General features: G+C 36.8%; 1 protein-coding gene and 1 non-coding gene across 2 annotated transcripts; one reads left to right on the forward strand and one right to left on the reverse strand.

Annotated features, from left to right (window-relative positions):
• Positions 1–16,261: 16,261 nt before the first annotated feature.
• ADGRL4 (adhesion G protein-coupled receptor L4) lies at positions 16,262–115,074 on the reverse strand. The gene is made up of 16 exons (XM_053592258.1): positions 114,964–115,074; positions 113,398–113,547; positions 64,143–64,295; positions 57,941–58,090; positions 57,491–57,561; positions 56,416–56,595; positions 56,125–56,308; positions 54,639–54,755; positions 50,677–50,882; positions 48,384–48,557; positions 46,879–47,082; positions 44,746–44,966; positions 44,550–44,616; positions 19,499–19,590; positions 17,782–17,950; positions 16,262–17,426 (listed from the first exon to the last, which is right to left on the reverse strand). The coding sequence occupies exons 1-16, from the start codon at positions 114,983–114,985 to the stop codon at positions 17,364–17,366; spliced, it is 2,223 nt and encodes a 740-aa protein (XP_053448233.1). The 5' UTR covers positions 114,986–115,074; the 3' UTR covers positions 16,262–17,363.
• LOC128587062 (small nucleolar RNA SNORA11) lies at positions 98,580–98,712 on the forward strand. The gene has a single exon (XR_008380488.1). It is a non-coding gene; the product is annotated as a small nucleolar RNA SNORA11 (small nucleolar RNA).
• Positions 115,075–144,179: the final 29,105 nt, after the last annotated feature.

The following is a 144,179-nucleotide window of genomic DNA, read 5'->3' on the forward strand; positions in this document are numbered from 1 at the left end:
ATTTAATTGTCTGGATGTACCACAGTTAATTTATACATTCACTGCTGAAGTCCATCTTGGTTGCTTCCAAATTTCAACATTATGAATAAAGCTTCTGTGAACATTCACATCCAGGTTTTTGTGTGGACATAAGTTTTCAACTCTTTCAGGGTTGAGCTAATTGCTGGATTGCATGGGAAGAGTATGTTTGGTTTTATAAGAAACCGCCAAACTGTTTCACAGTGGAGGTACCATTTTGTGTTCCACTAGTCATGAACAAGAGTATCTGTTTTCCCACATCTGTTATCTGCACTTGGTGTTGTCAGTGTTTTGTATTTGGCCCATTCTTCTGGGGGAACAGTAGTACCCTGTTTTAACTGGAGATCCCTTAATGACACACGATGTTGAACATCTTTTCATGTGTTTATTTCTCATATGTATGTCTTCTTTGATGTGGTGTCTGTTTAGGTCTTTTGCCTGCTTTTTCACCAGGTTCATTTATTTATTTTTTGAGACAGGATCTCACTATGTCGCCCTTAGTAGAGTGCTGTGGCATCACAGCTCACAGCAACCTCAAACTCTTGGGCTTAACCAATTCTCTTGCCTCAGCCTCCTAAGTAGCTGGAACTACAGGCGCCCCCCACAACACCCAGCTATTTTGTTGTTGTTGTTGTTGTAGTTGTCATTGTTGTTCTGCAGGCCCAGGCTGGTTCGAACCTGCCAGCCCCGGTATATGTGGCCAGCACCCTAACCACTGAGCTATGGGCACTGAGCCAGGTTTATGGGTTTTTTTGTAGTTGAGTTTTAAGCGTGCTTTCGTATACTGTCCTTTGACTAACAGTCCCTTTAACATATGTTTCTTTTACAAATATTTTGTCCCAGTCTCCTGGGATAATTGAGAAGACTCCCAATTTGTCTTCTCATCCTCTTAACAGTATCTTTCAGAGAGCTGAAGTTTTTAGTTTTCAAGAAGCCTGGCTTATTAAATTTTCTGATGGGTACACTGCCCTAGACAAGATTATTGAGATTTTTCTACTGTGTTACCTTCCAGGAGTGTTGTGGTTTAGCATTTTACATTTAGTTATGTGATCCATTTGGGGCTAGTTTTTGTGAAGGGTGTAAGGGCTGTGGGTAGGTTCCTTTTTATCATTTATTTGTTTATTTTAACCTGTGGTGTTTAGTTGTTGAAAGAAACTATCTACATTGCATTTCCTTTCCTTCCTTTGTCAAGGACCAGCTGACCGTATTTGTATCTGTCTATTTTGCTGCTCAAATTATTCCAGCTTTGGCTGATGAGAGCACTTTTGGTTGACTTCTGTGTTCCCTTTGAAATATTCTCATCCTTTCTTTTCTTTTCTGAGCATTCTTTACTTTCTGGCACTACAATATACTATAAGCTCATTTTTTGTATTTCCTGCTCCATTCTCAGAATCAGCTATTTCTCGTAGAAGATGGTAAATAGATCAGTGATTTCCAGAGGGCAGTGGGGGAGATGGGTCTACGGATAGGTGAAACTATTTTCTGTATGATACTATCATGATGGATATATGACACCATTTATTTGTCAAAACCAATAAAAATGTACAGCACAGTGAACCTTACTGTATGCAAAATTTTAAAATCTATTTAGGAAGTAGAAGGATCCCAGGATACAGGGCAGAAGGGACAAGAGATTACAACTCGATTACAAATATACGAAACAACCTCATGGAAAAGGGATGGAAAGAAAAGGTGCTGAGCTAAGTAATTTTGCAAATAAATAGAGAATGGAGAATGGTATTAGAAGCTAAGAGCTGAGGGTAAGGTCTACTCTGTCACTGGGATGTCATTGTTTTTGGTCCTCTCAGATAACAGAATAAGGAAATAGATGTGTTTCTACTAATGCATAGACACACTATCAACTCCCCTCTCCCCTGCCACATGTTTATATAAGTAATCATCTGTATCTTCATTGAACTAATTTGTTCATAATAATGCCCCCAACTCTAACGCATTACTATACTGTATTTTTCCTAATTTGATCGTGATTTCTCTTTAGAGAGTAGCTCATGGCTATAAACTCTACCCCTGCTTGAAGAGGCCCTGTGGATAGTCCCAATGTGTGTTTCACAGGATCATTCTTTACTCTGTTGGACAGTATAATTTCTACAAGTCTGACATGTGACCAACTGTCCCTTTTGCAGGAAACTGGTTTATATTGGCAGCTGCCTTTACAGATCTTGCCTGGCCTGTGCTCAGTTTATTTCTATCATAGAGACGCTATCTGTGAGAGCACCAACCACAAGACAAGTTCAGTTTGGGTGTGTTGGAAAAGGCGAGAGACAGAGAAGAGACCCCAGGGAGAAGAGGGCAGTGGCAGCCTGCCTTTCATGGACAACTATAAGAGGGTACCTGTCTCAACCAGTAGGTGGGGAGTGATAGAGGCCACAGCCAAGGGACAGGGCATTATGCAATCAGATTTCCTGCATCTGATTGGTTTAGAGCTCAAAGGTACACATTTCAGGAAGTGACCCTGTGATTGGGAGGTGGTAACTGTGGCTATCTGTGCAGTCTGTGCACAAGGTGGGGGTCAGTGGGTTGAGTAAAGAAGGCTGTATCTGCCAGTCTCATGGCAAGGTGGTACCTTGAAGTAGTTGTGTAAGGCAGGTGTCTGGATCTATCACATTGAGAAAATGGGGGAGGTGGAGAACTGGAAAGTATGTCAAAGTGACTTCTGGTATGAGAAAGTCCAACGTATGTTCCAAATGGATGCTGAGGCAATACAAAGTTACATAATAATTCACTACACACATTTATCATTTTTGCCTTCTCTCTTTCCTAATTGTAACCTGTCACTCCAGTGAGCAATCGTGCTCCCACCACCTACCATTCTTCTACTTAACGCTCAGTGTTGGGATACATGTGTACTGGTTTCAATTGTTGACCCATAACCTATAGGAAGTAATTTTACCAAACAGAATACAGTGGTTATATGCCTGTTTTTTCCCTTTAGTCTTTTAGACTGTACTTATTTTCAAAGTGATTTAGCCCAGCACCTTTGTCCCCCAACCCATCACTCTTCCATACGGATGTGTCATACATTTGTAATAGAGTTATAGTCTCTAGTCACACCCTGCACTATATCTTGGGATCCCTCTACTTCCTAAATAGATTTTAAAATTTGCATACAGTAAGGTTCACTGTGCTGTATATTTTTATTGGTTTTGATAAATAAATGGTGTCATATGTCCATCACGATAGTACCATACAGAATTGTTTCACCTATCCATTGGGTCCAACTCGCCACTGCCCTATGGCAATCACTGATCTGTTTATTATTGTCTTCAAAGTTTTTCCTTTTCCAAAATGTCCTATACATGGAATTATACAGTATGTAGTTTTATTAGACTATCTTCTTTCACAGTGCATTACCTTTAATAGCTGAATAGAATTCCCTTGCTTGGATGTCTGACAGTTCGTTTATCCACTCACCTACTGAAGGGCATCTTAGTTATTTATGTTTTTTGGTGATTATGAATAAAGCTTCTATAAACAGTCATGTGCAGGTTCATGTAGACAATATTTAGATTAGTTGGGCAAATATCAAGGAGCACAATTGCTGGATCATGTGGTAAAACTGTTTATCTTTGTAAGAAACTGCCAAACCACTTTCCAGAGTGGTGGCCTTGCATTCTGCCAGCAGTGAATGGGAGTCCTTTTGCTCTGCATTCCTGCCAGCAAATGGTATTGTCAGTTTTTTGGATTTTAGCCATTATAATCAGCGTGTAGTGCTATCTCGTTGCTGTTTTAATTTGCATTTCCCTAATGACAAATGATGTTGAGCATCTTTTCATATGCTTATTGGCCGTGTCTTCTTTGGTGAGGTATCTAATTCTTTTGCCCATTTTTAAATTGGGTCATTTGGTTTTTATTGTTGAGTTTTAGAGTGCTTTGTGTATTTGATGCAAACCCATCATCAGATATGTGATTTGCAAAGATTTTTCTCCCACTCTGTGGCTTGCTTTTTATTCTCTTGACAGATACTTCAGAGAACAGGAGTTTCCAGTTTTCATCAGGTCTGATTAGTCAATTTTTTCTTTCATGGATTGCGTGTTTCTTTTTACATTTAAAAACTGATCATCAGGCTGGGTGCCTGTTGCTCAGTGGTTAGGGCTCTGGCCACATGTTCCAGAGCTGGTGGGTTTGAACCCAGCCTGGGCCTGCTAAACAAAAACAAATAGCCAGGTGTTGTGGCAGGTGCTTGTAGTCCCAGCTACTAGGGAGGCTGAAGCAAGATAATCACTTGGGCCCAAGAGTTTGAGGTTGCTGTGAGCTATGAAGCCACAGCACGCTACTGAGGGTGACAAAGTGAGATTCTATCTCAATCAAAAAAAAAAAAGAACTCACCATCAATTCATGGTTATAATGTTTTTTCTATTTCTCTTAGAAGTATTATAGTTTAACATCTTCAGTTTAGGTCTAGGATTCATTTTGATTTTACTTTTGTGTAAGATACAAGATCTTCTTTTTATTTATTTATTTTTGTTTTTGTTTTTTGTGTATGAACATCCAATTGCTCCCATTCCATTTATTGAAAACCCTGTTCTTTCTCCATTGAATTGCCTTTATCAAAATTCAGTTGAATATATTTATTTGTGTCTACTTCTGGTTTTTTTTTATATTTATAAAACTTGGATTTACAAGTATAAACTTAAACTAATTTTAAAATTATCAATAGAGTAAATGACTTTCATAGGTTTTTCCAATGACTTTAGATATTGTACATATGCCCTTAAGATGCATTTATTGGAAAAGTGGAGCAGAGGCAGATTTTAGCTAAATTATTCTTACCATGCTGAATGTATGAAATGAAACTGGGCCCTTCATCACACAACCATTTATTATGTTCTGCAGTTTAGGGAATCCATTGGTCTATACCTTTACTGAAGCTACCTAATTCTCCTTTGTTGTTGCAGAAGAATATCAACTACATTCCTGGATTAATTGAAAACAAAGATAACTGATTTTACATCCATCAGTTACTTGGCATATAGTTTATTCTCAAACCAGGTACTAAATATTTCTGCACAACCTGTTAGCTTAAATAATAATGAATGAATGAGGATGGAAGGAGGTGAAAATTCTGTATTGTATCATATCAGTAATTCCTGATCTACCTTCTGTGAGGTCTCTCCTATCTTCATTGGTACACTCAAGGGAAAAAAAAAAATCTGAGTTTTAAAAGGTATAGCAAAACTAGATTAAACTATCTTCAACATTTTTGTTTTGTTTTAAAACCAACAATAATTCCAAAACATTTTATATATTAAAAGAGTTGCCAAGCTAATTCAAGCTATTGGTAGAGGCCTACAATGATATTGGGTAAAATATTAAGGATTTCTCAATTTTTTTTAACTTAATATAATGCCTTTATTATTTTCAAATATGGCCCTATTACCATTAACTAGAATAACCATGTTCAGAGTACTAGTATATAAATATGGAATATACTGATACAGGTTTTTTGAAGTTTAGCCGTGGATAAATCTATAATAGCATTGAATAGTAATGTAGGCTATATAATTTAGGCCTTTGGTGACTTTTATTGCTTTGACTGAATTGTTCTTTGGGGAAATCTCATTAGCACACACTCAAGGACACTACAGGCAGCAATCCTGTGAAGTCCAGTGCTTTGTCTAATGTAAGGTGATATGTGGATATAGCAAGAGCATAAAACTTTCATCAGGTTGTATTTTCCAAAAAGTACCTCAATAATATTTCCCATTCCCACATGCTGTTGTGTAATGTGTGACCTGATACTCCTTCAATAAAAGATGGATCTACTTTCCTAGCCCCTAACACTGGATGGGCTTTGTGACTGACTGTTTTGGCAGAAGTGAACTATTAGATTTCAGAGGCAAGAAGGTAAGAAAGACCTCAGCCTCTACCAGAGCCTCATGGAATGCCTGCTTTTGGGTTTGGGATGTTCCCCCATGGATATCAGAATCTTTTAAAAAATGTCAATAGATGTATGGGGTACAAGTGCATTTTTTTGTTTTTTCTTTTTGTTACATAGATGGATTATATAGTGGTAAAGTCAGGGCTTTTAGAATCTCTTGTCACCTGAACAGTATGTGTTGTACCCAGTCCATCTCCCGCTTTCCCTTGGCCAAGTCTCCAAAGTTCCTTATAATTGTCATCCCCAATCCCTGGCTGTGGAACAGGTCTGTTAGTAACTGGGCTCTGCAGCCTGGGTGAGTGGCCGCTCCCCATCACTTGCCTCATTGTCTGAGTCAGATAAGGAGTGGCACGAGGTTCTGACAGGAGAGCAAACCGTGAACTGTGAATGGCACACATGAGGGGTGTAGGTTGTTTGCTCCTTATGAGAATCTAATGCCTGATGGCCTGAGCTTGAGGTGTAATGCCCTTGAATTGTTGAAAACTGTGCCCACCCATGAAATTGTCTTTTATGAAACCTGTCACTGGTGCCAAAAACGTTGAGAACTGCTGGCTGTACCACTCTGTGTGACCATACATACCCATCCTTCAGGTCCTGCTTATAAGTGAGTAAATGTGGTATTGTTGTTCCATCCCTGAGATACTTCACTTAGGATTATGGTTTCAAGTTCCATCCACATTGCAGCAAAACACATTATTTCATTGTTTGCTATGGTTGAGTACTATTTTATGATCTCTGTCAGCGGTTTGCAACCTGTGGGTTGTGACCCCCGGGAACTGTATTAAAGGTTTGCAGCATTAGGAAGGTTGAGAATCACTGATCTCTTTCTCCACTCATCAGTTGACAGGCACTTAGTTTGATTCCATATCTTTGTAATTGTCCTATGATAAACATATAAGTGTAGATGTCTTTTTGATGTAATACCTTCTTTTCTTTTGGGTAGCTACCCACTAGTGAGAGGAACAATCCTCATATTGTTTTCCATAAGGGTTGTACTAAATTACATTCTCACAACAGTGTATAGGCATTACCTTTTCACCACATGCGTGTGTGTGTGTGTATATATATATGTATATAATGCTTGTTGACTTGTCAATAATGGCCACTCTGATATAGGTAAGGTGGGATCTCATCATGGTTTTAATTTGCATTTCCCTGATGATTAGTGATGTTAAGCATTTTTTCATATGCTTGTCGGCCATTTGTATATTTTCATTTGTTCATGTCTTTTGTCCAGTATTTTAATGGAGTTATTTTTTTTCTTGCTGATTTGTTTGAGTTCCTTATAGATTCTGAATGTTAGTCCTTTGTCACATGTATAGTTTGTAAATACTTTCTTTCATTCTGTAAGTTGTCTATTTAAACTATTTATTTATTTATTTATTTGCTATGTAGAAACTTTTTAGTTTAAGTCCACTTACTTATGTTTGTTTTTCTTGCATTTTCTTTGGGGGGTCTTAGTTATAAATTCTTTACCCAGGCCAATGTCCAGAAGAGTTTTCCCTAAGTTTTCTTCCAGAATTTTTATGGCATCAGGTCATACATTTAAGTCTTTAATCCATCTTGAGTTAATTTTTGTGTACGTGAACAATAAGAATTCAGTTTCATTGTTTTGCATGTGGCCATCCAATTTTCCCAACTCCATTGGTTAGATAGAGCATCCTTTCCTCAAGGTATGCTTTAATCTGCTTTGACAAAGATCTATTGGCTATAGGTGTATGGTTTTATTTATGAGTTCTCTATTCTGTTCCATTGATCTACATGTTTACTCTTCTACCAGTACCATGCTGTTTTGGTTACTATAGCTTTGAAATATTATTTGAAGTTGAGTAATATGACACCTCCATATTTACTCTTTTTGCTTAGGATTGCTTTGGCTGTTCAGTTTCTTTTTTAGTCCATATGACATCTGGGATTTCTTTTTTATTCTATTAAAAAATGAGATTGGTATTTTGATGGGATTTGTGTTGAATCTGTAAGTAATTTTGGGCAGTATGGACATTTAACAATATTGATTATTCTAATCCATGTGCATGTGATTTTTTTTTTGTTTGTGTCATCAATAATTTCTTTCATTAGTGTTTTATAGTTTTATTTGTAGAGACCTTTAACCTCCTTGGTTAAATATACTTAAGTACTTTATATTTTCTGCAGCTCTTATAAATGATATTGACTTCTTGATTTGGTTATTAATTTGGCTAATATTAGTGGATAGAAATGCTACTGATTTGTGTACATTAATTTTGTAACCTGAGACTTTATTGAATTTATTTATCAGTTCTAGGAGTCTTTTGGAGAAGTATTTAGAGTTTTCTAGATATTAAATCATGTCTTCAAGCAAACAGGGTAGGTTCAATCTCCTCTTTCCCAATTTTGATATCCTTTATTTCTTTCTCTTACCTAATTGCTCTGGCTAGGATCTCCAATACTATGCTGAATAGAATTGGTGATAATGGGCATTCTTGTCCAGTTTTCAGGGGAAATAATTTCTACCTTTCTCCATTCAGTATAATTTTGCCTGTGGATTTATGATATATGGCTTTTATTATTTTGAGTTATTTTCCTTTTATACCTTGTTTGTTAAGAGTTTTTATAATGAAGCTGTGCTGGATTTTATCAAATGCTTTCTTTCTGCGTCTATTCAGATGGCCACATGGGTTTTTATAAAATTCCGTTCATATGGTGGATCACATTTATGGATTTGTTTATGTTGAATTGTCCTTGCATTCCTGGGATGAAACCCACTTGATCACAGTGAATTATTATCTTTTGAAGGATTCCACAGTCTATGCTGTGTGAAACCCGCATGTCATGGAACGACCCAGAATGAGTGCTTTGTGGGCAGCCCCTCTTGGGATTATAGGGAGAGCCATGTTCAACCTCTATAGCCCCAGTTGACATCTGCCCACAACTTCTTGGGAAACCCCAGGTGATAACTACCCGATTGAGGTCAATCAAACAATAGTAATGCTAGAAACAACAGCAAGACTTTTTTTTTCAAACACTATGTTTTGGAGTGGTTTTGTTGCCCAGTAACAGATACCAGGAAAAAACAAATACAGCACTCATTGTGTAGGACTTTTTATGTCTGTTTTATGATTATACCCTTCTTTTCCTTTGACTCAGCTCTCTTATTTACTTTCTATTCAAACTGTCCATTTTATACTTTATATATTGTTGTAAAATGTCTTGTATTCATTTCAGAAGAAGGTGGTATGTATATAATTCTTTCTGTATTCATATCATATTTAAGTCAAAAACATATATTAATCCATTTAACTTTTCTGAGTATAAAGGAAGTGGAAGGAGAGATATCAAGAAGTAGCATTATACTACTGCTTTCAAAGAGATAGAGATTTGATGAGTAAGAAAAACCTTTCTATTTGCTGGGTATTATTGGGCCAATTAGAAAAACTGTTTGGCTATGTAGAGTTATTCAGTGTATTCAATCTACACCTGTGAATCTGCTTGGAAATAAATGACACAACGGTAAATATGTCTTACCTTTTGGCACACAGAAGAATAAAGGATTATTTCTCATATCTGAGGTATTCTTTATCAGAATGATGAGGTTTGCAGAAGAAGATGGCAGGAATGACAAAATATCTGAATTCTCAAATTAGTAACTAATAAAATTCCTACTTCATTTATCTTAGAAACCTGTAAATCTCTAGTTTTTCTAGAAACTTTGAAAATCTCTAGTTTTTCTAGAAAGTTAGAAAATCTCTAGTTTACTAAATATGGAAACTAGAAATTACCTTTACAGTATAAAAAGAAATTCAGGAAACAATGCTGAACATTTAAATAGCATAAATAATAGGTAAAACCAAATGCATTTTGCATACAAGGAACAGGCATTTATTAAAGAATAGTTCTTTTCTATTGAAGATTCCTTTATTAGTTTTCCTCAAGTATTAGAATATAAAATAGTTCACCTGCTTATGCCCTTAGAGATATCAGGATTGTGTTTTAAAGGAGCATGTTTTCTATTGGTTTACATTCAGCAAGAGCAAACGAAATGCTCTAAACTGCTCTAAACAAAGAATATGAAGTTCCCAATAATGTTAGTGTAAATCTCTCACTCATTTATGGGGATACATGGAAAGTTGAGTTGTTCCTTCCATGCCTAGTTTGTTAAGAGTCTAAACAAATTTAGGCAAACTAAAATGTCTTGGCTTTAGATGCATTGTGTTTAAAGAAGAAATCATGTTTTTCAAGGTCATGTAAATGCTAATAGTACTTATATTTAAGTAAAATGTATTGATGTAACCATCATACAGGAAAGTCACTTTAAATTTAACAAAATTGAAGGGTATTAGTCCCTGCGGAGGCAATTTCTGTGGGTACAGACCACTGTGGGGCCAGGGATGCAATCCCACTCCAAAGAATGTGTCCAAAATGTTGGGCATACTACCAGCTCCACAATGGGTGGCAACGACATTTGAAGTTAGGGATTGTGGGTGGAGTGGAATGGAAGTTGGGGAAAGTAGATTGGGACATGGTAGAAAAAAGAGACAGTAAAACTGCAATTTGATTTTCTCATTTCTCTTTTTTGTTTTTATTGCTTCCTTGCTTGCTTCAGAAGTAACTTGCTGATAAATCAATAATGTGGAAAGCTTCACTCTGAACAAAAAATTTATGTCTTTTTTTTGTTTGTTTTATTTTTATTTGTGAATCATACTATATACTTAGAACAGTCACTGGGACCTCATAGGCACACAATCAACAGTGGTTTGTCTGGGTTACGACAATACTCTCTACATGTACATGGCACGCCCTGCATGCTTAGCACTGCATTAATTATCTTCCACATATTAAGAGATTACAACAACATCAGGAGGTTGGTTCTCTTGTTATCTCTATTTCAGTTATCCTAGAAATGACACTGAGGTAGGGTCTGTAACTTGCCCAAGATTCCAAAACTACAGATGAAATGAAGTCCCAGCCGAGGCAGCCTGACTGCAGAGTGTGAGCTTGTGTTCATAGCCCTCTCTGAAAGTAAAGTTCTAACATATGAGAGGTGGTTGTTTATTTGCACACTCCTTTAAGAGAATCTGAGAAATTGATCTGAGTGGGAAGATCAAATTGGGGAGCTTTTAGGTGGTTCTCCAGAGGAGTTGGAGGCTTTTGAAGAACAAGAAGCAATGTTGTTTTGAATAATTACTTTCCTTCCTCAGGTCACCTAAGATCTTTCAGAAAAGCCTCCTGCGTTAGATTGAGTGAAAAATGTAGTTGTCATGATTGCCGAGTGGACCGAAGTGACAGAGTAAATGACCTCACGGGTCTCCGGGAGCCAGGATGCACAGATAAAACAGGAGATTTTTAGGGTAATTTGGACACTATTTGCAGTGGTGGTAAGACATGGCTGTCTCCGCACAGCAGGCAGCAGCAGGAAGGCTTTTTGAGGGCTCTGTTCTTACCACCTAAAACTTCCAAAGCTTAACTGACTGCCAGGATAATTGACCCCCCTGCATACTGGAGGTTCTTTTAGATCTACTTCCTATACATTAAGGAAAAGAAAGAAAATAATCATTTTCAGGTTGAGCAGTCTGGCCTTTAGATGCTGATATACGGCAAATTGCAGCCCAGTAGGAAATGAAACCACATTTCTTAAGAACAATTTTGAAAGAAACCTATTATTTTTCTCCTCCTTTTTTTTGCGGGGGTGGGGGGGCACATAAAATACTTTATAGATTTTATTATTTACAATGCCTCAAAGTGTGAGGTTGGAATTAGAGACAGAAAACATTGACACCAGAAGAGATGTGTTACTGCTAAGTAAACCGTCTCGTTTTTTATTAACCACAACTATCACGCAAACCCCCCGATGGCTAACGTCTCAAAGGCCATGTAGAATGCGCTGTAGTCTCAGATGGCCTACTGATTCATTTTCTTCTTTTTTTATTAACCACTATATTAATCTAGGTATATAAATGCTTGCTTAAGGCATCACCGTCTGGTAAATAATTCAAATCCTTTTCACTTAAATGAATAGAATAAATACTCAAGAGCTTTGTGGCTCTCAGTTCCTTGCTATGGTTTTCACTGAATTCTTATCAGAAATAACAAGCAAACTTTACATCATTGAAAGAGTTATGGTGTTTTGGCTTATCAACATGTGTTCAAGTTTATCTTAGGAAAATAATAACGTTGGCATTTGGTATTTTCAACAGCAAAACTGAGCTGTGGGACATAGCAAACATTATTTCTGAAAGGCGTTGAGGTCTTCTCATAAATTATTGCCATTAACCCAGATTGTAGACCAGCTGTGCAATTTATGATCCATTCTCAATGTGGAATATTATTCAGCCACTAAAAGAAAAATTAATGGGCTATGATGTTAATTTACCTAGTGAGAAAAGCAGATCACAGAGACCTTTTTTCTGATGTAATCTCCTATTAAGGACTTTTATATGATGGTGAGAATAGGAAGAAGAATACAGAAGAATATATACCAGTTTATTAAGGTGAATTGCCATTTTATTAAGGTGATCTTGTTAGGCTAAAAGAAAGGCATCAGCAGGGCTGACTTCTTTCTAGAGGGTCTAGGGTCCACTTCTTTTTTTCACCTTCTAGAGGGTGTCCTCATTCTTTGGCTTATAAGTGGGAATGGGGATATGGAAACAAATGTATGAGAAGAAACAGACAAGTAAAAAGAAAAAGGAGAAAAACACTTCACCTGCAAACATGGTATGTCCTGATTTCAAATTGCAGATGTGTGTGGAAAGGACATTAAAATCCCAGGTTAAAAAAGAATGTCATGTCATGCTTCCTGACCTACAGAGGACATAATTGTAAACAGTGACAGTGTCCTTATCCTACACAGATTTACAGCTGTAGAACATGCCCCAGAGAAGCAGAAAGCTTGGGTTTTCACTTTCTGCCTGAGTGAGCCTGAGCAAGGTTCTGAGAGTTGGCATGGGGAAGCAGGAGTGGCTGGGGCCTTGACTGTGCAATTTGCTGCCTGTGCAAGAATAGGTATTTTTCATGTGAAAAATAAGGATAGAATTACATATGTTACTATAAAAATTAAAAGAGACAGCAAAATTTAACAACTGAAATCTATATTAACTTTTAAGAAAGAATTTTTTTCCTTTAAGTGCCATTACTCAGTTATTTCTCTCTATGATAACCTATGTTTTGTTTGAGACAGAATTTTAATTTGTTGCCCTTGGAGAATGCTGTGGCATCATAGCTCACAGCAACCTCAAACTCATGCGCTCAAGTGACCCTCTTGCCTCAGCCTCCCAAGTAGCTGGGACTGCAGGTGCCTGCCACAATGCCTGACTATTTTTTAGAGATCTCGCTCTTGCTCAGGGTGGTCTTGGACTCCTGAGCTCAGGCAATCCACCTACCTTGACCTTCCAGAGTGCTGGGATTACCAGCATGAGCCACTGCACTCAGCCCTCTATGATAATCTAAAACCTAGGAGTTTCAAGCTTGAACATGAAATGATGACCTCATAATGATGCCTATTAAGTGCTATGTTATCTTGTGTGTGCCATATTGTAGGAATCAGGGAAATTAATAGGAATCAAATCGATTAGATACCTTCAGAGAAGACAGTTTTGAATAATGGGAGGAATTTGCATGGGAAAAATCGTTTCAGGTAGAGGAAAAATCTTGAACAATGGGGTATTCTTTCTGCATGCATATTGAATTCATAATTCACGCTTTTGTCAAAAATTTCATGTGGGGGAGTTTAGCCAATACTGTTGAAGCATTAAAAAGGGTCTTGTTATGTAGGGCATTGAAGATAGGTATAGTAGCTTAGATAGGGTATATAAAACATTAAGAAATACAGAGTTAGTATTTAATTTTAAGGATCTGGCATTGAACTGAAACAGACTAAAGAAATGATGTTCTCATCAAATTAGTATGCAAGGTGTGTTATGCCTAGTATGCAGATTGTGGAGTACTTGCTTATGCATTTTCTTATAACATTTTGTACTTGTTATACTGCGTGTAAATAAGTTTTTCCTGATCACAACAGATATTTATTAGGGTATTACTACATCTCTAGTTTATAGTAAGTTTTCACACAGAGAATTTATCTTATACTTATTTGACTCCATCCATCTCATTGTTGAGGCTAAACTTAAAATATTTCATTCTTTGAATCCATGAGATCTTATAACTCACCCACTTTTGTTTACGAGGAAAAGAGGTGTTTGTAAATTAGTATGTGTCCATGAACTTGTGATATATTTTATGGGTTGGGGAGGTTGACTCTCATAGTCTAATATTTGCCCCACTCATTATCAAATGAGGATTAACAGCCAAATCGAACAAATATTAGTTTGGCAAGCTCCCTGCCAAAGATCTTTCCTAGAAAATAACTGAGGTTAAGCATAGTATAATTTCCAAGCTTTGTTGGCAGCCAATTCCTTGGCTTCACTGATTTGAGATTGTTGGCGACCCCTTCCCACCTAACTCTATGACTTGGGTGACACAAGCATGAAAGGACTTGTCTACATGAGCTTGGACACCTAAAGCAAAAAAAGCAAAAGGTAGATTGTTCAGAGCATCCAGACTCATTATTACATCAATCATATGATCAGAAGGCAGCAGAAGCTAAGTGACACTGATTCAGGAGGCCACAAAGAGAAAAGGTTCTAGCCTTCAAGGGAGAAAAAAACTTCATACAGTGAATGTCAAGAATGTTCTGAGCCTGGGCTAAATATTTGCAACATGATGCAATGTTAGATAGACAAAAGGTGGGACTCATGAATTACTTGTGTGAGCCAGAGAAGCCTTCATAGAGAAAGATTTATGAGGGCAAGTAAATGCTCGCCACAAGAAGGACATTCCACAAATAGGAAATCCGATAAACGACAGTAAGTTTGGGGAGAGGTGAAGAGTTTGGTATAATTGAAGAAACGTTCATAAGACAGAGGTAAAACCTGAAGAGGTAAGCAGACATGAGACACTCTGACGTGTCACACTGAAGAATCTAAGATTGTTCCAGGATATCTGTGGGAGGATGTGTGAAAACAAGATGGCCAAGTTAGGGTTTGCCTGAATGACAGGAATCGTACCTTGTCTCTAAAGATGTTACTACATCGATATTTCCACAGTATCAGTCTCCTATGGCTCCTGTAACAAATTATTCCAAACTTGGTGGCTTATAACAGTATAAATCTATCTCAGAGTTCTGGAATGGGTCTGGGCTAACATAAAGGTTACTTTCTTATAGAGACGTTAGGGAGGAATCCATTTCCTTGACCTTTTCACCTTTGGGGGGATGCCCTCATCCCTTGGTTTGTGAACTTGTTCCATTTCAAAGCCACCAAGGGCGGGTAGCGTCCGTGTCATGCTGTATTACAGTGGCACTCTCTCTTCCGCCTGCCTTCACCTGTAAGGACCTTCTTGATTCCATTGCGCGTAGCTGGAGAATCCAGATCCTCTCCCCATATCAAGATTAGCTGATTGGCAACTTTAATTTCATCTGTGACCTTGATTTTCTTCCCTGTGTGATCTAATATATTCATAGGTTTTGAAGATAAGAGCATGAATGTTTCTGTGCGGCTATTAGTCTGCCTATGGCAATAGTTTTGTATACAAAAGAAAGATATCTTATTGAACAGATTAATTTTTCAATATCTCATTGCTAAAATTATCCTGTAATCACGATGATAATAATAGATCACAGGTTTACCATGTAAAAATTAGAAATATAGTGAAAAGTTATAACAGATCTCCTAAAAATATTAAAGACCTACTAGAAGCTAGGAAAGCCACTCAGCAAAGCAGGTAGTGGAATTGCTTCATTTAGATAACATTTTATTTGTGAGAACAAGATTGGATGGTCCTCATTTCAGCTGGAGAAATTAATTTAAAACCACAACATTTAGTATGTTGGCACATTTCTACAGGTGGGTGAAGAACAATGACATATTTTTGAAATAAAGCCACTGCTTCTACATTTTAATGAGAAGACTTGAAGATAGATGGAAGCTATACACTTAACCAGATAAGCTTTAACAGATAGTAGAAAACTGTCAGAAAATAGATCCACTGTGAAAACTTCTACAGTTCTCAGTGATTTCTTTGTTATAAATAACATTTTTAAATGTATACTTTCTGAAAAGAAAAATAGCAATTCATTTTCATAAATACTTACATATTTACAATGCCCTTTTAAAAAGAGAAGATTAAAGGGAATATTGCAACGTGGACTATATTATTTCTAAAATTAAAAATAATAGAGGACTCAAAGAGATAGTGTAATGAGAAAAGATAATTTTCACTACACTTAAGGTAATAGAATAGAATACTGCAGCTTTCTATACACTATGGTGACATTTACAGACATGAAAATATATATATTTATTTCAGATAGGTAGTGGGTACAAATGTTTGGGTCCCACTGTTTTTGTTTCCAAGGTAAAGTTCAAGCTGTAGTGGAGCGCTTCACCCAGGGGGTGTGCTATATACCCTTATATTGCGCACATTCGGTGAGAACTCGACACACAATATTTTACTGATTAAATATCTGAAACCAAAATCTGCGACGTATGTATAGAAACAGGATAAGCTTAGCTCTAACATTCACTTAAAAACAGATAGTATTTTTTAATTGGTGGAGTTTTGTTCTAGAATATTGAAAAAGGAAATGGATATAGCAAACGAAGGTCTAAGTAGTACAAATTTAAGTTTAGAACAATTCACAAAATGCTAAAATGTTTTTTCAATTCTTTATTCCAGTCTCAACAGTTTCTCATCTAGTTGACAGAAAAGCAAGTTCATTGAAAATACATCTCCTTGTTCCCACAGCCTCTCCCTTTCCGCTGTTTCATATTCAGCCCCTTTGCTCTCTCCTGTTCCACTTTCTATAACAGAGCTCATTACCAAGGTGGTAGGGGACTAGTTTCAGAGGCAACATGAGTCACAGAAATATCAAGCCAGTGGTTTCCTTCAGGACGTTCACATATTTCTTTTTATTTTATTTTATTTTTTTTTTATTAAGTCTTAGCTGTGTACATTGATATGATCATGGGGCATCATTCACTAGTTTTACAGACCATTTACCAAGTTTCACATATACCCTTGTAAGATGCACCCCTGGTGTAATCCCACCAGCCCTACTATGAAACTAATTTAGGGTTTTCACATGAAAGCTATAACACATATTTCTTGTGTTAGAAAGAAAATCTTTCCTTGGGTGCAGTGATATCACTCCTGAGAAACCAATTACTTTCCAAATATCTGCAATACTATTTTTGACATAGCCATGTAGGAAAGTGTACTACTGGTAGACGGGGCACAATCTCACCTCTTATTATCTACAGTTCCCATGCTGTAAACAGAAAAACTGATTTCTAGTATTTGATTATCGGGTAATTGAGAGCTGAATGATTAGATTGAGTCAGTTTTGTACATTGATCATCCACGGCTTGAGTCTTTTGGCTTTTGTGCACCCATGATTATCCGTTGAGCTCCGTGTTTACCTCAAGCATCCAAAGCAACAAGGGACATTTTTGAACAGTCTATAATACTCTTCCTGAATCTAAGAAATGAAGGAGAAGGGGAGAAATGTTAACCATAACTGTGATATTCACATCAATGTTTTTAAATCACAATAAGTTATGATATTTGGTTTTCTAAGGTATCATTGCTTTCTGATTATCCTCCAAAATATGCTTGAGTGAATATAAGCTTAACTTACATACCTAACAGCAGGGATTTTGAAAGCATGTTTTCCTACAAACAGCTTGGTATTCTGCTTGTTTTGATACTAAAAGGACACTAAAGGCAATGAAGGCGGAAGTCATAAATCTACAGGAATGAGAATTTTCTCTTAATTTGGTAACTGAGGCTACGTGAATATACTATAGGGAAGCCCAACATACAAAACTGCTTACCTTTCTAGATAGAACACACAGGAATAAGAAAATGAACATCCCTTGGAAGGCATTGCTGACTGTGAAGAGGTAAGCTGTCACCACGGAGGGGTGCACCACGTGGAGGACCCCAAAGATCCAGGTGGTGCCCAGAAGGAACAGGAGAGCGAGGGCTCCTCTTGCACAAGACCTGCCACATATTTGGAATGTTTCAGCTAAGAAAGCCACGTAGGTTCAACCCAGTCCCCCAGTTACTCAAATTATGGTGACAAGGAGGTTTTGGTATAGCCAAGATATCTTTTTACAAAGACCAAAAGTATTTTTAAACTGGTAAGCCGTGCTGTGGTTATGTGGCACAGCCTTTAGGGTTTGCTCTTGCACTGTGGTGGGCTGTGCTTCCAATATCAAGGTACAATTATTGAAGTAAAATATTTTTACCTACCATTCTGGGAGGCCAAGGCGGGTGGGTTGTCTGAGCTCTGGAGTTCAGCCTGAGCAAGAGCGAGACCCCATCTCTACTAAAAATAGCCGGGCACTGTGGTGGGTGCCTGCAGTCCCAGATACTCAGGAGGCTGAGCTAAAAGGATCACTTGAGCCCAAGAGTTTGAGGTTGCCGTGAGCTATGACCCATGGCACTCAACTCAGGGTGACAGAGTGAGACTCTGTCTCAAAAATAAATAAATAAATAAAGAAAAATAAAATAAAGAAAAGAAAAAAAGAAATGTGCTTAATCTTGAAAAATTTTCTCTGGCATACGGAAGTGTGCACGCTGTGCTTATCTCTGCAAGGCAGTGTTTTCCCTAAGAAACCTTAGTATACCACTTGCACTTGGATAAGCACACGGGCAGGGCATCAAAAGAGGCTCTGTTTTCCCGTCAGGTTTAATAGAGAAGAGAAGTGGAGGATACAGAACCAGACGATGGTTATTATTACTTGCTTTGGCAATACAGCTACTTGAAAATAAATTCGGGCCAGAATACTTATTTCTTAAACAATAAAATTATTAACCATTTAATTTAATTCAACAATTTATTGAATTATTACTGAATTAATATCTTATTATCAAAACCACAATTTATTCTCTCTTGGTTTCCAGGCCGCCCATTCTCTACTGCAGAAGGCGTTTTACTAGTATTCCTCAGAAAATGAGTCATTTTCAGCTTTATGAAAGCCAGCACGCTACATGCAACTATGAATGGTGAGGATGAAAAGAAAGTTATCGATCAAACATTTGCTAAATCCCAGCTATAAATTTTGTGCAAGGCATTAAAACTCCAGGAGTGTTCCCAGGCAACACAAGCGGTCAGTTGTTTCCAATGCTCCCTGTAGTACAGTTTGCTTTTCCTGAACAAATCATTCTTAAGATCTCAATAAATCAGTTTTTAGGACAGAGAGTTGAAGAAACATCATGGCAATATGCTAACTAGAAATCACAAAAAAGAAACAATTGCCAAGCTCCAAGAAACGCCTTACCCCAGACAAAAAAAAAAATCCCAAACTTTTGCCTTAAAACATGGTCACCATCTTTTTCCTTGAAAAGGGGTGTATATTTGAAAAGGTTGCTGCAGTGCCTGTAGTCCTATTAAACATATCGAATTCTATTTTCCAATAAAAACTTCAAATATGGTGAAAGATGGTGTGAAACAATTATTTAAGAAAGAATTCCAAAAAATTATTTGTACTTTAAGTTACGAAAGCTTTTAATTACTAGCGAAAATGGACTTAAAGAAACATTTACCTTATGTTCTCATAGCAACTAACTCCTGGTTTCGATCCTGCAGTGTGACGGAAAACTTTATATATGATAACTCCAAAAGCCAAGAGATTAACCTGGGGAAAATAAATTTTATTGGTAATTAGATACATAAAAAGGAAATAAATAGTGACGATTTCAAGAAGATAGAAAACAAAATATAATGTGTAACCATGTAGATTTTTATTTTATTTTTTTTGTAGAGACAGAGTTTCACTTTATTGCCCTCTGTAGAGTGCTGTGACATCACACAGCTCACAGCAACCTCCAACTCCTGGGCTTAGGCGATTCTCCTGCCTCAGCCTCCTGAGCAGCTGGGACTACAGGCGCCTGCCACAATGCCCGGCTATTTTTTTGTTGCAGTTTGGCCGGGGCTGGGTTTGAACCCGCCACCCTCGGTATATGGGGCTGGTGCCCTGCTCACTGAGCCACAGGCGCCACAATGTATTTATATTGAGATTTCCTTTCCTTAGATTTAACCTTAGAAGTTTTCAAAATATTAATCAGTAATAAATGTTTGTTGGAAGGCAAATAAATTTTATTAATAAACCTGTTCTGTTATTTGTGTCATGGATGAAACAGAATGCACAGAGGTTTTAATAGGACTGCATTTTGAAGTTTCCTCTTTGTTCTCCTCCCTTTTCCTGTGTTTTTTGGAAACCTTCAAGTCATCTTTGCAGTGTTGTAAGATTAAATAAAGGGTATATTTTAAGTTTATATCTATTCTGAGCACACTAATAATTTAAAATATGAAATATCAGAGAAATAATTGCAAGTTAATCCTTTATCGAATACACTTTATTAATCCAAACCGATTTTTCAAAAGCCATTTTGAAATGACAATAGGGCAGTGCAATATTATAATTTTCTGCTAATTCGTCTCCTAGTTATTCAGAGGCTTATAGTACCCGTTTTTTTCTTTCCTCCATATTCTAAGGAGTTTTATAAAGCTTTCCAAATGAAATTTAGCAATTTACTTATACAAACTGTATGAAATTATCAGTCAGAAAAAATTTTGTGTGATCATTTCACCATAAGAGTTCCTTGAAAGGAAATCTTATAGGACAAAGGGGTCGAGTCCTTCCCTCTTGTGTCCAAATGTCCATTACTTCTGATTATATGATTAATTCTAATTACAGTAATGCTTCCGTATAAGAACTTCAGCAATTGAAGAATAGAGATAAAGTATATTTAAATTGTCCTACTTGACAGTTCCATACTATTTGCATGTTCAAATAATTAACCGATATGACAATTTAATAATATTTAATTTTTTCAACAGCTTTAAACACTTGTGACAGTGCAATACTTAGCATTTTCTAGGTTTCAATAACTAGAACTCTTTTGTATAAAGTTGGAGTCAACAATTATACTTAATTTTATAAATATATGCATCTGTATTTAAATAATAAAAGTATTAAAATTTGGTTAGTGTAAATAATATATGTCAAACCATTATTGGTTTGAAAAATCTTGAAATAATTTTTGTGAGGTACTTATATTAAACTTAACAAATGTAGTGTTACAGGAGAAAAGAAAGGATAAAAAAATCCCTCCGTTTTAGTGCCACAAGTTTTCCAGATAAATGAGTAATTTATAACATTTATTAAAATTTCTTAAACTTTTGTTTTTGATAAAATTGAGTTTGGAAAATTGTTGCTCACTCTGCGATGCCTTCCCATAATATATATACACATTCTGGATATGCTATTTTATATCGCAGGCTAAAATAGTGAAGGGATGAAACAGAACATCCCTTGGGTGACCCAGATCCTGGAAGCACCTTTTTTTCTGTTTACATACTTATAAAAACCAGGTGCTGCTGGCCAGGTGGGAGCCTAATTCTTATTCCATATGCCTGTATTTTCCCTAATGTATGAGGAAAACAGATTAAGGCACTTTTATCAAAAAGTTTCACAGTTTTATGTAATAAAAGTCATGAATACATTAATTATAGTATGCATATTTGCTGGTAACAATACAAATACATGGAGTTTTTTTTTTTTTATTGGGGATTCATTGCAGGTACGAGAAACCAGGTTACACTGATTGCATTTGTTAGGCAAAGTCCCTCTTGCAATCGTGTCTTGCCCCCCAAAGGTGTGTCACACACCAAGGCCACACCCCTCCTTCTCTCTCACTGCTCTTCCCTTCCCCCACCCCCACCGTGTCCTTGTCATTAATTGTCCTCATATCAAAATTGAGTGCATAGGATTCATGCTTCTCCATTCTTGTGACGCTTTACTAAGAATAATGTCTTCCACTTCCATCCAGGTTAATACGAAGGATGTAAAGTCTCCATATTTTTCAATGGCTGAATAGTATTCCATGGTATACATATACCACAGCTTGTTAATCCATTCCTGGGTTGGTGGGCATTTAGGCTGTTTCCACATTTTGGCGATTGTAAATTGAGCTACAGTAAACAGTCTAGTGCAAGTGTCCTTACGATAAAAGGATTTTTTTCTTTCTGGGTAGATGCCCAGTAATGGGATTGCAGGATCAAATGGGAGGTCTAGCTTGAGTGCTTTGAGGTTTCTCCATACTTCCTTCCAAATAGGTTGTACTAGTTTGCAGTCCCACCAGCGGTGTAAAAGTGTTCCCTTCTCTCCACATCCACGCCAGCATCTGCAGTTTTGAGATTTTGTGATGTGGGCCATTCTTGCTGGGGTTAGATGGTATCTCAGGGTGGTTTTGATTTGTATTTCTCTGATAGATAGGGATGATGAACATTTTTTTCATAGGTTTGTTAGCCATTCATCTGTCTTCGTTAGAGAAGGTTCTATTCATGTCTCTTGCCCATTGATATATGGGATTGTTGGCTTTTTTCATGTGGATTAATTTGAGTTCTCTATAAATCCTAGTTATCAAGCTTTTGTCTGATTGAAAATATGCAAATATCCTTTCCCATTCTGTAGGTTATTTTTTTTGGTTGTTGTCTCCTTAGCTGTACAGAAGCTTTTCAGTTTAATTAGGTCCCATTTGTTTATTTTTGTTGTTGTTGCAATTGCCATGGCAGTCTACTTCATGAAGTCTTTTCCCAGGCTAATATCTTCCAGTGTTTTTCCTATGCTTTCTTTGAGGATTTTTATTATTTCATGCCTTAAATTTAAGTCCTTTATCCATCTTGAGTCAATTTTTGTGAGTGGAAAAAGGTGTGGGTCCAGTTTCAGTCTTTTACATGTAGACATCCAGTTCTCCCAACACCATTTATTGAATTGGGAGTCTTTCCCCCAAGGTATATTCTTGTTTGGTTTATTGAAGGTTAGGCGGCTGTAAGATGTTAGTTTCATTTCTTGGTTTTCTATTTGATTCCAAGTGTCTATGTCTCTGTTTTTGTGCCAGTACCATGCTGTCTTGAGCACTATGGCTTTGTAGTACAGACTAAAATCTGGTATGCTGATGCCCCCAGCTTTATTTTTATTACTAAGCACTGCAGTAGCTATATGGGGTAATACACAGAGATTTTTTATTTTCATTCATTCTGATAATTTTATAGAGTGTCTATTAGGTGTCTGATAAAGAAGCAAGGGGTAAGGACCTATCAGTACATAAAGCAGACAGTCTTTTCCTGTCATAGATCCTGTTAAGACAATAGATAGCAAATAAATAATCATATAAATATTTATAAATCCATAAACCTTTATAAATGCTGTGATCAATTCACAAATGCTAGGAGAGACACCATGGGGATGGATTAGAATGAAGGTTTGGGAAGTACCTTTCTTAGGATTTACTATTTAAAGTTCTGATAAATTATAATTCATTAGCACATCAAAAAATGGTGTGATATTAGCACTCTATGAAAAAAAAAACAGCATAGAAAAGCCTGAAGCTTGAGGCTGAGGGGGTGATAATTCCTATAGACAGCAGATAAAGGTGTCTGGAGTGGTGAACGGAGGGTTGAGCAGCAGGAGATGAGGTGGATGAGAAAGACGGAGGCAAAACGCCACAGAGATTTCAACTTCAGCGTCTGCCTCTGGTCCTTCTTGCCTTTGCCAGCACTTGGACACCTATCACAATAGTCTTCAATAAAGTCTTCCTTACCATCTAACAAGCATCAGAATAATTTTTATTTAATTCTTTGTCAGAATAATAATCTTTCCGGATAATTTCTTTGATACATAATGAATCAATTCTACATTGTAGGTCTTTACCTCAAGGAACTTACAGTGTAATAGAGATGATGACCAGCCAACAGCAAGAACCACACAATTCGGAGGTACCCAGAAGTTGTTTGCACAGTGGCATGGGAGAGGCCAGGGGAGAACACCCTAAAAATGTGATTTCTAAGCCAATCTTGAGGGATGAGTTAGAGGCAAAGGGGGACAGTGCAGAGAAATGTATGAAATTCGTAAAACTGTTATTTCTAAGTCAGAGCTTATACTACTCCCTGTTTGCACTTGCTCTCATAAAAAAATGAGTAGTTTTTTAAATACTTATAATGACGGCCACATAATTTTAAGGCACCGTAATCGTTTGTGGTCTCTTCCGATCCTCCCGTCAATCTCAGCCATTGGGCCCATCCAGTACATTCACTTCCTAGGTGACGACGGCCGAGTCTTCCATTTGGAAGTCCAATAGGCATCGACAGTTAAAAAATGTCAAAACCAAATTGTTGTTCCTTCCCCAGCGATATTTCTTTTGTTATAATCTTCCCCAGCTCCGCCCTAAAAAGAGTTATCTCATTCATCTGGCTCATTAGTCTTAACCATCAGCAAAACCTTAACCCTGTACCATGAAAATATATTCAGAATGTGATCACTGCTACCTCCACAGCTCCCATCCCGAAACAGCCACCGTACGTCTCCCGGGGTGACTGCAGAGACGTCCTCACTCCTCTCCCTGCGCCGTCTGTGCCTTCCTACGGCCTACCTCCGCTCTCAGATGAGTCTCTTTAGAGTATAAGACAGATCTTTTCGCTATTCGGAATCCTCTGATGTCTTTCCTTCTTACTCAGAGTTGAAGCCAAAGGTCTCACAATGGCCTTGAAGTTCTGCCGCGATTTGGTCTCTGCTCTGTCTCTTCCTTCACAGGCTACTTCTCTGCACTGTGGCCACTTCACTCTCCTCCAGTGGATCCTCTATGGTTACTCCAGTACCCCAGGCCTGACCTTGGGCAGCTGTCCTCGCTGGGCTCTGAGACATCCCCGTGGCTCAGTTTCTTGTCACCGCCATTTAAAAACCACCTTCTCTGCCTACGGCCTCCCACTGCACATTTAAAATCAGAGCTGAGTTCAATTCTCTGGAAATATAGAGAATGATGCGTATTCTCGACTGTTTTGAACAATGCAAACTCTGTTTGCCAACGTGGTCTTCCTTTGCCTTGGTCACTAAAAAGCTGACAGACTTTAGTCAGGCTCCTCTGAGCCCTCCTCTCAACTAGACCTCCACCTTGGACTTCAGAATCTAACTTTGTGGTGTCTAGTTTTAGCAAAAATCCTGCTCAGTCAGTTTAGAGGGAACCTTCCCACTTCTGATACTTGGTCACCTTCAATGATCACACTTCAGTATCAAACGTGTCATTTCCTACCCTTGATATTTGATCATCCTGGTCAGCCTTTCTACAGGAATCCTGTTCAGTCAGTTGAGCAAGGATTCCCCTTACCCTGATGTCTTTGGTTTGTAATTATTCCATGATCTTCAAGTTCCCCTTTCTGGTTGTCTTTCCTGTTTTCAGAGCTGAGGCAATCTCTCTCTCCTTCTGCCATTGTTTTTTTTTTTCTTTTCTTTTTTTTATTATTAAATCATAGCTGTGTACATTAGTCCTGAGGAAAGTCTTTCTTGCCATCGAACAAGTACCAACTTAATTTTTTATCTTATGTTTTATCAGAATAACAAATTGTCCCGAAATAGTAATTTTCTAAAATTATTTAGAAGTTTTTTTTAATTCAGTTAGCCCAAATTTTCTGGATCATATGATGATCCAATGCCTTATTATTATATTCAGAAAATCTGGGGTAACTAGAAAAACCTACATTTACCCATTTTTCATCGCCTGCTTTCTCTCTTTAGTCATAAATGCATAAATCGCTTTAAATAATTTTTTCTAATAGACTCAAAAGCCATAAAGAAAGAATCAGTTCACCTAAAGGCATCTAAAGGCAGGTGGCTTTATGTACGTAGACATGGAAACTAAGTTAAACTTTCTGCAGTTTACATGATTTGGAAAAGTATCTTTGGGGAGTTTTGCGAAGTATGAGGTATCAGAGATGAGGAAAAAAAGAGTAGCTCAAAATAAGACGATATTGAATTAGCAAATATTTATGGTAACGAGGAACAGTTTGTAATTAATTCACAGCTTCATTCTCTATATTTCCATATTCTTGTCTCATTTTTTTAGTGGCAGGGAGGACAGATGAGAAATGTCCACTCTTTAGGATGAATGGTTCAAAAAGACACTACTGACATTATTCCTCCAGGCAGTGGCTATGTTATGATTACAGGCTTGAGGACTTGAGTAATTCTCTAAACTACACAATCATTGACATCAACCTTAATTAAGAAACTGGTGCATTGAAATGATGCACACTTTTACCTATTAGAGTTTGTCTGTGTGCTGTGTGTGTGTTCATTATTCACCATGGTTACCTGATTATTTATCTTTCCGTGTTAGTGTTTAAAAGCACAGGGGCTAGTTAATGACTTACAAATGGACATTCATTCATCATAATTCTTGTCTCATTTTTAAAACACTTAAGGTTGTCAACTTAGAGTCCAGGATACTTTTTGGAATAAATAAAACCAGGACCTTACAGGGAAAATCTAAGAGCTCTGAAATCCACTGCTCACAGTGGATGAAAATAGCTCACAGTGAAGGAAAAGTCATTCAAAGTCATGAACACGACCCTGAGAGAAAGCAGTGCTTTACATGTAAAATCGTCTTCCTCGTTTCTTCTTAAGTGATATTTATCCATACAGAGACCTATTTCTTAACTTCAGATATTTGCAATTCATGTATTTCAGAGTTAAAGAACATACATTTTGTTGTGTGTTACAATTTTTTAAGTCTCTTATTTTTTTTTAAACAACAAATTTAAATTGATGAGCTGCCCGGGGAGCAGGGGCTAATTTTGAAGAATTTAGACCTACAGGTATATTCAACCTAAGGGCTTCAAAATCAGAGTTCAAAATGAAGCATTCCAATGCGTCGTTTTTCTTTTCTTAGTCTTTTTCTCAATAATTGATGAAGCTATCTATATGCTGATGTTAGATCTCACCAGAAAGAATGAGAAAATTTCTTTTACAGCACTTTTAGACCCCTGCTTTAATTTTTCATATATATCAAACGGAATCTGGTTCATTTGAGAATGTGTCATGATCACAACTTCTATGTTCTTTCAAATAGTTTTATTACCTTTAAATTAGCTGGCCTAGGACAAATCTGCTTCTGCCATGAACAAAGGTGAGTTTCTACTGGTCTACTGAGTTGCCCTTTGAAACAGTTGTTCATTCTCAATCCTTAGACCACTGTAGAAATGGCTATGTAGTTAATGTTAACAAGTTTGTTGTTAAGTATTTCTAATTGTATATAAAACCAGCACATTGTACCCCACAAATGCATTAATATACACAGCTATGACATAAAGTATGTGCTATTGGCCAGGCACGGCGGCTCACACCTATAATCCTAGTGCTCTTGGGAGGCTGAAAAGGGAGGATTGCTTGAGTTTAGGAGATACAGATTAGCCTGAGCAAGAGCAAGGTCCCATCTCTACTAAAGATAGTAAAAATTAGCCAGGGTTGGGTGTGTGCCTGTAGTCCCAGCTGCTGGGAAGGCAGAAAAGCATGTAAATTTACATGCTATATATTAATATCCATTCATAATATATGTATACATGTATGATACATTATATAATATATAATGAAATAGCCTGTAATGACAGTGTTTATTGTTTTTAAATAAAAACTTGCCATTTAATAGAAATACCAGTTTATCACTAACTCAAGTTTATTATTGCCGTTCTAGATATTTGGTGAGTACATAATTATATAGCCTTCCTTATTTGTTATTCTTTGTGGATTCTAGTTCTGCTGCTTAACAATATTAAGACACATTTTAACTAGCAAATGGCTTCCTTTCATGGAGCTGACAAAGGCAGCTTGAACTTTCAAGGACCTGCCCCTTTTTCTTCTGTATAAAATTCACCTTTATAGGTTCTTCTCCCAGGGTTGCCAAATGTGGCAAATAAAAATACAGGAAATCATTATCCTGGTTCCAAATATTGGTTCCATAAAACATTTGGGGCATACTTATACCTAAAATGTTGCAGCTTTCAAATTATTATCAATATGATCTTTTCATACTCCGAGGACATTGGCGTCTTAGTGGAAAGCCCAAAGAAGTCACCCTTTACATAGGCTGATATATAATTATTTGAAAAGAGACCTTCAAGGGAAGGGAAAGGAAAAGGGAGTAAATTTTCAGGTGTTTCAACTAGTGTGGAGCCTGAACATATGTGTCTGTGCTAACTGATAAAATGTCCTAAGGGGACGTAATAGATGAAAGAGCATCTGAAACAATTGGGCCCAGAAAAGAACCCATCCGGGCTTGGCAGAGCTCTTGCCCTTTGGACAGCCCTGAGCGTTCATGGTGGGGCTGGTCAGGAGGCCGTGGATCTGGCTGGCCCCTGTTAAATGCTTTTTGTTAGTGACACATAATGGTTACAAATAAAATTTACAAGGCGTAGGTGCAAAATAGCTTCAGTATAAATTTGGTAAGAATTCACAGATACCATGGTGCCATAGAGTTTGTTGACCTATTGTCAGAATTGTGAAAAAGAATAATTTTTTCCTCTTCATATGTCTACCTGATACTCCTAGGAAGCATGTCTTTCCTAACACAGTGAACCTTATCTTGTGCAGTGCTCCCTAGGCTCAGGATTTAGCAGCCTTGGGAATATTGAAAAAAGCAAAAGGTATTTCTGTGCTGTGGTTACCAAAACACAGCTCAGAAGCGATTGGTTTCAGTAAAATGGGAACTCCATCCACAATTATATATATATATATATCTGGAGTAACTGGAAACATATTGAAACAGCTGAAACAATCTGAAAACATAATAAATCAATTAGGTTCTGATTATCACAGGAGGAGAGTATTCTTAATAGATCACTCTGGGATATTAACAGTTATTCATGAGACTATGCTAATCTCTTGAGATTTATACTTTAGAAGACAGCGATCTTCTCCCACCTGGGCTTTAACTGCTGAGGAATAAATTCGATGAACAATTGTTCTGAATAATGTGCCATTTTGCATGTGCTTATGAACCACTGTAACATTAGAACTGAAGTCAAGGAGAAAAAGTAATAAAGTAATATTTGTGAGTGCTAAATACATATTGAGCACTTTTCATGTGCCAGATATTGTTCCAAATATTATTTACTTATTAATTTATTTCACCCTTTCATCAAGTTTATGGGATTAAGTATTCTTTTCTTCCTAATGCTACCATTACTTATTATCATTGCTGTTATGACATTTGCTTCATATCTGTGGTAATCGAGGCAGAGAGAGGTTAAATAACTTCCCAAGAGGACACAGTTAAGAAGTAGCAGAGTCGAGGTTCATACCTAGTAGACAGGATGTAGAGTTTATGCTCATGAGAATTTGATACAACTACCAAATTACAGATGAAAGACCAATGAAGAGAATGAAACTGACAGCTACTATTTTAAGAGGATCTAATACATGCCCACCTAGGAGAAAAACTCAATTAAAGCTGGGGGGAGGGGAGAAAGAGGACTGGTGTGCTCCCACTTAACGGGCATGATGTAAGGCACACCTTTTGGTACTCTAAGAGAGACTCCGCTTAACAAATGCTAATATTGTAAACTAGTTGTTTGTACCCTCACATTAACCTGGAAAAAAAAAATTAAGGAAAAAAGAAGTGGGTTGCATAGGGATTTATTTATATGAATCGCTAATGGTTGCTTCTTTTTAGAAATGGTTAAAAGGAGAAGAGTAAAGTAGCAATATGAGTAGTGAAGTGCTTAGCGATTTGGCGTAAGTGTTAATGAACTTAGTCATGATGGCCGGGCTTGGTGGCTCCTGCCTGTAATCCTAGCCCTCCGGGAGGCCCAGATGTGTAAGGGGGGGGAGAGATTGCTTGAGCTCAGGAGTTCAAGATGAGCCTGAGCAAGAGTGAGGCTCTCATCTTTACTATGAAAAAAAAAATGTAGTGGGGCACTGTGGCTGGTGCCTGTAGTCCTAGCTACTGGAAATAGGATTTCTTGAGCCCAAGAGTTTGAGGTTGCTGTGATGCCACAGAGCTCTACCCAGGGAGAGTGAGATGTGAGACTCTATCTCAAAAAAAAAAAAAAAAAGAACTTTGTGAAGATGCCAGAATGAAGGCTTTGTGAAGAGTGAACAGAACTCAGTATATTGCGCCCAAACCCTTCCCAGGGCATTCTCAGCCTCCCTGCTCTGTCTGGCAAGGGGTCTAAGCACATGCCGCCTTCTCCTGTGCTGGTCAACAACAAAGCTTTCCCTCCTTTACAGCAGTGATTCTCAACTGCTGTGTGTCAGAGGATCTTAGGTGTACTGTAAAATTTTCAAAAATCATTAATTAAATTACTTTCAAGAAAATTCAAAGCACAGTAAATACAGGGTCAACATAAAGTTTGTGAGCAATTCGAGATGGTTTAACATAGTCAATGGCACACGGATCCTGTATATTCCAGGTGTTATGTCCACCCTGTATATTCTTTTTTTTTTTTTTACTTTTTTTCGATCAACATAATTTTAGTGTGCCACAGAAGTTTAACTATAGTTTGAAGTATACAGTGAGATAAAAAAGGTTGCAAAACACTGCTTTGGGGTCCAGAGGTTTGTGTTAGTGGTCTACAAAGCGGATTTCCAAAATTATCTGGGCAGATGAAGAGCACATTACAACTGCTACAAAAGACGAGGCAGCATCACTGAAGGCTTGAAGAAATAAGTATTAGAACAGAATTCTCGGGTGTGACACCTGCTATGCATAATGTGAAAATGCAGATTTAACTCACCTTTGAGGTTGCAGCTCTGATAGTCATTAAAACCAAGTATTAAAATAAATTGAAGTTAGATCTATACCTTTGGATTGCTGTATTTAAAGTATAATCAATATTTCATTTAAAAAATGAAATGCTAATATTTTAGTGAGGATCATATTGAACTACTTTAAATATTGTTATTTCATCTTTTATTCTTTAAACTTATATTTAAAGTATGTTTTATAATAGACATTGTGTATATATATTTAAAATAATGTAATAAAATAATAGTAAATTAGTAAATGTATACACATTTCAAAATGTAACTGCACATTTACAGAGGTTTATACTTTTTTTACTGATGTGGTTTCACTAAGAAAAGCTTGAAGACCATTTTCTTATATGGTATGCCAATTTAAAAAATATTGTTTCTTGGGGGGTTGGGTGGGCATTGTGGCAGGCACCTGTAGTCCCAGCTATGCAGGAGGCTGAGGCAGGAGGATGGCTTGAGCCCAGGAGTTAGAGGTTGCAGTAAGCTAGCCTGAGGCCATGGCACTCCAGCCCAGGTGACAGAATCAAATTCTGTCTCAGAAAAAATACATACATAAAATAAAAATTTTATAGGGGCTAAATTCATATTAGCAAAAATACTTGCTCTTTTTTATTCAATAGATTTAGGGGGTACAAATATTTTTTTTTTTTTTGGTCAAATGGATGAATTATATAATGCTGAAGCCAAAGCTTTCAGTGTAGTTTTAAGAAAGAAACAGGTGGTTCGGCACTTGTGGCTCAAGCAGGTAAGCCGCCAGCCACATACACCTGAGCTGGCTGGTTCGAATCCAGCCCCAACCAAACGATTGACGGCTGCAACCAAAAATTAGCCAGGCTTTGTGACGGGTGCCTGTAGTCCCAGTTACTTGGGAGGCAAAGGCAGGAGAATTTGCTTGAGCCCAGGAGTTGGAGGTTGCTGTGAGCTGTGATGCCATAGCACTCTACTCAGGGCGACAGATTGAGGCTCTGTCTCAAAAAAAAAAAAAAATAAAAAAATAAATAAAATAAAAAGGAATGGGGGCATCTTCGAAAAAAATAGAATAAGTGGACTTTATAGCTACATTCATAGATTCAAATTCCAGTTCTCAAACTTTCTAAATGAGCAATTTACGTAATTTTTTTTTTTTTTTTTTTGTAGAGACAGAGTCTCACTGTACTGCCCTTGGTAGAGTGCCGAGGTGTCACACGGCTCACAGCAACCTCTAACTCTTGGGCTTACGAGATTCTCTTGCCTCAGCCTCCCGAGCAGCTGGGACTACAGGCGCCCGCCACAACGCCCGGCTATTTTTTTGTTGCAGTTTGGCCGGGGCTGCGTTTGAACCCGCCACCCTCGGCATATGGGGCCGGCAACCTACTCACTGAACCACAGGCGCCGCCCAATTTACGTAATTCTTGTATCTTACATTCCTAGCATATAAAACATGGATATAATACTAGTACTTTTCTCATAGGGATGTTCTGTGTATTAAATTACATGATTAATGTGAAGTACTCAGAAGAGTGCCCCATATTTAAATTCTCAACAAACATCAATTTATTCACTAATGGTTATGGCATTCGTATAGAATTATATTCTTCCAAATTTTCTTTAAGACTTGAAGTGTCCAAAACTACATATGATGTATATATTCATCAGCTGGGTAAACATTATTTTGTCACATAGTTTCACAGGACCTGTAAATAGCACCTTAAAATATCAGAGCTTATATGTGTTATTTGTCAGGCTTTATGTTTGGGCAGTATCATCTTAATGTAAAACAGAGCATTAGTTTTCACTCTCAGGACTGTCCTCTGAAATAATATCAGCATAATAAACATTGAAAAGGATACAATTCAAGAGTAAGTCAAGCATTTATCATTCGTGTAAACAGTTCTTCATTTCTGTTGGAACTTCCTTCAGATAGAATTGTAATTTATAGGTCAAAAATTGGGCTATGTTTAAGAAGTTTATATAAAAGAAGGGAATTAATTTATTTCAAAGGGTGACCCATAGAGTAACTCATATATGAGACACATCCCTATTGAATCCAACATGATATTCCGGGATATTTTATGGAGTGGGGAGCTGCCTTTTCTTACATTACTCTAGTACAGATCAGGGGTCATATAATGTTTTCTGTAAAGGTCCAGATAGTCAATATTGGAGGTTTTAGAGGCATATGGTCTTCGTATCAACTACTCTACCCTGCTGTACTATTAAAGCAGCTTTAGACAATACATAAACAAATAATTATGCTGTATCCCAATAAACCATTATTTAGAAAGATAAGCCTTGGCCATTGCTGACTCCTGGTCTAGAATCCTAGGACCAACGGTGTGATCTTTTTTCTCTTTTATTCAGTTATATATTTTTAAGATCTAGAACAATGTCTGGCATATAAAAGATGCTCAGTAAACATTTGTTGAATGAATAAAAGGGTAAAGGATGGATTGTATATTCAAATCCCACACACCTTGAACAGTCTATCTAAAGGAGTATCCAACCATTAACATGATTAAATATTTTTAAAAATTACATTTTTGTTTTGTCTTATATCTTGATTTTTGACACAAAACTATATTATTAGAAATAGATAATTTGTACAATAAATAAACCAATAGAGATTGCGAGACATATCTTAAATTATCAAAATGTAATGGCCCTCAGGAATAATGTTGAGTAAAGGGAAAGGGTTAAGGTATCCTTTTTTATTTTGCTGATGGATGCCATGAGGAATCTTCAATATTTTGCATCCAATAGAAACTACAAATTTATGATTTTATGATGCACATTCATTAATCTAAATGTGGTGGACAAGTGGGCTGTAACAAAAGTCTTAATCACCAGCAAGTTGGCAGAAAACTTCCTCATTTCATGCTAATCATTGCTCTGTTTTATATGGCTAAAATCCCACTCTAACTGACAATCATTTTAGACATTAAAAGAGTATTCACACTTCATATTTTATGTTTCCCTTAGGAATATTTTAATGCCTGAATTCTTTCAGTGTTTGAAAGAAAAATTTACTAGTCTTGAAAACAGAATCAAAAGGAGAAGAAAATTGGAAATTTGTAAACATAAAGGATATAAAGTGATCCCCTTGGACGTAGGTCATAGGCTTATTTTTATAATTGGGTTTAACTGTAAGTTGTTGTAAACCATGGAAAGGTTATGGTAAAGGAACAAAAGTGACAAAACTATATGCAAAGAGCATTTACAACAATTGTTCCATTTAGTGTGACAACAAAAAGTGTGTGATGAAGTCCTTTTGTTAGGATATAAGCAAGGAAAAATATTTTTATATATACTTACAGCATAAAATGAGGGTAAAGGTAAGTAAGAATGAAAAACTTTAAGTTTATCAAATTATAAACTTTGTTTATAAAAATTATGTGAATTCATAAATTGTTTGCTTAGCATCTACAATTTAACTTGTAACCTAATCATATATATCCTTATATTAATCTGAAATTAAAAAGGAAGTTAATTTATCAGAAAGACACCTGCACTCTAATTTTTATTGCACAATTCATAATTGCAAAGCTGTCGAATCAACCCACGTGCCCCTCAATTTATAAGTGAATTTACAAAGTGCAGTAAAAACCTACCTAACAGGTGCAGTGAACACTGTTTGGGTGGTAGGCACACTGATAGTCCTGACTCAAGAATTACAAAAGCAATCCATGCATTCCAAAACATTAGTAACCCTGTAATATTGTGAAATTAAAGAAAAAAAGAATCTAACAGCACACATTTTCTTTTCTAAAGAAAATACATCTACAAATTATAAGTGTGAATGAAGGATAATTAAAAATAAACACTAATCTCACCTTTCAGCATTTTCTCTATGGGAAAAATGAAACAATGAATTTGATCAATGGTGATATAAAATATAGAGTATTGGGAGTTACTTACTGATGAATTTCAACTGAAAGAAGAGCAAATGTTCAGATTATCTGCATTCCATGTATCGATCAATATTCTGATACATTCAGGACTTTAAGTAGGATGTTTTGTTAGTTGTTAAAAATTCTTGGCAGGTATTTAAGGTAAAACAATACGAAATGAGAAGAGAGATATTTATAGTAGACACGACTTCGCCCATTTTCAACAGGATAAAGTAAGACATTTTTCACACCTCACTACGTACATTTTTGGGTTTTTTTGTGGCAGAGTCTCTCTCTTGCCCTGGGTAGAGTGACATGGAGACAGCTCACAGCAACCTCAAACTCCTCTTGCCTCAGCCTACCAAGTAGCTAGAACTACAGGTGCCCACCAAACACCCCACTAGTTTTTCTATTTTTGGTAGAAATGGGGTCTCATTCTTGCTGAACTCCTGAACTCAGGTGATCCACCCTCCTTGGCCTCCCAAAGTGCTAGGATCACAGGTGTGAGCCACTGCACCTTGCTTACTACTGCACCTGGCTTACTAAGTACATTTTTAAAAGTTGAAAGTTTATGTATCGTTTTTAGAAGGTCTGAAAGTGCTAAGTTTCTCAAAACTCATCCTGAAACCATTTCTGGAAATGAGGATGTAAGAGTAAGCTTTTCACAGACCTACCAAAGATCTACACCCTTCAACCTTTTAATGTGTGGTGGGGAAACAGCTGAGTGAGAACTCTGGAAGGCTGAGCTTGCCTGTGTTAGTCAAGTTCTCTAAGCCTTAGTTTTCACTCATTTACAATACAGATATTATGATAGCTCTTACCCCTCAAAATCATTAACTCTAATGATTAAAAGCTGTGCCCTGACACTGACCAACTGGACTCTCTTTTTTGATCAGATGCTTGCAGGGGGCATATTTTTTTTTTGTATCAGGAGGTATTTAACGTATTCCCTCCTAGGGAAACCCTGAGACTGGATGGGGTAATGTTCTCCTAGGAGAACAAGAAATCCAGACAACCACACAGACAGTCCGTTCTCTCAGAATGAGTAATTAATTCTATTTTGGCAGGGCATGTTAAAGGGAGCAGAGGGAGATGAGAAACAATCACAGGGAAGTTTATTTATTTTATTTTTAATTAATTATTAAATCATAAATGCATAGATCATGTATATATTAACGCATTTATGGGGTACAATGTGCTGATTTCATATAGAATTAGGAGTGCTTACATCACACTGGTTAATATATACCTCATCTTGTTTACTTAATGATTGTGTTAAGACATTTATACTCTGCACTTAATAGATCCGACATGTACCCTTGCATTATGCACCATAGGTGTGAAGTTTAAGTATCTTCAGATGTGTAGAACCAGGGCCCTGTGAATGGTGGTCAAAACTATTTCAAGGAAAGGCAGATCAGCTTGGGCAAAAATATCGTGTTACCCTCATAGGGTGATGAGAGTCCAGAGATGGTCCAAAAATGTACTTTGCTCTTACACAAGTTTTAGGACTTTTACAAATTCTTAGTCTATAGAAACTTGAAGGATTTATCTGTTAGCTAAAAAAGAATGCACATAATTGGCTTTAGTGTAATCAGTTATTTTCAAGGAATTGGTCCACGTTTTAAAAATGTTAAAAACAGCACAACCCCTCTACGCTTTCTGAAGTAGATGAGTCAAAATCACAGTATTAATGCTATAGCGTGAAAACCTAGTAAAACACCAACCTTTACCAAATGTCGCTACTATTTTTATTTTCACATATTAAAGATGCTTCTGTGGGGAGTAATGAGATACATTAAAAGTGTTTTGTAAAGATAAAATGACTATTCAAATGTAAAGTGAATAATAATTCTAATGACTTTCAATAATTCTAAAGACTATCAAAAACCAGCATCCATAGTTTTTCCCTTTCATCATATCATTATGTAACAGTCCTCACTGTAAGGCGATATTTACAAGGAAAGACTAGTGATGGACTTCATCTTAAACCAATTACTTCTAATTAGGCTTGAGAGATCTAAGGGATTTTTAAAAATATCTTTTAAACATCTAATTTCTATGAGATTATGCAATTTTTATAGAATTTTCTAATATGAATCCCAAGCATATGATGTTTGAATATATTCCCAGAAAGAATACAACTCCGGGCCCAGCACACCTGTAATTGTAGCACTCTGGGAGGCTCAGATGGGCAAATTCAGTGGTTCTCAACCTTCCTAATGCCGCAATGTATTTTCATTGTTACAAAGGAGTTGTGACCCACAGGTTGAGAACCGCTGGGCTAATTGCTTGAGCTCAGGAGTTGAGGAGTTGATGGATTGAGCACAAGAATTTGAGGTTCCTGTGAGCTATGATGATGCCACAGCACTCAACCCCCAGGGTGATAGAGTGAGACTCTGTCACAAAAAAAAAAAAATATATATATATATATATATACACACAACTTTCACATACAAGTAAAGAACATGTCGAGAACTACCAATGCATTATTTATATTGTTTTCTAAAAGAATTCTACTTTTTCTTATTTAAAATTCTATGTATCTATTGTTTTGAGGTCAGAATAATAAGACAAAAATGGCAAAATATTAGACATTTATTAATATATAGTAAGGATAAAGGTTATCAAGTGTCTTGAACCACAGACGTCACCAAAAGATGTCCCTAACAAATATGATGACATTAAATTAAAATATTGCTGCTGCCATTGATAACATTTAAAATTACAACAGGTTGTACTTCTAAAATAACTTTGACATAGTCATCAAAAGTGACAAAACTATGATTTAAATTATTTTTCATATATTTATGCTTTTTGTAAACAACCACATAACATATGCCTATTCAAGATATCTAACACCCAGGTCTAAATTAGTGGCTCCAATGAAGAGAAGTGGGGATATGACGCTTATAAATGTCTTACAATGCACAGAACAGCCTCCACAGCAAAGATTAGGGCCTAAGCGTCAACTGGGCCACGGTTGTAAATCCTAGTCTGTCCTAACTCTTCTTCTTGACTAATGTATTCTGATCCAGCCCCTTAAAACCTCAGAAGATAATGATATCTCATGTTGGAAAGAATGTCAGTAAAAGGACGTTCTCATGTATTGCTAGCAGAAATATAAATTGAATTAATTACTTTGAAGGATAATTTGTAAGTTTTAAAATCTTAAGTACTTCCTAATGAGTTTATAAAATAGATATATGCAGCTATATGGGAACACAGAATCTTTGTGCAGTATTATTTGTAATGGGTACAATTTGGAAACAAATATTCAATCATAATGAAGTAGTTTAATAAATCAGAGCATAGTCATAATATGCAATGACAAAAAAATGGTAGAACTGGATATTCTAACAAAGAAGGGTGGATATTACAAATTGCAAGTTACAATTTCGATTTCTAAAAACTGTAATCAAATACACACACAGGCATAGTTCTGGGAGGATACAGAGTTTGTATTAAGAAAAAGAGTCAGTGGAACCTGAGGCTCAAAAGAGTAGGGGGCTGGCCCCATTTGCCCATTTGCCGGAGGTGGCAGGTTCAAACCCAGCCCCGGCCAAAAACTGCAAAAAAAAAAAAAAAAAAAGAAAAAAAAGAAAAAGAAAAAGACTAGGCGTGGAGACTGTGTAGAATGGAATGTTCATTTTTATTTTATACAGTCTTGTAATATTTGTGTTTCTACTAATTTTCAGCAATTTGCATAATTAAAAATATAAGAATATATTATATAGTAAATATATAGAGACATGGTGCATCTTGTGAAGGTTTTGCAAAAAATTCATTTCAGCAGGGTATTTCCTGGCAGAAGGGAATGAAGAGATTGTAGGCATAGGACTATTAGATTTGCAGTATAGGTTACCACAAACAAATGAGTGGCGCTCTGGGCAGACCTCAGAAGAAGTTAACATTAGTGATCTAACAATACACAATTATAAGAGTTTTTATTTAAATTCAAATGGAAAAGAAAATGCCCTATTTGGACACAGCTTAATTAGCATTTGCCTAAATCAGGCAAATTCTATTCTTCAATACTGAACGTGTGCATGGGAGACTTCAATTTCTATTTAAAAGTTAAATTATTTTCGCAAACTCTTTATATTTGTGCACTTGAATCTAATCACTTGCATGGTATTAGTTGAAAGAATTCCACATGAAAGATTATAAATGTTGAAGAAGGAAATAAATTATGGAAATTATCTTCCGTTTGCAGCTTTCTTTACAAAGATTTAGAAGCCTCTTTCTTGGACGGCTCCATCTTTGAAAAGCGTGGCAACGCCTTTTCAAGTACAGTCAGACTTAACATTTTAAGTGCAGTGAATCGTAGATACAATCAGTGGGGTCACTGGTTCATATTTCAGAATTCTAAGAAATCCTTAATATTAACGAGCTAACACCTACAGGAATACTTTTATATATGATCAATGCAGAAAATGTTGCAGTTCAAATACCTAGTAGCTAACACTTACCAGAGTAGATTAAAAGCTTGAATGTTTGTTTGATACCACATACCTAGGGGTAGGAAAAGCGACTAGTGCTGAACTAATTCAGATCTTCTCATTTATATGCTGTCTCAGAGGCATTTTATATCGTAATCCTAAACCAGGCAGGCCCCAGGGCCCCATTCACAAAAACAAGCAAATAGCCTTGTTATAGTCCTCACTCTATAAGTTTCTACTTGGTAGATGAAATGTGGGATCCCATATAAGAGTGAAAGTGATTTCAAGTTGCTCCAGATTTCTTCTCTGGAGCAGAAGTATTCCTAGATTTGTTAAGAGAAGGCCACGAAAACAACCTTAGCCCTTAATTAAGCCTATAAAATATTGACCCTAATTATTTAAGTATGTTTTCTGGAAATAGCTACTATTTATTAAGTTTCTATTGCTTTTCTTTGCTTTAATATATTCTATTTCATATTTCTTTTGTTTTATTTTAGTTAAATGTTTTTTTCTGGCACAGTTCACTAGAGACGTTTAACCAATTTTATATATTAACAGGCATGCCTATTATTAATCATATCTTGCTATAAATAAATGCTGTCACATATTCACACTAATATATACTAAAAAATCAGGATCTGTACATACACACAACACACACACACAAACTGACCATGCACACTTTCCCTTGCATCTCATATAATCTCTTGCTGTGAAAATCAAGGTGTAAAAAATTGTTCTCTGAATTTTTAACATAAAAGGTACAGGAAAGCCATGATGGTCCTACAAATTACTGTGCATTTCCCTTTTTTAGGTGGTAGGAATAGACTTTTGGAAAATTTCTTGTTTTTATCAGAGTCTTGTCGTGTAAGGCTGGCGCTATTACCTTCATTTGTATATTAGGAATCCAGGGCACAGGACACTCAGAGGTTAAGAAAGTTTACATGGTCTTTCTTGTTGCCTCATTTAAATCAAGAAACGCAGAGCTCTGTGATTATTTGTATGGGAGAAGAATAGGGCAGTGCACACAGAAAATTACTGTGTACAACAAAAGAGAACATTGAAAGTATTGTATAGGGTTAGAATCAAAGTTATACAGTGGCACATTGGAGAAAGAGATTAGTTACAAACCTGGAAAGGTTTTCAGAACTCTATCTCTTAATTAATGATGAGATTTCAGGCAACAGAATTTCATATAAGTTGCCCCGGGTAGAATGTGTGGTGTTATAGCTCACAGCAACCTCTAACTCTTGGGCTCAAGTGATCCTCTTGCCTCAGCTAGTTTTGCTAGTTTTAGTAGAGACCGAGTCTCACTCCTGTTCAGGCTGATCTTGAACTTCTGAGCTCAGGCGATGCTCCTGGCTCAGCCTCCCAGAATGCTAGGATTATAGGTGTGAGCTACTGTGCTCCTGGCAGGCAATGGATTTTGATTCATGACGATGAGTTCCAGCTGGGGGACTTCCCAGCTCTTGAGCTAGCTGGGTCATTATTCTATGTCTCAATTTATCCTACTTCAAAATAAAATAAAACCCACACACGTACATAGACAGACAGACATTACTGACTTCTTTAAAGGATTAGATTAAATGTGCTTATACATGAAGAATTTTGAATTCCCACCAGAAATACCTTGGATTAGCATTAACATTCTTATTGTTATTATTAACAGTTCCTATTATCTGAACTGAGTCTGACTCTGAATTCATTTAATTCTCGATAGATTAAAATGAAATGGGAGAGAAGGGCAGCAGAAGATAGGTCAGAAGGCAATTGCAAAAAAGGCAACGTAACACGAAAAGTGGGTTTAGATTAACACAAGAAAAAGTTTCAAGTTCTTATCCAACGTTTACCTGCAGACTTAATAGGACTGGGCCAGTCACTTAACATTTTGAATCAGATTCTACATTTCTTTAACCATAAAATGAGATAATAAAAATGTGATAAATTTTTTGAGTATTCAGAATGAACTACGTGTTTCTTTTTTCTTCTCTTTCTTTCTTTCTTTTTTTTTTTTGAGACAGAGTCTCACTCTGTTGCTCTCAGTAAAGTGCCATGACTTCATCACGGCTCACAGCAACCCGAAACTCTTGGCCTCAAGTGATTCTCTTGCCTCAGTCTCCCATGTAGCTGGGACTACAGACATCTGCCACAATGCCCAGCAATTTTTTAGAGACAGGGTCTTGCTCTTGCTCAGGCTGGGCTCAAACTCCTGAGCTCAAGCGATCCTCTTGCCTCAGCTTCCTGAGTAGCTGGGACTACAGGCGTCTACCACAACGCCTGGCTATTTTATTGTTGCAGTTGTCATTGTTGTTTAGCTGGCCTGGGCCAGGGACAAACCACCACCCTCAGTGCATGTGGCCGGTGATGTAACTGCTGTGCTATGGGCACTGAGCCTGACTATACATTTTCTTTCTTTTTTTTTTTTTGTAGAGACAGAGTCTCACTGTACCACCCTCGGTAGAGTGCCGTGGCGTCACACGGCTCACAGCAACCTCTAACTCTTGGGCTTACCTGATTCTCTTGTCTCAGCCTCCCGAGTAGCTGGGACTACAGGCGCCCGCCACAACGCCCGGCTATATACATTTTGTCACCTGTTTTGTCTTGCTTTCTTCCCTTTGATACCATAGCAGGCAGAGAATGATTCTCATATTTTCTTTGTGTTCCCATCATGTCCAGAGCACCAAATTAACATACGGAATCTAACTGCATGACCAGGTATCCCCACCTACCAGAACATTTCCAAGCACAGTTGATGATTTTCCAATTGATGTGTCATTGCTATCCCCACAATGGCAAGTGGTGATTGATTTAGAGCATCTGAAGTCAGTTTAGAGAGGTATTTCTATTTGGTGAAGTGGAAGTTTTTGTATTATAAAAAGGAATTTTTTTTTTTCTGCAGACACTCCCATAGTTTTTAAGTAACTTGCAATTTTAGAAAAATTTGGTCTTTACTTGTTTTTCCATTCTATAAACTTGTAGTTACATATGTTTGTGTCTATAAGTCAGGGCCGAGTGCTGGTCCTGAGACACTGCATCAACATGACTAAGGCTCCAATTCTGCCCGTGGAGGCTGGGAGGGTCCCACCCCTGTTGATGAGGGGAGAGTGTCATGATATCACTTAGCTCTTATTCCTGGTAGCAGTTTGGTTTGAGAAGGTATCAGCTTAGATGGTAAATATTGTTCACTTGGTGTTCACTGAATTTCATTTTCATCTTGGTCCCTTTAATTCTTCAAAGAAGAATGGCCGTGTCTCCATGAAAACCATTCTCTTCCTGACCTGGGAAGTGTGACAGCTTCTTTCCCCTTCTCTGATGTTTCTGTGCTTGCAGTGCAGCTGAAGCCTTCCCGTGTGCCTCCAGCACTTTATTCTTAGGCACACGACAGGGGGATCTCTTCCTTCCCTGCTGTGCGGGAATATGGCAGTAAACACAGGTAGACTGCAGGGAATTCCAGAGAAAAGTAGGTGCTAGTCTCAAGGTTCACATTTGGCCCCAAATCAGGGGATAGATGTCAAACTCTCCTAAAAATGTTTCTCAGCACACTCTGCTTTCCTTATATATCTTATAGACATGAAAATTCTACCCTCACACTAGTGATCTGGGATCAGGATGGAATTATTTTTGGTTTCATATTCTGGATACTTTGGAGTACTCCAGATCTCGTCCTCAGGGGATAAGGTAGACCCACCTTCTACACTCATGGACAGGGACAAGAAAAGCTTCCCATAGGGGACATCGCACTCCCCAAAGGCCACGGACTCCTGGCTCGAGCTAGCGCCATGTGAGTTTCCTTCTGCTGTCCTCTTGCTGGGCTATGGCTGCCCCTTCTGTCCCTTTGTAAGACTCATGGGAGGAGTCAGGCCCAGACTGCTAGAGGCTCTTTTTTAAATGTTTGGTGCCTAATATCTCTGTCACTTATCTTTAAACTAGGTACTGTTCTGGGGTAACAGGAAAAGTGTCACTTAACATTTTATTATACAGAACAAAAGTAACTAGAGTAAATTAATTCACTTTGATTCATTAATTAAATTTTTTAGTATTTTAAAAGATACTATATAATAAACAGTATTTAATTTTAGAGTAAAGCTGAAATGCCTCACCCATTTTTTTTTTTTTTTTAAGTAGCCTAACACTCTGGTTAATCTGGGAATGTTTATCATACTGAAAACTACAGAAGATAAATTGGTTTACTAATTCCAGACTAAAACAGTGTGTTCATTTAGACTTCTAGGAAAGTTTGCAGGACTCATTTTTAGGTAAAGCCATGTAAAGTCTCTGTACCTTACTACAAGATAATTCAAATTAGCCTTACATAAGCAACTTTAAAAAAGGATTTCAGAGAATACTTTCCCTTTCATATTTTAGAGAAATATGCTGCTGTTTTTTTTCTGTCTCTGTATAATTGTGAGTCTGCTACTTTTCATTTAAACTTTGAGAATCTTCGCTCCACAGAACTCTCACGTGTATGGAACAGTATCAGAGAATGTTCACTCTGTACCGAGGACATCTGTAAAATTAGAATATGCAGACTGCATCTTTGCACAAAATCGTCACATCAGGGCAACCCAGGAGACTGTGAATGGGACAACATTCAGTTTGTGTTCTTATGTGGAGTGAAAATTTTATAGTTATAAGAAATTAATTCAAATTGTTTTAGCTGAGATGTAGCCAATGGCTTTTCCTTTTTGAAACACTGTGGGATTCACTGTGAGAATTAGAAACAGTTTTCTATAATGATTAGGAAATATAGTTTCTGAATGCACTTGATTTCACCCAGACCATTAAAAAATAAAGCTTGATGAAAATTCTCTGCTTTGCATTTCAAGTATTTCTCCCTTTAGCAGCTCTCTCGTAACCACAAAAATACTCAAGAGAAAAGAGTGCGAGAGAAAAAGAAATTCGAAGAAGATGGCTAGCTTATGGTCCAAACATATGGAACAAAGTTGCCCAGAATATTGTCACAACTCCTCTAGGGAACATTTGTTCCACACCAGAGTTTTGTCAGACCTCCCAGATTCATTGACAGACTATTATATTCAGAATGGCTGTTGAGAACTTTCAACACGTAGAAATGTTCTTGAGACATATAAAAATGTCTTTATTTAGAATGGAACCTGCAATATCTGCCAAATTTGTAGGTTTGAAATGACTTCCAATATGAATTAAAAGGCCTCTTCCTTGCTGAAATAGGACTATCAAGACCTGACTTGTCTGTACATGAGAAATAGTGGGTTCTTGTCTCTGACGTCGCAATTTAGTTTAAAATCACTGTATGATGACAGGGTACATAAAGACGACAAAACCATAAAGATGACAGTCTAATCTTCAAAGATGACTGATCATCGATAAAAGATTAAATAACGTAAACATCTGAACACCAGATTATCAGTTGGCTGGCACATTCTCAGTAGTGAAGTAGGTTGAGATATTCCTGATAAGTGAAAAATGCTTTTTCCTCTGTGCTATGCAGAAATCTATCCTCTTATGGAAGGGGTAAATGAGTTGTAATACCTTTGAATTTACAAGACACATATATCTTTTTCTCCATCACTATATATATATATGTATATATATAATGAGAATAAATGATATACTGTAAAGTTGTCAAAATTATTTGTTGTTTAGATTAACCCCTGGGAATTTTAAGCATCCTTTAGCCACCACCTTTTTAAATTCTAATAACAATTTCATACATACGTACAAGAATGATTAGACATGCTGGTCCAATAAAACTCCAAATAAAGTTGTTTTCGGTGCTAAGCCAACATCTGAAAAGTAAATAATAGATAAAATCAAAGAATATGTTCATAGGTACCTTTAACAAAGTAAAATCTCAAAGGCATGCAAACCATATTCAGAATTGCATTCCAAATGCTCATGAAATCGTCTTAACTTACACTTTGGTGGTGCCATAATATCTGTATCCTAATGCTGCTGAAAATCCAACCACCACAGCTGGGCTGAGATAGCCAAAGATATAAAAATTCTTATGCAAAAATCCCTTGTTGTAGATGACTCCCACCACGATGAGATAGAGGTGTATGCCTTCAATGCACATCCACGCAAAGGCAGCTAAAAAGAAGTAGTGTAGCAGCCCAGCAATGATTGAGCAGAAGAGCTAAAAAGCAAAGCAAAGAAACCACTGGCAATGTCCACTTTAAAATTATTGTAACATCAAATCTCAACTTTCTCCAAAAATTATCAAACTTTTTTTGTAATAGTTGGTCACACTGAAATATCTCTGGCATGTTAGTTTTTGAGGAGGTGCTAATTCTAGCTGAGTTAAATGAACTGTGTGCCATCAACGTGAAGCATTAACCAATCCTGCGATAGAATGAAGTTACTGTCCTTGTTCTGAGATTTATTCTTTTTACACACTTATGCCATGTGACAAATCATGGATTATTCACATGTAAACCCCGGTATATTGGTGAGAATGTTTTGAGTTGATTTCTGTTTTCGAGGTGCCTTCCTTTATTTAATTCATGCTCAATGAATGAAAATTACTGATTATAGTGTGCTCAACCAAACAAAAATAAATGTCTTGATTAGGTGACAATATAAAATTCACCAGACAAATGATATATTTTACTGAAATATCCATTATAGAATCACTTGTAATATTATCAAGGAAATATGAGATAGCTTTCAGTTAAACATTATTTATCAGTATTTACTTCACATCTAGAATTGAAGTTAAGATTGTAAGAAATAACAGAAAAAAGAGTAGTTACATGCCCCTGTAGGATAGAGCTAACAACCCGTGTCACCACTGGGATCACATAATACACACTTACATGCCTATCCCACTCATTAAAACAAATAATTCAAGGCTAATAAGATTAACTTCTGAAGTACGTTGGAGAGTTCTATATAAGGTTGGGAAAACAGTGTGATTACTGGCAATTAAAATCTGGGAAGTGAGATTTCAGATGAGTCTTGAAAATGGGAAGAATGGACTCGCTGAGCGAGAGAGTTGCAAATCAGCACAATGAAGAATCGTTTTGGAGGGAAGACGACGCTGGGCGGCCTGGGAAGGAGGAACTAGGCATCAGGGGACAGGGGAGGCAAGTGCGAAACACAGGAACAGAGGAGTCTGTATCCAAGTGCGTATTATTTAAAATAGATGCTTTGCAGCACCTGCTTCACCATAAAACCTTGATGACTGATTGTTAGTGTCAGTCTTTGAAAAATTCCTGAAGAATGGAAATATGGAGGCAGAGCCTTGTTCTGTGGTCCTGAGAATACCCTTCCTCAATCTCTGACTGCAAGGAGTGCAATTGCCGGGAAGCTCCAGCTGTAGGGCTGTGAAATCTCTTACTGGGTCCACACTGCCCCCAGCCTGTGACTGAGCACGTCAGGGTCACTAACACACCCTGGCTCCTAAGAGACAAAGGATTCCTCTGACAGGTGACTTTGGGCCTAAGACTGCCCCCCCAGGACTCCTTAATACCTTTGCTGAACTTTCCTTAGAGCCATAGTGCTGTGGAAAATGTTTCCATCTACCCTTCCTTTTTCCCCTCTATCCTTCACCTGGGGTCAGGCCTGCATCTTGGTCTGATGACTCTCCTGGGCTCTCTCCACTTCCTTTCACAGGCATTTCCTCTACAGAATATAGTGCATGTTTAATTCCATTTTAGTACCTGCTTCCAGGAGGGCTCAGAACAACCCAATACGCAACTATTTGGTGAGATTCAAGATAATGAACTTGGGCAATGGGTAGGTGGAAAAGTGCAGATACTAAGTAGAACCAAATTATCTTTCAATCTACAAACCCTGCTTTACACTTATGTTCAGTCGCTATCCTGAGATAGACTTTATTCCCAGCTCACTCTCTCTTCTCGGTCTTTGTTTAATAGACTCAATAAGTAGTTTGCTACCATTATGAAACTTAGGAAGGAAAGCTTTAGAACAATTATACAGTACATTTGCTCCATTAAACTCTTAATTATAATTCATGCCTCTATGACATATATATTTAGAAAAGTACAGATACATACAAAATAAAATAGAGATGAGAACCTACGTACCTTATTGGTATTTGTATTGATCCCAACAAGAAAAACAAGTTCAGCAAGAAAGAGGCTACAACAGAGATTTTTGTGAATTGTCGTCCTAGTGCTTTGAATTTCACTGAAGAACCAGAAGGTAAAAATGCAGATGGCAAGACAAATCAGTGAAATGATTATTCCGAGCTGAGTGATCCTTGTAAGAATATTATAATCTTTAATGCCCTTAGGGAAAATAATAATAAAGCTGTTAAGAGAATGACTCGGTAACTACAACATATAATGAACTTCCTTTTTCACTGAAACATTAATCAAAATGTTCATAAAATGTAAAACTATAACTGTGCATTTACATGAGAAACATTTTGTACTTTTGAAACTCCTCAATATTCAGGGAAATCTGATATAAATCATGTAGCACTTTTACAGCTCAGTAATTGGTGATTTTTTTTTCTAGGCATAGTATCTATTAGTATATGGTTTAACAATGTTATCAGCATTAATTTCATTTTATTAGAAAGGCAATTCATTATTGTAATGTGAAAATGGTTAATTAAAACAGATTTATCAGTGCTAAGACCAAGTCTTATTTCTATGCAGTGATTCATCTAGAACTCATTAGACAAAGGTGTCCGCAATTCTGAATATATGGACTATCAGAATGGTATAGTTCAGAGACTTTCACATGGGGAATGTTGGTTTTACTCTAACTACACGAATATTTATTTTTATATATAGATAAAAGCTTTTTGCTCAACACCTAGAAAAATAAATCACCTTTTTTATTGATAATATGTTTAGGCAGATTTATTTGACTACTTTATATACTTAATGGTGGATTCTAAATATATGGAAATAGAGCAATAATCTAATGAAGATTATGACACAGGGACAGAAAATAAGAAATGATTTAATAATGCAATAACGTTTAATAATAATGTAAGATATTACTACACTTGATCTTAGCAAAAAGGCCGAGAAGTGACAATGTCAGATATTACTGAAGTAAAATGCATTTTAGGAATCTATTTACCTTAAAGAGATTTATCATTTTCAAAATTTCTGTGGGATTCTATATTGCTAAAAACATAACATTAGTTATAAATGTGTTACTACTTGTTGACCAAATATCAAAGATTTTCAGGTACTTTGTCAATGGTAAAAATAAACTTTCAACACAAAGGCCTAAATTTAGAGGGCCTAAATGCCACGATACATTAAAATGGGTAAATAGTTTTTGAAAGCAGCATTAAAACTAATTTAATATGCAATCTATTAGGTATCACAGACCACATAAATCTTAGACTTGAAATAACCTCCAAGCCACACAGATTAGAAGTCTTAGATGGCAGGTAGGAAAATAAAGATTAAAAGTAAGATAAAATTGGGGTTTTATCAGTTATATTAAATGTGTATTTATATCAAAGCAAAACATATAAAATTATTTTATTGAATGATACTGAAAAAACAAGAAAATAGAACACAGACAGATAGATTGGTAAATACGATGTGGAAAGCTGCCTTACAATGGAATGACCAGACGACATCAAAATTGCAAAATGTGTCAGGTGATTACAACGGCAAGAGGTGTGGGTCTCATTGGAGTATGTCAGTTCACAGCCCTCTGAAGACCAGCTGCCATTCATGGTATCAGGCGAGTATTTCCAAAAGGCACATAGACTCCTGTACCTACCTGTGGTCTGCGAAAGAGAGATTTTACTGATGAATGAAAGACAAAGAGTTATGCATACAGGATTGCTTTTGTCATAGTTAAAGCACCTTTGAAAGAGTAAAATGATGCCTAAAAGTGAAACGTAAATTCTAATAAATCTAGGCTCCTCTTTTGTGAAGAAGGCAAATTTATATCGCAAAAATGCTGTATTTTATCAATCTTGTGTTACAAATTGTTGTGATAATATTTATTAAATGAGATCATGCATATGTCATTTAGAATACTTTCTGACACATGCTTCTCACGTTTATTTTTGTTCAATGAATGTTATTGAGCATTTACTAGATACGCAGTATTTGTCATCAATCCAGGTACTAAAAATGTAGCCCTTAAAAAAATAGAAAAAAATACTTGCATTGTTGATCGCATTTTCTTGTTGGAAATGAAACATTTCTAAATAAGTAAACCAGGAAAAGAAGAAAGAAGGTGGTATGGGGGGTGGTCCGAGGAGGTCTTTTGTTGCACCTTCAATATTGCATCATACAATCACTTAGCATTACCCTAAGCGAAGGATCTCAGGAATGGAAAAACACACACCACGTGTTTTCTCTAATAAGCTGTTAACCAACTGATGGGCACACTTGAACACAGGAAGAAGTAAAAGTCATTGGATCCAAGCAAGGGGGACGTGGGGGTGGGGTGGCATAAACCTACTTAACAGGTACAATGAACACTATTTGGGTGATGGGCACACTAATAGCCCTGACTCAAGCATTATGAAAGCTAGCCATATAACAAAAAACATTTGTACCTCATATATATATTATTATTATTTTTTTAAACAACACAGAAAAGCCACCAGATCGTGTAAAAGAACAACATTACATTTGAATTCTTAAAAAGATCTTTGGGATCTAGCTTCTGAAAAATAAATCCAAGCTTAGTTTCCACACTTAACACATTTCACATTTTCTTTTTCCCTTAATGTAATGCTTACCCTTGTTTGTTTGAGCTTTTTTACTTAATTTTCTCTGCATTTAGTTTCTCTCTTACATGTCTTTATTTAGCAGTGATACATTTGTACTGTGTGTAAGCATATAACATATATGTTCTTTTGGTTTAGAAAGCTGCTCCTCCCTTATAAATATGCAAATGCAATTGGTCAGATAGAAGACTTTCCAAATGGAGCTTCAGAGACACTTTAACCAAGTACTAGAACTTAAATAGGCTGAAAGTCCACGAAACCATCAACTGTAAAAGAAGACAGCCAACCATCAATGGTTCTGAATTTCCTCACTGAATTTTAATTAAAGTAACTATATAGTTCTAATCATGCTTTTCTATTTAGTAGTTTTAATTATATATGAGTTTGAAAAATGGTTTAGAATATTTAAATCATGATTTAGACTAAAAAGAGTAAAATGGTGTCCACTAATTTCTATATGAAATATTGTAAACTTCTCTATAATTTTTTTAATCAATACCCAAACCCCTTCAAGTATTGTTTTAAATGATGAATATTAACCAAACACCCTTCATATTACACAAATGAAATTTATTTATTTATTTTTTGAGACGGAGTTTCAAGTTGTCGCTCTCGGTAGAGTGCCTCGGCGGCACAACTCATAGCAACCTCCAACTCCTGGGCTTAAGTGATTCTCTTGCCTCAGCTTCCCAAGTAGCTGGGACTACAGGCATCCACCACAATGCCCAGTTATTTTTTGTTGTTGAAATTGTCATTGTTGCTTTAGCTGGCCCGGGCCAGGATGGAACCTGTGCCCTACCCACTGAGCCACGGGCGCTGCTGACATTTATTTTTTGATCATGATACTTGTTATAACTCATTCCTTGAAGATATGAAAACTTACAAATTGCACAATATGTTTAAAAATGAAACTAAAATATAGCCTAATTTCAGATAATCAAGTATGTAATTTCTTTGGTGTTGATTGGTAAGGTCAAAGAGCACTAAAAGTACAAAAATATTTTATAGAAAAATTAGTTAAAACTATTTTATTTTATATTTGGTTCTGTATTTTTAAACCTGAGAACTCACATATAATTTAAGCAACACAATTTAAAAAAGCTCATTTATTTAGATGAATATATTATGATCATAGCCAACAACTATCAGAAAAACAACTTACCTTAAGGTGACTTAATGTAAATGTTATTTTTTCAAGTTCATACAATGTGGATGGGTTTGAGCTGATGGAGACTGAAATTACTGAAGAGATGATTTTTTCTTCCTCTTCAGAATTATCATAATTTTTAGGTTCCAAAAAGAAGTTGTCAGATGATGAAAGCAAGGGACCAATGCTCTTATAATATAAAAATGCCACTGCAACATTGCCTATCAATCAAATAAGTATACTCAGTGAACTTCTTATAGAATAATTTATTTTAACTTTTAACATAAACATGAAAATAGACAAAAATTTTAAAGGAATTATACAGATACTAAAATGTGGGCCACAGTCAGCCCATAACTACACCATATTCAGATTTATATTCTCTGACCTAGGTGGATCCAAAAATAATCATGAACTGTAGTATCCCCTTAGCACACACTATATTTAGATGAAAAATAGTCCTTGATCAATTTAAATCCAAATCCCAAGAAGCAGGGCGTGAAGTATATCCACTTGAAAGATAAAATTTTAAGTTATTACTTCCTTGTGCAAATATATAAATTGAACTGATAGTGGGAGAAAATTATCACAGGCTGAGATTGAATGAGTTGTGACATGTCACTGAGTTCAAACTTATGCCCGCTGAATTGGCTCCAACTTAATATTGATAGCATATAGTTATGCAGTGTCGGGCTAGGAAATATATTCCCTTGAGAGCCAGCCATTTCTCTGTGCCCATGAAACTCCCAAATGCAGTACGTCAGCACATACATAACTCAACACTACAAAGTCATAAACACTACTGTTGGTAACATCATCAAAAACAAAGGACTGTAATAACCAAACTGGAAACCTAGTCACACTAATAAATAGGATTCTTTGGATATGATTATTTTCGCTATAAGATGCCAAAGTGTATCCCATTCATGTTCTCTGTCTTAATCTAAAAAAGTACCTCAAGATATTGCTAAGAGCCTTGCTAACCCCAGACACATTAGGTAGAGCATTTTTCTTAACTGTTAGCTTAGAAAACTTACATTAGAAAAAGAAATGGATGTTAGGACGACCTGGCTGGGATAGTGAAATTATGACTCCAAAAGTTAACAACAACCCCAGCCTTTGCTATAATCAGAGCAGGGCCTGAGGCAGGACTTGGTTGCCTTCCAGGGAGACAAGACCTGGTCCTGCTGATGAACCTGTTCATGAGACAGAGACATCTCAGGTGTTGGGGCAGCAGATGGTCCAAAACCAAATGAAAAATAAAAAGTGTAAGAGGGACTTAAAACAATCCATTACCTGCTGTTATGCTTTCTAAAGGAAAGTATTTAAGACCAAGGCTGACTTTGAGTAAGAGGTGCTGCCCAGGGTGCCTCTCCCTCCTTCATGAACACAGCCTCAGTGTTCTCCATTCTCATCATTTTAAACCTCTTCCAATTCCCATGATTTCTCTCTGATTCTAGGCCTGATCTAGGTTTGAATTCTCTTCCCTGATCTGTACATTCTGTAATGAAAGGTGCTAACAAATGAATTATTTGAAAAGAATAAGTCATTTTCCATTAAATTTTTGTCCACCCTTCCCTATTTTTCTTCTTTACAATGTTTATGCTAGTCTTTTTTCCCTAAAATCTTTCTAATATCTGTTACCTTTACCATATCTTTACTAAGAACAAGATATAGCCTTTGATTCAATGAGTAGAACACATATTTGAGCCATTACATAGTGCAAATAACTGTGAAAGTTCTGAAGACTTTACTTCAGAAATAATACGGATGTATATTTGTTAAAGGATTCCCATTCAATAGCTCTTTTTTCTTATTTCTATTATTTTGTTTTGTGCTTGGGTTACTTTTAAATAAAGTTAATAGAACTTTTTATTACTGTGATCCAATCACGACTTTCACTCCAAATTAATGGAAAACGACAGGACGGCAGGAGTTAAGATTTTTCCTTATGTTAAATCCCAAAATTAATTTTTCCCACATCAAGTCTGTAATGAATTCCTTAGAGAATCACAATGGACTCCGAGAAAATCATTGTCCTGTAACTGCCCTATTGCTACTTTCACTTGAACACAATTTAAAACACCGTCTCAATACGGCTTCCTACACTTTTTTTTTTTTTTGGTCATACAAATAATTACTCCAGTATCATAAGTTAAAAATAAATATGTGGAATCTCTCAACAAAAATCTATTATCTTTTTTATTATAAAACCCTACTTGAGAGCCTTGAATCTTATTCTGCTCATTCTCAACCCCTTCCTCTTAATTCTTCTAAAATTCAGTCTATTAAAAAAAAGATTAAAAATCCACCTGTACTCCATGGATTGCCTTTATTTCCGACTAATTGCATTGGGCATGTTTTAGATAATCCTCGTGTTTTGCTAATGAATTTTGCCAATAAATGGATAGCCACATGGGGATGTTATTGAGAAAGTTTGGTCAGTTTGTTAGATTTACCCTTATTTTTAGATCCAACCTTGAGGAAAACGTATTTTTTCACTCTGCTTTGTCGAGAGCTGATATTATTGTCCCTTTCAAATGTCAGCTTATATCCAGGAGCATTAAACACAGCAGAGCTACTGTACAATCAAATGAGATCTCTCTGAGATATTATAATTCCATGACAGTTTCATCACCTGTCACTATAATAAGTATTTTCAATGTCTGTTTCCTAACTTCCGAACACTACTCAAATTGTCTTTGAAATTTCAACTTTTAATACATTTGTTAGCTTTGCTCCTAAATCCTAAATGTATGCCTGGTTAATTAGAATATGGTGTGACAGGATAAGAGCCCAGGGTTTGATGCTAGTATGGCTTAGTTATTTTTGCTTTTTTTTTATGAACACCTATTTCTTACTTTTGTGTAGAAGACAAGAAAGAATGGAGAGGATAATACTGATGGATTAGAGAAAAAAATCCAACATTGGTGCAGAACAAATAATAGAAAAAGAAGATACTATTCTGAGAATAAGTGCAGTGTATTTTTTAACAAGGAAAAACACATCTTTCATGAAAGTGTCCACATGAAACTATATGTGTGTTGTTATATATTTTTCATTTGTTTTTATGGCCATGCACATATTCTTTGAGAAAATATTATAATTCACATTTTCTCTAGGTAATATATTTTACCTATATGAGGACAAAAATAACAAAATTTCTCTCAGCAGTGATTTTTCTATGTGCATCTCATAAGAGAGGAAATACATGGTTAAAATAATAGCTACTTGCTTGACTCTACTTAATTGATAAGGAAAAGGTTACTTATTTTTAGGAAGGACTGATTCCTTTGTTAGCTCCTTCCCTTCTAGAACTGGTTCTGTGCTGTCTGCAGATGACTATGGAGACAAATCTATTAACTTCATGCATTAGTTCCATCATCCACAGAAGGATATTCAGTTATAAAATCATTAAATTGCCTGCAAGTTCTAGCATTCTCTGATCCAATATATGTTTTTTTAAGGTTGCCTTTAGTTTAGTTGAAGAGTAACAAAGAAATGACAAATGGAAAGAGAGGTCTGAGCCTAAACAATAACTTAACTTAAAAAAAATTTCTATTTTACTTCCTCAAACAATCACAGATTTAACCTCAAGATAAAGAATATGATTTATTATTGAAGAAGATTAAAAAAATCTATGCAAATTATAGCACTTTGACTGCTTCATGAGGAGTAGTAAAATCAGAGTTCTTTTGTCTATTATCTTTGGAATGTCAAAAATACCAGGCAGTTACAGAGGCTGGCGGTAAGGCCAGGACTCAGATATTATCAGCTAAAATTCTCCCAAGTTAGTTGTATCAAGGTGAATATCTCAAGTACAAATATGTATGTGCTGAAAGCTGTAAAAATATCAAGTAATTTTCTACAGGAAACCACACATTATATACACATCTGATATAATCAAATACACGACAAGTATTTATCGCAAATTCAATAGAATATTGTACTCATATATAAGATTGTTGAAGTCCTACCATCTGAGTCATATGAAGCTCTTCTCTTTGGAAATATATTTATATAATCTCCATTGACTTTCATATGAGGATGGATATGTGTGATGTGGTTTGGGTCAAGGAAGAAAACTTTGAGAGCTGAAACAAAACCATGAAAATAAAAGAATTTGAAATTAGTTTAATAATTATACATATCAATATAATTACTTACTTGGAGATAATTTAATCCATCATTCTTATATTTCACATTCTTATTTATGGCAAGGAGAAGGAACATATTACAAACATGTTTGGACAGTATAATTTATATCTTAAAAATCGGACTCAAGTTTTTTTATTGCACTCTAGTGCTCATGGTTTAATTTAATCTTTATTGAATCAGTAAAAGATACCACATGTATGTATTGATAGTATAAATCATATTTTACCAAAGTCAAACAACTCTCATGTCTTAGAATACAATATCTATAACATAACTTTCTATGAAAAGAATGATTGAACTAAATTCTTGAGTGATAATTCCCTTACCTGAAATAATTTCAACTTTTTCATGGAAAAATATTATAAAAACATAGGCACCTATTTATTAATTGCAATGCTTGATTTCACGTAAATGGTGAATCCCGAGGAGACTTTTGTATATCTATCATTGCATAGCAGGACGTCACTCAGAAAATGTAATCAAGATGTATACAATAATTACATCAAGAGTGTCCTGTTTCCTCAGAATAACCTTACTGGGATTCATAGGTGGGTACAAAATCCTGCACATTTAAATATGAAACTGCATGGAATCAGGAAACACTGTAATTTACTGTGTCGACTGCTTCAAAAAATGCCTAAAGAAAAATTCAAATATGCTACATCCAAAAGATCCGATATAACTATCATTGGTTAGGCCCTACCAGGTCATGAGAATGCTAACTCAAATAACAAGGGACTAATGCATGCTAAGCATTTAAATGCAGAACAGTTCAGGAGTAGGAGAGGTCACACATACATGTTCATTCTTTATTTTCTTTTTGCTTTTCTTTTATTTATTTATTTATTTTTTATTAAATCATAGCTGTGTACATTAGTATGATCATGGGGCACCATACACTTGGTTCATAGACCGTTTGACACATTTTCATCACACTAGTTAACATAGCTTTCGTGGCATTTTCTTAGTTATTTTGCTAAGACCTTTACATTCCACATTTACTAGAATTCACATATACCCTTGTAAGATGCACCGCAGGTGTAATCCCATTAATCCCCCTCCCTCCACCTACCTCCCCCCTCCCTCCCCTCCCTTTCCCCCTTCTCCCTATTCTTAGGTTGTAACTGCATGTTCATTCTTTTTACTAGCACTCCGTTCATACTGCTCTTGTAATCTGTGCCACCATCATTTCTACGTTGATAAAGCTACTATCAATTTAGTCAACAGTATTATAAATACTCCACACCTTTGGAATGGCTTGTTTGAAAACACACTATGGCTTGGAAATTGATCTTCCCTTCTTACCTACATCACTTGAATTAGCATCAAACTGTGTGGTCTTTTGGAAGTTCTGAGTTATCCTCAAGATAGCCTGCTCAGCGGTGTGCATGAGTTTTGTAAGATGAGTTCGCCTGCGAGGTGTAGGTAACTTGTCCCAAATCATCAATGTATCCTTTTGAATGAAATTATTCATGGTTTTTACAAATTCCTATTGAAAATAAAAGTTATATTTTTAAAAATGTTAGAATTCTACACTTAACACAGATGAAAGAAAAATATTTCAAGCTCAAGTGAGTTAAAGCTCAACATACTTACGGTAAGAGTTGTATTAGAAGGGGTGTCTTTGGTTGAGACAGTGTTATTCATGTCACCTAGCAATGGGGACAATTCAGCTAATATTTCTATGTATGTAATGATATCCATCGGTGAAAGATCTGTCGCAGAATTTCTATAGACTTCTTGTAGCAAAGCCACAGGTTCTTTTATGGGCCTAATCTGAACAAAAATGAGTCCACAAAAAAAGGAAACTAATTTAGAATTCTACTGGAGCTTTTTAAGAATAAAACTTATATATTAAATTTATTCTGAGTTTTCCTTTCTTGTTCTATATATAAATAAAATCATATGGTACCGAAGCCTGAATTTATTTACAGGAGATAAGCAAACAAAAGCATACAAATTACTTCAGAAAGAAACCAAGCATATTTGAATTGATAATTTTTAAAAATAGCTTTTAAAAATAACTTCATATTCTTTGATATAAAATTATATTCTATCCGGTGAACTTACCTTTATATTTAAACTCCTTATCATTTATAAATATTGACATCCTAAGCTTATAATGTAATACTTTAAATTAGATTTTAATCAACCAAAGAACATTCCTTACAATGTGATTAAATGAAAATTTTCTTTAGCTGGTAGCCAATCGCTTATGATTGAGAGTCACAATTTCAAACATATGACAGTAATTTTGTGAACGTACTCCTTTGCTCTTTGAAATATTTGCTCTTTGAAATATTCACTTTGTACCAAATCTAGTTGCGTTCAGCTATGTCTCCTTGAAATGTGGGAATGGGTCTAGAGTCAAAGTAGATTTTTACTATTTTTATCATCAATTTTCTTACATATTAAGAAGAATTAACCAGTATTCCAAATAATGAAAAAGTAGCCAATTAATTATGCAAAAGACTTCTCAGATACTTTTGGGATTTTCAAATTACTTCTCCCTGTGACTCTAACATGATACCTAGACCTCTGTATGTGTAAGTAGCTTCAACTCTCCCCATAGTTCACCTCCTTGTTGCTCTTCTTAACATGGGATTTTGGAAGTATTTTAACTGAAACCAAAAATGTCAAAATAAAATAAATTGTCAACCAGTCTACTTACTTTTGATAAAGTTTTATTAATATTTGCAGCAATACAGGCATTATCTAAATGGCAGTTTGAATTCATATCTTCTGCAGAAAAGGGAAAAAGATTATACAGTGCATTTTTAAAAAATACTTTTTTTCTTAAAATGATATTATCTCCATTGATTTTGCACACTTAATATTTAAACTTTAAAAGGACATTCTGTAACACTTGAGTTTCAGCTTCAGTTTTAGAATACACATTATTTAATTTTAAGGACTAGGATATGTTGATGACATCAAATATATTATCTGTATCTTCCATGAAGTAAAACAATATTCTTTCTTCTGTTAATTTCATGGAAGAAAAGGAATGATGGTACATTTCTTGGAAGGAGTATCTCTGTGCTACTTCCCAACTGTGTAATTCATATTTACATAGTTTTGCTATCATACACCACAAATAAAATTTAATAATATAATTTACCTTGGCAATAAGTGCCATCCTTAGCTGTGAACTGGGGTCTTCCCGTGGATGTGTGATAACCTTCCTTGCAAGAACAGTTGTACCCACCGTTCACATTTTCACAAACCGCATGATCACCACAGACAGCAGATTCACTGCACTCGTCTATATCTGGAAATATTTGCAAATTAATTTTTTATTTAGTGCTCATATAGTTGCTGCCTTTTTGACAACAGTATTACATATGGCTGGTGCTTTTATTTTAAATGTCCCAAGAAAGCAAGACAAATCCTAACACTTAGGAAATGGCAGAGCAAACTTGGCTGCATATATTTTTTAACTCTAATTAGTTCAATCCATTTCATTCATTTCGAGAGAGCATTGAAAATGCTATTCATGGGCCAAAGTCCCAGATTGCTTTCTAAATAGCCTGATGAATCAATAAAGTCATCACAGTAATTTCCATCATTGACAATGTGACATTTAGTGTTAATTTAATAAAAACACAATTTCTAAAAGACATTCAAACATGCGTTGTTTAGTATTAAACTAAATTGATGTAACAACTCAAAGTTTATAGTAATCTGCAGCATAAAAGAGTAATCCATTTTCTTTCCAAAGCTTCACTTTTGCATTTAAGTTAACCTGAAAATCTAAGATGTAGAAGAATATGTTATTGAACTCCTTAAAATTTTACCACAGCTTATTACTTTTGTTTGGGTTTTATTTTACCATTTTAAAAATATACGATCATCATAGATAAAGTAATAAATTATACAGAATAAAGCCATAGATTCTTGGTAGTCACATATTGAAGCTAAAACAAAGGTGCTGAATTTTAAGCCCATATAATTTATACTTTTAATTAAAAATTTTACATCCTACAGTGAAATATGCTGTAAAATGATAAACATAGTACAAATTCTCTGCCAATATAGAGCAATATTCCAAGAAACTGAAAAACCCAGATTATTATCTCCAATTAGTGCAAAGATTTTGGTGTCCCTAGGTCTGCTCTGACAACTTGGAGGTATTTTCTGTTAAGCTAATGAATGAAGTTGTAATCTTAAATTTACAATTTAATTTTTTGAAAACTAATAGCGTAGCATAATAGTGTTTGCTATAATAAAAGGACAGGTAATCAAAGTCTAATTTAAGATGTCATCTAGCTAGTTATATTAAATGCAGCTGCTCCTGATTTCTCATTTAAAAATACAATAAAGACAAAAAAGAAAAACCAAATTCACACTGTTGAAAACTAAAATTGACAGTGAGTCTCTTGATAGATTGCTGAAGAAATTCCCATCAGCTGGAAAGGTGATAGCACTAGATTTAAGAAGTCAATGAACAGCTGAAGCCTGAAGGAAGCTCTTTGTTCTTCTGACAAGTCTGGTCAAGATGTTACCACCCAGGAATCTTCTAAAGAAGCAGGACTGCTCTTATTTCTATGTGTGTTCAGACACTGCCACTCCACAAAAACATATGGACAGAAGAGAGAGGACAAGTAGAAGCAGGTCGCATAACAGTGAAAAAGTTTTGACTTCCCTTGATTTCAGAACCATTTAAATATACAATATTCTTGGGAATTTCATCCCAAACCTGATCTCTGAGCGACATAAAAAATCCTGGCTCTGCAAACTCAACTTCGACTTTCCTTCTTGCACTTTAGTCCTCAGAGTACGCAGTCTTGGTGCTCATGACTGACTCTGTTTCAGCTCTTCCCGATGCCTCCTCCACACACTGTGGTGTTTCTGCTGGAGTCTCTGTTCTAGGTCAAGGGCTCCCCTCACCAGGTATTCAGACAGCTGAAGTTCTAGCATGTCAACATTGGACCAGGGAAGGTATGTTAGCTTCTGAATTCACCAAATGATAATGTAGTAATCTGTAAAAATTACAAGGAGGCAGTACCCTCACAAATAAAGTTATCAAGATTAAGTTTATGTGATTTTTTTTTTTTTTTGCAGTTTTTGGTTGGGGCTGGGTTTGAACCTGCCACCTCCGGCATATGGGGCCAGTGCCCTATCCCTTTGAGCCACAGGCACCGCCTATGTGATTTTTTTTAAATAAAAAATAAAAAGCCAAAAGAAAAAATGAATAGTCAGACTCCAAATATTATGAAAGAAGTGTAATCACCCATCAAAAGTCGGCCGGGCATGGTGGCTCATGCCTGTTAATCCTAGCATACTGGGAGGCCAAGGCAGGTGCATTGCCTACGTTCAGGAGTTTGAGACCAGCCTGAGCAAAAGTGAGACCCTGTCTCTACTAAAACTAGAAAAACTAGCTGGACATTGTGGCAGGTGCCTGTATTTTTAGGTACTTGGGAGGTTGAGACAAGAGGATTGCTTGAGCAAGAGTTTGAGGTGGCTGTGAGCTATGATGGTGCCAGGGCACTTTACCCAGGAGACAGTGAGATGCTATGTCAAAAAAAATAATAAGAATCATCCATCAAAGTAGTGTCTACTACTGTTTCGGTTTTTCAAACTGTTGTCTACTGTAAAATTTTGTTTTTCATTTCTTTTTACTAAAATATGGAAATGCGGTTTACTGAATTTGATGTCCTTTCTCTCTGCGCCCCAGTGATAGAGTTTGTAGCGTTTAACCCAGTAGTGGCATATGTGACCACTTCAATTGTTTTTGTGTCTATGTTGTCAAAAAGCTCCCACTATCCTCATCCCCCATCTCTCTAAGCCCCCTTTGTAACCAGGGATCCAGAGGAAAACCATGAAACATTGAAAAAGTATCTCATCTAGAATGAGATGAAACTGGTTTGGCCAAAAGGAATCTAACTGTCATTTTTCAGTGAGAGCCACACAAACTTCTCTCGCAATCTCTCGCGGGGCCCAAATGGTTTGAGTCTCAGAAATCTGCTGTGTTTCGTTCTTTCTGCAGGGAAGGACACTGGGCTTGCTATTCAGAAGACTCAGATCCTGACTCTCATATATTCATCAGCTCTGTGACCTTGAGTAGTGTCTAAAAAAAATACCTTCTCACTGAGAAGAGCTCTGTCTCCTAACAAATGTGGCTATGTATGTGCAGGTGTTTGGAATAGAGCTGAGGCTATAGGAGGTACCTGAATTGTAAGTGGAAAATCAGACCAGTGATTCTATTTGTATTGTGTATTTTCCCATTAGCAGGAGCCCTGTGAATAAGCAGTTTTGGAGATTCAGATCGATAAAGAGTATCTTTCTAAGTTGCCGGGTCTTGGTAATTCTCAAGGCTGTAAAAGAGAAAAGGAAGGCTTTCCCTCATCTTAATGAATGCTAAATTACTACCATGTAATTATTTATGTCAAGTTAGAATTGATGGATATAGTAATTGACCTACTTTCCCCAGTACCAACTCATGACTTTATACTAGTGATCTGATAACCCTAACTGGAAGCATATCATTAACTAACTTAATCATTTGCCACTTTTTCATTAATGAAGTTATGCTTGTTTTTCATGTCTACAATTAGCCAACTCGACAGTATTTTATAATCACCTACTTTCAAAACATGATATGATGGCAATGATTCCTATAATTATTATCAATAATGGAGTTTTCTGATGTTCAAGGCACAGACTGCAACGGAAAAGATGTCCAATTGTTGGAAATAATTTTCAAAGACAAAATTTAATTTTAATATTATTTAAAGCTAGACAAAATATTGGCAATTATTAGAGTACTGAAGGACATTGAACATGATAAGCAGTAATCACCGCTCTAAAGAACATAGTGGAAGGGAAGGAATTCTTGGCTTCTTCTACTAATTTGGCCCTAAGAGTTGTTTCGCTATTGGCTGCCTTGGTTTCCTCATTTGTGAAATGCTGGTCTGTAAGTAGGTCTTTTGGGACGTGGGCTTCTGATGTTCCATTTTACTGTGATTCCAAATGTAGAAAAAAATACATGGTGCTAAGTCTCACCCAAAGCCTTCTTCCACACAATTACCTTCTCTGTGAAGAATAGTATTTGAATACAGACTAGAGGTAAAGAACTTCGTTGGGGTCATTTCTTGCCCTATATTGGAGTCTTCTATTTTCTATTCATAGAGATTCTTAAGGATTATAATTACCAGACAGGCTAAATTTCAGGATCAGTTACAATTTCACATCAGAAGCAGTGCACTATAAGGTGATATACTTATATAAAAAGGGAAGAGATTTATGTTTCTTTGTTCAAATTCCCTGAGGATTATCATGGTGCACAATGAAATGGAACATATGGTGCACTACAGGGCTGCAGAAAAAGAAGTAGCCGTGCTAGTTTGTAAAAAAGCTTGATCCTTAAGGACAACAAAAATTGGTGAGAACTAACATTGAGGTTTTCACGGAATAATCCATCAAACGAAACAGGTAGAAACGGATGGACACAATACCAGGTTTGGGGTTTTAACAGAGTCAGTGCATTTACTGACCACTTAGGTACTAAGAAAGGAATTGGCAGAAACTTTTAGGGCCATTCCACAGGATTGCAACAGATACAAGTGTTGAGAAAAAGACTCTTAAATTACAAATATATACCCTCTTACAACTTTGAAATTTGATCGTCTTTGTGTGTGTGTTTTTTCTCTGTGTCTATGACTCAATGATTCCTAACATAATTCTCTGTTTGAAGGAACATGGGCAGAGAAATATAGTCCTTAAAAGACTTCTGGAGACAAGATACCTTAGGGAATGGAGAGTACAGTTAAAATTGTATTAAATTACAGTGATTACCATGTTGCAAGTTAGATCCCTTCACTAATAAGAACTTTTCTACTAAAGCTTACAGAGCTACACCATGAGAACTTCCCTATGAAAGGTAAAACACATTACATGACATTCTCAGAGCAGCGACCAGAATACAGTCCGGAGGAGAACCGATAGGAAGGTGCTGTAAGTTTTCTGAGCAGAATCTTATCTATTCCTATTTCCTGAATATACTGTCATGCTATATTCCAATACATATTTTTTTCAGCAAACATTAAAGATAATTATCATTCAACAGAATTAGCCTTATTTTCTCATATTTTAAGCATTTTATCCTAAATGCATGAGTCTAAAGTAGCCTTTCATGTCCCTTGGCAACCAAATGAGGAGAATAAAATCTTCCCTGTATACGCAGCAGAGCAAATGTTGTAAAACCTAAGGTACAGGAGACTGATGTATGATACAGACATTTCACAGGTAAATTTCCTTTGAACACTGTATCCTAACTTATTGTACATTGATCATGTCTCACTGGGAGACTAAGTAAAGGCGATGGTGTGATCTAGATTGGCTAGAATACCTCTCTTTTATTTAATATTTAACTATGTAAGGCAGAAGCAGCTCACTGTTCCTGTCTGTGTTGCAAATATGTTCCTGAATTCTACGCTCACATATACCCTGGGCTATAGGATTACATTTTCAGGGTCTAAATTCATCTATTAATGTCACCAATTAACCATCATAATTAATTATACTAGTTATTGGTAAATTAGATGTGTTGTTGGAAACCGTGATTAAGATAATTTAACATGTATTCTCAAAGTTAAAATCTTCAGCTGCAGAAAATTTGCTTCTGAAATTGCTCAGGGTGAAGTTTCTAAATAATCTTTTGTTCTCACACTATAATCCACATGCCACGGAATTTGATAAATCATCTATATGACCAAATTAGAAGAGTATTTTAAAAAATCTTCTAGATATTCTTTTCAAACTCAGAATACATGAAACATCACTTAAGGGCTGAATTGAAATTAGTATCCTTACAAAGGACATTGCAGTGAATCTGGGATGATTTTCTACATGGGACTCCAGCATTCAGGAAAATTTAATGCAGCTCTGAAGAGTGACTAAGTTTCATCAAGGCAGAAGCCAAACCAGTCGGACGAATCTTTAGTAACTAATGGCTGCTTGAAAAAGCGCAGAACCCATCACAGAGTACACACTTATAAAGCATCAATATCATGTGACATAAATGTCAATTTTCTTGAATTAATATATTTTTCTTAAGTATTAGTATTTATTCTGTTGTTTGCCACCATGCTAGACCTCATGGTTTCATGAAATGCTTTTTTTATTTTTATTTGTTCTGTAAGCTAGTTGATCTTTGCAAAAGGAATTTTTTTCTTCTTTCCTTGGGTAAATAGTCCATAGTAAGAGATCATACAACGTTAGGGAAATAAATTGAAAGTATGGCGTCTGGCAGAATTTGGTCCAAATATTATTTAGTCCCTGGAGGTAAGCAAAAACATTTCAACTTAGATAACTGAACTTACCTATGCAGATGGTTCCATCGTTCGTGATGAACCTGTGCTGGTTACTGCTGGATCTGAAACCAGGGGTACACATACAATAGTAACTTCCCTCTGTATTCGTGCAATTAGCATTTTCACCGCAGGACTGGGTTAAATTCCCACATTCATTATCATCTGTGGACAAATCGATTACAAATATTATTTTCATATAACTGACACACATTCTTATTATTTTGCATCAGTATTTAGGAATTTTGACTGTTAAATAGTTTCAGGTACCGTCTTGTCTATCTAAGAAAACTTAATACTAAAGAATATGCATTCCACACATTTTGTTTGTTTTTATAATGTGAAACATTTTTTGTAACTACAAAGCAAAATAGGATCTCTTACTTTTAAAGCCTACATAAAACCATTAAATCCACATTGTGACTTCAAAAACTACATGTAATTTAATTATAACAATGTCTATATATATATATAGGCTCACTTGCAAACTTATGAATGCTTTTCTTAAATAGTCAAAAGGATGTCATCAGTTAAAAGTGAAAAATCAGAGGTTACAAATTGACATGCTGTTATCATTTACTAGTTATTTTCATCCTTTGTTGGACAAATTTTGCAACATTAATTTTGTAATTTCTTCCTTTATCAATTAATGCATTTACTCATAACTATATCATTACTTTATTCTAGTCAAGATTACACAATATAAAACTATTAAAACAGAAATATAACATTGTCTTTTACCCTTGCATAATTTACCAGAGGAGATAATAGTTCATAAACCCCTTTTAAAAATCAGCAGGCAAATTTATAGTGTATGTTAAATAAATGGTTTAGAAAATATGTGCTTTTCAGACGTGATCATGATGGGCTGTAGAATATTTTCTAGTGACCTGAGACCCAGTTGTGGGTTGAATTGTGTCTCTCAAAAAGTTATCTTTAAGTCCTAGCCCTGCAATGTTTGTGAAGGTGACATTATTTGGAAATAGAACTTTTGCATATGTAATCAACTTAAATTTGAGCCATACTGGATTAGAGTGGGAAAGATGGTGAAAATGTGACATTATGTAAGATAAATCATGAATAGTCACATGCGAAATGCTGATGAGTTAAACCTGTATTAACATGTATATATTTAAGTAATTTATCTATACTATGTATTTTGTGACTCTTTAGGGACATATACACATATTCTCAGAAAGCAAACATTTACATCCCTGCATGCATAGAAAAGAAATTAAACTAACTTCTTAAAATTAACTGAGAGGGCTCACAAATTGAACACAAGCACCTAAATCAAGTTAAAGAAAAATATTTTACCCACTTTGGGTCTGATTCAATCATTCAGTTACTCAAATATTTATAGAGCTTCCTCATTCCCAAATGTAAGTATTTTTATATTGGGAAATAAGTAAAAATTAATCAAAAGTCAGGATCTGTGCCCCGCTGTCAGAGTTCATATTCTAGAGGCAAGTTAACACAGAAGCATATAATTGAGTTTTTATTAAAATAAAAGTTTTCATTTTTATCTCTATATTTGACTCCCTTCACAGCAAACTGGGAGAAGTTTATATTAAACTTTAAAAGAAATTGGGCTCACAGATCAGTTATTGGTAATATAGAGGACAATGAGGATCGTATCCCTTGTGGGCTATCGCTGCAAAAATGATATGCAAAAATACAGAGAAAAAGGACCCACTAGGTCTGAGGTATTGGTCAGAGTCCAAGAAAATGAAGTGCTTTATATCACCTACCTGACTGTGTTTCTAAAAATAAATTATCATACCAATATGTTATTTAACTCTAACGTATTCTCACTAAAATTGGGTAACATTAACAGGTAGAAAAAAATGAAAGATTGATATTTTTCTCTCTTTGTTGCAAAGTTTTGAGCACGTGACTTTTCAACTTATCAAGAATTTGGAAAGAAAATATTTCCTAATCTATCTCTCCATCTCTTGGACTGGTTATATAATAGGGACAAATTCCCTAAGGGTCCAACTTGAATCTTGTTCAGTCAAATACCACTTATCTGAAAGTAACCTCCTCTCCTCCCTCAAGATAGTGGAGATAGGCAATGAAATTATTTTTGTAAAGTAATACATAAACATGAATTATTTAAATAGTCTTAAAACTTTTCAGCGTCTAACTTCATAATAATTAATCTTCAAGGAGAAAGTTCCTTTGGATGGGTATAATAAGGAAAAATAAAAGCCTGCTTCTTTTGTGCTCCTATTTCTAACATTTCCATCCATTTGTGAGTTATGGTCTGTATACCCTGTAATTCTACATTTAATCCTTCTTGGTGCAATATGAAATGATTATTTAGATTGAGATATCTTTTGAAATATTTACCATAATACAGTGACATGGGAGATAAATATTTAAATGTTATCGAAAACTCAATAAAGAGAATTATTTAGCATTCTTTCACAAAAACATCTTCTTGGCTCATCTCTAACACAGAGGGGAGTGGCGAGAACAAAGGCACGCACACTTCAAAACTTAAAGGCATCCCTGGCCGCCGGCCGCAGGTGTACAGAGACCTAAATTATTAGGTTGTGTTGTGTGTAACTAATACAAGTGTTATTTCATAGTGGAGTGATAATTCAGAGAAGGGAATGGCTTCCTCCGGTTGTTTTCAGAATAAAAGAGCGAAGATCATTCCCAGGGAAGGGGTTAGAAGTGGAAATAATGCTTCAAACCCAGGGGTGGAAGGGTAAAGTGCAGACAATAATGGGAGAGGGGTGCCTCAAAATCCATCGGACAAAAGAAAAAGTTTACTCCAACACCTGAGGCCCAGCAGGAGCAGCATCAGTTAGAGGAGAATTATATTGTTGCACCCTGGATACGAAGTAGAGGCGGTAGTGGGGCAAGAACACACCCAGGGAAGACAGTTGACACCAACATAACACTTGTTATGAATTTGAAATTATACTCAGTAGGCAAAGATTAGCCGTCAACCATTTCACATAGTGGAGAATTCTGATTGGATTTAAGTTTTGAAATAGTTTTTGAAACATAAGGAAAACCAGCTAAAATCTAGATCTTACAGAATACTATAAGATTTGAACAACTAGCAAAGACAAAGTCAAGAAGAGGGAGGAAAGCAGTATTTTAGAATTATGGAGGTGTTAAAGATCCGTGTTTTGGGAAGAGAAAGGAAAGTGGGTGGGATGGCTTGAACTAGATCAGCTGTGAATGGAAAATTCTGGGATTTCTGAAAATAATTCTGAAAATTCACGGCTACATGAAGATTTGTATATTTTTATATTAATATTAAATTATATGTATTTTACTTTTGTGTACTTGAAATTTGTCTTAAAAATATTTAAAATAGAGATTGGAGAATAACTGGATATCTGATATGGCTCAGAAGGGAGAAGCAGCGAAGATGACTTGGAGAATTAGGTGAATAATTGATTCATTTACTAGGACAGGTTGAAGCAGAGAACAGGCTTTCTTCCAGGTTAAAGAGTGAGTTCTCTTTGGGGCATGAAAAGAGTAAGGTGCCTCAGTAAGCTTAGGGCATTTCAGATAGGAGTATAAACAATTAGCACAGCCAACCACATATCCTAAGGTGTCTGGTCATGATGGAGAGGTCAAGACCGCCTTTCCTTCCGGAGAATGAGTCAGATTCAAGAGCACGGCATCCACTGGGCTGCAGCGAAAGGGTCACACCTGCTGTTTTCCTCTTCACTTCTCTCTCAAAGGACCCTTTTCTCTTCTTTATCTTCCTGTTTTGATTTCAGTTTCAATGAGCTTGACTGTGGAAATCACTGCATTCACTCATGTTTTACCTGCCAACTCTCCTTTCCTTGCTTCTTTTTTTTTTTTCCTAAGTATGCTTTTCCTTGAGAGTTCCTTTTTTCACCAACCAAGTGATAAAGTCCAGAAGACTGAAGTTAGGATGTGAAGGTGGGGAAGGAGGAGAAAGGAAGCCCCTCCAACTATTACTGTCTCAGCACCAAGCAGATGGCTCAGTGTAGCTTTCCAGAAAGCCGCATGGAGGGTTAACATACTAAGCAGGTGCACGTGTCTGAAATATCCTCTCAGTATATTTTTTGGCAGCTTGTTTCTGTGGTTGGTGGTTAGTTGCTCATTCAGTTATTTCAGGTTTATATCAACAACCAGATCAACATGTTTTACATCCAATAGTCTGAAACATTTGAGAGAAAGCATGTTTTTCATAAATGGCATATTTTATTTAATTATTCAGTAAGACAGTGATTGATATTGTCTCCATTTTACTTAGGAAGAGACTAAAGCTTACATGGGTTAAATTAATGCTAGTGGAGAGAGGGGATCTGGCAGGCACAGTTTTTATACTAAGACTGTGTGACTCCAAAGAATGAGTTCTTTTTCTTCTTCTTTTTTTTTTGCATAGTAGAGTGAAGTGTACTTTATCATAAAGTGTGCTTTTAAATATGACATAAATAGCGAGCATCTAATTCTTCAAATTCAAGAGTGATATTGAGTGCCCTGCTAATGGCATATTTGTGGCAGTAAACCGCATGGTCACAGTACTTTCTATGTCTAATAAAACACAATTTCACTGGCTTCATAAGACACGGGTATTGCAGAACCTGAACTAGATTTTACTTTGTATTCCATTTTTCAATCTATTGACCAGAGACAGGGAAAAATAATTAAAAAAGAAAAAACAATAAGCCCCTTCTCCTTTCCTGGCACTTGAGGTATTATTTGCTGGGCTCAAATTGATTATAACAACTTGAAAGCCACGGCAGTCTAACGGCAGCATCACTCCTGTGCACTTTTCCCCTCTGGACATGATGGCCAGTATTGCTCCGTAAATCTGAACACTAAAATGACTATAGCCATTATGTGATTCCTTGTGAGACAGGCTTTTTATGTCAAAGGTGGAGCAACACAGAGGGTTTGTTTTTTGGTGTTCTTTTTTTTCTTTTCTTCTTTTTTTATTTCTCCTCGATGCGGCCTGGTGGGCTCATTTGTTTTCAATAGCACTGAAAATTCTCTTATATCCAGGACTCTAATGAGCTCAAAAATAATGACGATTAGCCTTCTCTGTTATGGTCTTTCTGTGGTTTGTATATTTCTTGGGAATACCAAGGGGTCCGTATGTGTGTACAGAAGTAATGGAGGGAGAAGGAAGGCCAGCAGAAGGGAAGAGAAAGGAAAACTTCAGCAAAACGAGAATGGGTTCAATCAACCAAGCAAAGTGATAGAGTTACTGTTTCCACATTGGAACAGATGCCATTCCCCTCCTCTGTATAAGACAAGTAAAAGTACCAAAGGGAAGGTATAGAATCTCTTTCTTCTCCTCTGTGAATTTCTTTTGCACTTGAATCTTTGCGTGCCAGCCAGAATAAGAGTATGATACACATTACCTCTCCGCCCCTGGACTCACATATGCAGAATCACTGATTAATAGACAGATGAAAACACGAATCTAATGCTGAGGATAAACTTCCCACTTTCCATTGTTGATTATAAACCATGCGTGATAAACTGGTGTCTCCTTGATCGTCAATTTACTAAGTCCAATTTATTAAAGGGAAAGTCAGGTGGATCAGATGAACAATGTTATCATCAAGGTGAACAAAGTAGAGTTACATTAGAATACAGCATTTATACTGGGTATTATTTTGGAATTTCCTAAGTAGAAACAAGTTTTCTAAACTGGTTGAAGATGAAATTATCATTTCAAGGTTTTCTGGAAGCAAAAAAATTGCCTTTATCTAAGAATTCGATTTTGAAAAGGATATATAAGCCAGGAAAGAAATACATGTATAGAATGGTCTTAGTGGCTGCCCAGGTGTACTGTTTTCTGAGGGAAATGTAGCGCTTAAAAAAAATGATCCCATTTGCTACTAAAATCAGTTTTTGGACCTCTTTTGCTCAGAACTAATAATACATGCTTATTAGTAAAAACAAGCAACGTGGAGTATGAGTAGAGGGAGAGAAGGAAAGAAAGAGAAAGAATCTTATTTTCCTCTACGTGGGAAACCACTGCTCTTGCCCATTGGATGAGAGCCTAGGACAAATTCACAACACATTTATTTCAAACTATCAATGATTCTATAATCTTTTCATTCCATTGTATCTATCAACTGTAATAGTAGAGATGAGTAATGCTCTTAGAGTCTCTTTGGGGCTTAAGTGATGGCTCTAAAGTTGCTTTTGAGAAGCTACTTTCATTGATTTTTGCTTCTAATCACTGAAGTAATACATATTCAATGGGGAAAATCAAATCATAGACAGAAAAATTTCATAAGCTCTTAGTTGCAAAAAGAGTTGCTAGTTCACAAAGGGAAAAAAGATTAAAATGGTACGAGACTCCCACTCAGATCACTGACAGACAGTGGCGTGGCATGTACAAATTGCTGGGATAAAATAAGTGTTTCTTTATAATTCTCTGACCGGCCAAAGAAACATTTCACTCACCAGGGTGAAATACCTTTGTAGAAATACCTGGATTCAGAGTGGCGATCACCATGTGCTGTGTGTGAAGGAAATATTTTACATAATGTTCTAACTAAATACTTTACGGGGGGGAAGGTGAGATGGAGAGGGGAGGGCGGAGGTTGGTAACTGCAGTACAGGGGCTGGAGTGGGTGATGACAGTGTGATTGTGAACACGTCACGTAAATACTAATTAAGATTCCTATAAAACACATACTGAAAGGAGAAATTTGTTTTATTTAAACTTGTTTTATTTTTGATATAGTTATTTTGCCTCTTTGTTTTCTAAGCCTCAGAGATCTTTTTGCAGCCAAATCTTGCATTCTTTCCTTTTTGGATCTTGTATTAATTCTATTAAATATCCCCATTTCTCAAGTCATGACAATGTTGACTAGGATTGCTAAATTACCTTTGTCTTGTACTCTGCAATAAATCCAAATCATAAGAATATTCCTTCCATTTAAAATACGAGGTAAACATCTATTTTTTCTAAAAGGAGCGATTATTTTGCTATTATTTATTACATTGTAGTTCTTTTTCTCCTTAATTTGAAATGCTACCTTTTTCATATTAAAATACACTCATTTACTCAACACATTTTATAAAGTCTGTCTTCTCTTGATGAATTTTTCCACACATACATGAGCTGGTTATTTTATTGCCCTCGGTAGAGTGCCGTGGCGTCACACAGCTCACAGCAACCTCTAACTCTTGGGCTTAGGTGATTCTCCTGCCTCAGCCTCTCGAGTAGCTGGGACTACAGGCGCCCACTACAATGCCCAGCTATTTTTTTTTTTGTTGTTGTTGCAGTTTGGCCGGGGCTGGGTTTGAACCCACCACCCTCGGTATATGGGGCCGACGCCCTGCTCACTGAGCTATAGGTGCCGCCCATATGAGCTGGTTTTAATTATTGACACTTCATTCCCTGGATTTTATGTGCCATAAATCTGAAGATGCATCATCACTGAAATAAAATAGTTGATGAAAAAACTATATCCAATTTATACTTAATAAAGGTTTATGCATTTATCCACACAGCTACTTTCTTCACTATCTCATAAACACTGACTCTAATCTTCTTTTACATTATACTCTGACATTACTTGGAATTACCTTTGGTACCCAACACAGCATGGTATCATCATGACATAGGGACTTCCACAATCGGTAATTATATTATTTTGTTTGTTTGTTTAGCGGGCCCAGGCCAGGTTCGAACCCACCAGCCCCGGTGCATGTGGCTGGCGCCTTACCCACTAAGCTACGGGCACCCAGCTGGTAATTATATTCTTAGTTATTGTATTTAGGTGTGACAAATATTGTTGAATGACAAAATTTATCAGTACTTGTCTTCATTTTCTTTTAATCTAAACTAGGATTTCCCTTCTTCCACCTTGCTGCATCATATGCCCCTGGAAAATTTACAGAAGATACTCAGCTCTCAGTTTAAGCTCTGAATAACAGATTTTCCATACCTGAGTGATAGCCCTCTCTGAAGCCTACCTTGGGTAGCCCAACTTCACCTAGCCTTGCCCAATGTATTATCCATTCATAGAGATTTGACCGTATTTATGTCTGAGTAAGAAATGGCCACAAACTCACAGCTTATTTCTCTGCCAGGCAATAAGTTCATGCTGCAGTCAAACTGATTATTATGTAGAAAAAAATGCCCTCATGTTCAAGTTTTGCTGGGTTTTTATTTGGGGTAAAGCAAGATTTTTTTTTAAATCTCTCTAACACAGTTTCCCCTTATTTTCCAAATCTTTTCTATGAAATTAGCTTCCCCAGTGTTGTTTTTCATAATTCATAGTATAAAATAATATTAATGACTACAGTTAATTAAATTAGGTATTACCAGTATTGAAAGTTAACAAATGTTTTAAATTAAAATTATCTAATATTTGAGAAAACAATTCAAAAACTCCTCTAAATAATACATAGAAAGAAAAATAAAAATGCTATATCCGTCAGAAAATAGAACTGACGACAGGCACACATTGTCTTATTGTGCTTTTGCTTTATTGCAGCTTACAAATATTATATATATATTTTTACAAATTGAAGGTCTGTGGCAAACTCGTAGCCAGAATGTTCATCTATGGGCACCATTTTTTTCCCAACAGCGTCTGCTTATATGGTGTCTTTGTGTCACATTTCAGTAATTCTTACAATATTTCAAACTTTTTAAACATTATTATATCTGTTATGATCTGTGACCAGTGATATTTGATATTACTATTATAATTGCTTCAGGGAGCCATGAACTCTCCCTATGTAAGATTTTGCAAATTTAATTGATTAAGATGTTTCTGAACACTCAATGTAGCGGGCATTTTCTTATCTTGCCCTCTCTCCCCATCCGCTTCCCTATCCTCTAAAACACAATATTGAAATGTGACCATTTAATAACCCTACAATGGCCTCTACATGTCAAATGGAGAAAGAGTCGCAAGACTCTCACTTTAAATAAAAAGGAAACTATTCCTAGGTGTAGTGAGGAAGGCAAAGCCGAGACATACCGAAAGCAAAGCTGCTTGTACCCAACAGGTCATCAAATTGTGAATGCAAAGAAAAAGATTCTTAAAGAAAATCCAAACTGCCACTCCAATGAATACACAAATGATAAGAAAGGGGAACAGTCTTGTTCCTGATATGGAGAAAGTTTTAGGGGTCTGGATAGAAGATCAATCCATCAACAATACTCCCGTAGGCAGAGGGAGAAGCCAGAGCAAGACCCTGCCTCTCTTCTTTCTGTGAAGTCTGAGAGGTGAGGAACTGCAGAAGCCAAGCCAGAAGCCAGAAGAGGCTAGCTCATGAGGTTTAAGGGAAGAAACCCTGTCCACTACATAAAAGTGCAAGGTGAAGTAGAAAGTGACCTAGAAACTTTGCTTCATCTTGATGAAGATGGCTACATTAAACAACAGATTTCAATGGACACAAAAGAGCCCGATGTGGGAAGAAGTTGCCACGAGGAATTCATAGCTTGAAGGGAAAGGTCTGTGCCTGGCTTCAAGCTTCAAAGGCGCCCTTGATTTCTCCCTGCATTTAAATTCTATAGCTAGGAAATATTTCCACTTAACCTTCACCCACAATCAACATGGACAATTCTAACTGACCGCCTTCCTATTCAAAGACAGCAGCCGTTTTGGCTCTCGTGTTTTTCTACCCACACCCATTCCCCAGTTCTCCTGCAGTCCCACATGAAAAACATCTTTCCGTCCCCTCTGTCCCCATCTACTCCATCCCAGCAGAAATGTCACGTTGACAGTGACAGGATTATATTTTTTCCTTTGATGTTACCCACAAATCCTTAAATATTTTTCAAAAATTATAGTGAAATGCCACTTATGTATTTTGTTTTCTAGTTATGAATATGTAGATATCACTATGTACAAAATAAAGTGTGATTATAGTAAGAATATAGGTAAACTCTATGGACACACAAGAACTAATCAATAACAAGCTTGGATTAGTATAAAATGTGGTGTCCATCCACTTGAGAAAAATGTCTGTGGACATTAACATTTTGTTCAGAAAACTCAATGTGCAAAACTCCAACGTGTATAAAATCTTTATGTATGTTATTATTCTAAGTTGATGAACTCTCTACAACTCTGACCTCTGTTTTAAACTGTGAGATTGTTAAAGTAAAAGGCTATGAGTTATTAATACTTGCGTTTTCAGAAATCGCCAGAAATTATCAGGAACATAGAAGATGCAAAATGTTTTTGTTCAATGACAAACCATGATATTAAGCATTTTGGTTGCACCGACACCCAACTATGTCAAACGTCTACTACTGACAAGCTGTTTAAAACCTTCAGGGTATCACAAAATCTCAAGACCAGAGATGTTGGCGTGGATGCGGAGAAAAGGGAACACTTCTGCACTGCTGGTGGGAATGCAAATTAATACATTCCTTTTGGAGGGATATATGGAGAACACTCAGAGATCTAAAAATAGATCTGCCATTCAATCCTGTAATTCCTCTGCTGGGCATATACCCAGAAGACCAAAAATCACAACATAACAAAGATATTTGTACCAGAATGTTTATTGCAGCCCAATTCATAATTGCTAAGTCATGGAAAAAGCCGAAGTGCCCATCGATCCACGAATGGATTAATAAATTGTGGTATATGTATACCATGGAATACTATGCAGCCTTAAAGAAAGATGGAGACTTTACCTCTTTCATGTTTACATGGATGGAGCTGGAACATATTCTTCTTAGTAAAGTATCCCAAGAATGGAAGAAAAAATATCCAATGTACACAGCCCTACTATGAAACTAATTTGGGACTCTCACATGAAAGCTATAACCCAACTACAACTTAACAATAGGGGGAAGTGGGAAAGGGGGGGGTGGGTAGAGGGAGGGGAATCTGTGGGATCACACCTGTGGTGCATATTACAGGGGTATTTGCGAAACTTGGTAAATGTAGAATATAAATGTTTTGGCACAGTAACTGAGATAACGCCGGAAAGGCTATGTTAACCACTGGGATAAAAATGTGTCAAATGGTTTATGAAGTGAGTGTATGATGCCCCATAATCATATCATTGTATACACTTATGATTTAATAAAAAAAAAAAAAAAAAAAAAAAAAAACCTTCAGGGTTTTGTTAGGTTATTTGAGTGTTCAAACTGCAACACAGAGGCTGTGCTTTTCAACAGGCCACTCAAATCTGCATTCCCTTTGTCCCAATCCCTTTGCTCCTTTGGGATCTGCTTTTTCTACCTGATACCAAACTCCTCTGAGTTCAGAAAAGAGCTAAAGAGACCCTATCCAGCTAGGAGCACTCTCATTCAGAGGCTGCTGTCAGGATTGTCTTTTTGCTGCCTTTTGAAGTCTTCCCAGTGAGATGGAAACATCTAACTGGATTTGTGTATTTGAGGTCTACCTTGGGACTGTGGAATATGAATCCCAAATTCCTAATTTTCATACTAGCCAGATGAAATATGACATGTTTATCTTTTAAAATAAATCTGCTTTTATTCTAAAAAAATGCTATAAAACTATCTCTTATCATTCATGTCTGCCTCGTCTCAAAGCATTAGTCATTTAACGATTTTACTTGATTTCTTCGTAAAATAAGATGGAAGTAAGTCTATCCATAATAAAATCAAGACCCCAAGAAATAATTAAAGCGTGTGAACAAACACTGTTCTATGGCTTATGTAATCAACATATGGGCATTTCTTCAATTCTTAGAAGAGTTCATTGATTTTAAAAAGGTTGCTATCCAAAAACAGTGAGTAATTGATAACTATTTAAATTGAAAATGGTACTGAGTGTAATCAAATATCAGGCTTCCAACCCTAAAAGAATCACCTAAAGGGTCAGCTAGAAATTGCTTTTCTCCATCCCATTGGCAGCTTTAATCCACAGTTTGGTACACTGAGTGTGTGAAGATGGTTTAACTAACAGCATAGATCTCGGGAAAAGACATGATGCCTTATTTTCTGGACCAGTGATCTGACCCAATATGGGATAGTAAAACTGATTATAGAACTTGCGATTTGAATAGTTAAGGGCCAAGAATACTGATTCAAAAACTTTGTCCAACTGGAGAATGAATGTTCAAGATCAGAATGATCCCGATATTACTGTTAATGTATGTCCGTTTACCACTCTAGCGCTTTTCTAGCTCTGAGTATGTGGTTACAACATTTTTTTATGTTTAATAACAGCCTTTTATGACAAGCCACTGAAGTCTTAGGGATATCTCATTTTTATTTCAGACACTATTTCTGATCAAAGTACAAAGCTGAAAAGGCTGCGCAATCACCTAAGAATTAAGTTATTTACATTCCATATATGATGCAAAAGTTAAGTGAAAACAGCAAGGACATTGTAGGCAGTTCAGATTAGGCTGCGTTCCTACTATCTACTTAAAATGTTTTTACGTTTATTTTTCCCCTAGCACTATGGTTAGCAATGTCATTTCAAAGCCTAATAAAATTCTTCCATTTAAGTCCTTTCTTTCTCAAATGTTTCATCAATCATAGAAAAACTGTGGTCTGTCTTGAAGTAATTGCAAATTGGCATGCCAAAAAGGGCACCTTCGTGTCCTCATGTGCGTTATCTTTACACTGGGCAAGGATGACAACCAATTTATTAGTTGAGATATTGTTAAACTCATCACATAAAATATTGTTTTCTGCTTCTGTAGTGTTTTCTGTTACGGTATCTAAGCTGTTTCCCCAAACACCCACTTAACGATGACTGTGATAGCTGTTAGTCATACCTAATAATTTTTCTGCGCAGACTTTCTGGTTTTGACTAAATGACTCATGCTAGATAATTTGGAAGAAGAAAGGCATGTATTCAGCATGCAACTCTGCTCACTGATGTGATACGAAATAAGAAGACTTTAAATTGGGAAGATAAATTCCAGTCCTGGATTTATTTACAATCAGTTGAGTTTTTCTTTGGAAGGAAAGAGCAGGTCACTGAGTTTTATTTTGCATCTCTCGTTTCTTACCTACAAAGTGATGATGTTAATACTATAGCTTTCTAAATTTCCACTGAATCATTGTAGCATTAAATGATCATGACTATAAATGGACATGAATAAATGAAACTCTGAAGCTTAAATAATTTTAGTATTTTAAATCTTTAAAAATAGGAATTTAACAAATTTGAAGTACAAAAATCAAATCTGCTTGATGTTCATAATTTTCTAGTCCAGGGTTCAAATAAAATGCAAATATACATATTTGGAAATTCTTTTTTTAATGTAAAAGCTAAAATTGCTTAAATTTTCAAAATTTGAAGAAAACCACACCAATGTAACTCAATCTGTATAACGCTTTTGTTAAATGAATAAAATTTAGGTGAAAATTAGCTGATCATTCAATTTTAGATATGCTAGGAAGAGAAATATTCAGAGCACTAACTCCTTGTGTTTGCTTATTACATGCGAATCTTGCACACTAACGAAAAGATTAATAACATAGAACAATATGCTAACATTTGAGTAGTTATAGTATTCCTGAGATTTACCCAAATAATCAAGTGGTGATTTAAAAAAGAGAGAGAGAGAAAATTTTCTTATGTCACAACCCACCAATTTTGTAGCAAGTACGAACTCATTTATCAAGAACAGGTATAAGTAGAATCTTCTTTTAAATAACTTACTCCAAAGAACAATAGCTAGAAAGATTAAGAGAGTCTAAGGGAACAACTCTGTAATCCCCATATCCACCCACCTTTTATAACAAGAGTGCAATTGCTAACTTTGAGAATTTATTATGTGCTATGCATTTAAATTAACTTTGTCATTTAAATGCTAAAATATTTAAGATGAATTTGTCCCCACTTAATAGCTGAAAATACTGAAACAACAGAGTTGTTAACTAACTCAGTGAAGGACATAGCATTATAGAGTGTCAGAGCTGGCTTTTAAATCTGACAGCTGAGCTGACCTTCTCAAATAGTAAGCAAGTTTTATCTTATCTCAAATGGACATGGTGCCAGAAAAAAACATCTTTAACAGAAAAGTAAGGTTTAATTCACTCGAACAGTGATGACAGCACAGAAAAAAAAAAAATCAAGACTGTTCAGGATTTTGGTTGAGAAAAATCACAATGGAATTGGGAAAAAATCACAAACTAAAACATCATACAGAACAAAGTTTGAATCATAGGTGACTTGTCTAAACTTAATTTCCTCATTTGAAAAATTGAATTTATGGGGTTAAAAACCATTCAATATTCTCAGTAGTGCTTGACACACTGTGGGTACTATTGAAATAGAATAGAGTGTAAAGCATGCTAACTTTTGGATAACTATGCAGGAAAGTTAATAATTATTATTAACTTATTGCTCATATTATGGACTCCTACCTCTGTTTAGGTAAAACGTGCATTTCTGCCCATGCCATACCATCATGATGAAAAAGTCTGGCTGGGTTTGGTATCAGTGGGAATGTTCTGATATTTATAGGGAATCTCCATGAAGGCAACAAATAGAAATTTAGAATCATGTAATTTTAAGACTACAATAAATATACATCATAAATCTTATTGATTCATGTTTTCTTATGTATGCATGTAGAGCAAATGAAAATTACAAATACAAAATCATGAGAACTTGCATTAAAAAAAAATCAGAGGAAATAGTTTTATTCCTGTCATAACCCTTTATAATTCAAGTACCATATACAGTCACCAGGAGAACACTGACGTGAGTTTGTTGAGTTAAAAAGGGGACATGTCGGGAAATAAAATTTATCGTTATTCTTAAGATGTGGAGGACAGCATTGGCTATTTGGTTTCATAAAAGGCATGTGTTTATTGCCAAAGCTTTCTCAAAGCCTGTGCAATTTTCTGTTTTCTAATTCTGCAATAGTTCTGTTTTACGATTCGTTTCTCAAATCGTAAGACCTTTCACATAATTTCATGGCCGACATACATCTGCATACGGTTCCCACCAAATGTTTCTTGTTCCGCAGCTTCACTCCATCTGTCGCTGCCGCCTCTCCCAGTCTGCACTTCTTCTGGGGAAGAAGATTGCCAGTGGACCTAGCTCTCACCAGGTGTGGGCCTTTCAGCTATGAACATTGGACTGAATTTAGTTGCAAAACACATTTTTCTGTAGTTTTAAAGGAAGCCAGACAGGTGGTAGCCTTAGGTTGTTAGCATTTGCATTTTCTCTCAAATATCATTTCCTCTGTTTTACTGCTTTGTTTTCCTTCCCGATTTAGTCTTTTTTCCCCCTTAGGATCTAGTTTCAAAGCATTTTTAAAAATAGGTTCTTAATTTTGGTTCATATTTTAGAGTTAAAGAACCACTTTACTGTGTCTTTTTAAAATGAGTCTATTTTTGCTCCTGCTCCATGTAACAGAGCAAGTATCTAGTAATCCCCATCATATATATGTATAAGGACTATGTATGTGTATGAGCTGTTCTGTATTTATAGAGATTGCCCTTAGTTCTAAGTGAATGATTCTTTTTTTTTTTTGAGACGGAGTCTCCCTTTGTCACCCACAATAGAGCCGTGGCCTCATAGCTCACAACATCCTCACACTCTTGGGCTCAAGTGATCCTCTTCCCTCAGCCTCCCTAGAAGCTGGGACTACAGGTGCTTGCCACAACCCCTGGCTATTTTTAGAGACAGGTCTTGCTCTGGCTCAGGCTGGACTCAAACTTGTTAACTCAGGCAATACACCCACCTCAGCCTGTAAGAGTGCTGCAATCACAGGCATGAGCCACCACCCAGGGCCCGAACTAAATGATTCTTAATGAATGTTCTGCTTATAAATTAAAGTAATATTTTTAAACTATTTACAAAAGCATATGTGGTTTTAAAAGATACTGTTATGACTATACTTGAAGTTTCAAATTAGGGCTACTTTGTGAGCAAGCATGATATGTTGAAAATGCAATTTGAATACAATGTAACACATACAAATCTCTCCTAAGTGATGGAAGATGTATCATATATGAAAATGGTTACATGTTAATAGATACAAGAAGTCTATAAGTGGTTTAACTATTAAGTTCAAGAACTCATCCTGGAAAAAAGTGCTACATACCTCATAGCTGACTGTCACTGTGGTCACCTTTGAAGTACTCCCTGCCTTGGGAAGCTATGCACTGGCCCCTAGCCCAGCTGCACAATAATTTTAGCACTCTTTTTCTGCAATGATCATTAGAGCTGTCATCATTCAGCATACAAAATACAATAATGATCACCACTCAGCAAGACACTGCCATGTATCAACACAAACACAACTGTGAGACCCTGATATAGCAAGGTTATGAAACCATACCGAGTTGTTCGTACAGTGCTGGTAAACGCATGGTGGCAAGGTCATGAACTTGATTGTCAGACCTCATTTGAGGTCTTGTGTATATACACGTATGTATGTCTGTGTGGGTGTATGTGTATATATACAGAGGAGGGCCAAAAAATGTATGCACATTTTAAGAAGAAAAAAATCCTGTTAAATTTGTAATACTAAAGTCATGTTCAACTTTTGCAATTACAAGAGGTACAAGATACAATGTACAAGATAACAAACATTATCAGTGTATACTGAGTATTTCAATTTTAATACAGATTTTCTTTCTTAACATGTGTATACATTTTCTGGCACCCTCTGTGTGTATGTGTGCATGTATCCACATATAGCTGAGTGCACAAAATATCTTTCTCAAAGAATTTTTCCATTTAAAATCTGTTGCTGTGGATGTGGAGAGAAGGAACTCTTCTACAGTGCTGGTGGGAATGCAAGCTAATACAGCCTTTTTGGAAAGAAGTTTGGAGAATACTTGAGCAACTAAAACTGGACTTACCATTTGATCCTGCAATCCTCCTACTAGGAAATCAATAATCAAAAATCATTTTACAACAAAGACATTTACACCAGAATGTTTATTTCTGCCCAATTCATAATTGCTGAGTCATGGAAGCAACCCTAGTGCCCATCAACCCATGAATGGATTAACAGATTGCGGTATATGTACACCATGGAATACTATGCAGCCATAAAAAATAGAGACTTCACATCTTTTATATTTATTTGGATGGAACTGTAACATGTTCTTCTTAGTATCTCAAGAATGGAAAAAAAAAAGTACCCAATGTATTCAATATTACTATGAAATCAGTATATAGTCACCTACACATTCATAGGAATGGGAAAACATAACTATAGTCCAGAAAGAAAGAGGAAAGAGGAAAGAGAGGGGAGGGGGGAGGCTAAGAAGAGGGAGAGGTTTTTTTTGGATCTAACCTAATGTGCATAATGCAATGATACATTTCTATACTATGAAGAATAGAGTAGGAATGCTTTTACCACAATAAATAAGTAAGCAAGGAGACAGTTATGTTAATCAGTTAGATGTAAGCATTCCCCATTGTATACCAAATCAGCACATTGTACCCCATAAATGCATTACTGTACACAGTTATGATTTAATAAATAAAAAGTAAAGTCTTTATGATAAATTGACTTATTTTTTATCCTTCTCTGCTTGTAAAAAGGGCTAAAATATCCACTGATGCTGAAGTGTTGTCACCCAATGTTTCTTTTCTCATCTACATTCGCTCATATTCTATAACCCCCCTTCTCTATAATTCCAGGGAGACTTCTCACAACTTTTATAAGTTAATTAAGTTTAGAACAACTGACACAATTAGGAGTTAATCCTGAGATTTTCTTGGATTTCATTTTAAAATTGCTGACAATATATTTATAGTAATGTTTAGAGGAAAATGTATTTTCTTTTCTGGATTCAGAATATGCCCCATGTGCACACACACACGGACCCCCTTCCTTCCAGCATCCCCTACAAGCCTGCACAGGCCCAGCTGTCCTCTGCCCATCTTTCTCTCTCTCTCTCTTACCTCAGACATACACAGAAATGTTTGTATTGTTTTTCAGTTTACCTTTACTGAAAAATCTTCAGCTTAGGATAACTACTCTGATTTTAAAATACCATTTATTAATTATCTACAAAAACAGGGTAAAATGTCACATGCATGGGGGGTAGAGTTACGTATGTCAGCCTGTGGATACAGGTAAACTTTGGACAACCGTGCTGTGATCTATTTTCCTCTGCTTTTCTGGATGGTTACTGGGAATCCAGTTGTGCCATTTGGCATTATGTAATTTTTTGAAAATGTCACTCTGAAATCCTATGAGGTTAAAAAAAAAAGAATGAAAATGTATTTAGTGACACTTTTTACTTTTACATGAAATTATACTCAAAGAAACATCTTTAGTTACTGTATTAATTCCCTATTGTTTCAATAATGAATTAAGACAAACTTGCTGCCTATAAATGGCACAATATGTTATCTTACAGATTTAAAGGCTGGAGACAGAAATGGGCTTCACATGGGTTAACATGTATCCACTGGGTGGAGTTCCCTTCTGAAAACTCTAGGGCATGATCTATTTTCCTGTCCTTTCTGGCTTCTACAGGTTGTCAGCTTTCCTTGGCTCCTTCCATCCTCAAAGCCACAAATGGCTGATTAAGGCTTTCTCATACGGTAGCAATCTGACACTGACCCTTTCGCCTCCTCCACATTTTAAAATAATTATGATTACAATGGACCCACTTAGATAATTCAGGGTAACTCCTCCATTTGGAGGTTTCATGACCAGCAGGCTTTATTCCATCTATCACACTGATTCCCTCTTCCCATGCAGTATAACATTCTTGTGAGAGATGCCTAGCTATTAAGATTTCTTTATCACTGTATAAGTTATAAATTATCTGCCCCTCCCAACTATCATTCTTATAAGGATCCTCTTAAATGGTCCTTTGTGAACTTTTCACTTGGCCCTTTACAATTAGGTAGACCCAGGTTGACCTCTGACTTTGCTACTGCTATAATTTCTTAGGCTCTAAACTGCAGATAAAAGCTAACTGAAGGATTATCTTGATATTTAAATAAATTGTTATGTATACATTTTTAACTTATGCCTCAATAGTATGCCTTGTTGAAACATTCTGTTAGCCAACCGCAATAGAGTCACTATTTTGTTCCAGGCAGTGTTAGATGTAATTATTATTATATACATTTAATGAATAATGAAAGTCAGAGGAACCCGAAGTTTGAGTATAAAAGGAATATGCTTATAGTAACAAGAAACACAAATTTCTGAAACTTTTTTTTTTTTGGTACAGGGATTATATTTACCCCCCCGCCCAAATCAACCACCAACAACAACCATCAGGAACAAAATATGGACTGTGGTTTTCATGACACATAACTACGGGTATCAAAGATAGTGATCCCTGAGAGTTGAGTTAACATGTTAAAAAAAAAAAATAAGGTCAGCCACGTTGATTTCCCGGGCTCACTAATTTAAGAGAGTTTCTTGACTGGGATTTACAGAAGTCTGACAGATTCCTCGGTTGAGCAAATCAAGCTAATTTATAGTCCCAGAAGCACAAGGTACTTAAGAGTTTATAGGACAGGAAAATATAAACAAAATAAAACAAAAACAAGCAAAACCTTCCCTGGTTCATGGGCATACAAGTAAAATTAAGCTCAACTAAATCTCTAAGTATTTTTCACTTCAGATGTTGAAATTTTATTTCCAGAATATTTATTTTATTTTGTTTTGTTAATATACCATGTTTTTATGTGATTTTTTTGACCACGGGAGAAACTATTGAAGCCCAATCCTATTAAACATTTCACCCAATGTCCTGTTTTCCTCTGGTTTGTGGAAACTGAAACCATTGCTGCATGAGCAGAAGTCCTCGCTTACGTTGCTCCCTCTTACCCTGACAGATGGTTTCCCCACATGAGCACTTGCTGAACCCTCAAGGTGACCTTCGCAGTTTCCGGGATTCTTTCTCTCTGAACTTCTTTGTTACCATTTTGTTTTGCCAGGTATCTAACCACCAGCATTCCATTTCTCTTCCAACTTAAAAGTTCCCCTTGGCAATCTATAGTCCTAATCGGGTAATAATGTGCCTGCTCTCTGGTCCCAGATTTCTGGAGTTTGGGGCTCTCTCAGAAGACTTTCTTGCTCTCTATGTAGAATCAACCTGTCTCACCATAATTCAACGCTTACCTACATATTATATTTTTTGTTTTAAAAATGTCTTACCTACCATATAGCTAGTGTTGTAAAAGAGAAAGGCACTATGTTTGCACATGAATGTGGAAGTCGAAAAGCTACAATTTCCAGGTAGAAATTTGCTTGCAATAATCAATGCTTCAATTTCTCTCCTGTGTAACTCCTGTGGCTATCGATGCCAGATTTTTGTGGCTTTATCATCATCTTTTTCTCATCACCATGCTCTTCAACATAGATCAGATATATATGTATATCTGTATGAACAGGCTTTCCCAAGTAACCTCACTGTACTGTGTAAATATTCACAAGAGCAGACAAACATTTACCGAGTCTTTTCCAGCTGTTGAAATCTGCTAAGTGCTTTACTGGTGCAGTTCCAACTGATCCTCACAAAAATTCCTGTGGGTTAGATTTTATTAGCTCTTGTTTAGCTAGTTTGAAAATTGGAGTCAAAGAGGTTAACTTTTCACAATTTACAAAGGTGGAAAGCTTGGAGTCAGGAGTAAAACTGAAGTTAATCTGACACCAAAGAATGTATTCTTTTTTTCTTCTTTATCCTAACAACTGCAAATGAATTGATAATCTAATGTTCCTGTTCCACATTTTAATATTTTTGGACTGTGAATATTTATTACCTAACACAAACAGCAGCAATTTTTGGAATCAGTTATTATTTAAACTTACTGAAAACACATCTCCAAATGTGTCTAAATTAAACTAAGAAGACACCACAGCCTTCTCTAGTTCCAACATAATTATTTCCCTAAAAGGGTCTCACCTTCCTAAGAAAGTAAAGCTAATAATTCGCAAACAGCGAACCTAACGTACCCCCACAGCAAGCTTGTTCAGACCTTCGCGAGTGCTCTATTCCTAAAAGACAAATGCCATTAGCCCTCTCCCTACTTCAAAGTCTTTGTTTTCAAAACTAACTTCGAAATCCACAGCCTGACATATAAATCCACTTTCTATGCTTGATACCCAAGTCCCCTCCTGATTTAGCCCTTGGATACAGCCCTCATCTCGAAACCCTTGCAGCCAATATTGCAGGTACTTGGAAAATTTTGAACATCTCACATCTTTCATTTTCAGAACCATTAAACATATTTCTTCTGATATTATTCTTAAAGTCATTTTAATGGAAAATACTAAGGTTTGTGTGCGTAGTTCATCCTCTTTCCCGCAGCATCCCTAACTCACTTGCAGGTGCACATGTACACACGCTCTCACAGGCACACCCCAGTTTGGGGACCCCTCCATTCTTCCCTCTTGTCAATGTCTTTACTCTTACTGAGTTCTAATTCTTTTTAATATACGGTTTGACATTTTCACTAGGCCTTTCTTCTGAAGAGAGACGACTTCTCGGCTTCTTTTTGGTGCCTCATATATTATCAGCGAGGGATAAACATGTAATAAATATATGGTAAAAACAAAACAAAATGCTGCTTCTTATGATATAATGTTGCCTTCAAAAGAGACCTATGAATGGAATCCACTTGAGAGCTTCATTGGAAAACAGTGCCGACCTCTACAATTAAAAGAGTTTTACTTAATATTCTTCAAACAAGGTTTTACAGCCACTCAGGAGCAAAAGCTTTATTTATACAGTAAAGTCAGAAATTTGAGAAGAAATCTTTAGCAACTGGTTTACCATTGAGAGTACTAACTGTGGCCTAATGGAATTTGTGAGCAGTTCTGAAGAAATATTTTATTTCTTCACAGAATCACAAGGCTGGAAATGAACCAAAAAAGGTCATCCCACAGAGATGAGAAACTACACTATTTGTAAAAACCTTTGGAAAGTAGATTTGACAACTTCCCTTTGTAACAAATTCCAGCACCTAACACCTTCCACCCTGATGTTTGTTCCTAAATATAACCTAAATTTCTAGTGCTAGAGTTTTTCCTTTTACACAACAGCTGTTGAAGCCTGAACGTAGCAGGTTAATATCCTCTTCGTGGCCCCTACCACTTGTACGCTACAGCTTACTACTGGATTCCTGAGTAATTCTTTTGTCTCAGTTTAAATAGCTATTTTTCAAAATTATATAGTCTCTGTGACTCCTCTAGAAATTCTTGCTGAAGACATCAGTATCTTCGTAGAATAACATTCTAGTGTCCACTCTCGTCCTCCACAAGACCTTCCTGGTAAAGCCATTTTTCAAAGGAGAGAGAAGAAAAAGATCAAGAGATCAATAAAATCAAATAAAGTCAATAGATCACAAAACAATCAAAGATTCCATATTCTCAAGAATGGAAGAAAAAGTACCCAATGTACTCAGCCCTACTATGAAACTAATTTAGGGTTTTCACATGAAAGCTGTAACCCAGTTACAACCTAAGAATAGGGGGAAGGGGGAGAGGGAGGGAAGGGAGGGGGGAGGTAGGTAGAGGGAGGGGGATTGGTGGGATTACACCAGCGGTGCATCTTACAAGGGTATATGTGAAACTTGGTAAATGGTCTGTGAAGCTAGTGAATGATGCCCCATGATCATATCAATGTACACAGCTATGATTTAATAAAAAAAATTAAATTAAATTAAAAAAATAAAGTAACAAGGATTAATTAATATGAAGTGTTTCATTCAGGCAAAGGAGAAGACAGTGCAGAGAAATACTGGTTGTTACGAAACCATGATCGTATTATGCCCATTCCCTTCATAACCCTTTGAAATTATTTTGTGTTAATTTATTCTACAACTGTCCGAGGTATAGAAGGTATATTGTAATTGTTTTTTCATTTGAGCATTTAAGCATCTACCTCACAGGGTTTATGTGGTTTACATGAGTGAATTCAAAAAGAAATTTCATAGAGTAGGCACTCAGTACATATCAGTTGGCATTATTGATTGTATTTGTAGTAATACTGATGATCTTTTTACGCTCTTTAAACATATGAACCATATTATATAATTTTAATTCTAAAAAAATTCCTGAAGTGACCAAAAGTACTGTTTTATAGAAACCAATAGAAACCTATCTGATACTTTGATTATGCTTAGTTTTATGAAAGTGGCCACTTATAATAACTAAAATAGCTTTACCTTGTGTTTTGAATTAAGCATAAATAACAATTAAGACAAAACAAAGATTAAAGACAAATTTAATTAAATAGGAATCATTTTGGGTTCTTTAATGTTTTTGGTACAATTACAGGACATCTGACCACTTCTACTTCATGTTCAGTATACATTTTAATTCATTTTCGACTTCATTTTTTACCTTTTTTTCCAGTCTTCGTAATCTGTCTCTTCTGTCTTTTTCGCTTTAAGTTATAGTTCAACCTTTAGGTTCTTCTAAGAAATATGATAATAACATTTGCTTCTTTGAGCCTTACATAATTTTTGCCATTCATATCCTCTCATTAAATATTATGCTTTTTGCTGATTTTATAGAATCCTGAACTTGTTTAATCTCACTTATGAGACAGCTTTCTAACATGAAAATTCACTTATATTTCCTGTATTTGCAAGAGCCCCGCTCCAACACGTGTGCCGTTTTTGTTAAGGCCTCCCTCACTGTCCCTCACTTTAATGTTCTCCTGTGAAAGGTAGTAAATACCTTACACTAATACGGGCTCACAGCTGAGGCACAGGTGGGGATAATTGGGAAACCAAAGTGAACAAGTTGACTACAGATGATGTGAGGTGCTTTGGATTGTGAGTAAAAGAAAACCTATTTGAAAGTGGCTTAAACCATGAGGCAATTAATTACCCCACAAAAAAGGAAGTGCAGGTAGAGAAGTTCAGGGTTGATTAATTTAATAGCACAACCATGCCATCCAGGTTAGTTCTTCTGCTCTGTCATCCACAGGATTGAAACTTTTCCCCTTGGGCTACCTTTTGTCATGACCATAAGATGACTGGTAATGCTACAGAAAATACGACAAGAAAAATCAATGTACTCTGAGACAGTAAAACTGAGCATGCTGGAAAGGAAGAGAAATTCCCAGGGATAAAATAAAGATAAGGTGGAAACTTAGGGTGTAAAGCCTAAAAAGACTTTTGGGGGAGACAGTTTCGAATGGCATCTCAAGCCAAGGATTGAGCCTTTCCACGGTGGAGCAAAAATGGAAACAATTACCTAAATCCAGGACTTCAAAGGGCCACATATTCAATAAAAGGATGGACTCTAAAAAGGGCCTCACCAAGAAGAAGTGGTAACATTATTTGTCCTGGCCCAGGCTGTATGACCGGGGAGGGACAGGCGTTCATTTAAGAATTCATAACTACGTGCCTGTGGCTTTAGAAACTCCAAGCTGACAAACAGCAGAAAGAGACCTTGAGGTGGTAATTAAGGGGATACAGTGGTTGAGAGAAGCAAATGAATATTCTTCCTGTACAGAAATACCCTCCACACAAACATCACAAGATTCCCACAAATGAAGACTTGCTAAAATAAATTCTATAATTAGAATTAAATGAACACACAAGCCAACAATCCCCTCATTGGTGAGGATCAGCAGAAACAAGAACGGCTTTAGGATTATTTACAAACAGACTTCTTGGATATAGAATATAAAATAACTATGTTTAAAAGATGAAAGAGAAAAGGGATGGAGGCCACAGTATGTGAAAGTAACAAGGTTCTGTTACGAAAGACTAAGGAGAGTTAAAGAATCAAGTAGAAGCTCTAGGATTGTAAAAAAAGACATAATAATTAATACAGCGAACTGATTACACAGCAGAGTAGACACCATTATAGAAAAAAATGTTGACGTGACAGCCGTGAAGCATGACATAGTACATAAGACATAGAAACGAAGTGACGGCAAGTGATAAAGTGTCTGAGACATGAAGGCTAAAAACAGCACGTCGCTGGAAGCCCAAGGAGAGTAAACGAGAGGCAATTATTTTGAAAGCTAATAGATACAAATTTTACAGGATTAAAGACAAGGATGCTTAAATTCAGGCAACACAACTCTAAGCAAGATAAACGAAAAGAAATATAAACATGGAAACACCACATAAAATTCCAGAGATGATCTCCTAAGTGGCTATGGAGCGAAGAGAGATGGGCCACAAAAGACAAAGATACACGAGGCCACGGATTTTAAACAGCTACAACTAGAAAATTAATGTGCCATATACTTTCTGAGTTCTCAGGAAAAAGATTCTATTAACTCAATGTTATATTAAAACATGAGAAAAAATATGACACCTTCAGATCAACAGGCACTAAAATTTATCACCGATGGTGAAACTCCGAACCAAGAAAATTGCACTCAGAAAGAAGGAATGGAAACGCAAAGGAATGACGGGAAGAAGTGGATAAATAACTCAGGGAAGTGTAACACAACATTACTACATAAACAATGTATCCAAAGAGACAGCAGAGGATAGAGACTGGGAACAGGCTTTCTGAAGTCAACCTGTGTTTGAAAACACCATGCAGCTAGCGATTAGCTAGCTATCTTTGGCAACGTATCAACTTCCAAATCTGCAAACAGGGATGATGAGGATTTTATGAGTAGCTAAGCAAGGACAGTAGGCTAGTTCCCGGCACAATGTAAGCCCTGTATGATAATTCTTATTGCTATTATCATTACTACTACTACTTAAAATATTGATGCATAATTTGAAGGACAAAAAATAGCAAACTAAAATAGCGAACTTGTAATAACATCAAGAGGTAGAGGATTGGTGCTAAATTATTGAAGGTCTTATTTTTTAGGTATGTAAAAATATTGATTATTTGGGATTTATTGAATTAATTATACAAGCTAAAATAAACATTAAGGCTATTACTAAAAGGAAAGAAGTGGAGAAAGTAAATGTCCACCAGGACACAGTCTGGACTAATTTTGAATGTATTGAGGCAGGAAAGGCATGAGGTCCGTGAGAGGTGAAACATGTTTCCTGACTTCTCAGGAACTGTTCAGCCCATTCTAGGTTGTATTCAGTCCCCCAAACTGCACCAGAACAGTTCTTGCTAATGTGTTACCATTGGTCTTATAGGTTGATGGCATCAATAACCACTTTGTTCATACCACAAATCTGAGAGATAGACCCCCTTCACCCCAGAATACTGAATTCATCAAGACTTACAGACCTCTACTTTTTACATCTCTCTCCTGTTTGCCTTCTATCTTTTTTTCAGCCATCTTGACCAATCTATTATCACCCCTTTCTGCCTAACGTAATAGCCTACTGCCTGATGACCAGCATCCAGATTTTTGCTGACTTTCAATTCATTTCCTTTGCATCAGCTAATGTGGTCTTTAAAAACTCAAGTATCTGGAAATGGGATTCAGTTTCCTACAGATAATATCAGGGCCCTACATAGTATGGCCACTGACAAATTGTTTAGATACATGGTTTAGGATTATCGTACTTTACCAGTGTCTTTTCACAACTTCTTTTTGCCCCAGTATTGGCATTCTTTTCTCGTTCGTTAGAGCCTTCCTAACTGCATGTAGTGATTATTCTTATTTTACCCATTCCTTTCCTCAAGCATGTGCTTCATGGAGCCAATTCCCAGCTCAACTCTCAGCTTACAGGTGGTCTCCTTATACAGTTGTCTTGACCACTTGGACCACTCAAATCTTTAAGTAATCTCTTGGGTGATTTTGTCCTTAATGTTTTTCTGTCCTTCTACAATCCATGAGGCCCACATATGCTTGTTCATTGTTTTATATTTATTGAATGCCTACTAGGTGTTCACGAAGAATTCCTTGCATGAGAGAAGGTGTGATTTTGTGAACAGCAAATTAGCCAAAGAGCTTCCAATCTGATTCAACATTACTGATGTTCTTTTTTAAAAAAGTAATGTTTTTTTTAAAAAACATTATGTTTTTAAAAAAGTAATGTTTTTTTTTTTAAATATTATGTTTTTAAAAAAGTAATGCATACTAACTACAGAACAGAGTTTTAGATTTACAGTAAGGCTTTTTTATTATATTACTTAAATTTTTTAAATGGCAATCTATGAAAAAAAATCCATTTTTGTCTGTAATCCCCCCAAAATCCATTTTTCTCTGTAATCGAAAAATATCCATTTTTTTCTGTAATCAAAAAAATCCAATAAGAATCCATTTTCTCTGTAATTAAGAAATATCAACAAACTAGCAGAAAAGTTGCAAAATGTATTAGAACCAAAAGTAACACATATCAAAGCAAAGCATTTTAAGTATAACCCAAATTACAAAATGAAAGTAATGGAAAACAATTGTTGTTATAACAAAAGTTTACAACTTTATTTCAGTATATTTCACAAAAGTTAAATTCATCATCAGTATCAGTTACTTAATAATTAGTATTTTCAAATGATAGGTTAAAAAATAGAGTAAATTTAAACTTATGAGAGCCTGATAGACAGGAGTCTGTATGGGGGCCAAATGCTGTTAACTCTGTTCTGTTCTGACTTTTTAAAAATAAAGTTGAAATTTAGTCTCAAAAGGATGTGTTTTTGTTCTTAGTTAATTGCATTCTATTTTTCTCTCTTTTTATTTAGTGTAAAGATTTCTAGGAAATTACAAAGGGTTCAAATGCAGTTAAGCAAATATTTGGTTGTCTTGAGTTAACATAAGTTAAACTGTAACTCAGAAATGTTGCTGACTGACTGAAGGTATCTTGACATATTTCCATTCAAATCTGTCTTTGTTCAAGATGAGAAAAATTACACCAGACATCTGCACAGCCATGGAAGAGCAGAATCATGACATAGTTATTCCAGTCATCCCTTTCAACCAGCCCCGTTAATGAACACACAACCTTTCTCTCAGCCACTGAAAACCCTACAAATAGTTGTCTCACAAGTGTTTTCTACAGACCCATAATTTTCCTGAGTTTAAGAATCAATTGGGAGATTATATAGATTCCTGGAGAGGCAAGCTACCAAATTCCAGTCTTCAAAATTGTGCCAATTTATTTAGTATTTCCACCTCCAAAATAATTTTTCCTTCCATTTCATCAGAAGTATCTTTGCTCAAAAAATGTGTATTTCTCTATTCCAATAAACTTCATGCTGCCAGAATATCCTGCAAGTCTTTTAAAAATTGCATAATAATAATCAAAAGACATTTCATATTCAGAAATAGTTCTCCCCTATCATTTTCTATCTTTATATACATATGTATGTTTAAGTAACTAAATTCAGTGAGAGATTTGTTAAGCCAAACAAAAATGTTTAGAATTTTATATATGAAGCTTGTTCAAGTTTTCATGCAAACGTCTTTGTTTGCAAGCAATAAAAGCTTGTGATAGATATTAATAGTTTTGTTTAAAAAAATTGGTAAGTATTCATAGTAAACTGTTTTTGAGAACTTATACTTTTTTTTTTTGAGACAGAGTCTCACTTTGTCACCCTCAGTAGGGTACCGGGGTGTCACAATTCACAAACCTCAAACTCTTGGGCTGAAGTGATTCTCTTGCATCATCCTCCCAAGTAGCTGGGACTACAGGCACTTGCCACCCTGCCTGGTGAGTTTTAGAGACGAGGTCTCGCTCTGGCTCAGACTGGTCTCCAATGTGTGAACTCAGGCAATCCACCGGCCTTGGCCTCCCAGAGTGCTAGGATTATACACATGAGTCACCATGCCCAGCCCAAATTTATACTTCTTAAATCTATCTCTCAATGGACTTTATATTCCCTTTTAGGCACCATGCATTCAATATTAAACGTCTGGTTTTGGATCATTTAATTTTTTCGCATATGTATGTATGTATGTATACATATATATATGTGATTTTAAGGCCAGGCATAGTTGCTCACAGCTATAATCAATCCTAGCACTCCGGGAGGCTGACACGGGAGGATCACTTAAGCTCTGCAGTTTAAGACTTGCCTGATTGAGATTGGGACTCCCTCTGTACTAAAAAAAGAAAAAATTAGATGGGCGTTGTTGTGGATGCTGGTAGTCCCAGCTTCTAGGGAGGTTGAGACAGGGGGATCCTTTGAGCCCAGGAGTTTGAGGTTGCTGTGAGGTAGGCCCTCCACGGCACTCAAGGCTAGGGCAACAGTGTGTCTATGTATGTATATATGTATATGTGTGTGTGTGTGTGTGTGTGGTTTGGGAGCACTTAGTTCCAGCATGCTCTTTCTTTCTTTTCTTTTTTTTTTTTTTTTGAGAGACAGAGTCTCACTTTATGGCCCTCAGTAGAGTGCCGTGGCATCACCCAGCTCACAGCAACCTCCAACTCCTGGGCCCAAGCGATTCTCTTGCCTCAGCCTCCCGAGTAGCTGGGACTACAGGCGCCCGCCACAACGCCCGGCTATTTTTTGGTTGCAGTTCAGCCGGGGCTGGGTTTGAACCGGCCACCCTCGGTATATGGGGCCGGCGCCTTACCGACTGAGCCACAGGCGCTGCCCCCCGCACGCTCTTTGTAAATATGCTTCCACTTTACATGCAGTCTTTCCCATGCTGACGAGGCATGATTGGTACAAAGGAAGTTAAAGAAACTCACTCTTTAAAGAAAGGTTATTGATAAGTAAATAATTTTTTTCTGATTTTTTTCTTTGAACACGGTGAGGTTAACATATGAGTTAAGAACTAGTAACTTAACTCTGGGAGGCATCTTGAAATGCCTGTTGTAGTTGGTAGAGTCTAGGGGACATGGAAGAGCATCTTGTTATTACACCTGCCACATTAGTCACGGCAGCTTAGATGATCTTCATCAGATTATCTGAATGGTTTGAAAAGTATAAAAGCATGAACCTATGGAAAACAATGTGGCAGAAAACGATCGACAGATTTACATTAGCAACGTCATCACTGATTGAGGCTCTTCTGTATGGCCAGGATTATTATTATTTTATTTGTATTTTCTCTTTATTCTTCAAAAATTAGTTTGAAATTGATGAAACTGTTTACCTTTTGTGGATATAGGAACTGATAAAGGCCATAAACAGGATTCAATCCTGGGGATGGTTTCCTCAGAGGATCTGCTCCTTCCACAGTATGTTGTAATTCCACTTGCTACTTACAGGGATACGTCATGAGGGTTTAGTCGATCTTCTTTAAAATCATAAATATTCTTTATCAAAAAAGCTGAGGCCCACCGTGGGTCTCTATCAGATTCATCATCATCTGAAACCTGCTTTAAAATGAACATCGCCATTTTTCTCTTCCATATTTACTATCTATACTTCCCACCTAGTTTTGAAGGTGTAGCATGCTTCAGAATTTTAATTTAGATTCTTTCTACATATGTCATATTTAATTTTATCATTTTTCATTTTTTTACTAAGATTAAATATTGAACAATCTATTTATTTTGAACTTTGCTAGAAGGACATGTTCTTTTCCATTCATAAAGACACTGATCTATAAATATTGAGGTATTACTAGCACTAAGGTCTTTGGTTCACATTTTAAGAATCACGAGACTCTTTTATTAAAACTGTATCACTGGTAATTGATAAGAGTTCGGTTTTATCTTCTTAATGTAATTATGCAATTTGTACTATAGACCACTATTGAAAATCTTGGTTAAATTCAGATTAACTCTATACTTATTTTTCTTTTTTTTTTTTTTTTTTTTTTTTTTTTGTAGAGACAGAGTCTCACTGTACCGCCCTCCGGTAGAGTGCCGTGGCGTCACACGGCTCACAGCAACCTCCAACTCTCGGGCTTACGCGATTCTCTTGCCTCAGCCTCCCGAGTAGCTGGGACCACAGGCGCCCGCCACAACGCCCGGCTATTTTTCCGTTGCAGTTTGGCCGGGGCCGGGTTTGAACCCGCCACCCTCGGCATATGGGGCCGGCGCCCTACTCACTGAGCCACAGGCGCCGCCCTATACTTATTTTTCTTAAAGCAACCGTCTGATTTTTTCAAAAGAGAAAAGGAAAAAAGACAAAGGTGGTTGACTATTAAACTACAATTGGTGCCTCTATTGAAAATTTTCTGACATATTTGTCTACTAATAAACTGAAATTCAAAGTCCAAAACACATTTAAAAGACGATTCTTCTCCACATGGTGTTCCATTATGAAACCACTGCAATGAACATAACATTAGTTGGAGAAACATAACATTGTAATCAAGCATCTGCTTGCCCCCTGCCTCGCATGTACAAGAGAGATCTGTTTGCTTTCGTTGGTATTCTCAATAGGTTTCTGTGTTTATAAAGGTCCAGAAATAATCTTCAGAACTTATGCTCCATATGGCACAAGAAATCTGGTAGAAGAACGTTTCTGACACAAAGGATATAAAACTCTTTCATTTCAAAATATCAAAAATTTGCCACAAAGGGAAAAACATCAGACAAGTGTTAGAACCACCTCAGCTTCTGCTCGGTATCATCAAAACTTAGTCGTCTGTACACGTCGACAGTCATTATCGGAAACGCACAGCAGACAGCACGTTCCTTCCTTGTTCTAGTTCCAAATGTTAAACACTATTTCAGTTATATTTTTAATATGGAGTTCTTTAAGACTTAGGGTGTATGACTGTCCAGCAGAGATCCAACAGCATGAAAATAGATAAATGTTATATATATATATATATCAAATAGAAAAGAAGTGGGCATGTACACTTGTCTGGAATAAGGACAACTAATCTGCTTAGCCAAGCCCAAAGAATCTCACGGGAAGTATATATTTTGGAGTTCCTTGGGAAGATTTCACAAGTTTCACAATTTGCTTTAATTCTCTCCTGAAATCTATTTGTCCTGTGTAAATACAACTACACAGGAGTCAATACCTATTTAAAAAGCCAACACTGACAACTTTATACATTCATTCTGTCTTCTTGAAAAACGTGGGTGGTGCCTGTGGCTCAAAGGACTAGGGTGCCGGCCCCTTGTACCGGAGGTGGTGGGTTCAAACCCGGCCCCAGCCAAAAACTGCAAAAAAAATAAATAAATAAAAAAATAAAATAAAATAAAACATTCTAAAATGTAGGGAATAATTCAAATAACACAGGATTTTTATTTATGATGGAATGTTTTCATTAGTATATATTTTCTTATTTATGATTTGATAACTACATCATTAAAATATTAGAAAATAATTTAATCTGTAAGTAATAAGTCTTAAATTAGAAGACTCCGCTTTTAATATGGCGAACCAACTAAATATAATGCTAGTTACACAACACCATGTGTTATACAATAGAAGGAGATTATTTAGTTCCTAGGTCAGCAAAAAATAGTTTCCTCCCTTCTAAGGGTAACAAAGTGATTAACCTGCTGGTTCCGTGTGAGGGGCTATGCGGTTCCAAGTATGGTGGCTCCTTTAACCTAGTCAACACACATTGCCAGATACTTCAATTAATGTGTACCAAGGTCACAAAATCAATTTCTTATCAGCCAAAAACACTCATACAGTAAATTTTATTTCCAAACTATAATCTCTAAATTAAATCTGTGTACCTAAAAAATACAGTGCAGAAACTCAGTCATTGGGTTTTCTCCCCGATAGCATTTTCACAAATGGCACAGGCTTTGTATGCTATATTTAGCCTAAAATGTTTGGTTAGATTCTAATCTTCCTTGAGAAAGTCATTATCTCTTTCCATGGCAAATAAAGAACCAAAGTGTTAATTTCATCTTTAAAATAAATGTATGGTTTAACAGTTCTGACATTCTTACAGCAATTTGTTTGGAAATTTTAAACAATTATAATCTATGAAACTGTATACTAGTCCGGATTTCTTAGTAATACAAATTATATATCTGAACATAAAATGGCAGAAAAAATCATGCTAATATGGAAAATAGCATTACCTTGCATTAATTCCCATGCAAAGGGACTCTGTAGGAATTGAACTCGTCTGACCAATGGCACTCAAGATAATCACAGTTGCAGTGACAATTTTTTGACTTGAATATAAAATACTATTGTCTAATACATTCAGGTGCTGGAGTTCTGTTTCTATATTCCAATTTCACGGAACAGTTTTTTTCCTCCTAATACCCTTATTTAGACCCTACTCAGAGTTACACACAAAAGTACAGCAACTTAAGGTTGGAACCTTCATCTGCGATCAACGACATGGACTCACCTAGATAAGGGAGCTGAAATATTTAGATAATCTCACTGCATGTTTTAAAAGTCATAACTCACAATTTTTGTGCCAAATATAATTGTTCTATTTATGTAACAATCAAATATTTGCTATATTAATACAAATTCTGTATAACATGCCCCACACAGTGGCATTGTCTCCTACAGCTCACTAACAAACTGTATAAATCTATTATAGCTCTAGATACTTGGTACCAACTTGATGTTAGATGGTTGATAAAACATGGGATAAAAAATTGTACCGCAGACAGGAAGTAGAAAACTATCTACATTTTTCAAATTATTTTCCCCACATTCTCCTAAACATGTAATCTTTTAGTTGATTTTAACACTGCTAAACAGAATGAAAGGATCATTCTTAGAATAAGAAATTAACACTTGCAAAAGATAAATTTATGTGTGTATACATATATATTCCCACACGTAAGACATTTTTGCAGACGGAAACATTTTCTTTGTTGTCTTTATTTTGGGAGTACCAAAATTTTCATAAAATGATTTAAAGTTTTAGAGAGAAAAAATATTTTATTTCTTTTCAGTTTTTTATGAGATCATGCCATTCATTTTAATAAAATTTAGAAATTAATATTAACACTATAAAATTTTTTTTACATAACACATTATAACAAAGTAAAGTCTTTTGCTTTGTACATATTAATGCAAAAAATGGTAAAATCCCATCTTAAATAGTTTACTGAAGATGAAGTTTGGGCTACTGGAAGGAGTGAGTGACAGATGTGAGGTAGGCATTATTAATAACACACAGACTAAAATTATTTTAATAATTAAACATGAACTGTCAAAGTCTTAATATGATTACACACAAAAAATTTCATTTTTTAAAGTGCCAGTGATTTCACACTTCCCAGGAATTTTGTGAAAATGGTACGCTTGATACATAAGACCCAGAACTAACAGTCACAGTGATTCCCGAGTCTCTCTGAACAGAAGGGCCAGGGTGTCTTAAAAATAGAAGACCATTACAAGACATTAGTGCCAATATTGCAAACAACTCTGGCTTATGACATATTGCATCTTAATTCATGAAAATGTACAAAAAAACAATAAATATTATAAGTTAGTGAAAATTCATTGTTGCAAAATTGATCACTCAAAATGAAATAGGAAAACAAAGATATTATGGATCAAAAAACATTAAGTTTTTTAAAAGAGCAAAGAGAAAACTTATTGTTCTTAATTCCCCCACTGTGAGCATTTCGTGTTTACTTCTAAACCTTTATGTTTTTAATCTTGCTTTGTAACTGAGTTTTTTACTTATCAACATTTCTCAAATGACTTTCCGTATCAATATAAAAAACTGTATCATTATTCTTAACGGTCCCCTCATATTCTGGGTAGACCATAAATTATTCAGTGGATCCTTGTATTTAGCTAGTCTAGTGTTTAGCTAGTCACTGGTTACCCTCAGCAAAGGAATAGACATCTTTGTGTGTGTATATACAATTGGTTCCCTTAGAATAAATTCTTGGAGAGGTGTGCTCAGAGCAGGGGGCCTGAAGAATGGCTGGCTCCTCTGTTTATAACACACCCAACCTGAATCTGGGGTCACTGTGATGAGAGGCACAAAATTTGTGGCCTCCCTACAAACAGATTTCCTACATGTGAAAAAGAAGAAGAAAATTATAAAATGTATGTGGTGGGTGTATGGGTGATCACTGTATAATTCTTTCAACTGTAATGTATGTTTGAAAAATTGCCTAATAAAATATTGGAAAATTAAAAAAAAAACATTAAGTTTATGATATGTACTTTGGTAATTTATGAAAAAAAATTTTTTTTTTTTGTAGAGACAGAGTCTCACTTTATGGCCCTCCGTAGAGTGCCGTGGCCTCACACAGCTCACAGCAACCTCCAACTCCTGGGCTTAAGCGATTCTCTTGCCTCAGCCTCCCGAGTAGCTGGGACTACAGGCGCCTGTCACAACGCCCGGCTATTTTTTGGTTGCAGTTTGGCCGGGGCTGGGCTTGAACCCGTCACCCTCGGTATATGGGGCCAGCACCCTACCGACAGAGCCACAAATTTTTTATATGGCTATAATAGATACTCTTTATTTACATCAAAATATTTGGAATGGAATTCTATCTAAGGTAATTCTTCCAAATCAGCCTTTTACAATGTGTAAAGTTCAACCAGATCCAAGTGCCTGATTCATGGTGACAGATATACCATTCACAATGTCTCAATAAATTCAGCACAGGTGAAGGTAAAGAACAATAAAAATGAGGCATTAAAGCATTTTGTACATCGGATCCAAGGCATTTTGGTAGTTTCTAAGGTTATAATCAAGAATAAGAAAAAGTTACACTGCTCAAAGAATAGTTACAGTTGGAATTCCCCAGTCACTATTCCCCAGTCAGACCCCATCAAAACTAACTCCAATATTATATATTAATACAAAAATAAAAAAAAATCCATTACTAGGATGAATCACTAGGAGAACATGAATAAACAATTAATTCATAACAGAAATAAAAGGTCTTGCAAAGAAAACGACATGTGAATTGAGTCTTACACAACAAGTCTCAGTTTATAATATTCCTTACAATGAAAGTGTCTAGCTTTTCCCCTGAACACACGCAATTGATCATCCTGTCTTATTTTGGGAGCCTAATGCAAAGGTATTTTGATCCCTGGCAATGAATATCATCCCCAGAATAGAGAAATTTTGCTTCTAGTCTCCTTCCCAGTTGAGAGGACTGTCCTTCTGATCAGTTCTGCTTTTTACCATTCTTGAATGTAACACTTACCAAAGTTCTTTTGGAATTGCAACACAAGGATAAATTCCATTATATAGCATTTTTGATTGTTAGTTACACCATAATTATAAAGTCATATGAATCACACCTCTCCCACCCTTAAATTGAATGTCCAATAGCATCTTATTCAAAGGGGAGATTCTCAATCCCATTGCATACGTGTGTAACAGTGACCGACTCTCACCAATAAGGGAGTAAGTATAAAAATCATGGTTCATTTTTAATGGTTCAAGTAACTTAAATATAGCACTTCTCTTGCTGATCATATTACATTTAATACTTACTTTTTAGCACTGTGATGCAGGAGGGCTTTCTGAAGATTGATCTAGAAATTCCTTCCAAGGGAGGAAGACACCAGAGAAAACAGGGAAAAATGGTTTCATTTATGTGTCAACCTGTATTGATTTACAGTACCTATCAGGTAATATTAGGAGATGAACTTTAAGGTCACATCCTGGATAAGCAAGAAAGAGCACCGTGATGTGTCAAGGTCACGAGTGGAGTACAAGGAGTAAATAAAAGCATCACCTGCATTGGTCATGCCGGCGCCAGAGGTCACGGTATGAAAAAACTGTGTCGTACAGTGGAAAGTACACAGAGCTTAGAAGCGAGAGACCCAAATTCATACCTGTTTCACTTTCATGTTTCCAAATGAGTCCGAAAATCAAGGAGATTGACTCATGGGGTAGTTGAACTGGAATTGACTACAGTTCAAATAAATGTGTTTCAATAACAGAATCCAAAAATAATTCAATCCGGGAGGGCCATTAATAAAAAGATACTAGTCCACTCTGCTCATTTGGGGGAAATCGAAGCTTGGTGACTCTTCAGGACACATCATTAGACTCTCAGCTAAACAGGGATAGAATAAACTTTACAAACCTGGAGACATTAGCACAAGAATATTAGAGTTTATTATCGGAGAATCTAGTTTCTGGGTCATGGGATAATAGAGGGTTTCAACGTTCAGGGCTGGGTCTCAGCTGTTGGGGTGTAAAGAAGTAAGAGAGGAATCCAGTAATGGGAACCTTGAGGATAAGACGTTGATCTATAAATTATTTTATTTTTAAGAGGACATAGCACAGGATTTAAGGTATATGTCCCTCTACTTTAGACTGGAAGTAGTCTCAGAAAAATGATAAAGTAAGTAGTGGTTAAATGAAGATAGGTGTAAAAAAGAGGAATAGAGGACAGGTAGAAACTTTTTCATAGTAGTTACCTGTAGTAGTCACCTGTGCAACTGGCTGCCTGGCAAGTGATCACCCCTCTCTGGTACAAATCACCCAAATGTCCTTTTGAAAACCATCTTCTCCCATTCTCTCTACAATGTGAGTAGGTTTTCATCCTAGGCTCAGCAAATGGAGTAGCATGATGTTACATCAGTCAATATAGTCCATTATGAACAAGATAATAATCAACTTGAGTGTATATATAAAAGTGACATATTGTGAAATACACTATACTCCTCTTTCACGGTAGGATATCAGTAGACATCCCTTACGTATAAACTGAGAAATGGAGGCACAGGCATATTTTGTAGAAGATAAAGGGTCATGACAGGTTTGTTTTAATTGAAGACTCAGGACTTCCTTAAGCTTTGGGAAATTACCCTATATCCTTTATTATTTCCTCTGCAACATCTTCCCAGAATGGGTTTTCAGTGAGATTTCTATCAATCGATCACAGGCCTTCCATGTTTGGTCCTCTGTTTCTCAGCTCTGTTTTCATATTTCCCATCTCTACTTTTTAGTGTTACAGTTTGGGAGGATTTTTTTTTTCAGCCTTCCTACTGTAAATAAACTCCTCAATTTGGGGCTAAAATTGGTCAGAAGATGAATGTATTTTATTGGAGGTGAAACATTAGTTTTTTTTGACAGGAGCAATCAAAAGTATTATCCAGTTTTAGGCATTATTCCAGTTGGCCTGTGTGGGAAGAAGGCAGAAAGGTGGCATCAATGTTTACTCTCAAGAATTTTTTGCAAGCAGATGACCAAGTTTTCTTAAGAGAATATATTCTTAGCCTTAACTGGAGGCAAACAGTAAATGGGGACTAATGGGCCCAATCTGTGTAGCCTTTGGTAAATAATGTATCAGCTAATCACATAGATTTTGCCTCCCTTTCTGGGCAGAGGATCGCACACTGCCACCACAAGGAAAAGCCACCATTTTGCTCTAGCCTTCCCTGTGTGCATAGAACTCATGGCACTGGGCTTGGCTTTGAGAATTCCACTCTCAGCTTGTGGACAGCTCATGAATCCCCCTTGGTTTTACCTCTTTTATTGTCAATTTACTAAGTTTGAAGGAGGTGGCTGAATACACAGGAATTAAACTCTTGTATATGATGTGCACATTTTATAAAGATTTTAAAGCATACACATAGTTTTAGCTATAGTGCATTCATTGCTAAATATCTTAAATATACACACCAGTTTATATATCAGAGAATCTAGTTTCTGGTGACGGGATAATATGAGGGTTTCAATTTTCAGGGCTGAGTCTTAGCTGTTGGGATATAAGGAAATAAGAGAGGAAGCCAGTAATGGGAACCTGGAGGATAAGATGTAGATCTAAAAATTATTTTATTTTTAAGATGACATATTACAGGATTTAAAGTATATGTTCCTCTACTTTAGACTAGGATTAGTCTCAGAAAAAGGATAAAGTAGTGGTTAAATGAAGATAGGTGTAAAAAAGAGGAACAAGAGGACGGGTGTACATTTTTTGATAATGTAGGGGAAAAGGCAGATGGGGGAAGGGTAAAACAAAAAGAATTCATTTTTATCTCAGTAAGATTCAGTCTCCTTATTTGCAGAACCACCCCCAGAGTAGTCTAAGGATCAAGTGAGGAAACTATTTAATATACTTTCTCTTGAAAATTACTTAATTTGTAAGTTGAGAATAATACTAGCCCTTACTTCAGAGTCGTATGGATTAAATTTATAAATTCATGTATCTAACTCACAGAGAGGAATAAAATCAACATGAATACAGTGCTCTCTTTTGTTGTTAAGCTCCAAATCTAAAACTTATTTATTGAAGCATTAAAGAGAATACATAAGGAATAAGAGAAATAATGGAAAAATAGATACACAACTGCATAATTTACTTGTAAAATAACCAGGGTTAGCTATGAAGTGTGCCGACACCCTATAAAACCGGGACTATAGGCAACTGACCTTCAGATAAAAGAAAATGTCACCAATTTTGCAGAACAAAGTTTGAAGTCTTAAAATATTGACAAGACACTGTAGTTATAATAAACAAAGTAGTTATTTGGAACTCACTTGAGTTTCTTTCGTGGTATTGGAAGTGTTAATGTTATTATTATTTCTTTGCTCTCCTTTCTACCAGTATTATACTTGAAAAGCAAAAGAGAATTAAAATGTATGAAAATCTACATTTAGAGAACAATTTTCATTTAGTTTTAATTTCCTAGCAGCACCAAAAGATACCAAAGAATGGGAATGCAAGATGGTATAATTGCCATATTCACTTTGCATGTAAAAAAAAAATACAAAAAAAATCAGTTCTGGAAAAAACAATATTTAATTTTTACTGTCATTGATGCCTTATCAACAGCACATATTGTATGACCCATATCTCTAGACATAGCTGTTGGTCCACCCACCTATCAATTTTATAAATGGATATTATAACCTTACAAATAAACCTAAAATGGTATCCTTCACTTAGAAAAAAAAATCAAGTTAATAATATTAATTCAGGTGGTATTTCTTGCTTCTTAAGTAAAAAATATACTGTAAGATGTCTTACATCAGATTGATTTAACACATATTTTTGTAACTTTTATTATTATTAAATCATAGCTGTGTACATTAATGCGATCATGGGGCACCATACACTGGTTTTATAGACTGTTTGACACATTTTCATCACACTGGTTAACATAGCCTTCCTGGCATTTTCTTAGTTATTGTGTTAAAACATTTACATTCTACATTTACTAGGTTTCACATATACCCTTGTAAGATGCACCACAGATGTGATCCCACCAATCATCCTCGAGAGAGAGAGTCTCACATTGTCACCTTTGGTAGAGTGTTGTGGCGTCACAGCTCATAGCAACCTCAGACTCATGGGCTCAAGTGGTTCTCTTGCCTCAGCCTCCTGAGTAGCTGGGACTACAGGCATTCACCAAAATGCCTAGCTATTTTTAGAGATGGGGTCTCACTCTTGCTCAGGCTGGTCTTAAACCTGTGAGGTTGGGCAATCCACCTGCCTTGGCCTCCCAGAGTGCTCAGGCATGAGCCACTATGCCTGGCTTGAACAATTTTTTGATTCCTCAAATTAGAACTCAGACGGTATGTGTTACTTACATTTTTACTATTTGTACTATTTCACTTTCATTCTCATTGCTATTAGTCACTTGAAAGTACTTTTCTGGTCTAAATATTGAACAAATCCATCTAGATAATACTGATTAAAAATGATTAAAAATAAATGAGGCTTCTATGTGATGAAAAATTTTCATAATATTTTATTATAGGTTTCTTGGGAAAATCCAAAATCATATAGTCATATTAAACCCTTCTTTAAGATCTCAAGATATTTCTTAATTTGTATCTCATTAATTCTTATAATTGTCTTGTGAGATAAACATGAAAGAAAATGATTTAGAAAAATGATTCCTGAATCTTAGTCCACAAACCTGACAGTAACAAATCAGACAGAGAAGTTTTGGCTTTAAAACTGCAGAAATGGTCAGCAGAACTCAAATGACACAAGCTTTTTTTTCTCCTTTTCAAAATAAAATATTTTTTTTTTTAGAATAGTTCATTGTTTTATCTTTCTCTTGGAATATATATATGAAATCTGTAATCTTATGGAGTGGATATTGTTGCGAAAGGTCCACCTAATTAACGTGGTATATTTTGTTCTGTTGTGAACAAAGGAACAAAGGAAAAAGACTTCTGAAAGTAGCAAAGGTATTTTATGTATTTGGATAAAGTTCACAGATAATCGCGATCCAGAAATGGGGGTGAATTTAGGCTATCATTTTGTAAAGTGTTTATATTTTTTTCTTTTGTTTTATTTTTTAAAATTTGAATATTTATAAAAGTGAAAAATACTCTAAGTTAAAAAATACTATAAGGCAAAGGTAAATGATAAGCTAGGAAAAAGATCACAATGTGTTTGATAGCCAGAGTTATTAAAAAGTCAAATTTGTAAGAAAATTGAATACATCAAGGGAAAACGTATAGATCAAACAATGTAAAAGAAGTTCCATTTTTAATTATGAAAATGAGGAGAAATTATACCCAGTGCTGGTTGGCACGCATGGAGACGCTGGTGATGGAAGCAAGTACTATATTGGTTTAGTTTTTTGGAGAGCAATTTGAAAATATTAGTATGCACCAAAGGACTTAAAAGTTTCCATGAAATTTCTACATGTGGACATTCCAGATCTAGAAATCTCTAAGACACAGAAATAATTCAATATAGCATTATTGAAAAAGAAAAAACTGGTTAAACTGGTAACCAACCAAATTCCCAGCATAAGGGTGATACTTAAAAAAGCTAGCTTTTTGATGGAATATCTTCTCCTTTTTTTTTTAATCGTTGGGGATTCATTGATGGTAGAAGAAACTAGGTTACAATACAAAAAAAATCAGAAGGAAACATAAACCTGCCTTTAAACCTGTGGTTCTCAACCTTCCTACTGCCGTGGCCGTTTAATAGTTTCTGTGGGTCGCGACCCACAGGTCGAGAACCGCTGGTTTAAACAAATTTGATACACAACTCTCTCAAAGAACATCAAAGTTCACACTTTTTCAAGTTTGCCACAGTACTCATTTACCTAAGAAATTTCTCTGATGTATATAAAAAGACTTTTTTTTTTTTTACAAAAACCCATTTGCTTTCCCTTAAGAATTTTAATAACATATCTTCTATGTGAACAACGATGTATACATAATATTATTGAGATGTACAAAAATAATTCTCCAAATAGTCCTTAAATATTACCTAAAAATCAGGAGCCACCTCCTTCTGAGCATTGTCATTAAGAAGGAAAGGAAGGAAGCGGGGAAGGGAGGGAGGGAAAAAATGAGAGAGGGAAAAAATGAGAGAATGAAAAAATCCTGGCCCAGATTCTACTCAAGTCTTCACTTCTAAATTTGGAAACCTCAAAGATAACATGAGCATAAAAGAACAAGGAAAGTGTTAGATGAACTACCAGAGAGAGCTGATAATGCCTGATTAAGAATTGAACACAAGTATTTAAAGGACACAAATATTCAAAGCATATTCACTTGAAACCTTAGACAAAAAAACCCCCAAACTATTTAGAAGCTGCTGTGAAAAATAGTGTCTCTAGAGCAGCGGTTCTCAAACTGTGGGTTGCAACCCACGGGAACTGAATTAAAGGGTCACAGCACTAGGAAGATTGAGAACCACTGCTCTAGATGGAATTGAAGCAGGGAGTTTTGATCCACTTTACTTTCTGGGTACGTAACTCACACAAGATACATATCTATACAATTTAAAGGTGATTCGTGAACTTCGACTTCCCTTGCTTGCATAGTACACTGCCTCAGAGGATAAATAGACCAACTCTGGTCAGCAGACTATTTAATTCACCAGAATATGGTAAAGCTAAGCTGATGGACCACCTTTTCTGGTAATCAAATTATACCGTTGTTATGCTACGTATTTAAAGGTATTGTTTATGAAAACTTCAAGTAGGAAAGGGATAGAATGAATATTGCAATTGCTTAAATAAGTAAAAGATTTTGTCTCATTCTTTTTTATAGGTAATTATAATGTTTTATCATACATAAAATGCTTGGTCTGTTCCTCAAAATGCACTAATTTTCATGACCTTTTTTCTTCTTTGTAATGGATATTTTATAAAACATTTGCATTAATAATTGAATCACGAATATATATCCAAATAAGCTGGATTATACCCAAGAATTGTTTCAACAATGCATCATGTTTACCTTTGTTATTTTTAGAGGTAGAAAAAGTAAGAGTTTTCTTTGGATATAGATTCTTGAAGAAGAGATAATGTTTATAAAATGAATGCCCGAGAATAATTTACCTATCCTTAAATAAATGATAGAGCGTCCGCGTCCAAATGAGAATAACTTGAATGTCGATACATTTATTCCAGTGATCATGCTATTAGTCAAAGCCTCTCATAAGTTTTCAAATTGTCTTTATGCTTCTCATGCAAAATGTTTTCTACATGTGTTCTAATATTACTTTATAACCACACATCATTTTTTTGAAAAACCATTATGGTCACTAATCATTCCCTTTATCCATGAGATTTGGAAAAAAGTTTCTCTTAGCTATTTCTGAAAATTCAATCCACTCTTAAAATTTCACTGCCACTGAGGACAGGAAAATACACATTTTATACACACACACACACACACACACACACTGGGATTCTAAAGTAAGAGTGCTAATACATTTGTGAATACTGGCTGCATTATTATGATAATTGGACACCCTGACAATTACATGTAACTAAGAAGCGGGTAATACTTGTTAGCACCTTGACTCTGGCATGCAGGTTTTTAAAATTCATTGACAGTATTTATAGTCACACCTTACAGAGTTCAAATGGCATATATGTCTCTACCTATATCCATATCTGTTATAGTTAAATGGGAAATATTGGAATGTGATGCAAAGAACAGTTAGTGGTTTTTCTGTTTACATCTGTATATGGAAATGATTACCTAATTAAATATTCAAAAGTGAAGTCACTTATAGGACATAGTTCAGACAATATAGCTAATTGTGTTAACTGACAGGCATACACACGTCTCTCTCACACACACGACATTTGTACGCTTTCTATCTGCTCTGATGACAGATGGTTTGCCCATTTTGATGAGCAGCCTCTTTTTTTTTTTTTTTTAACTAAAGAACAAAGTATAATGGAAGCAATCACATGTCTTCAGCACTTAGTCTATACCAGGCAGAATCATGTTAGAGGATTATTTTAATTAATCCTTCTTCCACATTCTGAATTCACAGGTTGTTTCTTTTTCCTAATTCTTAGAAGTCTGTTGTGAAATTGTTTCTTCTGCCTTTACCAGTACTATATTGCTCTCTAGTTCGTTATAACATCTTTACAGTTGAGTTCTATTACACAAGCACATGGATGGTTATTCAAGACTGATTTGAAACACTGTGTTTTAAATATAGGCTGTCACGCTGAGCACGGGCACCGAGGCATCATCATTTTTCTTGTGATCCATCGTAACAGTCATGGTCCAAGCTATGAAAGGATTTTTATGCATGTATGCAAGCCATCAACTACATCCTTCCCCATCCTTCCAATCCTCAACTGGGTCAAGTGTTTTGCTTTTACTCTTACTGTGTGAACCTCCTCTGGTCACAGCTCCACTTGATGAGTTTATCTGAGAGTAGGAAACTGCCCAGTCACCCATCTCACCCCCATGCATGCAGGGACCTACTTTAACCCCTGCCTCTCACTTCTCATAGCTGTTTATCCCAACTCAAGCAAAATCTAGTTTTAGATGTACACAAAGATTCAACATCATTCCCGCTTTTCCTCCTTATTTTCTTTTAACACTTTCCTGATTACCTGGGGAAGTAGAGATCTCTCACTCCCTACCTACATTGATGACAATTGTGTGCCAAAGGGCCACCATAAATGTGCTGAGAAGCATAAAGAATACCAGTATATCTTTCAAAACTAAATCTAGTTTAGGTTAACTATTATCCACAATTTTAAATGTACCCTAAACTTTCCATAAGAACTTCACAACCTTTCCCCAAATACCCTCAAACATCAGCATAAAACACATAAGCCAATGAATTCACATTAATATCTCAATGAAATGATTAAAAATATTAATTTCCTATTAAAATATAACTATTCAACCAATTTTATGTGGAAGACCATACTATCCCAATTATGCCAAGTGACAACAACCAAAGGAAACAGACAACCCACACAATGGGAAAGGATATTTGCATATTTTGAATCAGACAAAAGCTTGATAACTAGGATCTATAGAGAACTCAAATTAATCCACATGAAAAAAGCCAACAATCCCATATATCAATGGGCAAGAGACATGACTAGAACCATCTCTAAAGAAGACAGACATATGGCTAGTAAACATGAAAAAATGCTCATCATCACTAATTATTAGAGAAAAGCAAATCAAAACCACCCTGAGATATCATCTAACCCCAGCGAGAATGGCCCACATCACAAAATCTCAAAACTGCAGATGCTGGTGTGGATGTGGAGAGAAGGGAACACTTTAATATGGCCGGTGGGACTGCAAACTAATACAATGTTTTTGGAAGGAAGTATGGAGAACCCTCAAAGAACTCAAGCTAGACCTCCCATTTGATCTTGCAATCCCATTATTCGGCATCTACCCAGAAGGAAAAAAATTCTTTTACCACAAGGACACATGACTAGACTGTTTACCACAGATCAATTTACAATCGCCAAAATGTGGAAACAGCTTAAATGCCCACCAACCCAGGAATGGATTAACAAGCTGTAATATATGTATACCATGGAATACTATTCAGCCATTAAAAAAAATGGAGACTTTACATCCTTCGTATTAACCTGGATGGAAGTGGAAGACATTATTCTTAGTAAAGCATCACAAGAATGGAGAAGCATGAATCCTATGTACTCAATTTTGACATGAGGACAATTAATGACCTAGTACACACTGATTGGCAGGGGAAGGGGAGAGCAGAGAGAGAGAAGGAGGGGGGTGGGTGGGAAAAGGATGGGCAGAGAGGGAAGAAGGGAGGGGTATGGGGGTCTCAGTGAGTGACACACTTTTTGTGGGCAAGACATAAGACACAAGTATAAGAGGGACTTTACCTAACAAAGGCAATCAGTGTAACCTAGTTTCTTGTGCCCTCGATGAATCCCCAACAATAAAAAAGAAGAAAAGAAATAGGCTGACATTCATGGTAATTTTGAAAAGACTGAGATCCCAAGGTTTGATTCCTAGCTTTATCACTTGTCTTGGGACACAGGGCAACTCACTTGCTGTTCCAGAGTCCTATTTCTCTGACTTGCCCAAGGCTGTAGCACGGAGTTAAACAGAAGCTAGCTACCACAAGTGCCTGTAAATAAAGAACAGAACCTGGCCTATTTAAAGCTCGATATGAAAATTGAAGATGGACTAGGATGAAGCAGTCTAAACTATAATTCACTGCACAAATATGAAGTACTACTGTTTTTATAGTTTGAGTGAAATAGCCTTTGAATGGCAGACTGTTGCTAATTCATTCTTACTCTGCCTCACAGAGTCATCGTCCTAACACACAGTATATGATGTATCTCAGCTACTTAAGACTTGCCAATGGCTCTTCTTTGATTAATGTTCATCCCCTTAACATTCTCACCCCTTAACTAAGATGCTCTGTGATATATGAGGGCTGTCTATAAAGTATCCAGTCATATATGTCTCTATTTTTCATATTATATGGCTGGATACTTTCTCAATAGCTCTGTATAAACTTGGCATTAAATATGTGCAGCTCGTTAAAAGAATACCCCACACGCTCAACTTCTAGGCCTTTGTTACCTCTGATTCCTTTGGCCTGCCTTGACTTTGGCACTTCATAAATCTTGATAAATCTGATTTATTCTTCAATTCACAGCTTAAATGCTACTTCCATTTGGAAAACTTCTCTGCAATCAGCAAAACATCTCAAAACATATCTATCTATACCTTTATAACATTGCACTATAATCATTAATACAGTCCTCTAACAGTTCCACTGCGTACACTGGAAGTCAAGGCCAATGTCTTACTTATGATTTCATCCCAGGGGCACAGCAGTACCTGTTAAGCAGAAGCCTTGTGGTGGAACATGTTGATCAAGAATGCAGGCTGTGAAATCAGCTCGACTTAGGTTCAGATCTTGGCTCCACTACTTTGTGGGCAGTTCACTTACCCTTTTTAAGAATATATTGCTTCATATATAAAATGGAAATAACAAAAAGTTATCCTAATTAATATCTTAGTACACAGTAGATATCAGTTCTTCTAATGATGGTGATGATAATGAATCTGCTTAATAAATATTTGTTCAATAAAAAGAGGATTAAATGAAATATTTTCACTTCAATTAAAACTTATTTCTAGGAACCATGTAATATCAGTTCCAAATGCCTTCTTCAAAATTAGCTTTGTAGTACCTTTAGTGAGGTCGGGTTGTGTGTTTATTTGGTGTCTCTGAGAGGGCTAAATTTTATGATGGTAATGGGGTGACAGAGATGGTGCTACAAAGAAAACAACTTCTATTCCTCCAGAGGGAAGCATTTTCTTTTTTTTTTTTTTGTAGAGACAGAGTTTCACTTTATTGCCCTCGGTAGGGTGCCATGGCGTCACACAGCTCACAGCAACCTCCAACTCCTGGGCTTAGGCGATTCTCCTGCCTCAGCCTCCCGAGTAGCTGGGACTACAGGCGCCTGCCACAACGCCCGGCTATTTTTTTGTTGCAGTTTGGCCGGGGCTGGGTTTGAACCCCCCACCCTCGGTATGTGGGGCCGGCGACCTGCTCACTGAGCCACAGGCACCGCCCGAGAGGGAAGCATTTTCAATAGCCGAACTCCTGTCTGCTCATGTCTTACGGATCTAATACCAGTCAGGAAAGATGGGGAATCTCTTTGGAGATGAAAAAGCCAAGAAGAGCCTTCAAATTCAAAATACAATCTAGACTATTCAGCAGTTGGGGATGTAATGTTTTAAATTTAATTCTAAACAGCATATCAGTTTATCTACTAAAATAAATGTCAAAAAATCTATCAGTGAATTAATGAAAGTTGAAAAAGGTGAGAAACACTATTATCAAGAGAACATTACAGCCCTCAGATAATAAATATTAAATGAATATGTAACTTTCTTTAAATAGAAAGGATTTTAAGTTTCACATGAACTTAAAAAAAATTCCCATTACCAATTGTATTTTGTATAAAAAGATGTCACAGTCCAAAATGTCTTGAATTTTTTTTTTTCTGTTCTTTAGCTAACTATTGAGTTAAGTGGCTTGAGGGAGGGGGAGGAGAGACCCACTATATGGAATAATAGAAGGTAAAGTTTTAAAAGAAATCATTAAAAACATGAATATTAGCCTGTTGGTTGCTGAAGGTCCAAATAGTGAAAAATTATTGATGTTACTGCAGATAATCATGACAGTTGAAAGATATCTAAATAACAAACAGGGAATGGTGCTTATGAAGTACTATAGTGCAATTTATAATGATTATTGGGAAGGCACACTAATTTGTGAGATGTAATATTCTGAGGGTCACTCAACTTTCCACTCGCCGTAATGCCATTAAATTAAATACACAATAAAAATCTATGATTATTTATGGAAAGAATTTTGTAGTGCTTCTAAAATACTATATTATGAATTCTGGCTGTACGTACAAGCAGAAATGCCTGATCTAATGCACCATTAAGCAAACCGCAGCCTTGCTGTACATTTTTTAAACATTAAACTAATTATGATGAGGTTTGATCTTAAATACTGCATATTTAATCTTTTAAAGAGCCTATCAAATTGAATCACGCCATACAATTTGTTTATGCTGTAAGTAAACACATGCAATATTAACAATGTAACACTCCTGGCTTAATTAGAAAAAGTTCAGGTTTTCTTAAATACATTTAGGAGTATAATACACGTATCACAAAGCTCTAATTTTAACTTGCCATTTAATTACATTTTAAAACTAATTTCTGTGACTTGGAACTATTTTTTTTCTTTGCTTTCTCCTATGCAGAAGTTTGATCTATCAACCCCGTTACAACTAGCGTCTGCTGAAAATAAAAAAAAAAAAAGAATAAAGAAAGATTGAGCGAGACTGGAGGGGGAAGGGAATAATGACAGTGGAAGACAAGACCACAAACAAGAAATCACTTAAATGTGATCATTAGATGGTGTTCTGGTTATCGATCAAGTCAATGGGCTAAACTGTACCCTAGAAGGATCCTTCTAGCATTCTCTCTCTGGGCATAAAGTTCCATAAATGGAATTTACTGTTTCAGAAAAGAATGTCTTTTCAAAATTCTCTTACTTTCTTTCTCAATTTTCTACACCCAAGTTATGCATGAGAAAACTTTCCGATCTTTTAATACCATCCTCACATTTAGGCAGTTGAGTACCACAGAGAGTTTACAAGGGCAGTATGTAGCAAGACAGCCTGAAGCCTGAATTATTCAACTGCGTTTTTTTGCGATCAAAGCTATTGACTCTGCCCTCTGAACCTGGGTTTTCCAGCTTAAATTAAAGGGCAAAATTTAATATGCCCACCAAATATAAGATACAGATGACATCACTAAAAATCAGTAATCATGTAAAAATTATAATATGAAAAGTTCAAATTTTTGAGTCACTTCCTTAGGCTTTTAAAAAACAGTATGAAATCAAACAGTATAACATAAAACAAGTTAGTGTCTGGCGGACAGAAAAGCAATCACATCTGATTAGATCCTTACAATAATCCAAAAGAAGTAATAAAGACTGTTTACCTTCGCAAACTGTGACACCATTTCCTGAAAATCCCATGTTGCAGTAGCAGCCTTCCTTTCCATTACGAATTTCACATTTTGCATTTGGGAGACAAGGTGCCTTGGTGCAATTTTGAGCGTAGAAACAATTCAACAAAGTGGAGAAACCCACTGCATAAAATAGAGAAATATACTTTCTTCAAAAAGAGAAAGAAACACCTCCCTGCCTTGTGGAGTTAGCGTACAATCCCATCCGGTCCTCTTTCCTTTCTTTCCACTTTGCTAAATGGATTATGAAATTTCCCAAAGGAGTATTTACCTAAATAACAGTACAAAGGCAAGTATGCTAGAAGATTAAGGGTTCATTTTTTTCCAGTTTCAACCTTTGTCGGGTAAATCTCAACAAAGCTAAACTGTAATAAACAACTCCGCTTTTGTAATAAAATGTGCTTTCCCAGATCAGTGTGCTAACCTGCTTCAGAAGCGCCCTTCATCCCCAGGTGAGATACTTTTAGAGGTAACTGCCTGATTGTAAAGCGGTTTCCCTGTCTGGGAGTCATTTGGTGCAGAAATGCAGGTAAATTGAGTATTTGGGTCTTTTGAATTCAAATCTGTGTTATTTAAGGTGACATCTTACCATGTAGGTGGATAAATGCAATTACTGTTTTTTTTTTTTTAACTCCTGTATTGTAGGGATGGTTTTCACTTCTACCTTTTTCCTAATGACATTTATTTTACTTGTATTTCATCAGGAGAAATTTTAAAATAACAATAACCAACCCCAACCCCTAAAAACTCCACATGCTGGTCAAAAATTCAGCTTCGAAAAGTGGAAATACACATGGATGTGACCAACAACAAAAAAACGACACACAGAACAAAACTTTTTATTCCAGAGTTATTGAAAATAAAACTGTAAATGGCATTTTGTGGACTGATAGGAAAAGATAAGGAAAGGCTCAGGCCTGTTGCTCCAGGCCTCCTCGAAGGAAATTTGAGGGCCAACCACAGCGCTGAATCCCGCGAGCTGTTATTCTGGAAAGTCGTCCAGGACGGTGTTCAGAGCTGGTACCAAAAGATTCTTAAATATTTGATTCTCACTCCTAGCGTGACAAGGGTTTTAATTCATAGACTGTCTAAACCAAAATGATTTCACTTTCAGAGGTGTGATTTATTATCTTTCTGCACAGCGACATCAAAATGCCATTTTAAATGACCCTGAGCCTGGGCTGGCCAGTGGCCTGAATGCCAAGAAGCCTCCACAGGTGTTCAGGTCTTTAATGTCCTGGATTTCTCAAGTGTCCTGGGGTGCGGGGGAGAGTTCACAGTCTGAGACTTGACGGACTTTGGGGTCTTTTTGAAGAGAAATAATAAGGCTGATGCCCCCCCTCCCCCCGGGGCCCTGGATGTCCCACTGCAGGGTCCCACGGCCCGGGGGGAGACGTCCTGAGAAGTTCTGCGTCACAGCAGCCGCTTGCGCCCTGGGCTTTATCGAGTAAAAACAGTAACAAGAAAGGAACACACTGTGCCTGCGGGGGACCCGCCCGCCAACAGCCGCAGGGACAGGGGACCCTGCGGAGCACTCACCTACGAGCGACAGGAGTGTCATTGGCGGCGGCCGCGGGAGTGGCGGAGCAGCGGTGGCGGAGCGCGGCCCGTGTGCGGCCAGACGGCGGTGGGACGCGGCTGGGCGGGTGCGCGGGGTCCCGGCTCCGTCCCCTGTGACGCGCCCGCTTCCTCCGGACACTCCCGGCCTCTGGTGTGCGCTGCAGGGCCCGGGTGTGCTGGCCACGCCCGGCCTCCATCTCCTTTCCCCTCTCCGCTTGGGCTCGGTCCCCTGGCCGCTGAGCGCACCCCCACCCAGGGCACCTCTGCAGACCCTCTGGCGGGGGTCATTTTGGCCCCAGGCACAGCTTGCCAGGGGCCACCCTCGAAGTCAGCGCTTAAAAGCCAAAGCTCTCCAGAGACCCTTGGAAGGTCCGTCCTAAGAAAGCGTCCAGAACCCGATGGGTTTTAGGAGTCTTCTCTGCCATTCAATTCCAGGGCACAGCCTTTTAAAAAATTCACTAGTAAATGAACCTAAAGAACAAGGGACTCAGAGGAAGCCCGCCGATCTGGGTCCACCACGCAAGTGGCCATGCCCGTACTCGGGACTTGGTACTGTCCTAACTGCTGTGGCTGCGAACTCCAGGGCGTAAAATGAGGATATACTCTGTTTTGCCTATAGGTTAGCATTGTGCGGCTATGTTCAACTTAATTTCCAGTAAAACCCACCCATGCCCTTCCTTCTGTCCCCAGAACAACTTTTCATCACATACTGGCTTTCCTTTTTCATATTAATATGATTTAACCGTGAATCATATCATTCAGGTTGGAATATGAAAACAATTCTTGTTTAAAAAAATTACAAATCATCGGGGAAAACTGATGTATACTGAAGGAAAACAGATCATCAGCTGCCCAAAGTTGGAATGGGGTTGGAGGATTGAGTGCAGAAAGGGACAAGAAAAGTTTGGAGACAGTGGTAATAGTCTGTCTCTCAATGAGGACGGTGGTCACATGAGTACAGGCATTTGTCATAACTCATCAAACTGTATTCCTAACATTGCCACATTTGATCGTAAGTGAAATAAATTGTATATAAGTTTAAGTAAAATGGATCTAAGAAAAAGAAATGCTTAATGTTTGTACCATCCAAACAAGCCGTTTTGCCTCTAAATCATTGGGTATACACTTTTGTGGCCTTCCATTTCTATCCTGTTTGCTTTAACACATGATGAGTGCAAACCCATTTTGTAGAGATGGAATCTCAGAAAGACCAACAGCCGTGACCCATGGAATCCAGAGAACTTACCAATAATTGGGGCAACAACTAAAACTAGTCACAATGACACAAATCACAAAGTTACATCTATAAGTCACTTTAAGTACTTACATATGTGTAAGTCGCTACCTGTACCCTGGACACAAGTCAGCTGTGTCCATGTGCTGATAGTGTATTCCTAGACCCCGTCTAGCTTAACTTAAAGCGGAAGGAAATTTCCTGAGGGTAGAATCGCAATAGAGGAGGGGAGTGAAGAGCAGAGGGGTTGTGTGTCTTGCCCAAATGCACAGCTAGTCTAAGTGACAAGCCTGGATTCAATCTCAGGTTAGTAGCTCTCAATCCCTGCTCTCCATTACCCTGCTAAATCCTTGTGACATCACCCACAGTGTTGCAAGAAGAAGTCATCAGATACTTCTATTCAGGAAGTCTGAAAAAGCTACATTTAAGCTCTAAATGCCACAAAGAGAAGTTTTAGAGTAGTCTGTTGATAATTGTTTTTTTCTTTTAAAGATATTTCTCTTTTTTAAAGCAAAAAACAATTCAGTGGAAAAACTCTGGCAGCAGTCCAAGCCATGGACTCTAAGGAGATATCAAAGGCAAGAAAAGGCAGGGAGACTGGGTGAGTAAGTAGTCCAGGGAATAGATGGCGAAGGACTGAACAAGGGCAGGAGTATTTGGGATGGCGAGATAGGGACAGATTCCAGAAAGGATTAGATAAAGACAGATTGACGTCTGGTTGACTTGGTAAGATTGAGGGATATGTTTGAAACCAAAAGAGTGTGGAGGTTTTATGGTTGGAACCACTCATAAAAATAAGAAAGATAGGATGAGGAGTGCTTTTGAGTGTAAAGAAGAATGAGCCCAGGACCCAGCATTGTGGTTTACTTCTGTAATCCTAGCATTCAGGAGGTCCAAGGCAGGAGGATCACTTGAGCTCAAGAGTGGGAGACCAGCTTGAGTAAACAGGTGAATCTGTCTCCTCTGAAAATAGAAAATGTTAGGTGGGGGTGGGTGGTGGGTGGTGCATACCTGTAGTCCTCTACTTCCTGTTGGGGCTGGTTTTCCTGATATAGGCTCAGATACTTGGGAAGCTGAGGATTGCTAGAGCCCAGGGGTTTGAGGTTGCTGTGAGCTATGATGATACCATTGTTCTCTATCCTAGAGACAGAGGGAGAATCTGTTCTAAAAGAAAAAAAAAAAACTCAAAAACCTCCAACAAACAAACAAAAAAATGATCCCAGTAGTTGTGTAATATAAAATTGGATGTGCTCTAATGATGATGTCATTTATAGGAAGCTAGTTTCTCCAGTCACTGAAGCACTTTTTCTAGGGTGAGTTTGCAAACTTGTCAGACCTCCTGTGATGACAGCTCTCATGGCCATTCCAGAAAAGGAAATCCAAAATTGTTTTGAATGGTAGCCTGAGCATTGGCATCAGTGTTCAGCCTCCCAGTGGGAAAACTTGGAAGGTGACCACGGTGATATGCAGCACTTTTCTAGGTTGAGTTCTGGAACTTAATTGTCTGACTTCATGCTGGTCATTAATCGCACGTCACTTGACTTTTCTCAGCTTAATAAACTTTGGCACCAATTTGTTAATTTGAGTAATTCCTCATAACTCCATATTATCTTTATTCCATAGAACCCTCAACAAGATTATAATCTACCACATAAAGTCTTCCACCGTGGCTCAATTTTAGTCCGAACTAAAATTAACAGTGTACAGTTGGCAAAAGTACTACAGAAAGGTTTTAAAAAGGGAAATTTAATCATCTATGAAGTAGGAGAGGGTAATTTTTTCTTAATATACTCACTGTTGAAATTAAGAAAAGCTTTAACAAAGTGAAATAATAGCCAACAGTGCAGGGGGACGCCCATGGACAGGCAAGGACAGAGGTTTCACAAGTGGACTTGTGTGTTGATGGTGCTTAACCTGATGTCTTAGAACTCCAAGGTCAAGAACAGAGTTTTCTGTTGCTTCATGATATCTCATCCAACCTGAGTGTGGTAAATACGGAATTTTTCAAAAAGTGCTAATTGTTTGAATTAATTAATTAATAAGTTTCTAGAATAGCACATGGTAAAAATTGTCAAAAATATTATTGTTTATCATTGGAGATTAGCTGGATTTTTTTAGATTTTCAGTTGTATTTTATGTCATTGAATTATAGCAAATTTCAATCTTCTGCATCTAATTTTATAGAAAAAGCTAGCAAAACTTAATTCTGCCCAATAATTTGTAGTTCTCAAACCATTAGAAAAATTAGTTGTTTCTCTGTCTAGTGCTAAATCTGGGTTCTACCCAGTCATTTTAAAGATGCTACAATGTTCAAACCTGGCTACCACAATCTATATGCAGTACAGTTAGTACCTGTCAACAGTTTAAATCAAAAGTAAATTATTACCATTTTAATATTACTATTTTAATTTACTATTTATGTATTTTTTAATAATTTCATTGTCTAATTAAGAAAATCAAATTTGTATTTAAAAGAGTATTTTAAAAATTGACTTTTTAAGACTCTGAGCAGTTACACTTGACAAGCTTTTCTGCTGCTAAAGTTTTCAGTGGAAGTGGGCGCAAAAAGCATCTGGTAATTTTTAATGTGGTGACTGGAAGGGAGGAGACCCAAGTTCCTCTCCACCCTGGTCAGTCAATTGTTCTGTGACCTTCAGAAAAATCACTCACTCTTTCCCTTATTCTGTTTAACATATTTGCAGGTGACTCTGTTTTATGTGGTGTCTTCTCTCTCAGGGTTCTCATTTATAAATATTTATAAACTAGCACCCACATTTAGGGACTGAATATCTGAGCCAGCTGTTGATGAAGATTAAGAAAAGGGAGAAGGGGCTTGGTGCCAGTAGCATAGTGGTTACAGCACCAGCCACATACACGGAGAGTGGTGGGTTGGAACCTGGCCCGGGGCCAGTAAACAACTGCAACAACAACAAAAAAAGCCAGGTGTTCTGGCAGGTGCCTATAGTCCCAGCTACTTGGGAGGCTGAGGAAGAGAATCCCTTAAGCCCAAGAGTTAGAGGTTGCTGTGAGCTGTGATGCCACAGCACTCTGTGTCACCCAAGGTGACAAGTAGGACTGTCTCAAAAAAAAAAAAAAAAGAAAAAAAGAGACAAAGAAGGCAGAGGAGGAGGAAGAGGACCTGTACCCAGGATAATTGTTTGCATTTTAACTGACTTCTAAATTATTTAATTATTTTATTTTTCTTTTTCTGACCTCTTCCATGTTATAAAAATATTTAACTGACCTCATTTTCTCAAAGGCCAGCCCTGCAACAACAGAAACCAATTTGAAATCACCTATTCTATTTAATATTGTTACTTTTTTAGCATCCTTTTAACATGTTGTAGTGCTAATTTATTCATAGTCAATTGCTTTTCTTCATTGAGTTGACCAATATAATATCCTGAGAGGTTATAGAGTCCATCAGGATGTGCAATTAATTGAAATGATTTCTTTAGATCTGTAATGCGTTGTACTTTACATTTCATCTCCCTTTGTGTTCCTCAGTCACTCGATTGGTATATCTTCTTACAATTCTCCACAATGGCTCAATTTTTATAGGAAAATTAAATATTGTAATTATGTGCTGAGGACATACTTCAGCTGCTTGTTGTTCACTATCATCTGTTGCTATTAGCATGCATGTTGAAGATACGAGTCTCTGGGGCAGCTCTCCAGGGAATATCCTTATTAACTTTCATCGCTTTGAGAATTATCTTTTCATTCTTTCTCTTTACTTTCCTTGTCACAAATCTTTGATCTCAGATAAGATTTAATCTTTCTATTGCAACATGTTTTGTTAATAGCCTTCCGTGAGGAGGGACTGGTTTAAAGACCAGAGCTGTTTGGAAGTCTAAATAAAGTCCATTAACAGATAATCATTTGTAATTTTTCTTATTTGGAAAAATTTCTTTTAAAGATGTGCATTAGGCTCAGAGTTTTCCCTCATATTTCTATCTGTAAATGCAAGTTGACATCAATAGTACGGTCTCCAATCAATCACAAATACAAGTTTGCCTACCCTGAAATAATCAGGCAAACTTAAAGGCAGCCATTGACTTTTCAACAATCATGAAGATATAAAAGCAATATTGATACATAGCTCATAAGGTGGCAATGTTAAATAAGCACCTATCATATAAGACTTTAGTTTAATTATCTCACTTACGTAATTATCTTACTTAAAAAAATCATTCATAAACCAGTTGTACTCGTTTTTATTTTTTTCCCAAAAATTCTTAAATGGTAATTGATTTTACAAATTTAATTACACCAAAGACCTACTACCTATTCTAGTAACATGGTACGGAGTCATTTTAAAATCCATGATAAATTTGGGCTTCTTTTTCATATGAAATAACATGAACACATTTGTTTTATTTATCAAATTAAAAGAGAGTTATGGCAATCTAGAATGCTGATCAGATTTGGCAATAACTCCAAGAACATTTCTATAATAAACTTCTAAAGACTGAGCAAGCATTTAAAATGATATCTTTGAAAATAAATCATTTGTGAAATGTAAAGAAAATTCTTTAAGAGATAAAGAATATTGATTAATATGGAAAGAAATCTAACATGACTTTATTTTTATGAAAAATGTGATTACTGAGCTCAGAATATTGGATGAATGAAGAGTTTTTTATTAGTAGATATTTAGGTGTTACAAGTAAATAAAAAGAATGTTAAATTATAATTTTAATTATCTGAGAAACTGTTTAGCTATAAAAGACATTAAGTTGCAGCTAAATTATTGTCAACATAATGGATACATAGACTAAGGTTGAGATTCTGTTTTAGAATGTGCTCCTCATTTTGTTTCATTAAATTGGAAGATAAAAATAAATTTCAAATGTAAGCAGTTAACATTTCCACTAACCTAAGTACTGCATTAAAAAATTGAAAATATGAAACACTTTCTCAAGTAGTTTTACTTGATTTCAATGAAATTATTTTCTATTCTTGTCCAGAATGTCTTAGGATGATTCTTTGAATTTTTAACATAATTGCAGTATTTATTATTAGCAAGGGATCTTCTAAATATTTTCCTAATCACCCCAATATTTTTGAGAATATAAAAGGTTTTTACTTATACTTAAAATAAAAACACTTTTGCAAACTTTGTAATAAAGCACGTCACTAACATTGTTAATCCTCTGTTGATACCTTTCCTTTGCTGAAGGCTGAAATTAATTTTATGCATTGTTTTTGCTTTCAGCACTAAGGCTGATAACGTTGATGTGCACAATATTTAAGTGGCGTGTCTTGTTTACGGTTTTCTGTGGTCCATTACCGTGGCATTGAGAGGAACCATATGATTATGGTCTTAGAGGTTGTCCTGTAAATATACTAATTTTGTTCCATTTCCCCACTGTCCTTGTCAATAGAACAGCTCAATCTCATCCTGTTCTTTTTCTTTTTGTTTTGTTTGGTCCTGAAGGACTTATAAGGCTGTCAACCCAAGGATTAAGTTTTATATCTTTGTCATCGTAAAATGTTTAATCCTAGCAGAGAGTGAGGATGCACCTCATACTTTTACTGTGCAAATTTTACTGAGAGATAACATGGCAAAAAATAAGTCTATTCTTATGGAACTCTTTAAGTTGCAACTTGATAGTTTGTGTTGAATGCTGCATAGAACTGAAAAAGTATGTATGATAAAATAATTTTCCCAGATGTAAATTTTAATGTATATTTTACAACTCCTACTGATATCCTATTAGGCTATCAAATCATTCTAGTACTGAATCACCTGTAAGTATTATTATTCAATAAAATCAATGGTCTAAATAATGTGTCTAATTAACCAAGGCACTAGAAACAAGAAAACAAAACATTTCTGAATTTTCCTGCTTTCTTTGAAAACTTGTGTCCTATTCCATATTTAATATGCAGGATCACATCGTAATTGGCTTCCAGTGACTTTATATCCCCAAGGCAATGTCAAACTTGATCTTCTGAAGCCAAAGGCCTGCCACCCGTGTGGGTATAGGAAACTCGGCAGTGTCCACTCCTGGCTTCCTGCCCCTTCATATTTTTCAAGCAAGTTGCAAAGACTTATCCCTCTGGTCTTCAGTGAGAAATTGTTTATAGTCCACAAATGTGTTAAGTTTTGGTGTGTGTGTGTGTAAGACTTCTAAGTAGGAAATTGAATACAGGAGTTTGGTGTTCAGGAAGATTTCTGGACTAGTAATAAAAATGTGGGAGTTGAGGCAGAGCAAGATGGCGGTCGAGTAACAGCGTCCTTGCATCTGGGCACTGTGAGTCTAGGGAGATAGGAATCCAGGCATCTCTGGCTGGTGGGATCTGCCCATCATCACCCCTGTCAGGATACAGGGAGTCAGTGAGAGACTTCTGGACCCCAAGAGGAGGACTAAAATAGTGGAAAAACGGCAAGTGGTCGCGTGTGTTCAATCTGTCTAAACCCACCTGCAACTGTAAGTTCAGTAGCAGCGAGACTGCAAACCGGAAAGGCCTTACCTGTGAACTGTTTTGGTGTCTTTGGACTTGGCACTCAGTTGAGCTGCCTTGGGGAGAGCCTGAGCGGGCGTGCGGAGAACTTTGGCTATTGTCTAGGCCCCAGTCTGAGCCGCTGAGCCAGACGGAGCTAATAGTGTTTGGCTGTGGGTCACACGGAGCCATTGTGAGTGATCTGCCCCGCAAGCTCCGCCCTCAGGGTCGCAGAGCAAGAATCGGGTGGGAGCTGGTAACCCAGGGACTGAATAGTCTAAGGGTGGGGTCTGAGCCACCTTGCAGCCCTAACCCTCAGGGGCAGAGTGAGACTGGTTTTGGCACACTGGGTAAGTGGATAGCCACTTCAGCAATGATTCCAGCAACAAGCACTTTCATGGGAAAGCTTCTACTCAGCAAGTTGACAAGTTCAAAGTGCCTTTTAAGTGGGCTGAAGAGAGATTTAGGGTGTCTACCTGTTGGGGTTTGAGAAATCAGCAGCCTGCAGTTGTATCAGAACTGTGATTAACATCTCATACCACAGAAGACCACGTGTTGCCCAGACAATATTCAATAACATATACATACTGCTTTGTTTTTGGTTCTGTTTGTTTTTTTTTTTTTTTTTTTTTTGGTTTGGTTGGTTTTTTTTTGTTTATTTTGATGTTGTTGATGTTGTTTTGTTATTTAATTTCAACCTTTTCCATACAGATCCTTTTTCTTTCTCAATTTTTCTAGTTTAATTATAATTTCACATTGCTGCCTTTTTCAATAACTAGAACTTCATTTTTGCTAGTGTTTCTACCGCTATTATTTGGTTTTACACCGAATTTTATCCCGTAAAGTTTTCTGTTTGCTTGTTTTCGTTTGATTTATAGCACTTTTGTCTTTCCTCTCTACTTGGTGGAGGTGGGGTACTGTGTCTGATCAGGTTAGCAAAGAGCTGCTGACCTCAAGGGAACCACCCAACTGGGCACCCCCAGAAGGTGGGGTTTTTTAAAGGTTGTGTCAAAGAACCCTACTGTACACCTTTATTGCTCTGTCTCCCTCTTTCTGTGCCTCTCTTCTTTTTGTCAATATTCCTTTACCCACCCCCCCTCCTTTCTCTGTTTTTTTTTTTTTTTTTTTTCTTATCACTCGGTCCTCCTTTCTTTCATCCTTTTTTTGCTCTTCAACCTTCTCACCATTCTGGTCCTGTAACCTTTAGTCCACAGGCACGAGAACTTAAAGAGCAAGAGGAAGTGAAAGGAAAATTAGGGCAAGGAAATAGATAAAAGAAATCACTCATCAGGAAGAATCAGCAGAAAACTCCAGGCAACATGAAGAGCCAGTCCAGAACAACCCCGCCAAGGGACCATGAGGTAGCTACTGCAGATGACTCCACCTATAAAGAAATGTTAGTAATGACAGAGAGGGAATTTAGAATACACATGTTGAAAACAATGAAAGAAATGATGGAAACAATGAAGGAAACTGCTAATAAAGTGGAAAATAACCAAAAGGAAATCCAAAAACAGAATCAAATAAGAGATGAACGATATGAAGAATATAAAAAGGATATAGCAGAGCTGAAGGAACTGAAACAGTCAATTAGGGAACTTAAAGATGCAATGGAAAGTATCAGCAACAGGTTAGACCACGCAGAAGAAAGAATTTCAGAGGTAGAAGACAAAGTTCTTGAGATAACACAGATAGTAAAACAGGCAGAAAAGAAGAGAGAGAAAGCAGAACGTTCACTGTCAGAATTATGGGACTGTATGAAGCGTTCCAACATACGAGTTATAGGAATCCCAGAAGGGGAAGAAGAATGCCCCAGAGGAATGGAAGCCATACTAGAGAATATTATAAAAGAAAATTTCCCAAATATCACCAAAGATTCTGACACACTGCTTTCAGAGTGATATCGGACCCCAGGTCGCCTCAACTCTAACTGAGCTTCTCCAAGACACATTGTGATGAACCTGTCCAAAGTCAAGACAAAAGAAAAGATTCTGCAAGCTGCCAAGAGTAAGCGCCAGTTGACCTACAGGGAGAAATCCATCAGAGTGACCGCAGACTTCTCTAATGAAACTTTCCAAGCAAGAAGACAATGGTCATCTACCTTTAACAGAACTTAAGCAGAACAATTTCCAGCCTAGAATTCTGTACCCTGCTCAGCTAAGCTTAAAAATTGACGGAGAAATCAAATCATTTATGGATATACAAACATTGAGGAAATTCGCCACAACAAGACCAGCTCTACAGGAAATACTTCAACCTGTTCTGCACACTGACCACCACAATGGATCAGCAGCAAAGTAAGAACTCAGAAATTAAAGGACAGAACCTAACCTCCACAGTGATGCAAAAGAGAAAACTAAGCAATGGACTCTCACAAAATAAGACGCATAGAATACTATGACACTTATCAATTATCTCAATAAATGTTAATGGCTTGAATTCCCCACTGAAGAGACATAGATTGGCTGACTGGATTAAAAAACACAAGCCATCCATTCGCTGTCTGCAAGAAACACACCTGGCTTCAAAAGACAAATTAAAGCTCCGAGTCAAGGGTTGGAAGACAATTTTTCAGGTAAATGGAATTCAGAAGAAAAGAGGAGTTGCAATCTTATTTTCAGATACATGTGGATTTAAAGCAACTAAAGTCAAAAAAGACAAAGATGGTCACTTTATATTGGTCAAGGGAAAACTACAATAAGAAGACATTTCAATTCTAAATATTTATGCACCCAATTTAAATGCTCCCAGATTCTTGAAACAGACCTTACTCGGTCTGAGCAATATGATATCTGATAATACCATCATAACAGGGGACTTTTTTTTTTTTTTTGTAGAGACAGAGTCTCACTTTATGGCCCTCGGTAGAGTGCCGTGGCCTCACACAGCTCACAGCAACCTCCAACTCCTGGGCTTAAGCGATTCTCTTGCCTCAGCCTCCCGAGTAGCTGGGACTACAGGCGCCCGCCACAACGCCCGGCTATTTTTATTTTTTGTTGCAGTTTGGCCGGGGCTGGGTTTGAACCCGCCACCCTCGGCATATGGGGCCGGCGCCTTACCGACTGAGCCACAGGCGCCGCCCCATAACAGGGGACTTTAACACTCCTCTTACAGAGCTGGACAGATCCTCGAAACAGAAATTAAACAAAGATATAAAAGATTTAAATGAGACCCTAGAACAACTATGCTTGATAGCTGCATATAGAACACTCCACCCCAAAGATAAAGAATATACATTCTTCTCATCACCCCATGGAACATTCTCCAAAATTGATCATATCCTGGGACACAAAACAATTATCAACAGAATCAAAAGAATTGAAACTTTACTCGTATCTTCTCAGACCATAAGGCACTAAAGGTGGAATTCAACTCTAACAAAAACGCTCAACTCCACCCAAAGGCATGGAAATTAAACAATCTTCTGTTGAATAACAGATGGGTGCAAGAAGAAATAAAACAGGAAGTCATCAACTTCCTTGAGCATAACAACAATGAAGACACAAGCTACCAAAAACTGTGGGATACTGAAAAAGCAGATTTGAGAGGAAAATTCATCGCTTTAGATGCCTACATTCGAAAAACAGAAAGAGAGCACATCAACAATCTCACAAGCCATCTTATGGAATTGGAAAAAGAAGAACAACCTAAGCCTAAACTCAGTAGAAGAAAAGAAATATCCAAAATCAAATCAGAGATCAATGAAATTGAAAACAAAAGAATCATTCAGAAAATTAATGAAACAAGGGGTTGGTTTTTTGAAAAAATAAATAAAATAGATAAACCATTGGCCAGACTAATGAGGAATAGAAAAGTAAAATCTCTAGTAACCTCAATCAGAAATGATAAAGGGGAAATAACAACTGATCCCACAGAGATACAAGAGATCATCTCTGAATACAACCAGAAACTATATGCCCAGAAATTTGACAATGTGAAGGAAATGGATAAATATTTGGAATCACACCCTCTCCCTAGACTCAGCCAGGAAGAAATAGAGCTCCTGAACAGACCAATTTCAAGCACTGAGATCAAAGAAACAATAAAAAATCTTCCAACCCCAAAATGCCCTGGTCCAGATGGCTTCACTCCAGAATTCTATCAAACCTTCAAGGAAGAGCTTATTCCTGTACTGCAGAAATTATTCCAAAAAACTGAGGAAGAAGGAATCTTCCCCAACACATTCTATGAAGCAAACATCACCCTGATACCAAAACCAGGAAAAGACCCGAACAAAAAGGAGAATTTCAGACCAATCTCACTCATGAATATAGATGCAAAAATTCTCAACAGAATCCTAGCCAAAAGATTACAGCTTATCATCAAAAAAGTCATTCATCATGATCAAGTAGGCTTCATCCCAGGGATGCAAGGCTGGTTTAAAATACGCAAGTCAATAAACGTTATCCACCATATTAACAGCGGTAAAAATAAAGATCACATGATCCTCTCAATAGATGCAGAAAAAGCATTTGATAAAATCCAGCATCCTTTTCTAATTAGAACACTGAAGAGTATAGGCATAGGTGGCACAGTTCTAAAACTGATTGAAGCTATCTATGACAAACCCACAGCCAATATTTTACTGAATGGAGTAAAACTGAAAGCTTTTCCTCTTACAACTGGAACCAGACAAGGTTGTCCTCTGTCACCTTTACTATTCAACATAGTGCTGGAAGTTCTAGCCAATACAATTAGGCAAGACAAGGAAATAAAGGGAATCCAAATGGGAGCAGAGGAGGTCAAACTCTCCCTCTTTGCTGATGACATGATCTTATACTTAGAGAACCCCAAAGACTCAACCACAAGACTCCTAGAAGTCATCAAAAAATACAGTAATGTTTCAGGATATAAAATCAATGTCCACAAGTCAGTAGCCTTTGTATACACCAATAAGAGTCAAGATGAGAAGCTAATTAAGGACACAACTCCCTTCACCATAGTCTCAAAGAAAATGAAATACCTAGGAATATACCTAACAAAGGAGGTGAACAACCTCTATAAAGAAAACTATGAAATCCTCAGAAAGGAAATAGCAGAGGATATTAACAAATGGAAGAACATACCATGCTCATGGATGGGAAGAATCAACATTGTTAAAATGTCTATACTTCCCAAAGCAATCTACCTATTCAATGCCATTCCTATCAAAATACCAACATCGTACTTTCAAGATTTGAAAAAAATGATCCTGCGTTTTGTATGGAACCGGAAAAAACCCAGTATAGCTAAGGCAGTTCTTAGTAATAAAAATAAAGCTGGGGGCAGCAGCATACCAGATTTTAGTCTGTACTACAAAGCCATAGTAGTCAAGACAGCATGGTACTGGCACAAAAACAGAGACATAGACACTTGGAATCGAATTGAAAACCAAGAAATGAAACTAACATCTTACAACCACTTAATCTTCGATAAACCAAACAAGAACATACCTTGGGGGAAAGACTCCCTATTCAATAAATGGTGTTGGGAGAACTGGATGTCTACATGTAAAAGACTGAAACTGGAGCCACACCTTTCCCCACTCACATAAATTGATTCAAGATGGATAAAGGACTTAAATTTAAGGCATGAAACAATAAAAATCCTCAAAGAAAGCATAGGTAAAACACTGGAAGATATTGGCCTGGGGAAGACTTCATGAAGAAGACTGCCATGGCAATTGCAACAACAACAAAAATAAACAAATGGGACTTCATTAAACTGAAAAGCTTCTGTACAGCTAAGGAGACAATAACCAAAGCAAAGAGACAACCTACACAATGGGAAAGGATATTTGCATATTTTCAATCAGACAAAAGCTTGATAACTAGGATCTATAGAGAACTCAAATTAATCCACATGAAAAAAGCCAACAATCCCATATATCAATGGGCAAGAGACATGAATAGAACTTTCTCTAAAGACGACAGACGAATGGCTAACAAACACATGAAAAAATGTTCATTATCTCTATATATTAGAGAAATGCAAATCAAAACAACCCTGAGATATCATCTAACCCCAGTGAGAATGGCCCACATCACAAAAATCTCAAAACTGCAGATGCTGGCGTGGATGTGGAGAGAAGGGAACACTTTTACACTGCTGGTGGGACTGCAGACTAGTACAACCTTTCTGGAAGGAAGTATGGAGAAACCTCAAAGCACTCAAGCTATACCTCCCATTTGATCCTGCAATCCCATTACTGGGCATCTACCCAGAAGGAAAGAAATCCTTTTATCATAAGGACACTTGTACTAGACTGTTTATTGCAGCTCAATTTACAATTGCCAAAATGTGGAAACAGCCTAAATGCCCACCAACCCAGGAATGGATTAACAAGCTGTGGTATATGTATACCATGGAATACTATTCAGCCATTAAAAAAATGGAGACTTTACATCCTTCGTATTAACCTGGATGGATGTGGAAGACATTATTCTTAGTAAAGCATCACAAGAATGGAGAAGCATGGATCCTATGTACTCAATTTTGATATGAGGACAATTAATGACAATTAAGTTTATGGGGGGTGAAGCAGAAAGAGGGACGGAGGGAGGGGGTGGGGCCTTGGTGTGTGTCTCACTTTATGGGGGCAAGACATGATTGCAAGAGGGACTTTACCTAACAATTGCAATCAGTGTAACCTGGCTTATTGTACCCTCAATGAATCCCCAACAATAAAATAAAATAAAATAAAATAAAATAAAGAGAAATTGTTTATAAAGAATGATTTTTTTTGATTAAGGGAAATTATTCTAATTAGGTGATTGGAATCAGTGTGAAAGAACTATTCTAAGTTAAAAAGCATTGCATGGAAGAAGCTTCCATCATGATGAACTATTTCTAGGGTGAAGGCTCAGCATTACTCTAGTAAATCTCACTGTATATTTTCCTTGATAAGGTGTTAGCAAGGATTTGTCTTTCATAAGAAAAAACACATTGGCAGGTTAGTAAATCTACAGAAAGGTACTTTTTCATTTAAATAAAGGAAAAAAATAATTCAAGTATTAATGTATTTCTTGATGCTGTTTCAGACACAACATCAGATATTCTCTACTTATTCATTAAGACTCTGCCCAACGTCACTGAGTGTCTACTACGTGGTATTTTCTGTGTGACATTCTGGAGATGCAAAGAAACATCCCCACATGGTCCTTGGAACTAACTGTGGGATGCCTGAACAGTGAGATAACTGGAATTTAAAGGTTTTCTGCTTTGTTTTTTTGGGAGGTTGGGGGGTGGTCTCCAGGTGCCTAGATAATTTTCCCAAGAAAACTATCGTCAACATCTGGTATCAAAATTCAGACTTCCCTGAACCCCAAGTGACTGGTAATTCCTTCCTCGCAACTGACATACCTGAGCTGCTGCTCGCCTTACTCAAAGAAGCAGCTGGGTCCTCTGTCCTGTGCCCCTTCTCTTCCGGTGTTGACTCTTGGCCTGTAAGGGTCAAGTCACCTGGCCTGGTACTTTGTAGTACAAGTGGTGTAGGTTTGGATTCCTGTTAAGAGGTCTTGGCCCTCTCTTCTCTCTCCCTTCTTGTAAAACAGGGCTGAGAAAATGACTCCTTCAGGGGCAGCCGACACCTCAGAAACAAGGAATCTTAGGTCCTAGCTGCCCAGAAGCAGGGAATGTAGGGCCCATGGGAGGCTGTAACTTTTTTCCTGTGAGTGGATGGGGGGAAGAAGAAGCCACGTCCTCATGGAAGAAGACTTGTCCTTTACCCAACTATCTCCTAGGAACCCATAGGGAGTCCTCAGGACGGCGTTTAGACATTCCTGTTCTCACACCATAGAAGTTGACATGCAATATCCCTCTTCAGTAATGTTAGAGTTAAGCACAGCTAAGCCAAAAATTAGAATGCAAAGATATAATTGTCTTTAGCGGTGCAAAGAACATAGACCATCATAGGGTGTGGCAGAAACTGCTGGCTGCTTCCCTAACAAATATTATTTCCATTTTTCTTAGTAAGAATATGCTGTATTTGAAGCTATGAACATGGCTGGTTAAAATAAAAGATGCATTTCCTGGTATACCCTGCAGCTGGGATGGATGAGACTAAATTCTACTTATTGAGGCATGAGCATAAACCTGGGACTTCACTTTTAGAAACCTCTTCCATGTAGATAGTGTGTTCCGTCCTTGCCTCCTTCATTCTGCTGCTTATGACCTAGTGGTAAAAATGTGAACTCTAACAGTAATCTTGGGCTAGGAGAAGGAGCCACCGCTTCATGTCCCCCATATTGGAGTGGTGAACTGGATTTCCCCAAGGACTGTGGGGCTGTTGCAGCTTTCCAGAACGGGCAGACTTGGCCACGCCCAGGGTTCTTAATGCAAGAAAAATTACCTCTGATCTTATCGGAACCATTCTTACTCTGAGATTTAATAAACTAACTAAAGTCAATCCCAAATGATGTGCTTTCAGAATTATGGAAGTTCTGGACTGGAGAGAACTAGAGGATGGTGCGGTCCCCTAGGACAAAGGCCTGCCTACCTGAGTGGCTTGCCAACATCCTTGTTTACTGAGCAGACAGTCACCTTTGTACTCACACGCTGCATCCTGGCCTTGACAAACTTGGTTCTTGGCTTATTGTCCAGGATGGTTATCTACTGTCAGCAAAGGACATCAGAGGTTCAGTCCGGAAGTAAGAATGTCAGGACAAGACAGGGCAATCGTGAAGCCTAGAACTAAAGTGAAGGGAATTAAATACAGGCACACACACAGGTGCACACACGTGTCTGTATATGTATGATGGATGTTTACGTGCATATGTGTGTATAGGTGTATATAGTTCTAGACAGACATGTACGTTTATACACATTTACATAATTGTTATATCCCTTTTTATTCAAATTCTTTGCCCATAGTGAGCTTTTAATAGTACCTTTAAGTTGTGAATTCAATTAAAAAGATTGTCCCAGTTAAAATAGATAGGAAAGGCCTTAGAAGGGCAGGTCCACTATAAATGACTTAACTGCATATTCTGAGTGCTTTGCTTCTCCTAATCAAAATAATGAAAAACTTTCAAGATTTCAGAGCAATCCATAAGGATTTTGCTCAAAAGATTACTGAAACCTTTCTAGAGAGTTGACAGGGTGACTTTAATCGATTATGAAGAGTCATTAAAAAATAAGGTAGTATTTATCAGTGTAACCTAAAAAAAGCATCTCAGCATGCTGTCGGTGATACGGGGAATCTTTATTAATTTATAACTATCATATGATTTTTTTTTTTTTTGGCCGGGGCTGGGTTTGAACCCACCACCTCCGGCATATGGGACCGGCGCCCTACCCCTTGAGCCACAGGCCCTGCCCATGATTTTTTTTTTAAACACAATTCTGGGCTTTGAGCAACACAAATGTGGCTCATTGATAAAGTCCTTTGGTTTTTAAGTAGTTGACATCTTTTTTTTTTTTTTTTTTTTTTGTAGAGACAGAGTCTCACTGTACCGCCCTCGGGTAGAGTGCAGTGGCGTCACACGGCTCACAGCAACCTCTTAACTCTTGGGCTTACGCGATTCTCTTGCCTCAGCCTCCCGAGCAGCTGGGACCACAGGCGCCCGCCACAACGCCCGGCTATTTTTTGGTTGCAGTTTGGCCGGGGCTGGGTTTGAACCAGCCACCCTCGGCATATGGGGCTGGCGCCCTACTCACTGAGCCACAGGCACCGCCCAAGTAGTTGACATCTTAAATGACACACTTAGAACTAGTAGCTTTACCCGCATTATAAAATTGTCACTTGTGGTTTTCCTTTCAAATGCAATTAGATAATGTTAGCTTACAGACAGGAGGGGAAAACGATCACATTTGATTTTTACAAGTGGTCTTTTCATGGTTTTTATTAAGCAAGCACATAACATCTTCTACTATATACCAAAATTTATTTTGCATGACAAATGAACTTTTAAAAAACAGTTTATATTATCTTAGAAAAGTATTGATATGATAAGATTCATTGAAAAAATAAATTTTGGGAGAAAACCTTATGAAAAATTTGAAGTAAGTTTTTCAGTTATAAATAAAATATTATGGTCTCTGAGAGAATAAAATGAGAATAATCGAAAAGCCTTGTCATACTTTGAGCACACGTTAAGAATGAGGGACACCATTTGTTCCGTGATTGTTTATGTAGCTCAGTCTCTTGAATCTCTATGTTCCCTGATTTTATTTCTCTTTTCTTGACTCTTATTAGTCTCCGTGTTTCTACTTGTATGTAACTAGAATACCCCACATAAACAGCTCCTTTAGGAGACAAACCCCACCTCATTTGGCTACAGATGGGAATTTTGAGTCATATCCTATGCTTACTCACTGCTGTCCACAGTGAAAATCTACCCTGTGGCTATTGTTACAGTAACAATGCCTAAGAATGCCTTGGCACTTTAGCCCTTCTTGTGCAAATTCTCTGCAGTTGTTAATTAATTAGTTAAACCAACAAATAAACTGTTTTGCTATTTGCATATATAAGGATGAATCTGGAGGACACTACTATAAATGAAATAACTCAGACACAGAGAGACAATTACTGAATGATTTCACTTACATGCCTGATCTGAAAATGCCACACTTATAAAAACAAAGGATAAAATGCCTGCAGCCAGGGACAGCAGCCTGGGGAGATTGGGGAGATGTTGGTCAAAGGGGATAACATTTCAGTTAGGAAGGGTGAATAAATTAGGAGATCTAAGCTGCCGAATGGTGACCGTAGCATTAATAATACTGTCGTGTACATTCGTAGTCAGGTAAAGAGAGTGTTGTCACCACACGGACACTTTAGAAGGTTAACCATGTGAGGTGACGGATGTGTTAATTAATTTGATTTTGATAATGATTTCACAATGTATTTTTACCAAAATATCATATTGTATACCTTAAATATATATAATATTTATTTGCGAATTTTACCCCAACAAAGCTGCTAAAAAGAGAAAAGAAATATGTTCCCTAGGTGTGGCAAGAACAAAGTCTATCTGGTGTCATCTGCTAGTGAATGGGGGGCAAAATGGCAGTGTCTGGTGCCCTCCTGAAGCCCTGTTTTCCACTGTTGCATCAGCATTTTACAATTGTTGTGGCTGCAACTCGTAATGAGAGAAGAGTTTCGCCCGCAAGCTCAGTGTGTGCTCCCACACGCAGGCAAATGCATCACTTTGTATTCATAGATGAGTAACTTCACACAGCTCCACAGCCTAACTTACTCATCCTTTTTCGTTTGTTTCCTAACAGTTTAGTCTGCATTTTCATGTAGGAGCTCAACCTCTTCCTGCTGGAGCAACAGGAAAACAAACTTCCTCTTTCCAGGAGTGGCCTTAAGAAGTAGCCAAACTTCTTGCCCAATTATTGTCAGAAAAAGATCTGAATACCAATTATGGAAAAATCAGAGTTATCATCTTACACAAAAGGATCAGGTACTTTAATAGATAACATTACATTGTTCTATTTAATCCATTCATTTATCTGGAAGTCTGTTTTCTGATTAACATCCTGATCGAGTCACATGGACATCTCTATTTAAAGTCAAGTCTGTTGTAGGAAGCATGATACTTCGTGGGCAAGGTCAGAAATGACTGTGTCTAGAGTTGCATTCTGAGGAAATTCCTGTCCCCATCCTTGAGCACTCCTGCTGCCCAGCTCTCAGACAGGCAAAGTCATGGCAGGATTTTAAGCTTCAGAAACAAAACTTTTTTCCTTCACGTCCTAAATATTTACTGTGCACCTGAGAATGATGTTCTGTGCAAGGTCATGGGGGTGTCACAGTGAACAGCTGGGATTCCGACAATGTCTGTCTTTGTTGTTTGTAATTGCCATGTTTTAACTAAACCCCTGGCACCTAGAACTACTTCCTTGGCTTTGCATGTTAATATCTAAAATATTTTCTAAAATTAAACTTCTCCATGTCTGTTTGCTTACCTACCCTTCCAAATAAAACAAACAAAACCCTACGACAACAACAACAAACCTAAAACCAAACAAATTGAAACTGAAATGTGTCTATTTTCATATTTAAGTTATGGGCAATTAATTCCATCTTGTGACATGTGATTTAAGATACGATATGTACTTTAAATCACTAAATTCTCCTTCTCACACCCAATTAACCCATCAGCAAATTCTGTGAGCTCTATTTTCATAATTTTTTCAGAATTATTTTCCTTTTACCACCGTCAGCACCTTGAATCTGGTCCAAGCCATCCTGTCTCAGATTTCTCCATTATTTTCTTAACTGGACTTTCTACTCCCAGCTTTGATGATGGTATGTTATACTGCAGGTGTACTCTGGCCCTAGGAGAGCATCCTCCTCAGCATAGCAGTCCGCATGATCACTGCAGAATGTGACTGGGATTATAATACTCTTCTGTACAAAACCATAATCTTATGATGATAACCTACTGATAATCCCTGTTTATTCAGATTGAAGTTGAAGATCTTCTGCTGACTCAGAGGGCCCTACCTCATCTGTGTTCATCTTCCCTTCTCTAACTCTACCTTCTGACATTCCTCTTGCATCTAACCCTAGTTCAACTGCATTAGTGGTAGCATTGGTCTACTCAGGACATTTATTTACTCATTCATTCATTCATTCACTTATTTAGAGACAGGCCAGAGTGCTGTGGAGGCAGCTTAACTCACAGCAACCTTAAACTCCTGGGTACAAGACATCCTGTGCTTCAGCCTCCCAAGCAGCTGGTACTACAAAAGCCCACGACAACACCTGGCTAATTTTCTCTATTTTTGGTAGAGACAGTGTCTTGCTCTTGCTCAGGCTGATCGCAAACTCCAGAGCTCAAGAGATCCTCCTGCCTTGGGTTCCCAGAGTGCTAGGCTCATAGCCCTGAGCCATCAGGCCCCACCTGCTTAGGCGATTTATACTAACAAATTCTCCCTTATTTCCAGGAGGCTTTGTCTATCTCCGTTACCTGATCAGCTCTGGCACGTTACTTTTGCACTTCAGGTATGTACTTAAATGTCACCTTGTTTATTGTTCATGAGGCCTAGTACTTTGAAGGTGACCATAGAGATATTCAGCAACAAGGTATGTAGCACTTTCTCTAGGATGAGTTAGTGTACTTAATTGTCTGACCTTGTATATAAAGATTTATAGATTTTTAATATCAAAAACCCCACAAACAAACTGAAAAACTGAGAATAACCTATGTGAATACAGGCTAATTTCTCTTGTATCCTTTAGACTGATGTTACTTGGACAATTTATTCTTTCATTTAGACTTGTGAGGTGAATTGCAATAAGCCACACTGTTGTTTAGTTCATGTCACTGTGAGTCCCATGATTAATTACACATAGAGAGCAACTTGCTTTAAGGTCAATAAATTTTACACTTGACCTTTTTATTAGAATCCATATATTTTTTAATTAAACACCTTTAAACTAGGAATCGCAACGTACTTCATGAATATTAATTAACTCATTGGCTCCCATAACATTTCAGAAGAGGTTCTTACTACTTCTATGGTAACATAAATTTAAAAATATTTTATAAAGGTTTAGAATTGGGAGGAAATTAGGCATAAGTTGCTATAGGAGTGTTTTCAGGTATTTAGTGAATGAATTATTAATTATTCAAATCCTTAGCCTACAGTTAGTCTGTTAAAAAGAGGTGCAAACATCTCTTGACAAGGAAATTTGATATGGTTGTCTAAGAAAATTTAGAAACACAGTCATATATTATCTCAACAGTCAAAAACATTAAGCTGAAATAATTATCTCTAAGGCGTAGACATACCACACCCCATGGCTAATTACTGACATATCTCTTGTTAAAAATACACACCTACAACACAGGCTTTGCACTCAGAAAGCCTGGATTTGACTTTTGTTTTTACAATTTACAAGTTCTATGACCTTGGGGAACTGAGTCTTATCAGGGAGTATAAAACTATTATCTGCTTCACAGTTTTGTGTTAAACGAGGTAACGTACAGTGAGCATGGCTCTTGCATGCATTCTATTTTTAGTAAAGGTAGCAATTGTCAACCATGATTTCATAACAGCCCTGTGAATACTAATGTGGCATATGTACAACTGGCCCCCTGTTAACCATATGCCTGGATAATAAAGAATTTTTAAGAAAATGCCAGTTAGAGAATCTACCCTTCTAGAAAGAAATAGACTTTAGTGGAAAGAATGTGTTGGAGACCAGATCTAGATAAAATTACAAAGTAGGCAAAGTTGGTTTCTACTCAAACTTCACTTCCATTTTTGCCGTGTCTTTGATTTATATCCTTCACTAGGTCCCTGCTTTTGGTCCTCTTCCAAACACTTGCCTACATGGGACCCATTGCATTATTACAACATGTAATAATAGAGATAATGTGGATTATTATTATTACACTAGTTAAAGATGACCGAGCCCTTCCTCAAATATTCAAATTTTGATATCAAGATACAAGGAAATAGATCATTAGGCTGAAAGTTTAGGACTAAACTAAACTAATGATCTGTTATCTGATAATGACAGGTTGTCATTTTCAGCAGCCTGTCCTACCCTCTTCCTTTCTCCCTTGACTGGTTTTAGTGCTGATGAGGAGGTGACTACAATGGTTTCACATCTATATGTACGTCTATGTATGGGTCACATATGTACACACGTACATACAATTCTCTTGATCAATTTGTAAAGCTAAGCCATTATCCTCACAGATGCAAAATGCAACTCTAAAGTTTAGACTGTGTTCATTTAATGTGACCCCCCCCAATAATTTCCTGTGTTAGTTTTTCTTAAAGTGGTAACAAAACTAGGGCAACACTTATAATGGTATCCTCTCCCAGGACCATGGGAAGACTAAAACAGACAATGTCTGTTCTGGTGTGTACATTTTCTTTTCTTTTTTTTTTTTTTTATTGAGACAGAGTCTGACTTTGTTCTCCTCTATAGAGTGCTGTGGTGTCATAGCTCACAGCAACCTCAAACTCTTGGGCTCCAGTGATCCTCTTGCCTCAGCTTCCCTGGTAGCTGGGATTACAGCTGCCTGTCACAATGCTGGGCTATGTTTTTGTTTTGTTTTGTTTAGCAGGTCTGGGCTGGGTTTGAACCCTTCAGCCCTGGTGCATGTGGCCGGTGCCCTAACCACTGAACAACAGGTGCCCAGCCTGGTGTGTACATTTTCAAGTGTCTCTTGAACTTTTCCTGAACTCCTCGATCTATAGATTTCCCCTAATGCTGTCCAATTATCATTTCCTGAAGCCATTCCCAATGTGATGACTGGTCAGAGGAAAGGAGGTATCTCGCTAGCTAGATTCACCTTTCCTACTGGAGAAAGGGTGAGGTTGTGTTCTCTTCTGAATAACCTGCCGTGTCCTGCCAGCCTCTCATCAACAGGTACTCTGCTCTGGGCAGCCTTCCTCAAGAACACTTCACTCGTATCTCTCACAGCATGTTAAACATACTTTTATTATAGTGTATCAACACTTTATTCAAATTGTACATTAACTGTCCCACCAAAACAAGGTGAGTCTCTGAGGCCCTGGCTGTCCTTCTCATTTCTCCTTCTTTAGAGCCTCATAGAGGAGGTTCTTTACACGGAACAGAGGCAGCAAAGGCAGGGGACTGACCGCTCCCACTGACCACAGCAAGCGTTGCTTTGGTAGTTTTGTCATTGATCATTTTTTATCACCCACACTTTTGTAGAGAGGTCTTTTTGGACTGACATGGTCTAAAAACAACTAAGTGTCATTAGTTATAATAAGAAAATAAAACATAAGTAATCAAAATTGCTCTCTTTAAAGGTGTTTGGATTTTAAAGTTAGCCTTGTATTTCTAAATATTTGAATGGAATCAATAAGAATTTTAACCAGTTACTTAGGCAGGAGAAAAAATGAGCATGTGCTACAAAATCAGTCAGATGCTCAAAAAAGAAAAAAGTACACAAATTCTCTGTGAAAATTGCATTTACTGACTAACTTAGAGTTCACCTTCCTTCTTCCTTAGGTTTTATCTGAAATATTCTGAGAACACCTTCTATTTTTCACCTCTTCACCTTTTAACTAATACCCTTTTATTTCAACATATTAATATTAGTAACAAAAGTATTCTGCCAAAGTATATAGGTGAAAAAGCTTCTGCTTCCCAGTTTTGTAGTCATGATTTCAAATTAGCCAGCTTCCTTTGCGATATATACTGTAGTTCAAATGTTTCCTCTTAAATCATCATCTAGTTCATGGTAAATTGCTGTGATAAAAAAGCGCTTCATCTGGCGGGGAGAAGTGACTATTCATTTCGTTAATGTACCTCACATCTGTCAATTTCACTCTCCAAATACTTTGTCACAGCACGAAATATAAACCTTCCAGAGGAGGTCCATGAAGTGTGTTTTCATTTTAAGAGTCACTATGTATGATGTAATTTGAAATATTGGAATGATTAGATCAGTCTTTTCTTTCCTTGACTAAGCCTGCTAACTATAGAAATGTCAACTTTGGTATTCCCTGGTGAAATGAGCACTACTTCCAGGATTTATTCTAAACTCAGATTGTGAGGGTGGGGACTTATTCTTATGCTCCCATTTAAACACAGTGAAGTAACTCCGTGTGACTAAGGACCACCCCGTTTCTATTGACTTGAGTTGAATGCATCTGCAGTAGATTAAAGAAAAACTGTCAAAGGAAATTTAGGTGGTGCCCTGTCAATTCAAGTGACTAAAGACTGAGTTATTATATAAATGAGGGAAGCAGATATAAACTTTTAAATATAATATCTACATTACCTAGCATGTGCTCATATATAATATGCATTCAAATATATTTTTAATAAACAATTGTTGAGAAATGGATCTATAAAAATATCTCTTCACAAAAAGAGACTTTTTCATAATATTAAAAATTATTTGAAAGTGCTGGGTCTGTAGAATGGTTACCCCTGCTGGTCACCAGGCCAGGGAGGGAGTGTGGAGAGGGGGCAGTCTCATGTGCAGCCTCCGAGATCCCCCCATCAGCCACCTCCCAGGGATCTGAGCAGAGCAAGCACCCACTTGCACTCAGCATCTGCTGCTGCCATCACATTGTCACAACAGCTGCAGCCCTGCCACCTGAGCAGCTCTGCAACCACAGTCAGACCCGGGTGGAGGGAGAGAGCCCCAGCCAGGACAACTTGCTGGTGGGACATCACACCTCTCTCTGACCTGTTAGCAGTAGGTGACCCAAACGCCGATGCTCTAGCCAAGGCCCCCTGACCTGTACAGGCACCTGCCAAGTTCTTGCAAACTGCACAGGCCCATATCAAGGTCCTGCAAACTACCTGGCCACTGGCTATGGCCACTACAGGCCCAGGCACTTACCAAGGTCATGCAACATGTACCAGGAGCTGTCGAGGTCCTGCAACCCATCTGGCCTGCAGTCCAGTGATGCACCCGGGAGCCTGGCAATGTCCTACCTCCTACCTCCTGGAAAATGACTTGCTCAGCCCCTGGAAGAGCTTCTCACAGTGGCCTGTGAACAATCTGAAAAAACATTCCCCAATACCAGCTTGGACTACGATAACCACAGGGGAAAGGACAGTGCAGGGAGCAGCCACATCATGGGCATTTGGTGCATCCACCCACCTGCCACCAGGTCAGTCCTCTAGAGTAGACACAAAAGCACTAGCTAGGGACATCACCTCCTTGTAAGTAGGAGAGTTCCCAGAAAAAAGAACAAGTGCATTGCAAACCCATCTGCCCTAAACTAAGAGAAGAGTTTTCAGATGAGAATAAACCAGCAAAAGAACTCTGGCAACAAGAAAATACAACCTACTTCAACACCTTGAAAGGATCAGAATAGATCCACAGCAATGGCCTCCAACCTAAAGGGAATTGTCAAAATGGAATTCAGAATATGGATGGATGACAAAAAGATGAATGGGGTTGAAGACCAAGTTCAAAACTAATGCAAAGAATCCAAGATGAAAAATGTGGAACCTTGGTAAAGAGACACACGACATATGAAAGGATAGGAGTGAACTTAAAGAAATGAAAGAGTCATTTAGGAAATTACAGAATACAGGAGAAGCCTAAAGAACAGGCTAGACCGAGCAGAAGAAAAAATCTCAGAGCTTGAAGACAAAGTTTTTGAACTAACTCAGTGAGCCAAGCGTGCAGAAAATATCTTCTATGAATACTGTGAAAACCTCCTCACGAGCAAACTAGAAAAGCAGCAGAAGTGGACAAATTCCTAGAAACACACAACTTGCCATGCCTGCATCAGGAGGAAACCCCGTTCCTGAAATGACCAATAATGAGCAAGATTGACGCAGTAATAATTTCCCCCCATACACACACACATACACCCCCACCCCCCCACACACACACCAAGAAAAGCCGTGGACCAGAGGGATTCAAGGCAAATTCTGTTGTATCAGCAAAGCAGAACCAGTACCTGTCCCACAGAAAATATTTCACAGCATCAAGAAGGAGACACTGCTCCCTTAGTCATTCTACAAAGCCAGGAGTACTTGGTACCAAAGCCAGGAAAGGCCCCAATAATAACGACAGCAATACAACTATAGATCAAGATCCTTTATGACAGATGCAAAAATTCTCCTCCAAATACTAGCTAACCACATTCAACAACATATCAAAAGATAATTCACCATGATCAAATGGGTTTCATCCCAGGGATACAAGGATAATTCAACACACACACACAAATCAATAAATGTGATTCATCACATAAATAGAAACAAAACAAAAGACCGTATTATCATCTCAGTATTTGTAGAAAAAGAATTTAATATAATCCAGCACTCCTTTATGATAAAAATCCAAACAAACTAGGCATAGTAGGAGTATGCTTCAAAATTATGAAAGCTGTATATGAAAAACATATTGCCAATATCATACCGAATGGGGAAAAGTTGAAGGTATTTCTCCCAAGAACTGGAAACAGGCCACTCTTGCCCCTTCTGTTCAACATAGTATTGGAAGTTCTAACCAGAGTAATTAGGAAAAAGAGAGAAATAAAAGGCATTCAGATCTAAAAGGAGATATCAAACTACCCCCGTGTGATATGAAGATATTATCTAGAAAACCCTAATGATTGCACCAAAACACTCTTAGCATTGATAAATTCAGCAGTCTCAGTTTACAAAATCAATGTACACAAATCAGTTGCATTTCTATATACCAATAACAGTGAAGTGGAGATTCAAATCAAGGACTCAATACCATTCCTAATAGCTACAGAGAAAATACAATACCTAGGAATATACATAACCAATGAGAGGAAAGATTTCTACAAGGAGATCTTTCTTGATCTCCTCAAATGAAAAACATCCCTTGCTCATGGATTGACAAAATCAACAGTGTTAAAAGTCCATACAGACCAGTGATTTACAGATTGTATGCAATCCCCATTAAAATAGCAACATCATATTCTACCAATCTAGAAAAAGTAATTCTAAATTTAATTTGGAACCTAAAAGAGTCTGAATAGGCAAAGCAACCTTAAGCAAAAAGAACAAATCTGAAAGCATAATACGATCTGATTTCAAATTATACTACGAGACTATGCTACCTAAAACAACTCTGTATTGCTATAAAACAGAGACATAGACCAGTGAAACAGAACAGCGAACTCAGAAATAAAACCACATAGCCAGAAACAATTGATCAAAAATGTTGAGGATGTGGACAAATTCGTGGAAACATTCTTTACCTTTGCAACTCTGCTTTTGCATGTATTTTTGTAACAGGGGATAATCCTGTGTAGTATTACACATAAATATGCATGTATTTGGAGGTACTAATATAATGGATGTATGATTCTAATCACAGAGTTTTAGAGGTAACAGACGGGCTGTAGATATTTGATGAAGCTTCAGAACTTGAGAGGAGCTTGCGGAGAGATAGCAAGAAGCCGCAAAACTTTCTAAAATTCACATGGCTTTCTAAAAGTCAGACACAGGATGAAAAATACTGCACATTCTAACATGTAAAGGGAATTTCCGATAATTGAACTCCTATAAGCAGAGAGCAGAATGATGTTTACCAGTGGCCTGGGAGGGAAAATGGAGAGATTATTGTCAAAAAGTACAAAGCCTTGCTTTGGAAGGAGAAATAAGTCTGATTTTCTTTTTCAGATCAATTATGTAGCACGGTGAATATATCTAATGAATGAGTTCTGTATAATTCAATGTAGCTAGCAGTAAATTTCTAGGATTCTCTTCCAAAAATGGTAAACATTTGAGGTGATGGATCTGCTAATTCGCTTAATTTAATCTTTCCACATTGTATACAAACATAACACCACATTGTACCTCATAATTACATACTTACATATGCAATAATTATTATATAATTGCAACTGTAATTTGTATGGAGTAAAAAGAAAATGAAAATTAAACAAACAAAAACATTCTGAAATGGCGTGCAAGGCCAGTACAAGGCCTGTGTGTTTCTGAATTCACAGAATCGTCAAGACGTTCCATGGAAGATGGCCACCCATTTTAACTTAAAAATAGGCTCAGTATTCAATAGCTTACAGGTTCAGACTGATGGACATTTAAATATATTGGAGACAAATATTTGGGATGTATTTATGTTTGAATACATTTTCAATAATTGGATTTATTGCGAAATAAATATTGCTTCAGAAAATGATAGAGGTTGCAAAAACATATCATTGTGTCAATTGGCTGAAATGCACCAAACAGCAGTTGTGACAACTGATAGCTAAAATGATATTTAATAGAAATTCGTGTGGTGGGATTTCACTTTTTCTTTTCCATTTAGTCATCAAAAATATGTGATAGACAGAATGAAATGAAGCAGATGAAATGAATTTCCTCATGGGTTCTGTCGAGTTTCCCCTGCTCAGTGAGTTCTTAGGACGTTCCCGAATCCATTAGTGTGATCATTGCTGGAATCTGCAGAATCTGTGAATTACTTCTTCATTTTGCCCACTGATAGACAGCTCCAGGCCGTGGACCAGGAGGCGATGGAAGGCGTGTTTGTCTATTAGGGTGGCAGGACTTTCTTTCTCCCTCTCTTCCCAGAACCCCTCTTCTCATTTCCCTTTACTTCCCTTTTTCCTCCCTTCCCTTCCTTCGTTTGAGTTTACTTCATGACTGAAATTGTGAGAATGCCCTTAAAAGCTAGTATCATAATATCTTATTGTCATTAATCTTATAAAAGGTTAACACGAAAATACAATGGCTAGGTTCTGTTCTGAATTTAGGTTACTGAAATGAGATATAGAGTCCACCCAGAAATAAGTTTTAGAGTTACACTAAAATGTGCATTTTTTGGCAGATCAAAAATATTTTTCTTCAGTCTGTTTGCTAATACTCTGTGGCTGTTATATAACCAATACAAGAAAATATACAATTTACAAAATTTCTATCTAAATTGAGCTAACTGAAAGAAGTAAATAGGTGTCACTGTGTCTTAATTTGTGGTACTATTTCAGCTGCCTGCAATTCAATCTAATGTATTATTTTCACCAGGAAATCAATGGCAGAGAAATTTCAAGAGTTAATAGGCAAATGTCTTTGACATGTAAATAGTGTATAGGCTACGTTACTGTAGTTTAGATTTTAGGAACT

The sequence above is a fragment of the Nycticebus coucang genome, chromosome 5, assembly GCF_027406575.1.
Source record: "Nycticebus coucang isolate mNycCou1 chromosome 5, mNycCou1.pri, whole genome shotgun sequence".
In the NCBI taxonomy this organism is placed as follows: Eukaryota; Metazoa; Chordata; class Mammalia; order Primates; family Lorisidae; genus Nycticebus; species Nycticebus coucang.

Excerpts from the sequence above, each read along its gene's own strand:
- ADGRL4 (XM_053592258.1), bottom strand. The coding sequence starts at position 114,985 with ATGACACTCCTGTCGCTCGTAG. Across the intron at positions 48,558-50,676 it reads TTACATTAAGTCACCTTAAG|ACCACAGGTAGGTACAGGAG; the intron begins GTAAGTTGTTTT and ends TCTCTTTCGCAG. Across the intron at positions 47,083-48,383 it reads TGTCGTCTGGTCATTCCATT|GGCATTAAAGATTATAATAT; the intron begins GTAAGGCAGCTT and ends ATTTTCCCTAAG.